This window comes from Coloeus monedula (genome assembly GCF_965178545.1).
Source record: "Coloeus monedula genome assembly, chromosome: 5".
Lineage (NCBI taxonomy): Eukaryota > Metazoa > Chordata > Aves > Passeriformes > Corvidae > Coloeus > Coloeus monedula.
In genome coordinates, this window is record NC_138785.1 from 74,687,196 (window position 1) to 74,826,377 (window position 139,182).

Genomic DNA, 139,182 nt, shown 5'->3' on the forward strand with positions numbered 1-139,182 from the left:
CACATGCACATTCCGGGCGATCCTGTAGCCAAAAGTGGCAGCTGGAAAAGCCCCCTGAGGGGACCCAATTCCTGCCTGTAACTGTGTCCAGGGGTGACGTGGTGTTGGGATCCGTGGATCCATGCTGAGCCAGGAGCAGTGACTCAGCTCGGCCCTGTTAGTCACTGTCAGAGATCAGAGGTCGGGATTGGCACATCGTGGGCACATCAGGGGAATGGAAACCGAACAGGGAAAAGGGCAATGGAGTGGAAGAGGGGCTGAGAAGGAGATGGGGGTGGAGAGGGCAACTTCTGACATAAAGAATTGTCTGGGAGAGGAGAGAATTCAGCCCAGGCAGGTGGGGATGGACAGGTGGGAGCCAAGTGAGAGAAGCCGAGCGAGTGAACAAGGTGGGCAGTCCTAGGGACACCAGGGAAGTCTGAGGTCCTACAGAGCTGCAGCTCTTAATTGGGTCCCCTGATACCCCCCAGGGCTCTAATTAAGAGACTCCACAAAAATCTTTCCATGCTTGGGACATTCACAACATTTGGGTTATAAAATCATAGAAAATCCTCCCCTGGAAGGGACCCACAGGGATCATCTGGTCCACCCCTGGCCCTGCCCAGACCCCCCAACAGCCCCACCCTGGGCATCCCTGGCAGCGCTGTCCAAACGCTCCTGGAGCTCTGGCAGCCTCGGGGCCGTGCCCATTCCCTGGGGAGCCTGGGCAGTGCCCAGCACCCTCTGGGGGAAGAACCTTCCCTGATATCCAAACTGACCCTGCCCTGACACAGCTCCAGCCCTTCCCTGGGTGCTGTCCCTGTCACAAAGATCGGAGCTGCCTCACTGAGCTCTGCCCTCAGTCTCCTCTGCTCCAGCTGAACATTCCAAGTGCCCTCAGCCATCCCTCATATGGGTTCCCCTCTGGACTCTTCCTCATCTTCATGGCCCCATGGCTGAAGCTGCCCAAGGCTCTCAGTTATTACTTTATTCCTTTAAAATTGGGAGTATGAACAGACAGAGGGATGGATGTGCAGTCACCTAAGCCTGGTTTCCAAGGAAGCTGAGCTCCAGCCCAGGGGATGAGGATGGATGTCTTGCGCCTCTCAGGTATTGATTCTGAGCCCCCACACTCAGAATGACCTCCCAGACACAAGTCCCCATCACATGTTCCTGGTGACAGCTCTGACAAGGGCTGTGTCAAGTCCCAGCCTGGCAGTTGGAACAGGCAGGAGAGTGAAAGAAATGCACTTTTAAAATCAATCCCCATTTCAGATTGGTTTCTGTATTGAAGGGAGTGGGGGAGAGCATGAAAAGGTTGAGGCAGCACAGCCAAAGTGACTCAGCCCGGAATAGGTCAGTGGGTGGGGATGGACAAAGCTGGGAATCTGGGCCTGGCTTTGGGGGATGCAAACCAGGAGCTGCCACTGTGGATGGGTGACCCCTCCCAGTGCTGCACTGGGGGTTGCATTTTGTCTTTGCAACTAAAACAATCAACTTAAAACCTGAAAGAACTCACTGTGGACATTTGGTTCAGCCAGCAGCATCTGCACAAGGTAATTACAAATCTGATTTGTTTTTAAATCAGGGAAGGAGTTCTGTACTGATGCAAAGGGGCTCCGTGTCTGTGTCCCACACACGCCTGATCTGCTCAGGTGGGGTAAAAAAGAGCCCAGCAAAGAGAAGCACCTGGTTTAGGGCTGCGGATACTCCCTAAGCTCCACTGCCTGAGCTCCACTGCCCCTCTGGCAGCTTGGAGCCATCCAGGTGGGACAGCCATGTGCTGGCCAGGACAATGGGTCACCTTGTGTGCCCGTTCTGCCTCAGCTCGAGCCAAGTGACTTGAATTGTGTTTCTGTACCCTGAAGCCCAAGGGGAGGCTTTGCTTTGTTGGACCACGGCCAGGACCCAAATAACAGCATCAAAGATAAAAATAATAATGATGATAACAATGATGGGGGCAGCAGGATGGGGGCAGTTCTGACCATCCCAGCAGTGACCAGAGCTGTGCCCAGGGTACCCTGGCTCCGCACGGCTGGGTCTCGCCCCAGGACGGCTGGATCTGACTCCTGAGGTCTGCAGGGAGCAGTGTTGGCAGGAGGTGTCCCAAACCCTCCTTGCTGCTCATCCCACCCTGCTGCACGCCCGGGTCCCTGCACGCCAGGGACAGGAACTGCTCTGTTCACAGCAATTTCAATTTCGCCTGCAGCGCTGCAGAGCCTGGAGCCAGCCCTGCCAACTTCCCTGCCTGTGGAATGCGGGAGTGATGACAGGGAGATTGGATGTGAATTCCCATCTGCCTCACATGGCTGTTTTGGGTTTTAATTAATACTTACAAACGACTTTAAAAGCCACATATAGGAGCTGTTATGTAAGCAGAAGTTATTATTATTAAAAAAACATTACGAGCGAGTTATTAGTCTGACAGATGGAATTATCAGCGGAATTATATTTTTATCAATCATCTTGCATTTCCTTTCCTCTCATCTTTCTTTTACCACCCTTCAGCTCGAGGTTGGCAGCCCAGCACAGGGTGTTTGGAGCGTTCATCACCGATGGCTCTCAGGGCACAGGTGAGTAACTGAGCTGTTCTCAGGCAGCGCAGAGCCTGGGATGGAAAATCCTCTGGGATCCATCTGAGGCATGAAATGGGCACAAGGGATTTAGAACAAGGATGGCTGAGGCCTGGAGATCATTGCCCCCACCCCTGCCGGCTCTGGGCTCAGGCAAAGCTCCACAGGGGAGCTGGGCATGTGAGGAGGAAACCTGCTGTGGAAAACATTCTCCTTTATCTTCTGGAGACATTGGGGAGTTAATGGCACTGTCACATAAATGTTACCCGAGGGACACTGATGGGTGCTGCCTTCAGGGCAGGAAAAGCACAGCTCAGGCTCCCAGGCCTTGCTCTGAGCTCTGTCCTCCAGGAGAACCTGATGCCTGCAAAGCCCAGGGGATCTCTGGGGGTGGAATTTGTGAGGGTGAACTGCCAGAGGGCAGGGATGGATGGGATCTTGGGAAGGAATTGTTCCCTGTGAGGGTGGGCAGGCCCTGGCACAGGGTGCCCAGAGCAGCTGGGGCTGCCCCTGGATCCCTGGCAGTGTCCAAGGCCAGGCTGGACATTGGGCTTGGAGCCTGGGACAGTGGAAGGTGTCCCTGCCCATGGCATGCCTACTGGATGGGATTTAAGGTCCCTCCCAACCCAGGCCATTCCCTGACGCTGTAATTAGGAAGAGCTCACAGTGGCTCCCACAGTGGCTCCCACAGTGGGAATTGCAGAGGAAGCTGCTCCCATAAGGTTGGTGGTGAAGCAAAACTTCCCAGGACTTTTGAACAGCCAAAGCCCTCGGAGAGGTGACCATCCCCATCCCAAACTGGAGCTGCTCCTTTTCCCAGTCTTTGGTGGGTAACTCTGAATAACAAACCTCTCCTTCTCCCCTCGGTCAGTGCTCAGCGCTTTGCTTCTGGCTGGGACTTTTACAGCTACAAGACATAAATATTGCCTTCTGTTACTGGATTTCTCTGGAGTTAATCTGTATCCAGAATGTGAAATGTTTCTGGGATATGTGTCCTATAAATACAGAATCAGGGAATGGTTTGGGTTGGAAGGGACCTCAGAGCCCCTCCAGTGCCACCCCTGCCATGGCAGGGACACCTCCCACTGTCCCAGGCTGCTCCCAGCCCCAATGTCCAGCCTGGCCTTGGGCACTGCCAGGGATCCAGGGGCAGCCCCAGCTGCTCTGGGCACCCTGTGCCAGGGCCTGCCCACCCTCACAAGAAGAATTTCTTCCCAATACCCATCTAAATCTTCCCTCTTTCAGCTTAAAGTCATTATCCCTTCAAGAGAGAATAAAATAAATAGTCCATGTAGAAAACATCTACAGATAGCATGATCCTAACTTCTGTGCAAGGAAATCCCATTTCCTTCTTGACTGCGCTGGGAATGACCAAATGGGACAACTCGAAAACAAATTCCTGGGACTCTGCTGCTTTCACACCATTCCCCCCCTGCCCAACCACCCTACCTGTGAAACCCTTCACAGATTTGTTATTTGCTCCACGTTTCCTTTTAATTGCTCTGTTAATTTATGATGCAGTTGCAGACTGAAATAGATAACCTGCTTGGCAGCCTGGGTTCCTAAAATAATCAAGTTCATTAATATGATTAAGAGCAAAATCTTTTACTGCTTCAGGTACTCGGTATTAAATTGAATGAACATTGAAATAGTTTCTCAGGTAGGTCTCATTTTTACAAAGTATAAAAACTCAGTTAATTTTAAAGGTTTCTGTTCCAAAATAGCCCTGTACTGTACTTCAATAGAAAAGCAATAAAAAACCTTTCCACAAAGTAAGAAAGAAACACAACGTCAAGTATTCCAAGTTCCCAGACACCCAGGGCATGACTAATGCTGGGCTGAGGATATTCTGACTGGTCAGCAACCAAGAAATAATTAGAGGATGCTCGTGCAATTAACACGGGACGATGGCTTGTGATTCGTGGGATTTTAGTTACCAGGCTAAATTTAAACCTTTAATTTACCTAAATTAAAATTGCTCAGTCTGGTTACAGCCTTTTCTCAGCCAAGTTTGGAAATGAGCTCCAGTTGCATGTTATGACTCTTACTTTGGAGGTTTATAATTGTAACTTCGGTAATTTCAGGATGATCAGAGGGTTAAAACTGAGGCAGTCACTCGTTACCCCTGGGGACGATTTGGGGAGGTCAAGTCTTGTACAAAGTCAAGGCTTCTCTCTCATGCAAGGCAAAGGCCAGGCCCCCATTGGCACGAGTTCAATGAAGGAACTCTTATTTATATATAAATTACATAAAATAACGGTTTCTTTATTGAACTCCCTGATTAAAGTGCCCGTTAGCCCCGCTCCCAGCCAGGCCCCGCTGCAGCTCTCGCTGCTCAGACCCAGAAATAAAAAGGACAGGCTGTGTCTCACAAAGGTCTGAGGCTCCGGCAGCACGAACAGATGGGGCCGGACAGATGGAGCAGGGAGGGAACAATGAGCCAATGTCGGCCAGCGTGAGGGGAGCAGCGTGAGGGGAGCAGCATGAGGGGAGCAGAGTGAGGGGAGCAGAGTGAGGGGAGCAGTGTGAGGGGAGCAGAGTGAGGGGAGCAGTGTGAGGGGAGCAGAGTGAGGGGAGCAGAGTGAGGGGAGCAGTGTGAGGGGAGCAGAGTGAGGGGAGGCAGAGTGAGGGGAGCAGAGTGAGGGGAGCAGAATGAGGGGAGGCAGCTCTGCTGCCCGGGCCCTGCGGGGCAGCTCCTGCAGGAGCGGAGGCGCTGAGGGAGAGGAGTGGGGTCCTGGTGCTGAGCGGGGATCGGAGAAGGTGCGGGGCTGGAAGGGACCCTAAAGCCCAGGGAGTTCCAGCCCGCCTGCCATGGGCAGGGACACCTCCCACTGTCCCAGGTGGATCCAAGCCCCAGTGTCCAGCCTGGCCTTGGGCACTGCCAGGGATCCAGGGGCAGCCCCAGCTGCTCTGGCAATTCCAGCCCAGCCCCTGCCCACCCTCCCAGCCAGCAATTCCTTCCCAACATCCCAGCCCAAGCTCCCCTTTCCCACTGGGAAGCCATTCCCTGCCTCCTGTCCCTCCAGCCCTTGGCCCCAGTCCCTCTGCAGCTCTCCTGGAGCCCCTTGAGGCCCTGCAAGGGGCTCGCAGCTCTCCCTGGCTCCTTCCCTTCTCCAGGGGAACATTCCCAGCTCTCCCAGCTGCCTCCAGAGCAGAGGGGCTCCAGCCCTGGAGCAGCTCCGGGGCCTCCTCTGGGCTCTCTCCAGCAGCTCCACGTCCTTCTGCTCTTGGCCCCAGGGCTGGGGCAGCTCTGCAGGTGGGCTCTCACCTGAGGGGGCCCAGGGACAGAATTCCCACCTTTTCTGCTGCCCACGCTGGTATCAGCCCAAGGCTGGGGGGTCTGGGTGCCAGCACACATGGCCAGGGCATGTCCAGTTCTCTTCCAGCTCATGAAGGGGAGAGAAAATCCTCTAAAGTCCACACTGAAGATGTCTGCCCTGAAGGAGCCACGGGAGAAATAGGAAGGTTCCAGAGAAGGACAAGACTTCAAGGTGAGGGTAACTTCTGGAACTGACTCACGGATCAGGGAAGGTGAGGATGAACCACTGGATTTAACTTTTTTACATTTTATTCATTTAACTTTCATGAGGGACTCTGGAATGAGCATTTCTGAGGTCTTGAAAGGGATGGGCACTGGAAGAATCCTAGACAGGCTTGGTATGTCATCCTTGGAAGTATTCAGAACTTCACTGGACAAAGTCCTGAGCAATCTGATCCAGTTGGATTTTCCAAGTCCTTGAACTCGTCAGTCTGCGGTAGCAACTGTTGAGTGTGTTCAGGGACCTTGGAGGGGGAGACAGAGCAGGGTGGGGCAGGAATGGAGGTGTCAGATGGGGGTCAGAGCAGAGGGGCTTGGCCGTGAGAGAACCTAAGGTGTGACTGTGGAGAGAAATTCCCAGTCATGGATGGGGTGTGGGGGCAGAGCAGGGAAGGGATGGAAGGGAGTGAGAAGGACACAGCGTGAGGTACTTGAGGCAGGAGTGTGGAACATCAAGGAACTCTTACATCAGGAGGAGAAGAGTGAAAGGCACAGGGAGGACTGGGAAGCTCCAGAGGTAGGGAAGGGCCACAGCATACGTTGTCTATAAATTCTTGGGAGTTGTAGGCAAGATCCTGTCCTTGGAAAGAAGCAGAGCAAGGAAAGGGACCCTCAAGGAGTGAGCAGTGCATCAGCCAGGTAGCAGAGCTTGAGGCTGAGTGCATCCCTCCAAAGAATGAATATATAATGGATGAAGTCACCCTTCCCCTTCATTGTTGCGATTCATTGGCCCAAAGATAGACTTTCATTGCACAGACACCTCCATCTGAGCAAGTCACGTTGGGTTCCCTTTGAAGTCAACAGAGAAGAACAGCAAATTTGAGGACATGCTTCATCTCCTCCCAAAATAGAGACTAAAACAGATTAGCTGACTCATGCCCTAAAAGACTCTGATTTTCCCCCACAGATTACAGAGAGAGCTCACACACCCAGGCTCGGATTAGTCTGTACTGAGGGAACTGAGCTTTCCATACCTGCCATGCTGCCAATCCAGCTCAAGTACTCTGCACATGGCCACGGATATGCAGGGATGTTCCAGGGATGGGCTGAGACTGGGACACTTGGCAGAAGGACAGGGGAGTCAAAGGCAGAGGAGACCAAAGAGAGGGCACCAGGCAGAGGGGAGATGGCTGAGCACAGAACCAATTCCTTAATGCTGGTCATGTGGCCATCATGGGAAAATGGCCTGTGGGCTGATGGTCAGTGAGGAAAGAGAGCAGGTGGCTCCAGAACTCAGGGAAAACAGCACAAAGGATGGTCTGGAGTTCTGATCCCCTGAGTGCCATGAGGGCACTGGTGTGATGGGCAGCCTTGTAGGTCTGCAAGTGAAGAAGACATTGGAAACTTAACACTTGTCAATGTTTCAGGCATTAAACAGATAAAACAGATATGAAACAGATGCCTTGGCTTCCCCAAGCCCCGCCGCAGAGCCCTGATGCTGCTGCAGATTGGATCAGGGGGGTCAGTCTGGAGGCGTGGGCAGTCCTGGCACATCTGGGTCTGAAGTGCCTAAAATCCACCAGTGCAGTTAGAGAGTCATGGAATGGCTTGGGTGGGAAGGGACTTCAAACACCATCCAGTGCCACGCCTGCCGTGGGCATGGACACCTCCCACTGTGCCAGGCTGCTCCAAGCCCCAGTGTCCAGACTGGCCTTGGGCACTGCCAGGGATCCAGGGGCAGCCACAGCTGCTCTGGGCACCCTGTGCCAGGGCCTGCCCACCCTCCCAGGGAATCAGGGGCTGTGGATGTGGGGCAGCACAGAGATCAGGGGCTGAATGGGTGATGGAGCACAAACAATTCCACTGCTGGAGCAGCAGCAGAAAATGTTCTGCAGGAGCTACTCTGCATCTGAGGGTGAGAGAAAATCTCCAGTTCCCAGCACTGCCATTTTTCATCTCCACGAAATTCAGTTATTTTCTTGTTTAAACTTAGCACAGAACTCAGGGAACGCAGCGTTTCAGCTTGACAAGTGGTTTATTCAGGAGTTGATTTACCAATTCAAAGGCTACTCCCTACAGACTCCTACCAGAAATGTTCACTCGTAAACCTCTGATTTAATTAAAGACTTAGACCTTCAAACATTATCGCAGCTGGAAAATCCATAATTAGCTGTACATTTTTTGAAGGAACTTTCCCCTGATTTGCCTGAAAACCTGGGGAAGGGCTTCATATATCCATCATAATTCCCCAGCACTTTCAGCTCAGGCATTAGAGACGCTGTGTGGGCAGATTTAATCGGTTCCTTCTCACTTCCTGGGGAGGAGAGGGATTGCATAAGACGTGAGTCAAGACACCCGTCCCGAAGCTGTGCCTGTGGCAGCGGCAGGAGCTGCGCTGGCGCTCAGGATGTCAGGCCATGGAATGTTTTGAAGCAGCTCCCAGCCCACTTTGGGTCACTGGAGAAACTCAAATGTTCCCCTTTTGTCTGAAATCGGCGCTCAGCATTACCCAGGAAGGTGCTGGAGCTCCTTCTCCCATCCCAGCTGACACTTTCACACTCCAAACTGCATCTGGAGCTCGCTGACCCTCAGAGTAAAGCTTCATTTGGGGACGAGTCCTCTCAATCCCTCTCTTAGGCTCCCTGTTTATCCCCAGTACCCTCTCTGAGGGTGTTTCCCCCCCAGGTCCAGACCTTTCCAATGCAGGGGTTTCATCACTGCATATGGAACAAATTTTAACTCATGCACCATTGACAGGAAGAACTCCCAAGCTTTCCCTAGATTCCAGTTCCCAAAACCTGTGTCTATTTAACCTAATTTTGGGCATCTTACCAGAGTAGCTAAAGCAGGTGTTTGATTTTCCTGGGCACCCTCTGGGCTCACTGGAAGGAGCTGTGTCCCCTCAGAGACTGCACCTTCCTGAGTCATTCTTCCCCACGGCACAGGGACACTGGCACAGGGTGCCCAGAGCAGCTGTGGCTGGCCCTGGATCCCTGGCAGTGTCCCAGGCCAGGTTGGATAAAGCTTGGAGCAGCCTGGGGTAGTGGAAGGTGTCCCTGCCCATGGCAGAGGGTGGCACTGTGTAGTTTTTAAGGTCTTTTCCACCCCAAACCACCCGTCGCCATGGACTGCGAGGCAGCGGCCATCCCCACTTAAATATCCCAGTCTGAGCTTTGGTGGGGGGATGCTGAGCCCAAGTTCCTCCAATCATTCTATCCCATTAAACTGTTTTCCTGGTTTAATCCTGATTTGCACTTTTCGGATCAGAAACCACAGCTAAGCCCAGATTCTGTTTATCCTTCAATCTGATTTAGCCAGAATCAGCCAATAAACCCTCCAGCCTTCCCGCTGGGATTTCAGCAATCAGGGCACTTTGCTGGTGCTGCTGCAGCCAGCCAGGAGAAGAATCCATCCCCAGCTTTGCTCGGTGGCGTGCCCTGCGCTGCCTCTGTCCCACCGTTCCAGCTCCGGCTGCTCCACGCACGCCATGGAGCACATCCTCCCCATTCATGCTTTCGTTCCCTTCATTCTCCTCGGAGCCTGCGCTCTGCTCGGGAGCTCTACCTCGCTATTATCATCCTTCTCCTAATTCCCGGTTTCATGTCCTGCAGCCTCAGACTGAACTCCTTCGCTGGCACTAATAATACACATTTCAGCTCCTCTTTTAGCTGAGAACTCCCACTGTCCCTCACTAATTGAATCACCTGCCTCATCACTCTGCTGGTGTGTCAGCACTTGCTTTCTCCTCGCTGCCCACCCTTCTGACACACTTCATCTTCACTCACTTGCCTCTTCCTCTCCATTTTTTTAACTGGAACTGGATGTAGAGATTATCTGGATCTCTCCCATGGAACCAAATCAATTTTTTCAATCACAAACCAGGGAGAAAAAGCTCAGTCTGGTGTAGGTGTTCTTAGGTTACCTGACACTGAAATAGACAGACACTAAACCAGCTGAGATTTATTTTCCAGAACAGCTGAGGAATCCTGTTGATCAGATCTCAATAATGATGAGTTTCCAACTACCTTGGAGCACAGAAATCCTCACGTTGAAAACTTGGCAATTAACATGTCATTGGCACCAGCCACGACCTGATGTTCAAATACTCCTTTTTCCCAGGGTATTTGCAGTCACGATTGTATTTTATATTCTCCTCTGCAATTAGCACATTAATCAATCCCTGTATTTTAATATGTTACATTCCACCTTTAACAGCACCTGGGGTTGACAGAGTTTTTGGGGAAGGCAGGTTCATCTCTCTCCAAGAATCTCCCCCAGCAATGGCCTTTCTAAAAATCCCTCTGCCATTTTCATTTCAGGTGACATTTTACTGGAGAAGATTTGAGCATATTCCCTCTCAGCCTGAGTAAGTCTCTGGATATTGTTAGTCAATTAATAAAGAATGTGAACAGCTTCCTGTGTGATGTGTGAGCGATAAACATTCAGCAAACCCTTCCTCCTCCCCTCCCCGCCTGTGAATTGCTCTGCTAAAAATAAAGGGAATGACAGAATTTCGGGCTTGTGTGACAAGAGGAGCCCTTCAGTCACTTGCAGTGGAGAACAGCACTTGGCAAGTTCCTCCCCGATGACATTTGGAGCTGTTCTCAGCACTACAACCGTGCTCGTTCTGCTCGCCCTTGCACCGCTGTAACGAGGGGAAACGGCACTGAAATCAAGCAGGCTGTTCCTTGTACTTCCAGGGAAAGCAAGCATGGAACTGCTGCTTCTTCCAGCGGGATTTACTTTTCCATTGCTGCCTCTCCTCTCTCTCACCCAGTCACCCCCGCCATGCACCCCCATGGGTGTTATTTTCTTTAGCCCCACTCATAAATTATGAGGTGATGATTTTTAGGGATGTGGATAAACAAGTGCCAGGACAGGCTGAGCCAAACATGTTTAATTGGATTTGTAACAGGAGATGGGTTTGAATATCAAGCTGCATTTTCTTGTCAGCATTTAAATTATTTTAAGGAATGTCTGCCTTGCTGTACTTGAGCGTTCCCATTTATCTAGTGCTGAAAAATAACATCCAAATCACTGCAGAGACAGTGCAGACACTGCCTTTTGGGAGATGTTCCACTGGATACACGGCAGATAACTGCCCTGAGCAGAATAAATAACTCAGAAGACAGGAAATGTTATGGAGGCACCTTTATTTTCCAGTTACTTCAGCTTCCCTACTCGTAGAGGATGAAAATCGGTGCAGTTATTTATTGTCTGGTGTGCAGAGAGCTGGGCAGTCTGGAGCTAATCCATATGGACAGCTGGACACATTGCCAACGCCACACCAGGAAAGTTTAATTGCTGCTGAGATGGAGCTCAATAACTATGAAAGATTAACTGAGGTTGTGCCAGCGGAACCTGGCTTGTGGAGCCGATGGCCCCAGGGCTCCTGTCCCTGCTCCTCGGGAAGGACTGGCAGTGTCAGGGCACAGAGCTGCACCTGTGCCTCAGCTGCCACCTGCTCTGCTTCAGGGCAATGGAATGCCACAGGAAAGTAAATAAAAATCCTGATTTTAAGGGGGAATTCCTCCTTTGCCCTTGCTGACACCAGCTGAAATGTGGAATGTTAATCGGTGCTTGTATGAATGCCTCAGGGAGAGCGTTATCACAGAATCACGGAATCATGGAATGGTTTGGGTTGGAAGGGACCTTAAAGACCATCCAGTTCCGACCCCCTTGTCACAGGCACGGATATCTCCCACCGGATCAGGCTGTTGTTGTGCCAGGGAAAAGCAGAGCTCCTCCTGCCCTCGTGGCACCTGAAGGGAAGTGATGTGGGATGGCAGGGACGGGGAAGCAATGGAGGACTGCAGGGATTGGGAAGCAATGGAAAATTGCAGGGCTCAGGAAGCCATGGAGGATGGCAGGGATCAGGAAGCGATGCAGGATTGACACCCAGATCTAAAGGTGTCCATGGAGAGGTTCCTCTCATCTTCTCTACCTGCCCAGATTGCGGAGCATCTCCCCAAACTTTGTGTCTGTCCTTTCAACCCAACTGGGAAAATGGTTCCTTACAGTCCACCAGAGACCTCCACTCCTGCTGGAGAGCTTGGGAGTGAGTTGAATGGAATTCCCATGTAGGAAAATCCCATCTCATTTCCCGGTAAGACCAGCACTGTCTCAAAATGCCCGATATAGGATTTCAATGTCCATCCATCACCAAGGGGCTCCAGGAGAGCTGGAGAGGGACTTGGGACAAGGGACAGGACAAGGGGGAATGGCTTCCCATTGCCAGAGAGTAGTTAGGACAAGAGGACAAACATCAGGAAGGTTTTATTCACAGAAGGGGTGAGTGGATATTGGAAGGAGCTGCCCAGGGAGGCCATCCCAGGAGGTGTCCAAGGAAGGCCTGGATGTGGCACTCAGTGCTCTGGGCTGGGGACAAGGGGGGCATTGGGCACAGCTTGGACTCGATGGTCTGGAAGGGCTTTTCCAACCCCAGCGATTCTGTGATTCTGTGATCCTGTTAGATCGGATATTAAGGGGAAACCTTTCCCTGGCACAGGTTTCTGAGAGCAGCTGTGGCTGCCCCTGGATCCCTGGCACTGTGTAAGGCCAGGCAGGACGGGGCTTGGAGCACCCCGGACAGCGGAAGGTGTCCGTGTCCGTCTCCGTGCCCGTGTCCGTGTCCGTGTCCGTGTCCGTGTCCGTGTCCGTGCCCGTGCCCATGCCCGTGCCCGTGTCCGGCCCCTCCCAGGTCTCTCCGGCCCGTGCCCCCTCCCGCGCCCCTCGGCCCCGCCCCTCGGCCCCGCCCCTCGGCCCCGCCCCGCTGCCCCGGCCCCGCCCCCCGGGTCCATCCGGGCATTTCCCCTGCCCGCCAAAACCCCCGCGCGCGCGCGCTCCCGCAGCCCCGCCCCGCCCCTTCCCACCCGCCAATCACCGCGCAGGAGGCGGAGCTCGCGCCCCGCCCCCGCCCCTCAGTGACCAATCACGGCGCGGGGAGGGGGCGGTCCCCGCGCGTGCGCGCGCGGGGCGAGCGCGAGTCCCTGGCGACGGGGCGGCCCCGGGAGGAGAGCGGGACAGGGACGGCGGCACGGGCACGGGCACGGGCACCGGCACGGGCACCGGCATCGGCATGGACACGGGCTCGGGCACCGGCATGGACACGGGCTCCCCGCCCCGCTCTGCCGCCGTGGAGCCCGGCGAGGAGGAGGAGGCAGAGGAGCGGGTTCGGGTGAGCACGGGTTCGAGCAGGCGGCCTCGGGGGCGGCGTGGCGGGCAGGCGGGAGCAGCCGCTCACCGTTCGCAGCGGTTGTGTGTGCGTGTGTCTGTCTGTCTGTCTGTGCGTGCGTGCGTGCGTGCGTGCCAGACTGGGGCACTCCATTGCTCCTTATCCTGCGCTGTGTTTGTGGGGGTGTGTGTGTGTGCGCGCACTCCATTGCTCCTTATCCGCGTATGTGCGCTCCAGGCTGGGGGTGTGTGTGTGTGTGACACGCTGGGGCACTGCACTGCTCCTTATCCTCTGTGTGTGTGTGTGTGTGTGACACGCTGGGGCACTGCACTGCTCCTTATCCTCTGTGTGTGTGTGTGTGTGTGTGTGACACTCTGGGGCACTGCACTGCTCCTTATCCTCTGTGTGTGTGTGTGTGTGTGTGACACTCTGGGGCACTGCACTGCTCCTTATCCTTTGTGTGTGTGTGTGACACGCTGGGGCACTGCACTGCTCCTTATCCTTTGTGTGTGTGTGTGTGTGACACGCTGGGGCACTGCACTGCTCCTTATCCTGTGTGTGTGTGTGTGTGTGTGACACGCTGGGGCACTGCACTGCTCCTTATCCTCTGTGTGTGTGTGTGTGTGTGACACTCTGGGGCACTGCACTGCTCCTTATCCTTTGTGTGTGTGTGTGACACGCTGGGGCACTGCACTGCTCCTTATCCTCTGTGTGTGTGTGTGTGTGTGTGACACTCTGGGGCACTGCACTGCTCCTTATCCTCTGTGTGTGTGTGTGTGACACGCTGGGGCACTTCACTGCTCCTTATCCTCTGTGTGTGTGTGTGTGTGACACGCTGGGGCACTGCACTGCTCCTTATCCTGTGTGTGTGTGTGTGTGTGACACGCTGGGGCACTGCACTGCTCCTTATCCAGGGAATGGGACAGCTGGCCCAGTGTCACCTCCTGCTCCATGAAGGGGCTTTTAATGGGTCACTCTTCCCCCCCGGGGAAAGGGGGGACGTGGCTGACCTGAGCCCCCTTCCCCTGCTGCTCCAGCAGGGGCCGTGGCCGCCCTGGTCCCTCCCGTGCCCTGCACTCTCCCCTGGGTGAAGGGCAGCAGTGACTCTGGATTCCTCCTTCCCTCCTGGGAAAAGGCTGTCTGTTCAGTTATTATCATAATTATAATCTAATAATTATAAATTATTCTGTTTCCTTCGGGCCTTATTCTGCCCTGCTGACAGGTGAGTGCAGCTGGCTGAGTCACTGACCCTCCAGGGAAGTCAGGGACAGAGAGGCTGAAGTCATGGAATCACAGCATGGTTTGCTTGGAAGGGACTGTAAAGATCATTTAGTCCTACCCCTGCCATGGGCAGGGACACCTCCCACTGTCCCAGGCTGCTCCAAGCCCTCTCCAGCCTGGCCTGGGACACTTCCAGGGGTGCAGGGGCAGCCACAGCTGCTCTGGGCACCCTGTGCCAGGGCCCGCCCACCTCACAGGGAAGAATTTATTCCCAATATCTAATCTGAATCTCTCAGCTTTTAATTTAAAGCAGTCCCCTCTTGTCCTATCAGTATCTGCCAGTGTAAAAAGTTGGTTTTCTTTCTTAAAAGCCACCTTTAAGTCCTGGGAGGTACTGGAGGTCTCCCTGGAGCCTTCTCTTCCCCAGGCTGAACTGGCTCCATGGAGGGGTTGTACACGGCTCTGTGCACTTGGCTGTGCTCATATTTGTGCTGGAGGAGATCCATGGAAATGGTGGCCCATCAGATCCATGCAGGAATCCGTGTCCTCCTGAGCTGACACCTTGTGAGAGCGCTGGGGAGATCCTTCCTGTGGTGTTGCACTGTTCTGGCACATGGTGATAACTGTGTCCCTGTGCTCACAGCCAAGGTCCCAGGGTGGTGATGGCTCCAGAGCAAGGAAGGAGCTCAGAGGTGCAGCAGCCACATGGAAAACAGAGGTAGATGCCTTATCAACTTTTAGAAACATTCCCTGGGAGGAAGGACAGACTGGTGCAGGTTCAGTCTCACCAGGACAAATAATAAAACCTGAAACAAAGGATGGAAGCAGCCATGGGAGTAAATAGGACATCTTAAAGGCAGGTCTGACTTCGATGAACATGGGCAGTCAGGGTAGTCTTAATGCAGTTTCCAGAACCCTTCTGCAGAAGGACCTGCCCTGTGTGGTTTTGGGAAGGGTAACTTGCCACAGGAGAGCAGGACTGGATCTTGCACTGCTGCTTATTCTTATATATATTTAAATAGAAATGAAGTTCCTTTGAGTGCTGATTTACAGGCAAGTTTCACAGTCGCTTTGATTGCAAGTTGTGTTGTTGTAAAGCAGTGGATTTCCCTCCTCTTCCTTGGGTTACCTTTGTTCTGCTCATCACAGGTCAGTTTATTTGGGTCGTTTTTGGGTGTCAGGTGTTGTTTCCTGCTGGGGTGTTGTTTCCTGGTGGCCGTTGCTTCCTTCTCTGTTTGTTGTGCTCTGGGATGTGAGTGCTGCTCTGACAACCAGAGCTGAGCTCTGGGAATCCCGGCTGGAGCTGAGCTGAGCCCGTTGCTGCTGCTCCCCCGGGGCTGGGGCTGCAGGTGCAGGCAGAGCAGCCGGGGACATCTTCTGCTGCCCCAGGACTTCTGCTCTCACACCTCTGCTGTGTATTTCTGTTCTGTTCTGAGATTATTTCAGCTGTAATTCCAACTGACGAGGAGAAAATCGCCTCTGCTGGTGACTTGTGGCAGGCGGGGCTGGCGGTTCCCGGGCGCATCCAGAGCATGGAGCCCAGCCCAGCAGTGAACAGGAGTCGCCTGTGCTGCTGTGCCCTGCTCACCTGTCCTGGCCTCTGGGGTGTTCTGTCACACGTTGTGACAGGAGCCAGCACAGATTTGCAGCGGACTGAGGTTCAAACTGGCTTAAAAACACTTCTGTTTAACACTTCCCTCAAGGTTTTACTCACTGAGGAGAGGCTGGGAATGCTCTCCCAGCCCAAGGGCCAGTTTGTGGTCATTTAAGAGGTATTATGGCCATCAGAGTGTAACAGTGGGGGGCAATTCTGTAACCACCCTAAGGAGACTTCTTACTGTTTATACCACTTCTGGCTTTATCCCCTCTGTCCATTTCCTCTTCAGTTTATTTTTGGTGCTGAGGATGATTTAAGCCCTGCCCTACAAAGTTTCTGATTCTACATTTAGCTAAACTTGAGTATGACAAATCAGACCCAGGAGGATCAGGTTCCTGGTTTTCATTCTTAAATGCTGCACATGGATGGTTATGTTCCAGAATGTCCATCATTCCTTCAAGTTCTGTGTTCTGCTTTTTGGTTTTTTTAAAGGTAAGTACAAATAACAAACTAAGGTACCTGCTAACGGAGGTACCTTTTATTTCAGTGGTGGAAAAGATAAAAGAATGAGCATTTTCCTAAAAACCAGAGGACAGCGCAGCTCTTGCAAGTATGATTTAAAAAGAGAATAAATGAAAAATCAGGGGATATTCAGTGCTTTTTAGTGGTCCAAAGCTGAGAGTGTAAAGAAGTGGTAGCTTCTCATTCCATGAAGTAACTCAGAAATGCTGTTAAATGTTCATATTGGAGGTGAGATTTGGGCAGCAGGGAGTTAAGGGGGCTTTGCACAGGAATGAAAATCTGATGGCAAAGCTACCCTGGGTGACTCTAAATTTTATTGGCAGTAAGCCAGGAGAAGGCTGATTTTGGGGGGAAGTTCCTGGGTTTGGTTATCAGCTGTGGGGGCTGCAGCACTGTTAACTCTGCTTGTGCTTTTATTTGGGAATTGGGCTTTTCCCTTTCCCACATGAGGTTGGAGCAGATGATCTTTCAAGGTCCCTTCTGGCTGAGCTGCTCCATGAAACCCAAAACAGTCAGTTCAGAATTAACAGAAAGAGGAATCCAGCTTCAGTTGGAAAGAAATGGGATAAACCCACAGTGCAGTGGAATGTTCCTCCCTGTCCTATGTGCCTGGAGAAGAGTTCGGGGGTGAGGTGGTGCCTGGGGCGGTGGTGAGGGCTCGGGGCTGCTGGGATGAACTGGGCAGACAGGAGTCCAGAGGGCTGGACAGGTGGCTCTGGGGGTGCTGGGATGGCCCCTCGATCCCCTTTGGAAGGTGGTGGTGGGCAGAGGTGTTTGTGAGAACTGCAGAAAGGTTGGGATCTTTTTCAGGAAAGGCAGGAATGAGGGCCTGGAGAGCCACTGCCCAGTCAGCCTGGCCAGCTGCTCAAAAGGCTCCTGTTCCTCTGGGGCCAGTCCCTGGGCTGGGGCTGCATTGTGCCATCACCGTGACCCGGGGGACGTGCTGGGGTTGTGGGTGACACTGAGCTGGGGCAGTGCCAGGCTGGAGGCAGGGGCTGCCATTCACTGGGACCTTGGCCAGCTGGGTTAACGGCCCCAGAGGATCCTGACCTTTAGCCATGGAAAATACAGAGGGTTTCTCACTGAGGGATAAAATCCTGGCACTTCAGTTCTGGCTGGTTGCCCTGCAGGGAAGAGCCCGAGGCCCTGGTGGGCAGTGAGGTCAGGGCAGGTGGCAGTGCCCTGTCTGCTTCAGGCTGCATTAATGAAACAACACTGAAGGGAAATTATTCCCTCCTTGCCCACAGCTGGATCCTCCTGTTTGGGGCTGCCAGGACAAGGGACAGGTCAGCAAAGTGGCCTGAGCCTGGTGGAAGCACCAAGGCAGCGAGGGCTGGGGCACAGAGTGCAGCGGTCAGTCTGGGCTGGGCAGGAGGAGGAGGAAGGTGAGGAGGTGGCAGTGGTGCTTCCCTGCCGGAGCAGGGGTTTGGAGAAGGCAGAGGAAGGCTCCTGGAGGTGCACAGTGGTGGGTCAGGCTGCAGTGTGAGGTGTTAGAGCAGGAGGAATCCCAACTGCAGCCAAGGAAATCAGCCTTTATGAAGAGGGTGGGGAAGTGCTTGGCCAGGTCCTTACCCACGGGGCAGAGCCTGAACCCTTGGAGATAATGACAGGTTGGCCCTGCAAAGCTCAGGTACCTTGTGATGAGCTGAATAAAACCTGTGCTTCAGGCACTGAGGGGGGTGACAGTGCCCACACTGTCCTACAGTGCCCACAGCGTGTGATAGTGCCCACACTGTCCTACAGTGCCCACACTGTCCTGCAGTGCCCACAGTGTGTGATAGTGCCCACACTGTCCTACAGTGCCCTGCCAGGGATGTGACAGTGCCCACCCTCTGTGACAGAGCCCACACTGCCCTACAGTGCCCAGCTGAGGTGGGGCTGTGAGCAGGGAGTGCTGTTCTCCTTGGAAGCTTTGCTTTCCTGGGAAAAACAGGAGACTTGGTCTCAGACCAGCAGTGCTGAATTTGCCCCTTGGTTTTGGCGGCTCCATAAATCCGTTGGTGTCAGGAACCTGGTGGGGGTAACTTCTGTTGCTAAGGGATCCCGAGTGATGCACTGGCAGTGCCTGCAAGGGCAGTGGATGTTGTGTGAGCATCCAGGCTCACCTTTTTGGAGTGCTGGCAGCACATTCCTGGCAGTTTGTCGTGTCAGGAATCATGATTGACATCTGCTGTGCTGGGTCTCACCTCTTGTGGACCTTGGAAGCCCAAAGATTGTTACACAAAATAATCCAGTTCAGAATTTACCAGATCTGCTGGTGGTGGTGCCTTCGTGGCAGGAGGGAATGGTTTGGGTCTGGAAAGCACTGCTGGCACACCAGTCCTGACTGGAAAAACGAGGTACAGCTTCAGTAATTTGTGTTTCTCATACCTGACAGCACCAAATCATTGTTACATTTCTGTGACGCTTTTGGAAATCTGTATTATTTATTGGCACATTCACAGATGAACTTCTAGTGCTGAACTGGTTGCAGACAGTGGGAATTTTTATCCATTTCAGTAGCTGGACTTAAATTTGAATGGTTTTTATCCAATTTGTGCCACTGGGCTTCTAGCCAAAAAAAAAGATGTAGAACCTTATTTGCAGTTAAATGAGACTTTGGTTTTTTATTAACAATTTTTTGCACACGTAACAGGGTTGATAAAGATCATAAAGCCACAATAAATGAAATTGTTGGGTTGTTGTGGATTGCAGTCACATTTATTGGCGTTAAGGGAACTGTGAAGTGCTGAAGCGCTTTTGCACAAGAGCTGCTTTGCTTTTCCTCGCCGTTCATTCCAGGCTGGAAGCTGCTCCGTGAAGGAGCAGTTTGGTGTCAGACAGCATGGCCTGCATCCCGTGTGTCTGCCAGAGAGATTCCTGTAGCCCCAGGGGCAGAGCAGCCCATTCCTGCCCTGTTTGCCAGGTGGGCTCCTGTCTGGCCGTGTCCCTGCCCCGAGCAGCGGCTGCTGGCTCCCGGCGGCTCCGGGCTCTCACCGTGCCGTGGGATGGTGAGCAGCGCTCCCTGCTCCTGCCCTGCTTCCAGAGGCTTCCCGGGCCGGGGACAGCGCCTGGACCGGCTGGAAAGCTGCATTTAGCTCTAATTTGTGACACCTGAGACAGTTTTGAATTACTCCCACGTTCAGTTTGAACATAAAGTAATGCACAAACAGAACCCAGAGCCTTTCAGAGTGTCCCGGCTAACAAACATCGGGACGAGAGGGAGCAGCCTCAGGTTGGGCCAGGGGAGGTCTGAGTTGGATATTGGGGGAAGTTTCTTCCCTGAAAGGGCTGTCAGGCACTGGAACAGGCTGCCTGGGGAGTGGTGGAATCACAATCCATGGAAGTGTTCAAAACACATGTGCGTGTGGTCTTTGGGGATGTGGTTTAGTGGTGGCCTGGCAGTGCTGGGCTGTGGTTGGACTCCGTGTGCTGGGAGAAATCAGGGTATTTCTGATGTCCTGGGAAGATTAGATAGTTGGGATTAGTTATCTAGGGAGATCTTTCCCTTGTCTCCCTAGGTTTTTCCTTTGTTCTCCTGTGTTCTATTGTGGGATACTTTCAGAGGTCTGTGGGGCAGAATGACGTAAGGAGAGCTAACCTGGATGTTGAAAGTAGTTCAGAACTGAGTAACATTCATATTTCTTTCCATGAACTGCAGCATGAGTTCAGAGCTGCTTTTCCAGCTCTTTAATTCATGGCACTGTGTGGTGTGGGGGTGGCTGTAGTTGTTCAGCTTTATTTTTGTCTTTACCCCTCTTTATGTATTTAGCAGCAAAACCGATGTATTGAATTTCAGGAAGAAAACGTTGTTACATTTTCTTCGTTTGACTTAAATGACATGGGAGCCCTCGGAGATGATTACACTCATTTACTAAATCCTTCCCTCTGCCTCGTTCTGTGTGCTGTGCCCTGGCACACCCTGTGCTAACACGGGGCAGTTTCTTACCCTGGGCTATTTCCTTCATGGTGCTCTCTGGAGTGAGGATTAAAACTGGAAGAATGCAGCGGCGTGTCTGATTGCTGCTCCCCTGCCAGGCCCTGGAAAAGGAGGGATTGCTCCTGTGTGGTTTGTCCCATGGGAGCTGCCCCTTGGAGCTTGGGCTTCTGGCGTGGGACAGCAGAGCTCAGGATCAGGAATGGCAGGAGAATCCTGCCTTGGTGGGAAGTGTTTGACTGCAGGAAGAAATGGTCTTTCCTTAAGGTTATGGTGGAGTCCCCATCCCTGGAGGTGTCCAAGGGATTCCTGGAGGTGGCACTGAGTGCTCTGGGCTGGGGACAGGGCAGGGATCGGGCACAGCTTGGACTCCATGGGCTGGGAGGGCTTTACCAGCCTCAGGGATTCCATGATTCTCTTACTTCAGTGTCTCAAGTGTGGTTGGCTTCTGATCCTCTTCAGAGCATCACATGGGGATAAACGCAGGGCTGGATAAATGCACTTGTGTAAAACTTGAAATTTTGCTTTCTTTGAAAGAAATTTTGAAAGAGCAAACTCCAGAGGAGTCTTAGCTTTTTCCAGGGATGATTTTATGGAATATATTGGTGTCGTAGAATTATGGAATGGTTTGGGTGGAAGGGACCTTAAAGCCCATCCCATCCCACCCCTGCCATGGGCAGAGACAGCTCCCACTGTCCCAGGCTGCTCCCAGCCCCAGTGTCCAGCCTGGCCTTGGGCACTGCCAGGGATCCAGGGGCAGCCACAGCTGCTCTGGGCACCCTGTGCCAGGGCCTGCCCACCCTCCCAGGGAACAATTCCTGCCCAATCTCCCATCCAGCCCTGCCCTCTGGCACTGGGAAGCCATTCCCTGTGTCCTGTCCCTCCAGCCCTTGTCCCCAGTCCCTGACAGTAACTGAGGGGGTTTGGGGGCACCATGGACGTGGTTCCTGGGATGATGTGCAGGAGCTGACCCCTTTAGATACTGACGCTGGCATGGGGGAGTTGTTGGAGTGGAGATCCATTTGTCATGGCTGTAGTTTATTTTTGTAGATGTTACATAAAAAAAAAAAATTGCATTAATAAGTGGTCAAGAGTGAACTCAGCTTGCTGAAGTTCCAGTATGGATGAGCAGTTTTGTAATAGAATTTAAAACATCTTCAGCTTTTATTCACATCCCTCTAGCTTTGCATAAGGATGGAGCAGAACCCAGGTGAGAGTTTAGCTCATCTGGGAGGGAATATTCACACTGCAAGAGAACAACCTGAAATGCTGAACTTTACATTTAATTTCCATTGGAACAGCTCTGTGTTCTGGACTTTTCTCTCTTTCATTCTGGGAAATCCTTTTCTGTCTGTGACTCTTTTCCCACGTCACTTCCCACTTCATCCTCCCTGATATTCTCCAGCGCTCGTCTCCAGGTTTTTTGGGCTGACAGCTCCATTCCTGCAACATTTCTGTGTCCCAGAAGTGCAGTTTCCCAGAAGATGATCCGTGTGTGTGAACCTGGCTGACTCTGTCTGGGGAAAGCTGTTCCAGTGGCTGTGTCCTCAGGGCTGGGATGAGAGAGGGGAGAAATTTCACTGGGCTCAGGAGCAGCTTCCTCTGGTACCTCGTGGGGAAGGAAGTGTTACAGCTGCTTTTCCAGGCAGGAATCCAATTCCACTTCCATTCCTGCCTCAGAGTATGGCAGATATTGCTACATTATAATAGAGAAATCAGCCCAGGCTTGCCTGAAGATATTTACATAAGATGCCTTTTAAATACAGTTTAAAACATTAATATAGATAAAATCCTGTTTTAATGAAATAATAAATAAACATTAAGAATAAACTTAAAAAAACACTGTTAGAAACCCCAGCAACCACTGGTAATAAATGAGACAGGACAAATGCCAGCAGCTGACCATGATCAAGGTGCTGAATTTTGAGTTTTGGTATTTTGTGATTTGCATGGATTTGGGAATGGGAAATTCCTGGCCCTGGGAAGGGATTGGCTGCTGAGCACAAAATGATGCTCACAGGGAGCTAAAGTGGGAAAGGAACCTGCCCCTTTTAGTAAAGTTTGGGACGTTTTAATGGAGTTTAAGTCCCTGCCCAAGTCCGTGGGGCTGGCACCCAACCTTTCCTGTTGGGGATGGCCTGAGTATTTTCTCTATTTCATTGTCCATGGAGCACATAAACGCACACAAATAAACAAAGCAATAACCTGTGTTTTTAACCAGCAAATGATCTCTCTCTTCCAGCCCATTGCCATCACTGCCCCGTGCCGTGCCTGGAGGGAGGAGTCCCTGAGCCGCAGCAGCAGCAGCAGTGGAACCCAGGAGTGCGGGAGCAGCGGGGCGTCCCTGGGAGCAGCCATCAGTGAGGTGTCCCTGGGAGCAGCCATCAGTGAGGTGTCCCTGGGAGCAGCCATCCCTCAGGAAACCACTGCTGCTGCCAGGGTGTGTACTGAGCCCATCTGGCTCGGGGGGGAGCCTTAATTACGTGATTGCAATTAACAGGAGGTGCTTTGTGTGTGCAATGCCGACCTTGGTCGAAGGAGATCTTCTGGATGTGCTGCCAAACACTGAATTGCTCTGAGAATTCCCTCAGCTCACAGGTGTCAAAAGGCTGAGCTGATTGGTGTGATCTGAGCTGAGTAAAAAAATCGGATTTCCAAGTGGTTGTGCAGAGATTCTGGCTCATACAGCAAAACTCTGCTGTGGGAAGGAGCTTTAACACCTTGGTAGTGTCTCCAAAGGCAGAAGAGCTTCGGCAGGGACAGTGCTGTCCTTTTCCCAGTTCACTGGGACACTTCCCTGCTTTTATTAATGAATAAAAAATTCATTCTCAGAATGAAAGATTCTTTCACATCCAAAGCTGAGTATTTGTCTAGGAAGTACAATTTACAGTCAATGATTGCATTGTTTCAGTCTCATACAGCTTTGATGGTGCTGGAGCAGCTTTTCCTCCCTCAGGGGATGGAGCCGTGGTTCCGGCTCCCAGCAGAAGCAGAGAGCAGCTGTTCCAGCGCTGCCTTGGACACCAGGCTGGGCCTGAGCTGTGGCAGGCAGGACCTGTCAGAATTCCCCATGCTGGAGGAAGGGCTGCTGCCCTCAGCAGAAGCTTCTCCTGGAGCTCCAGCCCCTGCCTCGCTGCTGGGTATGTTCCACGTGCCAGCTGCTGCACAATCAACGTTTTACTGTTCAGTCAATCCCTGACCTGGGTCTGACTTGACTTTAGTGAGAGATGAGGTTTGCAAGGTGTGTTTGGTGTAACTTTGTTGTCAAAGCCCACCTCAGGAGGAGGTGAAGGGTTCGTGTGCCCTCTGGGGATCCTCTAACAGTCAGCAGGTTCCTTTTGTCCCAGATAAAACTTTGCTCTTGTTTTCCTGTGGAATTAAGAATAAACCTGAGTGCAGCTTCCGCCCCTGGCAGTGCCCAAGGCCGGGCTGGACGGGGCTTGGAGCAGCCTGGGACAGTGGGAGGTGTCCTTGCCCGTGCAGGGGGTGGAATGGGATATCTTTGAAATCCCTCCCGACCAAACCATTCCATGATTTTTGTTCCTCATTGCTACCACTGGTGTTTGGGTGCAGTTTATATTGCTGCCACTGAGACTTTCCAGTTCTAACACGTTGGCTTCAGCCAGGTTCACTGTCTCGGTTGCTGCTTTTCACATCGAATCCCAACAGCTCAGTTAAAGGTGGCTTTGAGAAATTCCAAGATGTAAAATTTCACCTTTTTGCTCCATTGGCTCCTTTTGTTTTCACGTGGACTGGGAGCATCCTGGTAAATCTGTGGTAGCTCCAGCTCAGTGGGAACACAGAAATGCTGTTCCTCAGCCCAGAGGGGCTCTTTTGGCATTGATCCCTCTGCAAACCCAAGAGTTCCCTTCCATTTGTGACTCACCTTTCCAGGACGTGACTGAGGTTGGTGAACGAAGGTGCCTCTAAAGCTGCTGCCACCACACCGGTGGTGTTTCTTCACAAACAAACAAAATTACTGAGAGGCAAATAACACAACTGTGATATTTTAAAATAAACCTTCTGTGCTTACAGTTAACTGCAAGCTCAGCTGTGCAATTTGCCATTGCCTGTGTCACCTTGCCTGTGTGTAGGCTGCTTTTTGGGATTTTGTTTGGAAGTTAAAACACCCCTTAAGGGCATGGAGTTGAAACTGCCTCGGGAATTGCCTCGTAGCAGCTCCTGAGGGTTTTATGAATTTGATTTCTTTTTTTTTAATGCAAAGCTCTTGGTCATTTTCATCAGTTTTTGTGATGATTTTGCTCCATCCTTTGTGAAGGAGCCTCTGAGAGGAGAAGGAACATCTTGGGTGGATTCTGGTTCATCCCAAACCCTCTGAGGCCCGAGGCTCAGTCCTTCCCACTGTGGTCTCACCCCGATGGCTGCAGCTGTCCCTGGTGTCTCTGTTACATTTACTGCAGAGATTAAGCTGGGTTTGGGTAACTTGGATTATCTGGTTCAAAGAACTTCTGGTTGAGCCTCTGGACTGATTTGTTTTCCATAGGCAGGTGGTGAGGGCAGGGGAGCATGGAGTGAGTTCCTGTTCTGTGTCGCAGCACAGACAGGCTGGTAAGGGCTGAGTTCGTTCACAGCTGGTTAATTGCTGACTGCTGGGCCTTTGGAACTACTTGGGAGATGTTTTTGAAGAGTTTTTCTCCTTCATGAAATGAAAACCATTCTTGAGTGTCTCAGATTTGGGTCTGCAGGTGGCTTGGTGATGAAAAGCTGTGTGTGCACCCCAGGGAGTTGGTTGATAGTGAATAAATCCCTGTTTTTGTAGGAAATTGAGGGTCAGGACAGATCTCAGAAAGGGGGAGGACATGGAAGGCTGGCCATGCTTTGTCCTTGCCCACATCCTCTGGGCAGGATTCTTGTGATTCATGTATTTTACAGCCCTTTTCCCCCATTACTGCTATTTGCAGAACTGGAAACTGTTTAATAAAGAAAAACTTCTTGATATTTGTCCAGCTTTGTGTTTCCAGTGCGGCTGGAATTAAGGAGCAGGCAGAATGCTCTTTAATGTGATAAAAGATGCAGAGCCCTCTCCTCTGCTGCTGTTTTCTCTGTTGCTCTCCAGAGACGTGCCAGTGGCTGCAGTTTTGTGCGTGCACTGAGTTCCCAGGTAGGGGAGGAGAGGTGAGAGGGGAGGAAGCCATGGCTGCAACACTCATTTATTTCTCCTTCTCCTCTTCAAAAAGTGCCTTGGGTTCAGCGCCAGGCGGAGTGGCAGTGGCAGTTGTACCGAGATGCTCCTGCTGCTCTGTGGAACAGCTTGACAGAGCCAAGGCTTTGTTTTTGTTTCGCCTTCCTTTTTTATCCCCCCAAATGGCAGCTTGACTGTGGCATTCTGACTTGTCAGGAGGCTTCGAGAAAAGGAACAGGCCCAGCTTTGCCTGCTCCGTGAGCCTGACTGGGGAAGCTTTTGACCTTCAGAGTGACAGCAGGAAAAATCCCTGTTTTGACACGAGATGCTCTGGGAGAGCGGGGCTGACGTCACTGCTGCTCCCAGCCCGGGCACCTGCTGCCAGCCCGGCTCTGGCTGGGCACAGCGAGCCTGGATCCCCTGAGCACCCCAAATGTGCCAGCAGGATCCTCCTGAGCGCCCCAAATGTGCCAGCAGGATCCCCCTGAGCACCCCAAATGTGCCAGCAGGATCCTCCTGAGCACCCCAAATGTGCCAGCAGGATCCCCCTGAGCACCCCAAAGTGCTGATTTATTGCCAGATATTGTGATCTGTGGGCTCTGTGTGTGTCTGTATATGCACATTCACTTTATTAATCTGGGTATACAAAAGGTTGGCAACGTCTGGTTTTGACAGCTTTTTTTTTTTCCCCGATTATTTTCTGCTCCCTTCCTTAGCCCTCTTTGTTTCTTCATTTCCAAAGCACACCCAGTTTTTATTGTGTGGGTAAACCTTTTCTTTAATCACTCCTGATTTTCAATTTAGCTTGAAAATACACTTTCATTCAAAGTGGAGAAGTTAAGCTAAAAATCAGAAAAGCTTGTTTTCCTCTTCCCTTGCATGACTAAAAATAAGGTGCCAGTTCTGCTGCATGAAGTGTGCCATGATGGGAGCTGACAGGTCTGATTTGATAACTGCAATTAGTATTATTTGTTCACTAATACCATTTTAAATAGAAAACAAGATTTGGGAGGGGACAAAGTCCATCTGACAGAGCTGAGAGAGTTTAGATTCCAACTTGCTTAATGTTTCTTAAAAGACATGGGTTTTCATCCTTAATGCAATTCTGTGTCCAAATTAATCTGCTCGGTATTTCCAAGTGTAGCAGCAAAAGATCTCTTGGAGTAGATGTGCACTGAACGGAGCAAAGGCCTTGGGAATCCTGTGAGCTCCCAGTTAATGGCTGGGAACAGGGAATGTGAAGTCCAGGCTCTGTCAGCCCCAGCCCTGAACACAAACCTCTCTGTTCTCTGTGTGTCTGAGAGAAACGGGAAGCAGATCCCAGGGACTCAGCCCAGTCTCCTATTCCTGACTTTAAATCAGGATTCAGAGTGTGATTGAGTCCCACCATTGCCCCGACCCCACCATTGCCCCGATCCCACCATTGCCCCGATCCCACCATTGCCCCAGTCCCATCCCTGCCCCAGTCCCATCCCTGCCCCAGTCCCATCCCTGCCCCAGTCCCATCCCTGCCCCGATCCCACCATTGCCCCAGTCCCATCCTTGCCCCAGTCCCATCCCTGCCCCAGTCCCATCCCTGCCCCAGTCCCATCCCTGCCCCGATCCCGTCCCTGCCCCAGTCCCATCCCTGCCCCAGTCCCATCCCTGCCCCAGTCCCATCCCTGCCCCGATCCCATCCCTGCCCCAGTCCCATCCTGCCCCGCTCCCATCCTGCCCCGGTGCCATCGTTCCCATCAGGGGGTGCTCTGAGCCCCAGTTTTGGTTGTGCCCTTTGGTGAAACAGAGCCCTGAGGAGCTGCTGTGTTATCAGGGACTTGTCCTCACCTTGCTCTTTAATTCCTTGCCTCTGTCCCTCTGTGCTGGTGCTGCCATTTTCTCCTCTGCTGCTTTACACTTCCACGTGTGTCAGAATTAATTTTGTCATCCAGCTCTGCCTTCTGTCCAGATTGAACCCTCTGGAATTGCTATTTAGACCTGTTTTTTAAAGCTACATCTCATTTCCTTTCTCTAAACTTCCAAAAAAGCATTTTAATCATATTTGGTATTGCAAATTCAATTATTTCTATCTGTGTAATTATCCTCTCGCTACCTAGAGTTCTAAAATAATTAAAAATGTTAATTGGAAGTATTAAATTAAAAATTAATAAGCAAGGTTGCCTCGTGGTTGGCTGCCCCTTGTCAGGTGATGCAGTGTGGGCTGGGGAAGCCTCGGGGTGGAGCTGATGTAATGAAAACTGATTTTTTTTGTGTGTAATGATCATTTTGTGATGTGATTGTGCTCCTCTAAGAGATGCAGACTGTGGCTTGTCTGAGGTGGTTGGAATCTAATGAGCCTGGATTAAATAAATGGCATTTCTGGGTTAGGAAGTCACGCCCTTGGCCACAAATAGCTCTTTTCCTTTAAAAATAAAAGCTTGCTTGAAATACTAGGAGTGTTTCTTTGCACCCATCAGACATGTGTGTAGTTATTTACACTCCTCAGATACCTTAGAGTTTAAAAAAGGAGAGAAAAGATCCCCAAACATACAGTTATATCTAACCCTCCCCTGATAACTACCTGTGTGTTGTAGTTGTTTTTGTTCTTGTGCTGTGAACCATTTCCATTTGTTTTTGTAAGCAGTGAACTGGAGAAAAATCCCCAAGTACCCCAAAGAGCAAAGAAATACAGCATAGAAACTAAAATGTATTGCTGCAGTAATCATGGCTGTCTGCTAAGTTTGATTATTACTTTATCTTGAATCCGTAAAGAAAAAAATGTCAGGCAGCCTTCGCTGGAATCAGAATTTATGGGAAAACAGAGAGTAGGGAAGGCACCATTGGATCCTTGGTTTGTAAAGAAGCAAAAGGGGATGGGATAAAATCCCTGTGGACACCCCACCTGGAAATCAGGAGGGAGGTGCTGCCTGGGGTGGAACAGGATGGGGATGGCACAGAAGGAATTTTAGGGTGAGTTGGGGATGGCAGTGCCAGGAGTGGGCGGAGGCCTGGATTTGGTATGGGGTGAGAAAGCTGAATTTAATCCGGGAGGGAGGAGGCTTCGGGGGCTGTGGGGGTGGGACTCCTTCCCCTTCCCTGCAGCTGGGATCTCTGGGGCTGTGGGGCTGTGCTGCCAGCCCTCACTGCCCTGCTGGTGTTTTTCTCTCTCCCAGATGTCCAGGAGAGCAGATTCTCCCCCTGCCTGCCCCTGCTGCTGAGCCCAGCCCGGGACGAGACGTTCCTGCAGGGATCCCAGATGGATTTCATTGCCCTGAGGTGGGCTGGGGTTCCTGGGGCTGGTTCTTTCCCTCAGTGGCTGGGATCTGCATTGGATAGTTGGATAATGGCAGTTTCTGGGCGCAGAAATGTGGGGGTTACACTGGTTTTGGGGTGTGTGGAGAGAAGGCACCTCTGGATTCTGCCTTCAGAAGAGTTGGAACAAGGGAAAAGCAGGACCAGGCTCTTCTGAGCTTGTCATGCTGAGGCACCCAGGGAAAATGGGAAAACGAGGGACTCCACCCTCTTCAACATCTCTGTAGCTTTCTTAGACTCTGGAATAAACGTAATGAGATTTTGGGGACAAAAATCAGAGTTTTGTATTTACAGGAGTGAAACATCCATGGACAGTGTTGTGGTTTGGGTGTGCTGGAGCAGTATGTGTGATTTAAAATACAAATTTGGGTTAAAATGCTTAAAGAAAGAGCTGTTTCAGTAAAAGGCTTTGTCACCTTCATTTCAAGGCTCTCCACTTGCATGTAGTAATATTTATTGGGATTTGAGGGTATGTTTAATATAAAAGAACTATTAATTAAGTGATCCCCAGTAGGAGTATCAGAACTTTATAGGAATTTGTTGTTTATCTGAGACCTGGCTGCTTTTTATATTTATTTATAAATATATTTATTATTTGAAAAATAACTGAGATAATGAACTGAAGTAGGTGATTTGCATTAATAAACCACAGGCAGGCTGAGATATGTGTAAGTACATACTGCATGTTTTGCTCAGCTGATTTTATTTATTTATTTAACTAATAACAGCCTGTCAGTAAAAAATATTTCAGCCCTAAGCAGGGTGAAAAATATTGCCATACTAAGCAGAAATTGATATTATTATAATATTATTTTTGAGCCTTTATTTTATAGATTTTTGGTATTTCTTTACATTCCTTCAGGTTTTGCCCCTTTAAGGGATGTATTTGTGTATTTATGTGCATTTATGTGAGTGTTGCTAACCCCCAGTTGTTACCTGAAGTTCTTTTGCCTCTGATTTAAACCAGAGATGTTGAAACAAAAGATATGATCAGAAATTCACCTGTCTTGCCCCTTCCAGAGGAATCCCGGATGTTTCTGGAGCATCCCTGGAGCGTTCGGAGCCTTCCCACGTCCATGGAAGTGCATCCCTGAGGGACCCAGCCCCTCGCAGAGAGCTCTGCGCTTCATCCCAGCACTGCCATCCCGTCGGACCCGCAGATCCCGGAGCTGCTTCCCAGAGCTCCCTGTCTGGGGAGCGCCTGGGCAGCGAGGAGGGGGCCGGGGGTGGGGGCACCGAGCAGGAGGCAGCGGTGCCCCGGAGCAGGGGGCATCCAGCACACCCCGCTCCAGAGCAGGTGCTGGGAAAGGGGCTGGAGCAGCCCTGGAGCACAGCTGGGAAGGATGGACTCTCCCCCCCTGGCAGTGATGGCCCAGCTGCTGGGTCTGAGCTTTCGGAGAAGGACAAGGAGTCCCCAGGGCAGGAGGAATCCTCGTCCTCGGGAAACTCCTCCTACACAACAGCGCTGACGAAATTCTCAGAGAGGAGTGAAGGGGGGATGCGGAAGGAAAAGGTAAAAGTGCTTGGGAGTGAGGCAGGAGTCCTGGAGAAGCAGGAAAAGGGAAAGAAGGTGCCTGAGCTCGATTTGCCAAACAATTTCTCCAATGGCTTGAGGAGAGGCCATTCTAAAAACTCAGGTGCTCAAGACGTTCTTTGTGCAGCGACTCTCGAGCCGGGCAAAGGAGCACTGGAGGAGCACGGAGTGGAGCTGGAAGGCTCTGAGGGCTCGAGGCTCAGGGCTGCTCCTGGGGAACTGCAGGGAGCTCTCCTGGATCATCAGCAGGAGCAGCCATCAGGGAGACTGGGGAGAGAGGAGCTTGTCCCTGCTGTGGCAGGCACCGGGGCCTGGGCACCCAGCCAGCCACAGGGGCCGGCCATGGACACAGCTCCGGGCACCGAGGGGTCCCCGGGGGGAGCAGGGCCTGCGGGAGGCAGGGATGAGCTGACTGGCTCGGACTTCTCCATCGAGAGCGGACACAAAGGCACGGAGATTTCCCCTTCCTTCAGCCTGGGGGGTGAGGGCTCGTTCTCCGTACACCTGCCTCATCCCAACTTCCAGTCCACTCCGGGGATATTCCTCAAGAAAGCTGGGAAGGCAGAAGGATGTGGAGTCCTGGTGATCCCTTCGGACCTTCAGGCCTCTTCTTTGTGTTCAAATGAAGAAACCTCAGGGAAGCCCCCTGTCCATACCCCTGGATCCCTTGGGAAGCAACATCGTCCCCAGAGTGCTCCGAAAGAAACCTGCGAACATTTCGAGTCCATGAAGCCGGAATCCCCCCACCCTGGCAGGATCCAGTCCTTCCCATCGCTGAGTTTCATGGAGAAGGTGGGAGCTTGGAACATGAGCCAGCCAGAGGAGGTTCCTGACGCCGTGAGCTCCGGTGTCCCAGCTGGGTTTCCTCCTGGAAGGAAAACCTCCAGTGCACTTGCCATGGCTCCAAGCAGTATTTTATCGGTACAGAAAAGTCTTAGAGATGCCCAGGACTGTGCTGCTCCTTCCTGCAGGGAGGCAGGTTCTCTGGGAAGTTTGCACTTCCCTCACACAGAGCCGCTGCCTGCCCCCCGTCTGAGCAGATCCCGGTCTGACAATGCCGTGAATGTTCGCAGCAGGAGCAGAGCCTGGGCTGGAGTTACCCCAGCAGCAAACTCTGCAGAGGCCCTGCAGCCTCCAGGAGAGAAGAGTCCTGCCTTGGGAGGGTCGGACAGCACCTCAGGAGGCTGCACGACACCAGAGGTTGTTCCTGGATCTCATGGTGAGGAAGTGGAAAGCACTGCAAGGCGAAGCTCAGCCCCAGCTGTGTTTGTGTCCAGTGTTGCTCAGCTCCCTAAAAAGGATGGAAGCTCCCCAGCTGATGAGCACAAGGATTGTGATGCTCAGGAAAATCAACCCCTCAGCCTAAATATTCCCACTGGACACAACATCATGGACAGCTTTGGAGCCATTTCCCTGGAGAGTCTGGATGTTCCTGTCAGCTCTGGGGAGCCTCAGGGGGCCCTGGGCTCTGCTCGGGGCTCCCTGCTGGTGCCCAAGCCCTGCCCCAGTGCAGAAGGGGACACTTCCATCCCTGCTGGAGCAGGGCTGGAGACTCCAAAGAAAGAAGAGTTTAATATTGAAGAAAGGATCCCAGTAAGTTTGGTTCTAATTTAAACTCTGGTTCCAGAGTTACCATTTCTTTTCCCATAGTTATCAGGTTTTTTCCCCAGAGTTATCCATTTCTTTTCCCATAGTTATCAATTTTTTTCCCTAGAGTTAACCATTTCTTTTCCCATAGTTATCATTTTTTTCCCCCAAGTTAACCATTTCTTTCCCCAGAGTTAACCATTTCTTTTCCCAGAGTTATCCATTTTTTTCAGTTACACTTTTTTTTCAGAGTTTTCCATTTGTTTGTCACTTTTCCATTTTTCCCCACTGCTCTTTTAGGAGAGGTTTTAATCATTACAGCCAAAATAAATGGTTTTACACAGGGCTGTGCTACAGTGAATTTCATCCATGATACTGGTTCAGCTTATCTTAAATAGAGGTGGGAAATATTAGTAATATTTAGTAACATTTGCTTTGGCCAAAGAAAGGGTTGGATATGGGAAAGGTGCCTTGTCTTTCCCAGGGACAGCTGAGTGTCAGGGGAGCAGAAGGAACAAGAAATGGGAGCTGGTGGCTCTTTCAGAAGATCAGGTTCTCATGATCCAGACGTGAGGTTCAGACTCAGGTGTTGAGTGAGGAGAGCTGAGCTCCACCCCCCAGCTCTGCAGGAGCAGCAAAGCCAACACAGCTCCTTGGAAATGAAATTCCTTTTTTCCCTATGAATTCTCATTTTGCTTGTTCACCTTGTTCCAGTTTCTGAGGCCTCAATTCTGAATTCTTGATGTGTTCCTCATAAAGGACCTTCAGAGCTTCTTCATCCCTTCCCTGCTTTCCATCCTGCCTGGCTAATCCAGATTTCCCCCTGTTTGGGGGGCTGGAGGCAGTGGAGAGCACTGGGCAGCCATGTGAAGTGCAGTAATAGCTGTTGGGGGGTAGAGCAAATAAGATGCAGATTTATGGTAATGACAAACATGTAATTATGCTCTGAGTAAGAGGCTGCTCCTCTCACAAGATGACTCCATAATCATCAGGTCTTTGGGAATGTGCTCTGGAAGCTCTTTTCATTCTGTTGTCTTTGCAAACCCGTGGGGAAACAAATATAAATGTTGTAGGGAGGGTGTTTAGATGAAATTCATGAGGCAGAGAGATGACTTCTGTTCCTGGCTATAATTACACATTCTCCAGCCTGGTTCTGAGGAATTCTGCTCCTGTAAGTCACTGGCAGGTAAAGGAGATCAGGTCACCTACCTGGCTGTTAATGTGTAAGTTTGTAATAAACCCACAGGAAATGGAGTTGGCTGTGATGTGTGAGGTAATTGATTTAATTTTCCTGGCTAGTTTAGGACATAGTGTGGACAAGTTGAAATTAATTTGCCCTACAGGTGATGAAGTCAAGGGAAATTCTGGCTGGTTTTTTCCTGCATGTAATAATGTCTGTATGTAAACCAGCTCTGACAAAAGTGCTCCCAGCTATTTGCCTTGAAGGCTTGAACAAACTTGTCCTAAAAAACGAGGAGCTTCCCTGCTGCTGGCTTGAATTCCCAAGTCTGCCAGTGTTTTCTGTGCAGCAGTTTTTTGGGGAGGGAGAAGGTGTTTAACCCAAACCTTTGTGTTCTCCTCCCAGCTGCAGTTCAGCAGCCTCCCCTGAAGAATCCGAATTCTCACTCCTGCAGTGTCCAGTGCTGGGGTGCAGGAGCTCTGCCAGCCCAGGACCCACGGCATTCTCCGAGTGTTTGTTCCTTGTTTTCCCAGGTCTACCTGCAGAACCTGGGCATCGAGCAGTCCCCTGGCACCATCCTGGCACCGTTCGTGCCCCAGCGGCCCCTCCGGGAGCTGGAGTTCTCCCCCGTGGAGCTCAGGACCCTGAAGGATCCCCTGGACAGGCTGGCCCGGGCCCCTCCACGGGCACAGGGTACGGGGAGGGGTTTGGGAGGCCTGGGGAGCACTGACCTCCCCCACCTGTGGGGTCAGGGGTGTTCGTGGGGGTTGAGCTTCTCCCATCTCCAATAGATTCTGGCATTGGGAAGTATCCAAAGCTCTGAAAAGCTGCCTCCAAGGGATCCAGGACTGTGGGGCAGCTGCCAGGCAGTGCAGGGACGCTGTGTCTTTATTCCCTTTATTTCTCTGTGTACAAGAGTCCTTCAGAAGGATGTGGTTTGTATCTTGAGATTGAAGAAATGGGACCAGACTTTTTCTTCCTGGGAGAGGAATAAGTCTTGGTTTCTTTTTCATTCTGGGATTTCTTGGTGTGACAAAAAGTTGTCAGTATTTTTATAACTGACCAGATCTGCTCCTAAATCCATCCACCCTTCATCATCATCAACCAAATCAGAGTGGCCTTACCAGGGCTGAGTCATTTCTGAGTGCTCAGGCAGGGTTAGGGTGGCTTCAGGGCCTTGCCCCATGTCATTAAAATGTGAAAATGTGCATGAAAACTCTTTCCAATGTGTCATTTCCTGAGAGTGTCCTGGTTTGGGATTTGCACCTGTGGGAAGGGCGAGTCTGAAGGCTCCTCACGAGTCCCTGTGTGACCCTTTCCATTCTGACCTCAGCCCCCTGCACTGGCCGGGTTCTCTGACCAGAAGGGGTTAAATGTTCTCTTGTTTTCTTTTATGATTTTTCCCTTCTTTGAGGGTTATGGGAGACCTGGCAACTTAAACCACTTGGCTTTTGGGACAGGGGAAGATTTGTCCTCAGTAGAACCATGGAGTCATTGAGGCTGGAAAAGCCCTCTGAGCCCATCCAGTCCAACCATCCCCAGCACTGCCAGGGCCACCCCTGCCCCATGTCCCCAGGTGCCACATCCACAGGGCTCTGAAATCCCTCCAGGGATGCCCTGGGCAGCTGTGCCAGGCCTGGACAGCCTTTCCATGGAGGAATTTTACTTCTGTAAATCAGGTGTTCATTTGGACATCCAAGCACCACTGGGTCATTTATCCAAGAGCGTTTATTTCAAATCCAGTCTAAGCAGCTGTTTAAAAGCAAGGAACTTCAGTTATCAGGGAAGGTTCTTCCCCCAGAGGGTGCTGGGCACTGCCCAGGCTCCCCAGGGAATGGGCACGGCCCCGAGGCTGCCAGAGCTCCAGGAGTGTTTGGACAGTGCTGCCGGGGGTGCCCAGGGTGGGGCTGTTGGGGGGTCTGGGCAGGGACAGGGGTGGGACTGGGTGATCCCATCCAACTCAAGATTCTCTATAGTTCTCTGATAAGTTTTGCATTTTCTTTGATGTTTAGCTGAAATACTCTTGAGATCTTTCAGGAGATAGTTCTTGTGGAGATCTTAGTTCAAGTCTCATTCTAAGAACAGCATCCTAAATATTTTTCAGGATTTGAATTCTTCCCTCCCTTTATGTGCCCTCTAGTACAAGTATTTGCTGATGCCTCTGTGTTCTGGAGCCTCCAAATTAATGAATGTTGTGTTCCTTTGTAGGTGAATTGCTGCCAGCCTTTGAGATGTCACACGTGAGCTTTGACTCCGACATCTCCACTCCGAGCGTGTCCATCCCCGTGGAGTCCGAGGCTGGCTCGGGTGCGCTGTCACCCCGGGAGCTCTGTCCCAGCTTCCCAGGGCTCTTTGGAGAGGCCCCAGTGAGCCAGGGCAGCGTGTCAGGGCCCCAGCTGGAAGTGGCTGCCCCAGGTCCCACAGCCCGGGGTGCAGAGCGTTCCACGGGATCTGCTGGAGCAGAGCCGGGCCCGCCCCGCTGCTCCTCGGGCAGGGAGAGTCCCCGGCTGGGTGGGACAAGTGCTCGGGATCCGCCTGCTGACCGTGGGCCCCAGAGCTCGGACAGCAGCCTGCAGGAGTGGGCTGCTGGAATTTTGTCTGGAGTCGAGAATAAAATGGAATCAGACAGAGGGTCGCAGATCCCCAGCGTGGGAAGTGAGAGCAGCAAGGGGCAGGAAGGGGATTCCCTGATGGGCTCTGGGGCCCTGCGGGAGCTCCGTGAGCTGCTGGCACAGGCAGAGGAGCTCGCTGCCAGCTGTGCTCATCCTGCTTCCCCCACAGCCTCCTGCAGAGAAACTGGGGAGTCTTCCCCAGTGCTGCTTAGGAAGGAGGATGATCCCAAAGATTCCGGGTTAGGGAAGGACTGGATCCCTCAGCTGCAGAAAAGACTGCCATGGGATGAGGCCACGACCCCGAGGGGTGTGCGGGGAGAGGGGCTGGGGATAAATGCTCTGGGTTCTGACCCCTTTCGTTTGGGATGGGGAAATCCTTTGGGTGTCGGTTTGCAGCGCAGTGGAGGGCTGAAGGGAATGGCCCAGGAGCCGAGGACAGGAAAATCCGTGGGGAGGTCGGAGCCCGAAGGGTGCAGCAGCGTGACCACAGACAGGAACCAGCCTGCCCGTGTGGGGCTGGCACAGAGCAGTGCCAGCAGCGACCTCAGCGCCGGGACAGCTCCGGAGCTGGGCAGTCCCCCTCCCCTGGAGCCCCTGGGCAGCATCCCCGCTGTCCTGGGCGGCTCCCGGAGCTCCTCGTCCCTGGCTGGGGTGGCTGGAAGGGCAGGAGGGACGCGAGGGAGCGACGACAGCAGCAGTGGGGATTCCCTCAGTGCCCGTGTCAGGAGCCTCCTGGGGAACCCTCCATGCTCTCAGCAGCCGGGCAGTGCCATGGGGGCATTCCAGAGCATCCTGCCTGCAGCTGGAGCTGCCAGGATCCAGGCAGGGAGCGGCAGCAGCAGCGGGGATTCCCTGGCTGCCCGAGTCCGGAGCCTCCTGAGGGCTGGGTCTCCTGGGATTGATGCCAGCCGGATCCTGAGGAGTGCAGAGGAGCAGGAGAGGAAGATCCGAGGTAAGGACACGTCTCAGGTGGGTTTATCATGCGCTGTGTCAGAGGGCACATCTGGGGTTAGGGGTGGGTGTAAGGGATGGGATGTGGAGGCCGGCAGGGCTGAGTCTGCTCCCTGCTTCAGAGGGGATTATTTGGTATTAGAATGAGAAGCTTTAATGGGACAGGGCTTAAATGTGGGATGCTTCACTGTAATCTTCTGTGCTGTGGTAGAATGGGGATGGAATTGAGCTTTTCCAGTCTGAAAACCTTTTCCTGACATCAGCGCAAGGAAGTATTTTGTCCACACAGGTATTATCAGGAATGTGGGAAGGAATTTTGTGAGTGAGCTCTGACTTGTGTCTGAGACTACAAGGATGACAGAACCAGGAAAGGGTCTTGGGTCCATCTCTCCAAATAAATTATTCAAAGAGCCATTTTACATCATATTCCTGGTCATTCCAGGAGCTCTGGAATTTGGTGTGGTCTTTGTTCTTTGGTTTCTTTTTTAGTCTTTGTTCTCTCAGTTGGGGTAACCAGAAATGCATGACTTTGATTTTAAGTTAAAAACTGTTCTCATTCATGAAATGGGAAAGGAAACCTCTCCTGGTTTGTGTTTTTGGCAGCCTGGGTGAAGCTGAAACTGGCCAGCCAGTCCCAGGAGTCTGGGCCAGACTGGGATGAGGAGACCCAGCAGAAGATTGAGAGAATAAAGGCAGAGCTGCTTCCAAAGACCAGGAACGCTGCACAAACCAAGGTACAAACCAACTCAGGTTGGGGGAAATGCTGCTGCACCTGCTCTTGGGGGGTTTTAGGGGTTTTTTATGGTTTTCCCAGGCAGTTTGGGGTGGTTTGGGTGTGGGGGGTGACACTCAGCTGCAGATGTCCCAGAGGAAGGGATGTGGGGGGAGAATTGGTGTTGCTGTGAGAACGTACCCACAGCTCCTGGTTCTGGATTGGCTGGAGGAATTCTTTTCACAAAATATTTGTGGAGGTGCTGATTGTGACTCGGAAACTCCTCCTGCTGTGGCAGGAGTTCAGTGTCTGTGGAATATCCTCAGGGCAGGAGGCAGGATCACTGTGCAGGTGAGGCTGCCAGGGGCAGTCGGGAAGCTGCTCACAGGGGGCTCCCACCAAGAGCTCGGGCAGCGTCCGTGGGAGAGGTGGGGGTGTCCGTGCTGGGCAGGGGCAGGGCTGAGGAGGTTCAGGATCCTGCAGCTCTGATTTCCTGGGAAAACTTGCCCTGGCATTGCTGTGGTTTGTGCATCTCCTTTGGAATGTTTCGAGTTGGTGTATAAAATCCCTGGGCTGCGCTTGGTGTAAGCAGGAGTGTGTTACCTTTGCTTTCTCTGCCAGTGTCCATTTTTGGCACTGCTCTGGTGTCCGGGGTGATTATGGCAGGATTTCTAGGGATGGTGTCAGACGAGTGTCCTGAGCTTTAGGAACAGCTTCCTTTTTATCTTTTTTCCTTGATTTTTTCCTGCTTTCTCCTGCAGCCTGCCTGCCTCCCGGGAAGAGCAGCAGGGGTTGGTTTGTTTGTTTTAATTAAAAGCCTTGCATTAGCAGGAGTGACAAACTGTGCTTTAGGAGTACTCTGTGTTTAGGGCTTCTTTGGGTCAGCAGTGCTGGGAAGAGACGCAGCAGCTCCCAGAACCCACCAGGCCAAACTTCCCAGGTATTCCTGGACTGGTGGAATTTCTGGGCAGCTGGGGGAAAAGAAAGTGACTATTTAATTAATATTTATTATATAAATAAATTATATAAATATTAATTAATATTTTAGAAATTCACATTTCTTAAAATTCAGATTTCTTAAAAAAGAGAACCAAAACACAAATGCAAAAGCAGAGGCCTTGAAGCTTTTTCCCCCCCCCAACTTTTAGATTTTGTTTGGTCACAGCTTTTTCCCTAAGATGAACTCTGTGCAGTGTGGAACTGAGGATTTTACCTTTCTGTGATTCAGTGTCAGCTGGGGATTGTTTTATCCACATTTAGAGAAAGAAGAAATTCACCATAATTTTGCAAACCCAGTTCCCAAGAAATCTCTTTAGTTCAACCACAGCACCTCGTGCTTTGATCTCGAAAATGGTTTTGCACTGCAGTGTTTTTAATTTGAGATAAAAAATGGTTTGAATTTGCAGAGTGAAGGTGACTGGGGCTTTTTTATTGTACTTAAGATAAATGTACTTTTCCCTCCAAGCCAAACACTGTCACTGAAAAACAGAGATTGTTCAAAACTACTGCACTGAAGAAACCACAGCCAGGCAAAATAATCTCCTGTAAATGTAATGGGAACTGTTGTGTGCAGCAAGTGTGGAAGTCTTAGAGCCAAAGTGCCAGGCATGGACTTAAAAAGAGCAGAACAAAGATTAGGAAAAGGCATTTTCCTTCTACGAAACTTTCACGACCGAGGAAGACAAACTGTTCCTGTCGCTCAATCCAGCAGGATCCTTGCTCAGTGCCTGTGGGGCAGGTTTGGGGTGGATGTTCTTTGGGAATGTTCAGACTCTCGTTTTCAGAGGTGACAGCTCGGGAAATTCAGGTGCCACTGTGGCATTTTATTGTTTGCCACAGGAACTGTGTGAAGTTTGTGGACAGAGGAGGGAGCAGGACACTGTGGGGAAGTTCTCTGGGATCTTTTACTTGGAAAGATTTTCCATCTTCTGAGGCAGTCGAGGGTCTCTGAGAGCTGTGTGTCACAGGCAGGGAAGAATCCTGTGGATTCCCCAGGTCTGGCTGAGCAGAGGGTCCAGGAGGGGCCTGGGGTGGGCACAGACAGGGGCTGCAAACGTGGCCTGGAGGGCTCGGCTGAAGAGGGGCTCAAATCCTGGGAATATTCAACATGAACAGGCTGGGAGAGCTGGGGGTGTTCCCCCGGAGAGGAGAAGGGTCTGGGGAGAACTTCAGCACATTCCAGGGCCTCAAGGGGCTCCAGGAGAGCTGCAGAGGGACTGGGGCCAAGGCCTGGAGGGACAGGAGGCAGGGAATGGCTTCCCAGTGGGAAAGGGGAGCTTGGGCTGGGATGTTGGGAAGGAATTGCTGGCTGGGAGGGTGGGCAGGGGCTGGGCTGGAATTACCAGAGCAGCTGGGGCTGCCCCTGGATCCCTGGCAGTGCCCAAGGCCAGGCTGGACACTGGGGCTTGGAGCAGCCTGGGACAGTGGAAGTTGCCCCAGCCCATGGCAGGTTTGGAGTTGCTGTTGGATGTAAATACAATTCCAGCATCCTAAACCCGAGGATTTTCCTCCTAAATTGAGGCCCCGATCCCCCCACCTGTATTTTATGGGTGCCAGGTGCTCCCTGTTCCCTTTCCTGTGAGTTCCTTCCCCCTTGGTGCAGTGTTTTCCTCCACTCCCTGCTGTACTTTTCCACTCCTTGAGCTTTCTCACTTCTCCAGGAAGTTCAGGGAGTTGTAGCTCTAAATTTGCACTGCAGGCTCCTGTGGATCATATGGCACAGGGAGCTTTTTTGGAAGGATGACACATAACAAGCACAATAAAACATGTGAAAGGCTTGGGAAGATGAGTTTATCACAACTTCTGTGCCTGCTCTCGCTGGTGGGAGTTGCTCTGGATTACTTCAGGCCGTTGAACTGGCACGTGGTGTGGGGAGGAGAAGTCTTGGGATCATCCCTGTGCTGGCACAGCTCTGCTCCCTGTCCCTGTGTTCTTCCACAGGCCCTCGCTGTCCCTCTTGGCTGTAGGAAATGCAGGAAGCCAAATAAACTGATTTGTTGCCTTAAAATCCATAAAGGAACAGAAAAGTGGGATAATGATGCAGGCCCTGCTGGAGTAGTTGCTCCCGTCATGACATCTGGGATGGGGAAAGGCTGGAACAGCTGTTGTGAAATACTTGTTTATGTGTTTGGTTTACACCAAGAATGTTTCCCACTGCTTTTTGTTGCCAAATTCCCAGTAGCTGATGGGGATTTAATCACTCAGGAACCAGTGCTGTGCTCCATTAATGGAATGCACTCTGCTGCTTCCACACACAGTTGCTCCAACCAGTAGGGAAAAATAAATGTAAGCTAGATTTTTGTGTCTTTTTTTCTCTAATGAAGCTTATCTGGCCCATCTCCATAGCAGCAGATTTATCTTGGATTTGCTCTCTGCACCTCAGTGGAAGTGCTGGAATTTTTGATTACACTTGAATTAATAAAATTATGTTGACGGTTGGAATCATTAAGGTTGGAAAAGACCTCCAAGATCATCAAGTCCAACCATCAAGCAGCACCACCATGGTCACCACTAAGGTGTCCTCAAGTGCCACCTCCACACATCATTTGAACCGTTCCAGGGATGGTGACGCCACCACTTCCCTGTTCCAATGCCTGGTAACCCTTTCCATGGAGATACTTTTCCCAAGGTCCTACCTAAACATCCTCTGGTGCAACGTGAGGCCGCTTCAGAAGTTCCCTCCACAGGAGGCTGGTGGCCTGCACCCCACACACAGGGACATGGGCATGGGAGGGTTGGCTCCTCATGGAATTGTGTCTTTGTCCTGGCCCTTTCCCATGTTCCCCAACCCCGATTCTGCCCCTGAGGCCAAACTCACCCGTGGGACAGAGCTGCAGTGATGGAAGAGGTGCTGCTCCCTGGCAGGGGTGTGCAGGGTGTTGGGGAGTTCTGGCAGGGATGGGAATAACTCTGGGATAACTCTGTTTGATCAGTGCAGATCCAGGTGAGGGAATCCCAGCTCAGGTGAGTGCTGCTCTTGGTGTGCTCCAGGGCAGCCCCTCCTGTGGGTTGTGACCAACACTGGCAGGGATAAATTGCTGGGAATGGTACCTTGGCACTTTAAAAGGATACATTTTAATTAGTTCCGTAACAGCTGAGTTCCCTCCCTTCCTGATGACAAATCCTTGGTTATTGACAGCTCTCTTCTTACTTGGAATTTTCCCTTCCAGGTGGGAAGTTCTCCACGTGACCTCTGTGAACTGTGCTCTGTTTTTCAGGATCCGTGGCTCCGTGGTTTGGAAGCAGCTTCTGAGTATCTGAGGAAGCAGGAACAGGACCCGGAGCATTTCCAGGCTCCCACATTTCCCAGGGACAGGCACAGACAGCTCTCCAGGGCTCAGGAGCTCTTCCAGTCCAGCTCCCGACCAGCAGTGCCGTTCCCTAGGGCTGATCCCTTGGATTGCTCCCTGCTGCAGGACATGGAGCTGAAGGCCTGGCATGGTGCTGAGCTGCAGGACATGGAACTGAAGGCCTGGCATGGTGCTGAGCTGCAGGACAAGCAGCTGAAGGCCTGGAATGGTGCTGAGGTGCAGGACATGGAGCTGAAGCCCTGGTGTGGTGCTGAGGTGCAGGACAAGCAGCTGAAGCCCTGGCGTGGTGCTGAGCTGCAGGACAAGCAGCTGAAGGCCTGGAATGGTGCTGAGGTGCAGGACAAGCAGCTGAAGCCCTGGCGTGGTGCTGAGCTGCAGGACAAGCAGCTGCAGCCCTGGCGTGGTGCTGAGCTGCAGGACAGGCAGCTGCAGCCCTGGCGTGGTGCTGAGGTGCAGGACAAGCAGCTGCAGCCCTGGCGTGGTGCTGAGGTGCAGGACAAGCAGCTGAAGGCCTGGAATGGTGCTGAGGTGCAGGACAAGCAGCTGCAGCCCTGGCGTGGTGCTGAGGTGCAGGACAAGCAGCTGCGGCCCTGGAATGGTGCTGAGGTGCAGGACAAGCAGCTGCAGCCCTGGCGTGGTGCTGAGCTGCAGGACATGGAGCTGCAGCCCTGGCGTGGTGCTGAGCTGCAGGACATGGAGCTGCAGCCCTGGCGTGGTGCTGAGCTGCGTGTGTGCAGCCGGCGCCCGGCCGCGGGGCGTCCCGGTGCCGTGGCAGAGCTCCGTGCCGCTCTGGAGTGGGGTCCCGGTGCAGGGAGCTCCGCAGCTGCCCCCGCTGCCCACCGGGAGCTGCCCCTGCCGGCTGCGGGGCTGCGGCAGGGCTGGGAGGAGCCGAGCGCTTCCCTCACCCTCTGCCCCCCGAGGCGGCCGCCGGCCCCGCTGGGAGCCCTGGCTCGCAGCCCCAGCCTGCCCAGGGATGGGCTGGAGGGGATCGTGCCTGCGGGGCCTCTCTCTGCCGGCGCTGGGGAGGAGAGGTGCGGCTCAGAGCCCTGGGAGAGGTCCCAGAGCTGTCCCCCCAGCCCCGCGCTGGCCAGCACGGGGGGTGACGGGGCTGGTGGTGCTGCAGAGCTTCCTCCTGTCTCTGCTGACAGTGCCAGAGCTAGAGCTTGCCAGGAAACGGCCTGTGCAGCCCAGGATCCTGGGAAAAGACAGACCCTGAGTGCAAAACACCTCGATTTTGTGACTGCAGAGGTGACTGAGGGGGACAGGCAGGGTGCCAGACCTGGGGGGCTCAATAGCAGCACAGGAGCCGGTCAGGAAATAAATCCATTGATTGAACCCCACTCTCCAAGCTCTTCCCAGCAGGAGAAGATCCCACCTGGCCACACCCAGCTCTGTGAGAGCTCGGAAGGCTCAGATGCAGCTGCACAAATGGGTTTGCTGAAGGGCCACGGTGAGGTGTTGGCAGAGGAGAGGAAAAGCCCTGGTGAGCCCCGTCCCGTTCCAAAGGAGGCTGCGAGGGAGCAGATGGGTCCTTCTCAGCCTTTACCTGCAGATGAGGCTTTATCCACCACGTCTGAGACTCCCCCATCCTCGGTGAGGAAATTCCTGTCTTGTGTCCACATCACCCTTTCCTCCAGGGTCAGGAACTCAGAGCTGCACAGCGCCGGGAATGCTGGAAATGGGATGAAAGTGTGGGACAAACCTCAAGGGAGGGCTCAAGCAGTAACTTTAAAAGCAGCTCCAGAAGCTTCAGTGGAAAGTGTTCTTGAATTCCCACCTGCTGAGGGTGTTCCAGAGGATCCCAGCTCAGCTGTGCCAGCGGCCTCAGCAGATCCCAGCCGGGTGTTTTCCTCCAGGCAGGAGCTGCTGCTGCAGGGCAGGGCCAGAGCCTGGCTCCGGGGAGACTCAGGGGCACCTGGGGCCACGGGGATCCCCAGCTCGACCCTTCCTGCAAAGCCTGGGAGGAGGACTTCTGATGCTGCCACTCAGATCACCACAGAAAGCCCTACAAAAACCACCTTCTCAGCAGAAGTCTGCGTTGATCCCCAGGAGGGTGGAAATGCTGCCCAGCAGCCGTCGCTGCCCAAAGCCCCTGAACCTCCCAGCGTCACAACTTCATCCCACAAGGAGATTCCCCCCTTCCCAAGGCAGCCTGGTGAGCAAATTCCTGTCTTATGTGTGTCTGTGGACCTGAATCTGTACAAGTTCAAGATATTGACAAGTATTAAAACCCAAACCCAGCTTTTTTGTGGATATAACACCCTTGAGATAATTTGGATATTTAGAGTTGCTCATTTGGGGGGAAACCCCAACCCTTAAACTTGTTTTTTTCAGCTTGGTGGGGAGGGATTTGTGTGGATGCAGTTGGGACTCAGTTCAGGTTTCTCTAGAATGGGTTTTACTGTGTCCAAGTGTGGTTGGAGAGTATTTTCTGGTGTTTGTTTGTAGATGATTTAATTTGCTTGGAGTTCAGTGAGAGCTGGATCTGATCACTGATTTACTCTCTAGTCAAGATAACACCAAAAAGTCAGAGGGAAATCTGCACATGGCTGCTTTTAATAGAATCAAACAGAAAACTGTGCAGGGTTTGGGATATCTGTCAGCAGAGGGGAGTGGATGTTCACAGGGGTTTCCCACCCCAGTGGTGTTTTGTGCCGGGGCTCTGTTGTTGCTTTTATTGACTTGAGGGACACATGGCTGCTCCTTTGAAATGATTCCTGAAACAGGGATCAGCTGGGAGCTCTGTGGGTACAGGAGATGTTTCTGTCAGTCAGTGTTTGCCACCCTGATCACAATTTTGGTATTAAATAGGTGAAGCTGTTTTTCCAGGTAAGTGACAGTAAGTTTCTGCCTTTGGATGGGGATTACAAAATTCAATTAATTGAATGTAACTAATGAAATAATAGTTGCAATTCATTTTCCTGAAGAATGGGATTTCTCAGGCTTCAGCAGCAGGAGCATCCTGAGCAGTGTGCCCAGGTCCTGCCTTGCTGCACTGGGGGTTTCCAGCCTGGCTCCTGCTCATGTTTCCCTTCCACCCCCAGCCCAGCCCTTGCTGCTGCCATACAAGCCCTCGGGCAGCTCTGGCATGTACTACGTGCCTTATCAGAAGCCAGGAGCCACCGTGTCCCCAGGGGAGTCAGAGGCCAGCGGAGACAGCTCTCGCTCAGGTACGACATCCTCATCCCGTGGGGAATTGGATATTCTGGGTTGGCTTCTCTGGAATCCGTGGCTGTGAGCCCAGGTGGACGGTTCAGAGCAGGCTCTGCTCTCCAGCTCTGCACTGGGAGGGGGGTTCTTGCTCCCTTCTGGCAGTGGGAAGGAGCAAAGCTCGGTGTTCTACAGCCTGGTCATCCCCCACTTCCCTCTGGGCATTCCCGCTCCCTTGGGATCCTTTCAGACCTCTGCCACTTCTCCTGTAAAGGATGAGGCACTGGGCATTGCAGGTTTCATCTGCAGGTTGGTTTCACTCAGAGCTTTTTAACATCCAGAGCTACCAGTAGACAAAACTCATGTCAGAGATGCCCAATTCCGGAATTCCAGCAGGGGAGACCAAGGGATCAGGCTGCTCCAGCAGTGCCAGAAGTGCCCAGGTCAGTCATTGCACCACAAATAGTGCTGGGCATGGTTTAGGTGTTCCTGCTCTTGACCTTTTTCAAGTTTATCTGGGGAAACATTTCCAAAATGAGAGAAACAAATGTGACACAAATCTGTTGTTTTGCAGCTATGACGATGCCATATATAAAAATTCACTATGCAAATGGAGCAGCACAAGGTTCTAGGAAAATGTACAGCAGGATGAAAAAATACATTTTGTTTTTCCCAGTCGCTGCTGCAGTCAGGGCTCAGCTCAGGAGCAGCTGAGGGAATTGAGTGCAGGAAATCCACGGGATGTAACCAGGTGGGATTGGCAGGGATGAGAAATCAGTGGGAAGAGTTTTTTAGGTTTCTAACACTGAGACAGGGATAGGATCATGGAATCATGGAATGGTTTGGGTAGGAAGGGACCCTAAAGATCATCTCATTCCACCCCTGCCATGGCAGGGACACCTTCCCCTGTCCCAGGCTGCTCCAAGCCCCAATGTCCAGCCTGGCCTTGGGCATTGCCAGGGCTCCCGATTGTTGGTTCATTGTGGCATTTCCGTACCTGCTTCTCCTGTTGCCTGATTTACTCCTCCTTCTCTCTCTGGGCAGGGTCAGAGGATGCTCCTCCCCCAGGGCTCCTGGCCCGAGTGCTGACTTTGAGGGATGGTCCTCCTCCAGGCAGAGCAGCTGCCCAGCAGAGAGGGGTGAGCCACAGTCACAGGGCCAGGCCTAAGCTGGCCTGGGCTGAGGAGCAGAGGATGCCACTGGAATGCTCGTCAGGTAATTAGAATGTGGTTTTAATTTTGTTATTATTTGTGTGTTTTTGTACATGTGAAAGAAATCAGAGCAAAAGATTGACATTTCAGGATCCATGGTTCCTGTGACATCGCTGACAGTCTGCCTGAAGATGCTAAATTTGACTCTGTTTTCTCTTCCTCACCTTTCTGCTTCTCCCTGACTGATGAAATACAGGTTTCCCTGAGAGGCTGTGGACTCTGCATCCCTGGCAGTGTCCAAGGCCAGGCTGGATGGGGCCTGGAGCCCCCTGAGACACTGGAAGGTGTCCCTGCCCATGGCAGGGGTGGCACTGGATGGGCTTTAAGGTCCCTCCAACCCCAGCCATTCCCTGATTCCATGAAATACTTGGCCATCAGTGCCTGCTGGTGTTCCAGCGTCTCCAGGGCTGCCGGAGCCCATGTGGGATTGTCAGGAATTCCCTGTGGCTGCAGCCAGCTGGGATTCTCTGAGCTGGGCTGGGGCTGGCCCTGCCCACGGATACTCTGCTGTCCTATGATGTCACATCAAGGCCCTCTGTCCCCGGGGTGTCCCCTGACCTTCAGCCTGACCTGGCTGGCGGAGCCTGCCCAGGGAGGAGGGTCGGGATTTGCTCCTGCAGTGGCCACTCCAGGCTTTGTGTGCCGCAGGGGGATCAGGCTGAGCTCCCTGCTGCCTTTGGCTCTGGCTCTCGTGGCAGCAGCTGAGGTTCATCCTCATGGACACCGGTTTGTCCAACACAAATACTGACTGGGAGTGGCTGAGGAGCTCCCTGGGTGTTCATTCCTGGGCACAGGGAATGGTGAGCAGAGAATTCCTGCGTGGCTGCCATCTCTCCCTAAGGCAGCTGGTGGTTCCTCAGGAAGTTGTCCTGATGTGTTGATAGGGATTGCATCTGGTTATTTTCATTTCTCACTGCAGGTGGGTTTTTTTTCTTTGAAGTTTTTCCTCTCAGAATGGAGAGATTTTGGTGTTTCCAGAAGACAGTTTTTATTTGCAGAGGAAAATTGCGATGATTATGTAAGGCTGCAACATCAGTAACCTGGATAAAAAAGAGAGGGGAACAGAGGTGTTAATATAAAATTATCTCCTAATATTTTTTTATAGCTGTGACGGTCTAAAGGCCCAGGTGAGAAAAGAACTTAAGGAGAAAGAGTCTTTTGTGAAGGCAGCTAGTGCAGCTGGAACTTTAAAGAAGCTTTCGGAAGAAAGACTTGCATGTCTTAAATCTTCCCTGACTTCTTCAACTGTATTTTTAGATGATCTAATAAAAGATTACCTCTACCCACAGAGCTTGTCTAGAGCTTAAAATTATGCAAATTATGTATTTTTTAAAAAAAAGTTTCTCTATACAAACTTATTTTTATTTTTTGCCTGTTTACATTCCTTCCATTTCTTGGTAACTTTCTAAAAAGCCAGGAATAGCAAAGTTCTGCCTGGCATTCCCAAGCCTGATCTCATTTGTCAGGAGGATGTGGAGGAAGCCTCTTACACAAGTTTATAAACATTGCCCTTGTATGGGAAGAAAAATTCCTGCGCTTCCAGAGTTAGCGAGGCTGGGCCTGGCTACACCATCCCTGATCTCTGTGTTCCACCAAAGCCCCGTGCTGGGAAGGGAAGAGATCCAATCATCCCGGCCTTTATCCAAAGAGCACAAGACAAAGCACATTTCTAAATGTTGTATTTTTTAATATGGAGTTATTATTCATATTATTAAATATGAAGTTATATTTAAAATGCCTTTAAGGTGTCCAAGGCCAGGTTGGACAGGCCCTGCAGCACCCTGGGACAGTGGAAGGTGTCCCTGTCCATGGCACTGAGTGGGCTTTAAGGTCCCTTCCCACCCAACCCACAGCATGACTCTAAATAAAGGCTCAGTTCAGTGTTGGTCAGGGCAATTCCCTGAGGTGGAATTGGATTCCTCCCCAGATTCATTGGATATAATATTCTCTTGGATTCCATGTTGCAAATGATAGAAAATACACTTCATATGCCTTTAATTTAACACTCAAACTGCATTTCCGAGTTCACTGCGTTTTGGGAATGAGCTCAGCAACCCTGCTTTGAATCCTTTGCTGTGCTTTGGAAGTTTTAGGATGAGAATCCTCCACTTTAAGATAAGAAACAAAACATTCAAGTGTTTTCTTCTCTTGCAGAACTCACGGATCGTTCCAAGACTGTCAAACCCTCCCAGTCCGTGCCCGGATCCAGCCAGCTCTCCCTGCCCCGCCCGATGCCCACGAGCAGCAGCTGCTGCCTGGATTCCAGGGACTTCTGCAGGGATGCTCCTGGAGCTGGACACGCTCCCCCCTCCTCAGGGACTGCCCTGGCCAGAGCACAGCAGCACCAGTGGGGTTCCTGTGTCCCCCTCGGGAGAGGAGGGGAGCGGGAATTCTTTGCTCTCACTGCAGAGGCCGATGAGAGTAGGAACGAGGATCTGGGTGCCAGGGCATCATCCCTTGGGAAGGAGGCAGCTGGGATGGAGCTGCACCAGGAAGCAGCTGGAAGTGATCCTTTGCCATGTGCCCAAACAACTGTCCTCGAGGAGAACGTGGGGAAAGCACCACAGCAGAGAAGCCACTCCAGGGGCAGCTTGGATGAGCTCTGGGTGAAGTTCTTGGAGCGCCAGAGCAGACACCAGCAGCAGGATTTCGGGAATAACGGCGAGCTGTCCCTTGTGGAGCGCCTGGATCGGCTGGCCAGGGTCCTGCAGAATCCCATCAGGCACACCCTGGCACTGGCACCAGCTGGGGAGAAGGTTCCTGAGGAAAAAGTGCAGGGAAGGGAACAGACAGAAACTCGGCTGGCAGGAAAAGCCGGGTCTGGGAGCAGCGTGGAGCCGAAGGGAGCACGAGCAGGAGAGCGGCCACGTGAGATCCACGGCAGAAACAGCCTGGAGGGGCCCGCGGAGAGGAGGATCCACCACCTGAACAGGATTCTGGAAGAGCAGCAGTACCTGGAAGCTCCCAGTGACACCTCCTCAGAGACGAGGCTGAGCGGAGACCCCAGCAGCTGCAGCACCTCGGGCTGGGACACGGGGACCCAGGCGGGGCTGGACAGCCCCGAGGGCAGCAGCTCCATGTCCACGTCCACCATCGACACGGCCAGGCTGCTCCGGGCCTTCGGGCAGCACAGGCTCAGGCTGGCCCCGAGGCTGGCCCCAAAGCTGGCCCCGAGGCTGGCCCAGCTCTACTGTGCCATCAGCCACCAGAAGAGCCGCTCCGAGGATGGGAGCAGCGGAGCAGGGGCTGCGGGATGTCCCCAGGGCGCTGCTGAGGGGCTCGGGAAGAGGCAGCAGAGCCAGGTAAGTGCTCGCTGAGCCCAAAGGGCAGCTCTGAATAATCCCCAGGAGCTTCCCCAGTGCTGGACAGGCTCTGTGAGCTGGGAATCATTGAAAACCTCCAGGGATGTTTATAGGGGAGGCTTCTGCCTTCCCCCTGAGCAGCCCCAGCCAACGTCTGCCCCTCCAGGAGCCAGGGCAGCACCCAGAGAGGATAAAACACCCGCTGTGCTTTCTGTCCCTTTGCTCCTTGTCTTTGTTTCCCTTGGGAAGCAAATCCTGCTGTTCCTGGATACCTGCAGGCTCTGGCTTTGGCAGTGCCCAACATGAGGTTGTAAATTTGATGCAAATTCGTGCCTGAAAATCCCTGGGCAAGGATCAGTACAATTCCTGTTGGAATTTTCCTGCTGTTTGTCTTGTAAATGGGGGATTGTTTTGTCTGGCTGGCTGTGAGCGTCTTCAGCTTCTGTGTTGAGCAGTTCAGGCTTCTTCGAAGAGCTGAGAATTCCAGGTGAGAGCTCTGCAGGTGAGTGCAGCTGCTTGAAAGTGGAGGGAATAATTCCTTCAGGTGAATTCGCCCTTTGGAGGAGAAATGGAAATGTCCTTAAAGAGGGACTTAGCGTGGATTTGGTGATTTTAGTCAGGAATTGCAGAGTTTGGGGGTCTGTAATACGCAGGAATGCTGAAAAGTACAGAACAAGTGAGGAATATTGAACTTTTTCTTTCATTTTTTTGTATTTCCAGAAGAAAGTGGAACTGGCATCAGTGCTACCAGGTTTAATAGAAATTAGCTATTTTATTTCATAGGAACAACTCGCAAGTCTGTGTGTCAAATAAGCCAGTGAATTATGAAATAATGAAAATAACTAAATAAATCTGCGGGAGAAATGATCTTTTTGAAGGTGAAGAATGGTTTAAAAATATTTAATATTTTTATTTATAACATTTATTTAAAGGTAAAATAAAGCTGCCCTGAACTTTGCAGTATGAGGATTATTGATCAGAACACTGGCATTAGGATCCAGCATTTCTGGCATGGTTGTAGAATTTAGATGATTTTATTCCACATTCCATCCACAAGATTAATTTTTCAGGGTCTATTGAACCTTAAACCCAAATCTGGTTTTTTTACCTGTTGAAATCACCTGTGAGATGACAAATGGAATTAATGCTTAGGGGAATAAACCCATTAAAGGCTCATTGGACCCCCATGGCTTTAGAAACATATCTTTTTTATCTGGTGATGAAATATTCTTTTAAAAAATCCATCTGAAGGCACACATGAGCCCCCTCAAATAAGGAGTGAGAGAAAATAGATGACAAAATAGCAAATTTTACTTAAAATTCCAGTTTTGATCATTTCTGGGTGGTTTAGCTGAGGAAAAGTCAAGACTTAATTGTATTTTTAGTGCAAATGTCTGTGGTTCAGAGGCAGATCCTCATTCCGAGCAGGAGCCCAGCTCCCAGAGAGATTCCTGCCCCAGTCCTTCTGGGAGTGCTGCATTTTGGAGCTCAGGTTTCTGACAGCCCATTGTCAGCTCTGCTTCCAGAAACTTGGTTGCAGCTTTTTGTATTTATAGCTCCCAGAGCCATCCCAGGAGGTTTTTCTCCCTCCCAGTTTGTGCTCTCTCCCAGTCCCTCCCGGAGCTGCCATCTGGCAGCAGGTGCAGAGCTAAGGTTGGAGAACAGGGAATGTTCTCATCCAAGCAGGAATGTTCCTGGCACTGCTCAGGACTGAATGGCTGCTGGTGCTGCACGTGCATGGGAAGGGGATATTTTGGGGTTGTTCTCCCTGATTTTACACATTTCTGCCGAGCACGTAATTCAAATTCACACATTCACAATTCAAATGTTCCCATGTTCTATTATCTGAAAGAAAATCCGTATCCCTGCATCTGTGCAGTGCCTCTCCTGGAGCTGGGATAGTTACAGGAAATTAAAAAAACCAGCTTTGTAAGAGTCAAAATTGCCTCCTTTCAGTATTGAACTGAAATTCTGCTTAGGGGTGACAGAACTCCAGTCAAAGGGAATGAAGAGGCCTCTGCGTTTCCATCGTGGCTGGTGTTGGGGTTACTCACAGGACACCAATTAGTTTACTACAGGTTGCTAATTGCTGTGGGCAGGGGGGAGATGCAGTTCCAGAATTAGAGCTGGAGCTCAGGGGAGCTGCAGGGGCTGTCAGGGCCTGGCTGCTGGGCTGGGAGCCTGGAAGTGCTGCTGGGTCGTGGGTGCTGACAAAGCCCCAGCCCCTGTGTTCCACAGAGCCCAGCCTTGGGACAGGATTCTGCTGTTTAATGGCTTGGTTAATTGAAATTAGCGTTCGATCTCCAGGCTGGGCTGTGTCCAGCCCTGCAGCTTTCACACCTGGCTTGGTGTAAATGAAGGTGTGAGGCTCCTCTTGTGCCTCAGCCCTGCTCCTTCTGTGCCCTCCTGTTTCATGGATTCATTGGGTTTCATTTTTCCCACCTGGAGGACTCTGGTGAGGATCACAGGGTGAAAGGATTGTGCCTCCCCACCCTCCCAGGGAACAATTCCTTCCCAGTATCCCATCCAGCCCTGCCCTCTGGCACTGGGAAGCCATTCCCTGCCTCCTGTCCCTCCAGGCCTTGGCCCCAGTCCCTCTGCAGCTCTCCTGGAGCCCCTTTAGGCCCTGCAAGGGGCTCACAGCTCTCCCTGGCTCCTTCCCTTCTCCAGGGGAGCATTCCCAAATGAGTTGGAGGATGCCCAGTGCTGTCCAGAATCTGATCCCAGCAAGCTCTTCCCCACAGTAAAAAAGTGCTTTTCCTACAAAACCGGGCTGCTGGAAGTGCCCTGGAGCACAGGGATGGAGCCAGGGCTGGTTTTTGTGAGGGCAGGGAGACAGATCAGCCTGGGATCAGCATTAATAACAACAGAACCAAGGTGCAACAAGACAAAAGCAGTGACTTCTTTCTGTTTAAGACCTGTTTTTGCTCATTTTGGTTGGAATTTCAGGAATTTCTGTTCTCTTGCCTGTTTTTGTAGAGCACCATCCCCTTTTCCTCGGATTCCACCTGTGCCAGCAGCAATTCCTGGGGGCCGAGCTCTGCTCTCAGCAACAAGCGACGGACACGGATGCTGAACAAAGGGATCCAGGCAGGTGGGTCCCGGAATTGCAGACTCTCCTGGATTCCTCCTGCCTTTCCTCCTGTCTTTGGAGCCCATTCTCCCGAGTCTGGGTGTTTCTGCTGAGGGGTCTGTACAGGCAGCACCCTCCAAATTCACTTCAGATGCTGTCAGAGAAGGATGATGTGATCAGTGAACATGAGCTGTTTATTTGGCATTTTGGGGCTGCTCTAATAACCAGTTTTGTCACTTGTAGATGTGTTAACCTCAGCTTCTGATCCATTCCAATAGCAAAGGTGAACTGCCTTTTTTTATCTATTGTTTTCTCCTGAGACATCTGTTCCTCCCAGAATGGATTTTGTGGGCATATGCTATTTCAGAAGGCAACTGCAGTGTTCCGTGTTCTTCCTGGGAATATTTTGGGTGTTAAATTCTATTTCAATCCCGAGCTGCTCCTGGCCTGGTGCAGTTCTGCAGTTGGGTTTTTTCTGGTGGTAATTAACAGTTTCTTCACTGCATTCATTTCCACGCCAACTCCCCATCATCACATTGAGTAACAGCCTTGGTTTATTCATCAGATACAGCAATTATTTATTTATTACTGCTTGTGTGCAAGTGGACTGAAGCAGGGAAGGATTTTCGTAGGGCAGAGTTAGTTCCAGTTTGATTCCCACCCCCATGTAAATGTATATTTTGCTTGGGATGTTTGGTTTTCACCACTCTCATTTCACTCAGGTTATCACACAGTAACAGTCCCGAGCCACTGGAAGCTCTCCTTGGTTTGGGGATGTGGGAATATAAAAGGTTTTGACTTTTGAAGGCTGAAATGAGTTGAGATGAGGGTCATTCCCTGCCCTGGCACACGTGGATGAGATGTCCCTGCTCCCTTTCCATTCCAGGAGACCTGGAGATCGTGAGCAGTGCCACCAGGAAGAACACCCGGGATGTTGGGGTGACCTTCCCCACTCCCAGGTCCAGCCAGCAGCTGCAGGAGCCCCCGGGGCTGTGGCAGGGTGGCCGTGGAGGGGCAGCAGGAGCCTGGCACCAGCTCCGGGTGGTGCTCCCCGTGGACAGAAGGACAAAGAGGAACAGGCTGCACTTCCAGCAAGGTCAGCACCCGGCGGGCTGTGGGCAGGGCTGGGGACAGCCGGGCCTGTCCTGCCACAGTCACTCCTGCTGGGATTCACCGAGATGTCAGCCAGAACCACTGCCAGGGGATTATTGTGGTGCTGAGTGTGATGGCACTGTCAGTCCTGGAGTGGCTGGACAGGCAGGAACGGCAGTCCCTAGGGAGGAGTAAACAGGTGAGGAAGGAGAACACGGGAATCACTTAATGTTCGTTTCTGACACACAAAACGTTCTATTAAACTCTCAGTGCTGGTCACCAACTTGTCCTTAATGTCTCACACCCTGAGGCTTCCCAGAAGATTTTTCCAGAGTACTTGAGTGAAAACTGGGAAGAACTCGACTCTGAGAGTTGCATTTTTAGGCTGCTGGTGGAGCCTCCTGACATTTTAATTTCTTTTTTTTTGTCTCTCTTAAATTCCTGCTGCTCTTCACAACATCACAATTAAGTGTTTAAAAATATTTCCCTTACTCATCACTGTTGTTGTTGTGGGGATTGATGGTGCTCTCTCATAAGGGTTTAATATAGAAAATTCAGAGTGTCTGCTCAGAACCCCAGCTGCTGTATTCGCATCACCATGTGTGTAAACTGTGAGTAACTGAGTTCCTGGGGACTCACCAAACACTGGGGAGATGGAAAGCATTCGATCTTCCAAAATATGGATAAAGAGCCACAGGGCTTAGGACAGCAGAGAGGCTCCTTAAAACTGTGTGATTGCTGGTAAATAATTGTTCTTTCCATGGAGAAACCTGGAAAATGAACAGTTCTCTGCTTTTCAAAAGTGGTGTTTGATAAAGGCTGGCTGGTTTTGGGACACTTGGCAAAGGAATTCTCTTGACCCTGCCCAAGGTGTTTCCTACAGGAATTCCCACTGGAATTTCTGCAGTGAGGGGTTGCTGCAGTGTTGCCACAAAAGCTGGGCTTTGCTGTGGTTTAACCCCAGCTGGCACCTGAGCCCCACTGGTCCTTCCCTTCCCGAGGGATGTGGGACAGGATGGGAAGGGTCGGGTGAGGAAACCCCTGGATTGGGATACAGACAGGTGAATAGGGAAAGGAAAATCCACACAAGCACTGCAAGGCAAGGAATTCATTCTCTGCTTGGAGAATCCTGGAATGGGTTGGGTTGTAAGGGACCTCAGAGCCCATCCAGTGCCACCCCTGCCATGGCAGGGACACCTCCCACTGTCCCAGGCTGCTCCCAGCCCCAATGTCCAGCCTGGCCTTGGGCACTGCCAGGGATCCAGGGGCAGCCCCAGCTGCTCTGGGCACCCTGTGCCAGGGCCTGCCCAGCCTCCCAGCCAGGAATTCCTTCCTGATACCCGGTGTAAACCTGTCCTCCTTCAGCTTCAGACCATTCCCCTTGTCCCAAAGCCCTCTTCAGCCTCCTCAGAACTGCCCATAGGCCCTGGAGGGGCCTTTCAGCCCCTGCCCACTTTCCCATCCCTAGGAAAGCTCCGATGTGCCTGGTGCTGACTTGGGAGGTCAAAGCACCATCACTCCAAGTGTTCCCCTTCCTCTTCCCTCAGCTCTCCCTGCTGACCGTGGTGTTCCATGGTCTGGGATATTCCTTGGGGCAGGTGGGATCAGCTCTCCTGGCTGTGTCCCCTCCCAGCTCTTTGTTCCCCCCCAGCCTCTGGGATTCCTCCAGGAATAAAGGACCATGGATTGGGATGGACAAACAGGCCCATGAACCGTCTCCAAATCTTCTTTCTCTTCTGTGCTGTTTTACCAGGGACTCCATGGCTTGGCCCAGCAGAGGACTTGAAATGTGAATCAAGGAAAGAAAACCAGTGCAGTGCCATTCCTGGCCCTGGGCCAGCCTGGTTTGAGCCCTGGAGCAGCAGCAGCAAGCCTTGGAGGGAGCCTCTGCGGGAGAAGAACTGGGAGGAGCAGCAGCAGCAGAGCGCGGGGCAGGCAGCAGCTGCACACCCAGGGGCTGCCAAGGGGCTGGGGCAGCCCCTGGGGAAGCTGACACTGCAGGTGAGGGCACCCTGCACCCAGGGACTGCCAGGACCTCCACAAGGTGGGAATCATGGAGTGCTTGTGGCAGTTTGGCTTTCCCCACAGCACTCCCTCAGTGTATTGCCCCGGGATTTGACCTGGGCAGGTATTTTAGGGATTAAATCCCTTGGCATCAGGAACCAGAGGGAATGTAGCTGACAGAACGTCCCACCACACTTGTTTCTGTGCAGAAATAATACTGAGATGTACATAGTATGAGATGAAAATGAGCTTTAATTACTATTTTGTTATTATTATTATTCGAGGTTTTTTCCTTTCTGGCCAGTTCAGCCCCTGGCTGTTAAACCAGGCCTCTGAGCGCCTGCCCAGCGTTAAGGGCAGGAGTTTTGTGTTGCACCCAGTGTTATGATGGGATGTTTTCTATGCTTTGGGGTTTGTGGCGGATGTTCTGGGTCTCCCCTGCTGCTGCCAGCCCCAGTCAGGCCAGGCAGGGTGTGTTCTCTGTCCCCTCAGGAGGCCCTGGCCCTGCACCGCCCCGATTTCATCTCGCGCTCGGGGCAGCGCCTGCGGCACCTGCGGCTGCTCCAGGAGGAGAGGAGGCTCCAGGGGCTGCTGCAATCCCAGCAGGAGCAGCTGCTGCAGCCCCCAGGGAAGAGGAAGGACTGCAGGAGTGCAAATCACCTGGTGTCCCACCGAGGTACTTCAGGGGTCTGCTTTGAATTCTTCGATTTAAAGAATTCCACGTCATACTTAAGGGTGTATTTATTTATTATTTCTTTCTAATTAAGGCATTACAGTTTTTAACCCTATTGCCTGTAAGGTCTTACAAAGAGTTTTTTTAAAAACTTCTGTAAAACTTACAAAGAACTCACAGTGTTGCAGTAACAAACTTGTTCATCATCCCCTTATCTCAAAATTTTCCGTTCAGGTTTCCTGAGGAAAGAAAAAAGAAGAGCAATTCCCAAGAGTGAAATGGTTCAAAGATCTAAAAGGTAAAGCTCAGGGAATTTTACTTCAGGTGGATCAGTGCCCTGGGTAGGGCAGAGCTTTGAATCATGTCTGCAGTCAAAGAATTGGGTGTGCAAAGAATTCAGCTTTTTCAGTGAAAAATGCAGGTACCTTACCAGAGGGAGAAATGTCTTACTTAGAAATCCCAAGAAACAAAATCATTTTGGAAAAGTAATTTCTGTAGCTAAGCCTGAGGGTTCTGCTGCAGTGTCAGCCATCCACAGCAAACTGGATCCCAGATGGAGAGGGAATGGGGCTGGGGGACACTGGAACATCTAAATAAGTTTACAAACTACCAAAGTGGGTAATTGGGGCAGGAGTGAGGCAGCATTTCCCCCAGAGGAAGAAGCACTCTATAGAAACAATCACCCCAAGGGAATACAGAGGCTTCTACTCTTGGAAAAAACACTTGAGGACAGGTTTTGTCTTATTTTTCACTCCAGTGATTCATCCCTAGAATGCCCAGCACACTCACGGTGGATTCACCCTTCGGAGAGGCTGTGCTGCAGAGAGCATGGGAAGGCATAAAAAAAATGGGAGCTTATGGCAGCTGAATTTTGCTGGGAATGGGATGTGAAGTGCTGGGCCAGGACCCCACAGAGGTGGCAGAGCCCGAATCCTTGGAAATAATCACAAGTTAAAGGGATGAGGCCTGACCAGCCTGATCCAGCCTTGGAGTTAACCCTGCTCTGAGCAGGAGCTTGGTGACCTCCAGAGGTGTCTGCCAACCTCAGTTTCCCTGTGATTCCACAAAATACCAACTGGAATACACAGTATATAAAATAAACCCCTTGATGTGTTCTATTTTAGTAACTTCTAGCATTTAAAAGTATTCTTAGGGTGTAAGCCTTCCACATTCCAGGTGTGGGAATTCCCGGGCTCAGCCCTGCTGTGTATCCCGCGTTTTCCCATGGGACACCACTAAACTCCAGACACGTTTGTCAGGGCTGTGCTTGGCCAGCAGCCCTTAAGGAATGTGGGCATAGAGCAGAGGGTGTGGTTTTTAATAGCAGCCGGTTCCAAATCACAGTTCTTGCCTTTTCTCTCCCGTTCAGGATCTACGAGCAGCTCCCCGAGGTGAGGAAGAAGCGGGAGGAGGAGCAGAGGAGGCTGGAGTACGGCTCCTACCGCCTGAGGGCTCAGCTCTACAAAACAGTGAGTGCCCTCTGTCCTCTGGGACACCCTGCTCCCTCAGAGACCTCCTCTGGGACAGCCTGCTCCCTCAGGGACATCCTCTGGGACACCCCTGCTCCCTCAGGGACCTGCTCTGGGACACCCTGCTCCCTCAGAGACATCCTCTGGGACACCCCTGCTCCCTCAGGGACCTGCTCTGGGACACCCTGCTCCCTCAGGGACCTGCTCTGGGACACCCTGCTCCCTCAGGGACCTGCTCTGGGACACCCTGCTCCCTCAGAGACCTGCTCTGGGACACCTGTGTCCCTCGGGGAGTCACAGACACAAAGGAATTTGCCGGATGGGAATTCCCCGGTGCTGGGCTGCAGGGGGTGCTCAGGCTGTGTTCCATCTAATCAGGGCAAGGCAGCCAGGCTTTGGAGTTCCCCCTTGCTCACCTGCAATCCTGCCATGGCTGTGGAAACAAGGCAGGGAGCGTGGTCCTGGCGAAATGGTGCTGGAAGGGCCTCGTGCAGGGCCTTGGGTGGGACAGAGGATCATGGAGCACGTTCCAGGAAGGACAAGTGTCCTCGAGGCTGCTGGGTTTGCTCTCCTGTGCCCTGGCTGTGGATGGGTTTGGCTCAGGGAATTGCCAGCCAGCTTCCCAGCCGTACTTAACAAAGCCTGGAGTCATCCTTAATTTACCCAGTCAAGAGCTGGCAATCCTGGTGGAAATTTAACTTTGAGGATTTCAGGAGTTTCTGTTTGCCCAGCCAATGGTGGGGCCTCCCAGCATGGGCACTGCCCGGCCAGGATCCCTGTCTGGGAGCTGTGGGGTGAACCAGGATCCCTGGGCATGGACAGGCACTGGAATTAAAACTGGTCTTTTTTCCCCCTCTGGATCTTAAACTCGCACTTCAGTTTTAGCATTACAGCTCCTTTCCTGGAGTACTCCAGAGCTGGAGTGGTAGGCTTGCATATTTGTTGGGAACAGCAGGAATTGGATTTTGAAAGTCAGGACTTGTAATGTATTATCCAAAACATCTTCCTACTCTGATTTGGGGAATTTACCACTGGAGAGACTGAATTTGTTGCTATACTTGTGCAGGGTATTTTCAGGGCATTTTTCTTTCCCTGGTCTGAGAATTCCAGCTGCTGGTACAGTAAAGTTTGAGGAATTAATGAGTTCTGGCAGTCGCCAACTTGGAGTGGCAGAGTCAGCTGGAAGCAGGGAGGGAAGAGGATCAGAACTTTTGTACATAAATGTGGGTTTGATTGGGGGAGAGGTGGTGATTCATGGCAGTAAACAATCCCAGTGTTTGAGTTTTCCCTGCTGATGCAGAGAAGCTGCCGAGAGGAGCTGTAAATCAGGGAATGGGGTGAGAGCACCAGTTTCTGAGGGAGGCTCGTTGTGCCTGAAAAATGAACTGCAGATTTTGTGGAATGACTCCAAAAATGAGACAGAGCTTTGGGGGAAGGAAGGAGCTGCTCCAAGGGCTCCATGAAGTGTGGGATGGATCTTAGCATGGATTTAAGGATCCCCTGTGCCCCAGGCTGCTCCAAGCATCTGTCCCAGGGCTGGTGTGGGGCAGCACTCAGGGCCTGGGACAGAGCTGCTCCTGCTCTGCTGCTGTCCCTGCAGGAGCCCAGGGAACCCAGCAGGGAGCAGCTCCTTTGGCATTTATCCAGGGAAAACATGGAAAAGGGAGCCAGAGTCAGGTCTCTGGGGCAGTGGTGGGGCTGGGCACGACCCCTGTGTCCCTGACCCCCAGGGCAGGGCCTGGGACGTGCCCTGTCCCTAAAATCAGAGAACCATGGAATCGCTGAGGTTGGAAAATCCCTCTGAGCCCAACCATTCCCAGCACTGCCCAGGCCACCCCTGCCCCCTGTCCCCAAGTGCCACATCCACAGGGCTTTAAACCCCTCCAGGGATGGGGACTCCACCCCTGCCAGGCCTGGACAGCCCTTTCCAGGAAGGAATATTCCCAATATCCACCCTGAGCCTGCCGTGGCCCAGCCTGAGGCCGTTCCCTCTCCTCCTGTCCCTGTTCCCTGCCAGCAGAGCCCGACCCCCCCGGCTGCCCCCTCCTGTCAGGGACTTGTGCAGAGCCACAAGGTCCCCCCTGAGCCTCCTTTGCTCCAGCCTGAGCCCCTTTCCAGCTCCCTCAGGAATTCTTCAGCCCTTTCCCAGCTCCCTCAGCTGCTCCTGGGGCTCCAGAGCCTTCCCCAGGGCCTTGAGGGCTCACAGTGGGTGATGAAAATTTGGGAAAGGAAGCAATGAATGAATGGATTCCATCCCACCCCTGTCAGGGCCGGGACACCTCCCACTGTCCCAGGCTGCTCCAAGCCCCAATGTCCAGCCCTGCCTTGGATGCTTCAGGGGTGGACAATCTCCGTGTCCAGGCTGAGGGATGAGATGGAACTGAGTTTATTTGACTCAAAATAAGGCCCCCAGTTAGTGAATCTGTATGAACAAAAGTTGCTTCCCTTTTGTAAAGCGAAGTGCAACTATCCCTGCAGGACTCTGGGAGGGGAAGGGCTCTCGGGGCTGGTTTCTGGTGACAGTTTGGGGCAGCTCACTGAGGCGAAAAGAGAATAATAATAAGGTTTGTTGGCACTGAGTGAGGGCGATCCTGAGGAGGAAACCACATGGGCTCACCTAGAACTGGAACCATAAAGACCCCATGGCTGGAGTGCGCAGACATTCTTAATTCTGAAATGGTTCAATGCTTCTCTTTATTGAGATAGCAAAATTATTTTTATCACAGGTGCACGTGGGTCGGGGCTGATGTTCTGTCCCAGCAGCCCTTTTTCTTTTGTACTTCTAATTTCAAATAGAGCATAAAATCATCCCCGTCAGATCCGGGGATGGGAGTGCCCTGGAATTCTGAAGGCTTTGTAGCGGGAACAGATTCTGATCTGATGGCAGCAGCAATCAGAACGCTTTCAACCCCAGGGAGGTGGAAGTGGATTTTCTAAGTTTATCAGATCCAAACTGGTTCCATTACTGAGGCTCTTGCATTGGGTGGAGTGAGTTTGTAATTTCAGTAAATTGGGAGGACGCTCCTGACAGGGAGCAGCAGTTAATGGATCGCTTCCCTCTGCCCCTTAGCGAGGGAACCCAGCCCTAGCGCTGAGGAGCCTTTCTCTTCTGTGGGATGGGAACGGCCCGGCGCCGGAGGCAGGCAGGGACCACAAGGTGTCACTGCCCCAGAGGGAAAGCGCGGGCTCCGCCGCCGGGAGCTGCGCTGAGGGGAGCTCTGGGGAATGTTCTGGAATCACTCCCTGCTCTGGCCTGGAGGGGACCTTAAAGCCCTTCCAGACCCAGCCCCTGCCGGGGGTCACAGACTGAGTGTTCTGTGTGGGGTGTGATTTGGTTTGGTTCTTTAACATCTACCAAAATTCTTCTCGGCCCATTTGGGAAGAGTTTGCAAAGGACTTTTCCTGTGTTTCGGCCTCAGGATTGTGCAGACTCCCCCTGCTCCCGCTCAGCCGTGGCTCATCCCTCCCACTGTCCTGATTTATTCCACTCTTTATGGTGGAAAGCACTTTCTGTACCTTCCACTGTCCTTGTGGCTCTTCCCTGGAACTCTGCTGCTTTTCCTGAGTCCTCCCCTAGCACACCCGGGCTGGGGAGCACGTGGCTCGCAGAGATTGTGCTCAGGAGGGGAGGATGGCAGGATCCTGCTGAAGGGAACAGTCTCAGCCAGTTCCAGGGGTAATCTCTGGCCCGTTCCCGACCGTTCCCCTGCAGCCAGCACAGCGATATCGTGGTGTTCTCAGAGAGCAACTCCTGTCCTATGAGGTGTAAATTCCCATTTTGTGGTGTTTTATTGCCCCTTGATGGCCAGGCTGGACAGGGCTTGGAGCACCCTGGGCTGTGGAAGGTGTCTCTGCCCCGGCAGGGGTGGCACTGGGTGGGCTTTAGGGTCCCTTCCCACCCAAACCGCTCTGGGATTCCATAACAACCTGTTCGGAGAACTTAGGCTCAGCATTTTTAATTTTCAAAGCACTAAACCTCACCTGTCTGCCTTTGCTTTTCTCTCAGAAAATCACCAACCGTGTCCTGGGGAAGAAGGTGTCCTGGAGCTGAAGGGATGGTCTCCAGCCAGGCTGGGGTGCTGCAGCCCAGAGCAGGACCTGGTGAGAGGATGCAGTAAATGCTTCTGCAGCTTGAGTTTGTGCTACTGGGTCACTTTTGTACTAATTAATCCTGCCCTGTGTAAGAATCAATGATCAGGGGGGGAATGTCGGGGTTTTAAATAAATAACTGGGTTTTTATAGTGGTGGTGTGCACTTCCAGAGGAAACAGAGTCTGGAAAAACTTGCTTCTTAATGTATTTATAACTCCCTGCCTGGAATAGCAGTTTTTTATATTTATTTTCAATGGGTTTTAATGAGGATTTAAATTTTTTTAAAAATTCCTGTCTCGATGTAGGAAATGGACTTGTTACGGTTTGTACTGAGAAACCCTCCAATAAAACACCTGTGTTGCAGTAACTGTTGCAGCTGTTTGTGCAGGGAGCCGGAGGTGCTGAGCAGAGACAGTTGTGCTGATGGGAGGAGTTTCTAGGCCTTTCTGGGAGAATCCCCTTTATCAGGTGGTTCTATGCTGCCAGGGCCCCTGGTTGTGCCCTGGACCAGCATCACTGGAAAGAGGCAGTGGAGAGATGTGGTTTGTAAAAGGCTGAAGTCTCAGTTTCATCTGATCACCACTGAGGAGTTCATAGGATGGATAAACAGGAAAAGACATCTGAGGAAAACAGAGTGGGTGTGAACTGTGGTTTCCTATTTTCTCTGCTTCAGATGTTTGTAGCGATTCAGGGACAGCTGTGAGGGAACACCCAGTGCTGGGAGGGCTGGCACCACTCACACATGGAAGGTTCTGGAGAGACCCTCCAGGGCCTGAAGGGGCTCCAGGAGAGCTGCAGAGGGACTGGGGACAGGGGCTGGAGGGACAGGACACAGGGAATGGCTTCTCACTGCCAGAGGGCAGGGATGGATGGGATATTGGGAAGGAATTGTTCCCTATGAGGGTGGGCAGGGGCTGGGCTGGAATTGCCAGAGCAGCTGGGGCTGCCCCTGGATCCCTGGCAGTGCCCAAGGCCAGGCTGGACACTGGGGCTTGGAGCAGCCTGGGGTGGTGGGAGCTCTCCCTGCCCATGGATGGGGTGGCCCTGGATGGGATTTAAGGTCTCTTGCCTCCCAAACCATTCCAGGATTCCACGATCTGGTCTCGTCTCAGAAATGGAAGTTAAAGTGCAGATTACAGCATCCCATGGCGGGGATAAATCAGCTCAGGCTGTGGCTCATCTCCTCAGACCTTCCAGCTTCCCAAAATCCAGCTGTGCCTGTTTATCACGGAATCAGCCTGGCTTGGGTTGGACGGGACCTTGGAGCCCATCCAGTGCCCCCTGCCCTGTCCAGCCTGGCCTTGAGCTGGGATTTGCTCTCTCCACTGCCTTGTCCTGGGGATCAGTTGGGACGGAAGTTGCTGCTTTGCCTTTGGAATTTTGTTCTGGGGCTGGAAATGAGCTTTGTGTGTTCCCGAAGCAAAAGGTGCTGGAACTGCTGGGGCTGAGCTCTGATGGATTCCCCGAGACCCACAGGGATAGATTTGTTCCCTGGGACAAGGGACTGGGGGTGTTGGAGCCCTAACGAGATCCTGCCTCACTTGGAGCTCATTCAAGGCCACTCAGCTGCTTATTTGTGCTCTTAAGCTTTCAGTGATGAGGAGTGAAGGGAGCTTGAGGGCCTTGCTGTTCCCAAATCCCTTGGAGATCTACTCCAATGTTCCCCAGCACAGCCAAGGCCACCCCTGCGCCGTGTCCCCAAGTGCCACATCCACAGGGCTTTCAAATCCCTCTGGGGATGGGGACTCCGGGGCTGGACAAACCTTTGGGTGATGAAATTTCCCCCTGAAATTGGTGGGGGGGTTGTTCCCATCCATCCTTCCCTGATTTCTCCGGGGGGGATGCTCCTGAACTGATGCCCCCCCTGTTCCGAGGCTGTTCCAGCCCCCAGGTGGGTGAAGCTCCTGTGGATGCAGAGCAGCATCCAGTGTTTGTAATTCTGGGAAGGCGACTGTTGACATTTGCAGTCACTGCTTCCAGCACGCCAGGCTGCTTTCCAAAAACTCAGGAAATTGTGCTTGTCTTGTGCTGATTCCAGAGTGGAGTCACCCCCTCTCAATCTGCTGTACACAGAGACTTCTGGGGAGATTCTGCAGGGCTCTGAAAGTGGAATTAGGGCAGGACTGGGTTTTTTGAATGCTGTAGGAGCAGATTTGTGTTTTCAGTTATTCAGAACTGTCCTTTGATCAGCATCACCCCCCAGGGACTGCTGTGTAGGACAGATGTGTGTCCACAGCCTGGGCTGGGGCTGGGAAACCTCATGGATGAGATGCACAAGGCAGGGAAAGGGAAAAGAGGTGTAAAAATCCACCTTTTGAAATGTGCTTCATTTTAAAATCAGAGGCTTTTCCCCCTTCAGAAGCACCTTCCGTTTCCTCCTTTCTGACCGTTTCCCCTCGTTCTTTGTGCTGTTATTTCCATCCTGAGGGAATCAATCCTGATCCTTCTCTGTCACTGCAGCCTTCTGGGTGTTTTTGGAGTCCTTCCTAGGAGAGCCCCTCTCACATCAGGGGCGATGGGCTCGGGTGGATGTCTGGGACACGTTCTCATTGCCGGTATCTGGGAAGACTTCCATGGAAACACGTCACAGTGATGATGTGAAAACACGGCTCAAGTGCCCAACTTCCTTGGAAAAGGGAGATCCCCACAGTCTTTAGTCACTCACTGTTCTGTCCCTCTGCCTGGACGTGGCCTGTCCAGCGTGGGTGGCTGCTGGGGACTCTTCCCAGATTTCTGTTGCTCCATTTGTTTGGCCATTGAGAGCTCTGGAGAGGAAGAGGTGAAGGATTCGCCCTGTGCCAAAGCAGGTAAGGAAACCACTGCGAGAATTCCAGAATGGCTTGGATTGTGGGGGACCTGAAAGACCATGCAGTCCAACCCCTGCACTGGCACCTAAAATTAGGTGAGATTTTATATCAGACCTCCCCAAAGTCCATCTCATTTTTTCCATGAGTGCATCCTGGATCATAATTCACTTTTCCTGAAACAATTCCCTGAGGAAGACATGACTTCCTGACTGGCTGTTCATTAGTGCAGATCCCACTTTAATCCAGTAAAGCAGATTTTAATATATTGTTTCCTTTGTGCTGCTTTTATGAGCCGGGCGGCTGCACTTCGGCCCAGCTGAAGTCAGCGCTCGGCTGGGCCGGGGCAGGAATTCAGCCTGGGGCAGGAATTCGGCTGGAAATGGGAAAGGCCCAGCTCTTTCACACGAGCAAGGTTTGAAAGTCAAGCTTTTATTAATATTTTTCTCCCTACATCAGCAGATAAAGTGAATTCTCCCGGCCAAATGGGACCCTGCGGGAGGGTGAGCGACCTCGGCGTGACAAATGGAAGCCACGTTGATTAATGCTCCTGGAAGGAGCTCAAATTCCAGGGGGATGAGGACACTCGTGAGAGTCTTCCTAGGGAAAAAGGGGATTTTTAATCCAATCCAATTTTATTCATGTACCCATGTGCTGCAGCCCTGCTGCTTCAGCAGAAGCTCCTTCCAACTCGGCGATGCCAAAGAGATTCCACGTTGTTCTCCCCAGGCTGTGCTGCTCCCCCACCTGAGATGGATTCGGAATGTCCCATGAACTGTCCTGGCTGGCTCCTGGCTCCAGCCAGGGCCCCGTGACTCATGTGCTGAGTAGCCAGCCCTGACCTTCCTCCGGACAGGGAAGAGCCCTGGGCCTGACCAGGCTGGACCGGGAGGAGAGGACACAGCTGAGGAGTCAAGTTCCTGTGGCTGAGCTGTCACTGGGATGGCAGCGATGGGACATCGGCTCTGAGGAGCCTTCGTTTGGGTCTGTCAGGGCACACGTTTGTATGAGCAGCACAGAGATGTTTGACTGGAGAAGGGCAACGTGTCCAGGGAAGGGAACAGAGCTGGGAAGGGGCTGGAGAATTCCTGAGGGAGCTGGAAAGGGGCTGGAGAATTCCTGAGGGAGCTGGGAAAGGGGCACAGCCTGGAGCAAAGGAGGCTCAGGGGGGACCTTGTGGCTCTGCACAAGTCCCTGACAGGAGGGGGCAGCCGGGGGGGTCGGGCTCTGCTGGCAGGGAACAGGGACAGGAGGAGAGGGAACAGCCTCAGGCTGGGCCGGGGGGGTCTAGTTGGATATTGGGAAAATTTCCTTCCTGGAAAGGGTGCTCAGGCCTTGGCAGGGGATGCCCAGGGAGGTTTGGAAGCCCCACCCCTGGAGGTGGCCAAGGAAGGCCTGGATGTGGCACTCAGTGCTCTGGGCTGGGGACAAGGTGGGGACTGGGCACAGCTTGGACTTGATGATCCTGGAGCTCTTTCCCAACCCCAATGATCCTGTGATTCTGTGCTTGTGTCACTCCTGGTGGTGTCCTTGGCAGGAGGGCCTGTGCCAGGGTAAGGGTGATGGAGTTTGAGCTGATGAAGCCCCAAGCTGTGGCTGCCCAGGGTCACCTTCCTGTGCTCCTGTTCCCGTGTGCCTGGGACAGGGAGCGCCTGGGGGGTGAGAACCCCCCGCAAACACACGCCCAGGGCCTCTCCTTGCCTGGGACTCCAGGGCTCTGAGTGATCCCCGGCCCTGCTCCCCACGTGCTGCCCCAGGCTCGCTCTGGAATCCCGGGCTGGGGCTCAGCTGCCAGCCCGTGGAGGGTGACAGGGGACAGCGCCTGTTCCTGCCCACAAAAGGGCCTTTTGTAGGCTCTGCACAGCCTCCAGCTGCTGCTCCCAGCCCGGGCAGGGCCAGGGGCTTCCCGTTCCACAGCCCTGCTCACGTTCCCAGTGGGAAGCACTTCTGCCTGGCTGAGGAAGAGGGGGAATGAGGAGAAATGTCCCATTCCATGGAGTGACAGAGAGGCCACGCTCTGTGGCGGCTGCGGGGGGACACCGGGGCCTGTCCCCTGCCCACGGCTCCCCGTGGCTCCCGCTCCACGCCAGCCCTGGCCCCCGGCTGCCCTTCCTCGGAAAGCCCTTGCCAGGCTCTGCTGTCCCTCTGGCCCGTGATGGTTTCCTGATGGCTGCGAGCCCGTCCTGCCCTGGAATCTCTCCTGGTTGTGTGCCAGGCTGCTCATTCCCAGCTGCTCCACTGAACCCCGCCGTGGGTTTCCACCGTGCTTCCACAGGGATCCTCTTTGGAGGAACTGGGTTTTGGAGCATTTGTCCTCTTGTGGAGACGGCAGAACCTGCAGGGTGAGTTTCAGCTTCAGGGAGACCTGTGCTGTGCTGAGAGAGTAATGCTGAAAGGGCAGGAGTTCATGGAATCCCATCCAGTGCCACCCCATCCACGGGCAGGGACACTTCCCACTGTCCTAGTGGCTCCAAGCCCCAATGTCCAGCCTGGCCTTGGGCACTGCCAGGGATCCAGGGGCAGCCCCAGCTGCTCTGGGCACCCTGTGCCAGGGCCTGCCCACCCTCCCAGGGAAGAATTTCTCCCTAAATGCTTCCTAAAGGTGCCTGGGGAGAGCTGGAGGTGACAGGAGGAGCTGCTGAGTGCCTCTGACCCACCTGGGGGATGCTGGAGACTGGTGGGGGCTTGGAGGTGCTGGGGAAGGCTTCACCTCCATCCAGATGTTTGCATCTGTGGGCTGCACCTGAGGGCCCCAGTAACAGGATCCCAACGTGTTTGGGGCCAGGAGGGCTCTGACTGCTGCTGCCACGGCTGCGCTCTTTCAATTCGCCTTTTGTGCCGGGAAACCCCAGAAAAGTCCCCTGTGCCTTCCTGTTCCCAAATGTCACCTCGGGCCACAGGTCCCCAGAGCACTCTGGGTAGGGGGCCTGGAAGCTGTCCCCATTTCCAGCATAAAATCATTTACAAAGCTTTAATTACTACTGTTAATCGATACTATTATTGGGATTTTAATAACTATTGATGAATCTTTGCCCTGACTGTGGGAGGGAGAGTTGGGTGACCCCAGGGAAGCACCCCAAGGGGCTGGGAGTGTGTGCAGGAGGAGTGAACACTCTCTCATCCCACACTCGCTGTTCCTGCACTGATGGATTTGGGTTGATGATGTCCATAAAAGCCATCCCTGGAAGTGTCCCAGGCCGGATTGGACACTGGGGCTTGGAGCAGCCTGGGATAGTGGGAGGTGTCCCTGCCCATGGATGGGGTGGGATGAGTTGAGCTTTAAGGTCCCTCCAACTGAAACCATTCTGGGATTCTGTGATTGATTGCATTAATATTATTAATTAATATTATATATAACATTATAAATATGAATGTTAATAATCAATGTCATTAGTATTAATAATAACAACTGTGGAGTGGATTGAGGGTCACACAGGTGTCTCCACTGGGATATGCAGAGTTATTTAATTGCTTTAATCACTTTCCCCCCCCCTCCTTGTACAGGCAGCCTGTGGGGAACCCCCCGGCTTTCCTCTGGCAGGAGGGGTGAGGGAACTGGCGGTGGGGATGGATGGATGGAGGGAGGGATGGATGGATGGAGGGAGGGAGGGATGGATGGATGGATGGATGGATGGATGGATGGATGGATGGATGGATGGACGGATGATGGATGGATGGATGGACGGATGGATGGATGATGGATGGATGGACGGATGGATGGGTGATGGATGGATGGATGAGGGACGGACAGATGGATGAATGGATGAGGGATGGATGGATGGATGAGGGACGGGTAGATGGATGGACGGGTGGATGGATGAGGGATGGACGGACGGACGGACGGAGCCGCGGCGGGCGGGGGGAGCCTGGGAGCCGGCGAGCCGCGGGTCTGGTTCTCATTAAGCGGCCGTGCCGGGCCAAGAAACACAGCAGTAAATAAGGGCGAACAAAGCCGTCCCCTCCCCGCCGCCCCCCGGCCGGGCCGGCCGCGCTCGGGCTCCGCGGCGGGGGAGGGACCCGGCGGCATAAAGAGGAGGAGGTCGGGCCGGAGGCGCCGAGTCGGGGCGGTGACAGCCCGGGAGCGGCGGCATGGCCGGGCCGGGCCCCCCCGGGCCCCGCCGGGGCTCGGCCAAGGGCTGGGGGCTCCGCCTCGCCCTCCTGGGGGTCCTGCTGGGGCTCCCCCCGCGGGGCCGGGCGGGGCCGGCAGGTAAGGGGGGCTGGGGGCGCCGGGGTGGGGATGGGATCGGGAGGGGATGGGATGGGATTGGGGATGGGGATGGGATTGGGGGTGGGATTGGGATTGGGGATGGGATTGGGGATGGGGCTCCGGGCAGCGCTCGCTCCCCCCGGTGCCCCCAGACCCCGCGCTCGGCGCTGCGGCTCCGCAGGGTCCCGTTGGGATGGGAGGGCATGGGGTGGGATCGGGCACCCCCGGCACAGGGACGGGGCCGGCTCTCACCCCCCAGAACTCCGCGGCCGGCTCAGAGCCCCCATCCCGTATCCATCCCGTGCCCATCCCGTGCCAGCTCCCGGCCGTGGCTCTCGGGAAGGAGGGAGCTCGGGGTTGTGCTGCCGTGCGGGTTTGAGCGTGAAACGCGGCTCGTTCGGTTGGTGAGGAAATCCACGATTTTCTCCAGAGGTTCCTGTCACTTTTTAAATGGGAGCCGGAGGAGGAGAGGGGTTGCCAGTTTCACTTCGGCCGCCTGTCCCATCTTCCTCATCCCTGTTTCCTTCCCCAGCCCCTCCGAGAAATCAGGGCTGATGTTCCTCCACCCAAAACACATTTTTTGTAATTATTTTTTCGCTTGCGAGCTTTGCCGGGTTCTCGGCTGCTGCTAAGAGAAGTGTTCCAGCAGCTCCAAGAGAGCTGTGCAGCTGGGAGGGGAACAGGGAGGGCGGTGGGAGCCAAAGCTCTGTTTGGATAAAGAGAGGAGAAGGCAAAGCTGCCTGCTCCGGCGGGACTCCGGGCTCTGCAGGGCTCCTTCGGGCTTCCCCCCCAGCCCCACAACTCGGGCTGCCAACATCCCAAACGCCAAAGCAGCGCTGTTCCCCGCAACATTCCCAAAAAGGGCTGGGGATGAGTGTTTTCCAGGAAATCAAGGGAAGGGGGGTGTGGGAAACCCTTTCTGTGCTACATTTGGGTTTATTTGAGTTAGATTGAGGCCCCGTCTCGTGCTCCGTCTCTCAGATTCCCAGCAAAAACTATAGACAAAGCAGTGGGAAATTTAAAGTATCTTAACTCAAATCTCATCACTTAAATCTCCTAACTGGGGGATTTTTGGGACGTGGCCCAAAGCCCAGCCCAGCAATCCCAGCAGTGGCCACCCCTCGTGTCCCATCCTCTCCCCAGCCGGCGTGGGAGAGAGCTGGGACCGGGACAGGCAGCAGCTCCCTGCCCTCCTCCCTTTGGGAATTAAAAATAGTGGGATTTATTCCTGTGCTCCGTAATGGGAGGGCACCAAACCCCACCGGAGCTGCTCCCCCAGCGAGGCTGAACCAACCCGTGCCTCAGTTTCCCCATGGAAAACGGGGCTGGTGTGTGGCTGGGCTTGGAGGGCCTGGCTGCTGCTTTCGGAGGAGGTGAGGAGAAGGAAGCTGGGGTGGTGCCACCCCTTATCTGCAGTTATTCCTGGAATCTGATTCCGGGCTATATTTAATGGCACTGATTAAATACCTCGGGGCGATAGCGCCGGGCGCTCCCGGGGGACAGAGGTGGCCGGGCAGGGTGACCTGATCCCATCAAACTCCAGCAGCAATTCCCAGCCCAGAACTCCACCTTTTCTCTTCTTTTGTCTTTTCAATAACTTCATCTTCCCTCAAGCCCAGCCCCTGGGTCGCAGCACGAGGAACCCAAACAAGCCTATAAAATCATAAAGCCCTGAGCCCTGTTATTCTACTCCCTGAGTAAATAACTTTGTTGAGGAAGATAACTCCATCCAAGCTTTCCCCCTGACAACATTTGGCTTGGCGAGGTGGCCCAACCCTTGACATTTTTGTTCAGCCTCATCCCCTGTCTGCAGCAGCTTCAGATTTTAATTTTTTGTTCTGTTGTCATCCAGGCTTAAGTCATCAGTGGCTGCTCCCTGTGCTGCAGTCAAACCCAGCCACATTGTTTAGGAAAAAAATAATCTTAGAAAGTCTGTCTGCCTTGGATCGAGCCAAGGAATGGCTTGTGCTGCGCTGCCCGGGGGGCTGGGATGGCTCAGACAAACCCTGACGTGCCACAGCCCTTCCAGCTCCTCTGCTCCTGCTGCTGCTGCAGCCCAGCTCTGGCTGCAGAACATGGCTGCATTTGGGGTGATGGAACCGCACCTCCCTGTCCCACAAATCACAGAGTCATGGAGAGGTTTGGGTTAGCAGGGAGCTCAAAGCCCATCCAGAGCCACCCCGGCCATGGCAGGGACAGCTCCCACTGTCCCAGGCTGCTCTGAGCCCCAGTGTCCAGCCTGGCCTTGGGCACTGCCAGGGATCCAGGGGCAGCCACAACTCCCACGTGCCAACTGTTTCTCCAGGGTGGGTTCCAGGGGATTTAGGCCACAGTTTTGTGACCTGGGTGGGAGCAACGCTCCTGGGAGCCTTCCAGGATTAAGGCTGAGCCAGCGATGAGGGACTGGGCTGGGGAGGGGGTGATGCTTTGGCTTCATGCTGGTGTCCATCCCCAGAAACACCTGAGAGGAGGCTCTGGATGTTGGTCCTCAGCTCTGTCGCTTCCCAAGTTCCCTCTGGTGTGGCTGTGGAGGAGCTCCAGCTCTCGAGGTCTCGCAGGGTCTGTTCACCAGGTCTTCTCTTCCCCAGGGCCACCGCCCCAAGGAGAACGAGTGACCCCACACTGGCTCCTGGGGGGCCGTGTCCGCAGAGCCGTCAGCCTGGAGGAACAGGTAAGGGCAGAGCTGCTCCCTCCTCCCTCCCTCCCTCCTCTGCCTGGAGGTCTTCCTAGTGGGATGAGGATGGCGGCGCTGAGTTTACAGGATCCGTGAGCAAGTTGTGGAGTTTGCAGGATCCATGAGCAGAGTGTGGAGGGTCAGGATCCATGAGCAGGGTGTGGAGTTTGCAGGATCCATGAGGAGCATGTGGAGGGTCAGGATCCATGAGCAGGGTGTGGAGGGTCAGGATCCATGAGCAGAGTGTGGAGGGTCAGGATCCATGAGCAGGGTGTGGAGTTTGCAGGATCCATGAGCAGGGTGTGGAAGTTCAGGATCCATGAGCAGGGTGTGGAGGGTCAGGATCCACCACCGTATGTAGGTGATGAACAGGGAAAGCAGAGGATGCAGTAGTGAGTTAATTAACACGGTGTTAATGACTGCTGGGCAGGAATGACTGCTGGCCAGGACTGCCAGGAGCTGCAGGGTGAGTGAAGGGAGCTGGGGAGCTTGGAGAGAGGAGCTGGAGGTGATCTGTCAGCTCCTGGTTTGGCCAGGAGAGCAGGACCGGCTAAGGGAAAGCGTTGCTGGATTTGGGAGCAGTGGCCTTGGGCAGAGGCCTGCAAGGAGCAGAGGGCATCCCTTCCCAGATGTCACCCCCTCCCTGCCACCCCCACTGTCTCACATCCCTGGGTGAGACATCCCTGTGGCCACCCTGGCCGGGCTTTCGCCCCTTGCCCAGCTCTGGGCTCAGCCAGAGCCGCAGCTGCCCCTCGGCCGGGAGGGGCTGGGGGCTCCTTTGGGCACATCCAGTCCCTTCCCAGCACGGTTGTAGGCGGCTCTGAGGAGCTGCTCTGCTTTGAGCTGAGCTGAGAAGACCCTGCTGGGCGGGGACTCTGGTGGCATCTCACCCGAGATGGTCCAGGTGAGCCCTCCTCGCTCCAGGCAGGAGACGCCCGAGGCGGGGCCGGCTGTGCCTGGGAGAGGGGTTTGTGCTGCCCTGGCCCCTCCGGTGCCTTTTCCAGGGGAATCTGGGCTGGCTGCTCCTGCAGAAGCTGGAAGAGCCCATGTGGGTGCTGCGGTCGGCCTGGAGAAATGTCCCCTCCCTGTCGGGCAGCCCCGGACCCGTCTGTATTTAACCTGGAAGCCGCTTGAGATGGGGAACACGTGGCAGGGGAGATTTATTTCTGCTCCTGCCACACCCCGGTGCCCCAGACGGTGCTGGGGGTGCAAATCGCAGCTGGGGGATTTCGGGGGATTTCGGGAGCCACGGGGGGACTCCGGGGCTGGGGTGGCTGGGCAGGTCCCGCCGTATTTCCTGGCATCTGCTCTGCCTCCAGCTCCAGCCAGCCTGGAACAAGGAGCCTCCTGTTCCTGGGGCAAGGGAAGGAGGGGAGAGGGGCGTGGTCGGTGCGGGGAGCGGGGAGGTTTGTGGGGGAAGGATGGGGGCAACCGGGCAAGGGATGGGACGGAGCCCCACACTGGCCCTTTTTGCCCTGGTACTGCTGGCGTTCATATTTATGGATCGATTTAATCCGTTCCACCCCCACCCTGTCTGCTCCTGCCCTCCAGCAAAGATCCTGGAAATAAACTTGTCTGTGGGAATGCCAGCAGCCCGCCCTGCCAGGAGACAACATTCCAGCCCATGGAATGATGGGTTCAAGTGTGGTGACCCCCCAGGCTCCTCCACCCCTGCCCTGGGGCTGCTCCTCGCGCAGCACTGGGATGCTGCGGGATGCTGGGGGCGTCCCATGGTCCCTGGGGACATCCCCGTGTCTCCTTGTCCCCCAGCAGCGAGGCCGGACCAGCAGGAGGAGGGTGGCGGTGGCCCTGCGGTGCCATCGTGTGGGGGCTGGCAGCGCTGGGTGGGCCGGCCCTGCCTCCCTGCACCCTCCTCCGTCCCATTGTTCGGGCTGAGCTCCCCGGGCTCCCGGCACACATGGAAGTGATTCGGGAGAGGCCGGGAGGAGGTCGTGGGGACCCTGACCGCAAACAGCTCCCTTGCCACCACAGCCTGCGGTGGGACCCTGCCCCGCATCCTGCCCCACATCCTGCTCCTCCTGCCCCACATCCTGCCCCTCCTGCCCCGGGATGTGGAGCGAAGGCTGCCGGAGCTGACCCGGGGCTTTTCCAGCCCTTCAGAGATGGAAATGGGGGTTGCACCCGGCATTCTGACCTGGGCATCCAGCCCTGAGGGACGGGAGCGCCCTGTCCCCACCCCGGGAGCCTGCTCAGCCCGTGGTGTTCCCTGCGTTTCCTTTCCCTTTGGAATTGCTTTCTTCCAGGTGTGGTGTCTTGCTACAATGGCTTCCCACTGCCAGGGGGCAGGGATGGATGGGATATTGGGAAGGAATTGTTCCCCATGAGGGTGGGGAGGCCCTGGCACAGGGGGCCCAGAGCAGCTGGGGCTGCCCCTGGATCCCTGGGAGGGTCCCAGGCCAGGCTGGACACTGGGGCTTGGAGCAGCCTGGGACAGTGGGAGCTGTCCCTGCCCATGGCAGGGGTGGCACTGGATGCTCTTGAAGGTCCCTTCCATTCCAAACCTTTCTGGGATCTTGAGGGCTGAGGAGTCCCAGGCACAGGAGCTCCTCAACTTCCCTGTGGGTCTCCCTGGCATCCCGTCTGTGTGCAGGGACACCCCTTAGCATCGATGGAGCTTCTGTCCATCCACTGCTCCCCTCACACCTCGGGCTCGTCCGTGAGGTCCCTGGAGCAGCCCCTGGCTCCCTGTCCTGGGGGTGGCCATTCCCTTCCTCCTTCCCGCTGAACGGGGATGCAGAGCTGGAGCATCCCGTGCTGCCGGGTCAGGGTGGGACACCCCGATCCCGGGGATCTCTGCACACCGCGGGGAGGTCCCGGCCCTGCCCCGGAGCAGGAAGGGAGGGGAGGGCAGGAACAGGCTGCCCGCGGTTCGGGATGTGCCGCAGGTGCCGAAGCACCTCCCTGCCCTGCTCCCTGCAGGGAGCCCCTCTCCCTTTGCGAGGTGTCCCGGACTGAGCAAACCCTGCCAGCCTTGTTTTGAACCAACCCAAATCCTGCCTCTGCCTCCAGGGCCTGGGCTGCCCTGCTTCCCTGACTCCCCGGGATGCTTTTCCAGCGAGCAGCCGGCGCGAGAGGCTCGTCCATGAGGTCTTGGCCAAGTGATGCAATCCCGAGCTGTGTTCCTCAAAGCCTCAGTACTGCCGGGATCCAGCTGCCTGGGGAGGCCATGGCGCAGCCGAGCTGCTCCAGCTGCAAATGCCATCACCAAATCCTCCACGGAGCATCTCCTGCTAACTGCCATGCCTGTCCTCCCCGTCACATCCGGGCTCTGGGAGCTCCCTTAGGAACTCGTGGGAGCTGCCTGAGAGTTGGCCGGGCCGTGAGCTGAGCGGGGCTTTGGGACTCGGCTTCACCGGTGATTTCCCAAGGAACTCGGTGCTCCCTGAGCCTGCTCCTGGGTGAGCTGCTCTCCTGGAGCGGGAGCTTCCCAGCAGGGATGGAGGGAGCCTGGATGAGGAGCATGGCCGGGAGCTGTGGGGAAACAGGGAAGAGCAGCTCAACGCCCTTGGCCCTCTGCAAACAGTGCTGAGGTTTTTCTGATGGATGGAGTGAAAAATAAAACCAGACTTGAGCTGGACCTGGAGGGCTCCTGGGCCAGTCACAGGCTGGGGCCCGGCCAGGGCAGAGTCATGGCAGCTGCAATTCCACAATTCCAGCCTCTCCCAGCCCAGCCCCTGTGGGACTGGCTGTGCTGGGGCATTCTGTTTGTGGGTGCTGGGGAAAGGGGGTCAGGGAGCAACAGGAGCCTGGGAAGGTGCCAGAGCCTGGGAAGGTGCTGGAGCCCAGGATTTTATCGGAGTCTGTGAGGATTGCTGGGACCCAGGAGGACGCTGGAGCCTGGGGCGATGGTGGAGCCCAGGAGGATGCTGGATCTTGGAACTTTGCTGGAGCCTGGAAAGATGCTGAAACATGGGATTATATTGGAGCCTGGGATGATGTTGGAGCAGGACGATATTGAACTCAGGGATTATACTGGGTTTTGGGATTATGCTGGAGCCCAGGATGATATTGGACCCTGGGATGATACTGGAGTTTGGGAAGATGCTGGAGCACAGGATTATGCTGGAGTCTGGGATGATGCTGGAGCCTGAGACAATGGTAGAGCCCAGGATGGTGCTGAAGCTTGGGATGATATTGGAGTTTGGGATGATGCTGGAGGTGGGAATGTCCTGGAATCCAGGATGATGCTGGAGCCTGGGAAGACGCTGAACCCAGGAGGACGCTGGAGTACAGGAAGAAGCTGATCCCGGCTCATTTCTGGTGTGCGGCACCTTGGCAGGAGCTCTTGGGGCCCCAGCTCCCTGCCAGGCTCGAGGCAGAACAAGCAGTGTTTAATGAATGCAGGCAAAACGAGCAGTGTTTAATTAATGCCATCACCTTGCCTGGCCTCAGAGTCCTGCCCAGCACAAGTGCTCTTCGAGTTCCCCTTTCCCTGCTTTTACTGCTGCTGGTCCCTCCAGGAGCTGGGCCCATCCGAGCCAGAACCAGGATCCATCCCCTTCTTGCCACTGCCCCTCCAGGAGCTCTCAGGGGAAACTGAGGCACGGGGAAGAGGAGAGCTTGTGGCACATCCCCTCACAGGGAGGGGACACACATCCCAGCGGCAGCCGTTTGTTTTCCAGCCCTTGGCAGCCCGGGAGATGGGATGGGAGCTGAGAGCGCCGGGATAACCCTGGACACGCATGTGTCCCTTTAAGACGGCAGCTGGGAAAGAGAATTTTGCCAGCACCGGCCCTCAAGGCGAGGCAGGGAGTAATTGCTGGGGAATTCTAAACCGGGAAGGAGCCGGCCGGGACTCGGGGAGGAGGAGGAGAGGGCTGCGGGGAGCGGGTGTTGGGGAGATCAGAGACGGGGAGAGAAAAAGGGAGGGCAAGAGGGGGAAAGGAGGGAAACAGCAAGAAAAATGTACAGACCATGTTTGGCCAGGGAGCGATGTTTGTACAAGATCGTGTTCCAAAAATACCGCCCGTTCCCAGCGCCGCCGGAGGAGGGGATGGAGCCCCTGCCCGGCTCCTCCCGGCTCCGCAGGGCCCCCCCAGCCGGGCCGGGGCACCGGGGCCCCGCTGCGGCCGCGCCGAGCCGGGGGGACTCGGGGAGCTGTCGGAGCCGGGGCCTCGCCCCTCTCTGCTCCGGGGCTTGCGTCTGCTCGCCTTTTCTGGAGCTGGGCAGAAGGAGCCCGAGGCGGAGAGGGCTCAGCCAGCCCGGCTCCAGCCCCGGCTCCATCCCCGCATCACGGCTCCATCCCCGCATCCCGACTCCAGCCCCGCATCCCGGCTCTATCCCCGCATCCCGACTCCAGCCCCGCATCCCGGCTCCAGCTCCGCATCCCGGCTCCAGCCCCGCATCCCGCGCTGGAGGGAGCGGCACCTCCCTGTCCTCTGGAATTGGGGCCGTAGGACCCAGCCCCGGGGGCTCCTTGGAGCCGCAACCATCCCATGATGTCTGAGCAGCTTTGTGGGGTGGCACTGGAGCTCACTGTGGGGTGGAGGTGCAGGAACAGCCATCCCGGGAACACAAACCCCACAGCCCGGCCGCAGCAGCGCTGGTGTCCAGCTGCTCCACGCTCCCGTGAAGCTGCCCTTAACTGAGGGTGAGGGTCCCCTGAGGCTGCCAGGCCGGGGGTCCCCTGATCTCCCCAATACCCAGGGCTGGGGGCCTGGGTTGCAGAAGCAGCAACAGCGCGGCCAGCTCCACAGGAATTAGCGGGAAGCAGATTTTACCTCTGCTTCATCCCGAGCGTGAATCACCCAGCTCTGCCCCCTCCCTGCTGCATTCCTCGTGTTCCAGCTGCAGAGCCCTGTGATGCCAACAGCAGCCAAAGCCGGGCCCTTGCGGGGCCGGCTCCTTCCTGTCCCTCCAGGGCCATGGCCAGGTGATGGGGTCCCGCGGCGATCCCCAGGGCTGGCAGCCTGCTGGGCTCCATGCGTCCTTCATGGACGGGGAGGGACTGAGGGACACATCAGGGAGAGTCCAGGCCATGGACATCAGGCAGGGCGATGCTTTCAGTGTCCCCAGCGCTGGGGACGGGATGTGGGGACACAGGGAAGGGCAGCACTTTGGGCTCCAGCCCATCCTGTCACGGGCAGCTGGGCCGTGCTGCTGTGGATCTAAAGTCAGCTTCCCATTTAACACCCTCCAAAGAGAGGGAATGAGTAAAACCACTGGCATCCTGGGGAAGCTGAGTCACTGTTTCCTTTCTCTGCCCGGTATTTTGGGGTATTTTTAGCAGCCCCTATCCGGTGCCCGGGGGTTGGTGGTTATTTCCATCCCCCCCAGAGGTGCACATGGGCACCGACCCTCCCAGGGCTGAGGCTCCATGGGATGGAGCACACAGAGACCCTGCTCAGGATGCTCCTGGAGCTGCTCCCCATCCCGGGTCCCTCCTGGCTGTCCCTTGCTGCCTTTCCCTGGGGAAGCTGCCAGCAGAGCTGGGATTTGCTGCCTCATCCCTGAACCTCAGGGTAAATCCTCCATTATCCCTGCTGGGCTGGGAATTCAGGGAAATCACCTTCCACGGCTCGTGGCAGGGGTGCAGTAGGTGGAGCAGACCTGGGGAGGAGAGGCTGGGATGCCCCCGGAGCTGGGAGCAGGCAAGGTGCTGGGGACAGGGATCTTTCCTAACCCCATTCCCTCCTTTCCTTGCAGGTGCCGGCACCTGCCCGGGCTGAGGTGGCTGTGACGGCGGAGGGCAAAGAGCTCGTGCTGGTGCTGGAGAGGAACCAGTGAGTGTCGGGGCTGGGGCTGGGGAGGGGACACTGGGGATCCCTGCCAGCGTCCCACTTGGACTGGCAGTGTCCTGGCCACCCTGTCCAGCAGGGGAAGGGACAGCCCAATATGGCTCCATTTGGGCTGAACTGCTCCTTTTGCCGCCTTGGTCGCCTCTTTCTGGGCTCTGGTTCAGTTTGGGTGCAGGTGGCAGCAGCCTCTGTCCCCTGTGCCACTCGCCCAGCCTGGCCTGCCCTGGGGCAAGGACCACACTTGTGCCCTGCCCTGCCCTCCTTGTCCCTCTGCCTGAGACCTCGTGGCTTTCACAGAATTCCAGAATCCCAGGGTGATTTGGGTTGGAAGGGACCTTGAAGATTCAGCGCCACCCCTGCCATGGCAGGGACACCTTCCACTGTCCCAGGCTGCTCCAAGCCCCATCAGCCTGGCCTGGGACACTGCCAGGGGTGGGGCAGCCCCAGTTCTCTGTCCCTTGGTGGGTTTGTGTCCCCGTGGTGAGCAGGGCAGAGCTGATCCCTGCAGGATGAGGCTCTGCTTCCACTTCTGCCTCTCACCAGCAGCTGTGGGAGGCTGGGCCTGGCAGAATCCCCTTCCTGCTGCTGTTGGGGTACAGACCCAGCCACCATGGTGTCCCCCAGGGCCCCCAGTGACTGCAGGGGAGCTTCTGGTGTGCAGGAAGGGGAACTGGGGGGTTCCTGTGCACATTTTAGGGCTGTGGGCAGTGGGGGTTGGTAGTGGGGGTAGAAAGCTGAGGAGCAAAGCTCAGCCCTGTGTCCGGCTGGTGCTCTGGGCCTGGAAGTGTTGGAGTGTCCTCTCCTGACCCTCGTTCTGGCTCGGTGCCCCTTTGCCTGCTGGAGGGGGGCAGGAGCGTGAGGAGCAGCCCTGGGGGCTCTGTGCCTGGGTGGGCCCTGCTCTGGGTGGGCAGGGCAGGGCAGGGCAGGAGGGTGAGCTCTGGGTGAGCTGAGGGGACAGTGGCACAAAAGGGACCTGAGCACCCAGAGCAGTCCGTGGCACCCAGGGCACCCAAGACTGGCTGCAGGGACAGTGTGAGGACACAGTGTGGGGACATCCAAGCTGCTGTCTCAGCCCTCAATGGCCTCATGGGCCAGTGAGGCCGGGCTAGACCTCGAATGTTCTTTTTCCTGGCCCTGGGAGATCTGCTCGCTCTCCAGAAGCGTCCTGGGAGTGTTTTCCTCCCCCCGTGCTGGAGGAGAAGGCTCATCCTGCCCTCCCTTCCCCAGGGCCTCTGCCCTGCCTGGAGGGGACATCCCCCTGGTCTGAGTCCTGGGTCAGCCCAGGATGTGCCCGGCTCAGCCACCCCAGCTCCCGTTCCCTGGGCATGGCAGGAGGATTTGGCTTTCCTGTGTCCTCAGCCCACCTGTCTATCCCTGTCCCCACGCTGTCCCTGTGTCCCCACGCTGGCCAGGCCCTTGCCTTGCCAGCCACCCACGTGTCCCCTGCCAGGAACCAGACTGAGCGGCTCTCTCCGGTCTGAGCTGTGACTGGAATTGCTGGTGCCAGGCACCCACTCACAGGCGGGCTGGGAAGCCACAGACGTACCCACAGTGACATTTCTGGGGCCAAACTGCTGCGAAATAGAAAGTGAGAGGCGGGGGGGCTGTTCTGGGAGTGCTGCTGCTTTACGTTCTTCCTCTGCAGAATTAAACCTTTGGGACGGGGCCAAACCCCCAAAACTGAGAGCTAAACTGAGAGCAGGGCAAAACCTGGCCCTCCTTGTTCTTCTCGGGATGACTGAGTGCCCTGCAGGGTGCTGCCCTTCCACGGGGACCTGCCATCCCCACGGGGACCTGCCATCCCCACCGGGACCTGCCATCCCCATCCAGACCAGCCATCCCCACGGGGCTGCAGGCTGCCAGTGGGATGCCCATCACCCTGGAATCTGGGCAAGGTCACACAGACCTGGCCAGTGCAGGGTCACAGCAGTGCCAGCTCGGGCCTGGAGCTCTGCAAGGGGGACAGGACGGGGACACGGGGATGGCTCAGCCGGTTTGGGGGTGCTGGGGGGACACGGGGATGGCTCCGCCGGGTGCCGGGGGAGCTCAGGGGGACACGGGGATGGCTCAGCCGGGTTCAGGCTCAGAGGTTCGGTGTGTCCCAGTGCCGGGAGCCCTGGAGCAGCTCCCGGCTGCTCACCCCGCTCTCTCCCCGCAGGCTGTTGGCTCCGGGCTACACGGAGACGCACTACAGCGAGGAGGGACAGCCCGTGACGGTGACCCCGAACCACACGGTGGGTGCGGGGACGCTCACCTCTGTGTCTCGGGGGGTTTTGGCACTCGGGACGGAGCCAAAGCGTTTCCCTGGCAGCATCCCCGGCGCCCGTGGCAGCAGGAATGCGGCAGCACGCGGCTCCTGCGGCTCTTGGCCCCGGGACAGCACCTCGGGACACAAACAGAGGCAGCACCCGGCCCTCCCGATGTCCCCCACCGGCCTCCTGTCAGCCTTCCAGCGCCGCGCCGGGCGCTGGGCTGCGTCCCGGGCCGAACTCCGGCTTCTGGCTCCTCCCGCTCCCGGTGCAGGGGACAGCGCCTGCCTGGCTGGGAAAAGGAAAGGGGGAAATGGAAATGGGGAAATGGAAAGGGGGAAATGGAAAAGGGGTGCTTTTCTGGGATCAGCGCACGGGGATTGTTGCCCCCAGCCCTCGAAGGAAGGCCTCCACTGTCTCTCTCCAGGAGCACTGTCACTACCACGGCCACGTCCGCGGCCACGGCGGCTCCTGGGTCGTGCTCAGCACCTGCTCGGGAATACGGTATGGGGGAAGGGGCAGGGTATGGGGGAATCAGGATTGGAGGAATGCCGGGTCGGGGGGTTGTGGAGCTGGCAAAGGGGGGGATGGATCCACTGCTCCTTCTCCCTGCAGGGATCCCCTTCTGGACCACCTGGAGCAGCACCGATGCTCCTGCAAGCGCCGCTCCAAATGCTTGACCTGGCTGATTTTCCCATCACTCCCATCTTGTCCTTCTTCCTTCTCCCATCCTCCACCCAGCCCCAGCACTGGGCAGGCTGGGGCAGAGTCCATACTTCTGGCAGCATGAGCTTACTCCCAGGAATTGTATCCCTGGAGGGGGCAAGTCCCTGCACCCAGAGCGGGTGTCCCAGGCTGGGCTTTGTTCCTGTGCTCTGACCTGGGGAAGTTTTGGTGCTGAGGGTTTGTTTGCCCCTGGGGCTGTGTGGGCAGAAATCCCCAACTCTTGTCCCTGCTCCCACTCGGGTATGGACCAGGCTGACATGCCATGAGCTTGTGGGGCCTCAGGGGCTGGGGGAGCCGGAGCGGGAGCACCACAGGAGCCATCGGGGCTGTTCCTGTTTCCAGGGGCCTCATCGTGCTCAGCAGCAACACCAGCTACTACCTGAGACCCCTGGGGAGCCCTGAGCCAAGTCTGCACCTCATCCACCGAGCAGAGCACCTGCCCGTGCCCAGGGGCACCTGTGGGCATGGCCATGACCTCGGGAGCACCATCGGTGGCATCGCCCAGCTCTTCCAGCCACAGCACCCACGGGTAAATCCTCACGGGTAAATCCTCATGGATAAATCCACCCAGGATAAATCCACCTGGGTAAATCCTCACGGGTAAATCCTCATGGGTAAATCCACCCAAGTAAATCCTCATGGGTAAATCCTCATGGATAGATCCACCTGGGGAAATCCACCCAGGATAAATCCACCTGGGTAAATCCTCATGGGATCTGTCTGGGGACAGGCAGAGGGCCGTGAGGGGCTCTCGGCACCGCTGACAGCTCCCATGTTCCCGGCAGCTGGGCAGGGCTGTGCAGGCAGGTGTGGTGGGAGGGTCTGTGTGGGTGGCTTGCCTGGCTGGAGTTTGGGCAGGAGACCCCAAAGAGAGGATGCGTGGGTTGGGTCCCAGTGCTGTGTCCTACAGTGTGGGACATGACGTGAGGTCATTTGGAGCCACCCAAATGTTCCTTGTCACCTCATGCCTCAGTTTCCCCTCTCAGCTGTCCCTCCTGAGCAGCTCTGTGGTGTCTGGAGGGTCCCAGAGCTGAGGGCTGCCCCTCTTTGCTGAGCCCTGTGTCTGCCTGCAGGCCAGGAGAGATGCCTGGAGGACCATGAAGTACATGGAGCTCTTCATCGTTGCTGATCACACCCTGGTGAGTGCTGGGGGGCAGAAAACCAGAGTCCCTCTCTGCCTCCATCCTGGATTTTCCCTGTGACCCTTCCCCATCCTCACCTCTCTCCAGTACAGGAACCAGAACCTCAACCTGGGCCACACCAAGCAGCGCATCGTGGAGATTGCAAACTACGTGGACAAGGTGAGGGACCTGCCAGGCCCTTGTGTGACCCTCAGGGACTGTCCCCGTGTCACCGGGCAAGGAATCACAGAGTTACGGAATTGTTAATGTTGGAAAAGATCTCTAAGTCCTTCGAGTCCAACCATTCCCCAGCACTGCCAAGGCCACCACTGACCCTGTCCCCAAGTGCCACATCCACGCAACTTTAAATCCCTTCAGGGCTGGGAACGCCACCCCTCTGCTGGGCGGCTGTGCCAGGGCTTGGCCACCCATCAAGGAGTTGAGGGGTTCTCTGAGCGATGGTGGGAAGGGCTCTGTCACCCGTGGGCTGAGCTCAGCAGGGAAACATTCACTGGCTCCTGCCGGGGACAGTGCCAGCCTCTTTGGCAGAGAAGGGACACACTGAGGTGTTGTCACTGAACGTCACCGTGCCACCCTGACTGGCTCCTGTGCCCACACCTGTGCCTGTGGAGCCCGTGCTTGCAGGTGGGTTTGGGACAGGTGTGTCCTGGAGTCACACGGCTGGAGGGAAACACGGAGACCCACCAGCTGCAACGCCACACCAGGGATGGAGGGTGTCCAGGGAATTCCAATCCCCACGCCCTCCACCTGTCCCCTGCTGCAGTTTTACAGGCTGCTGAACATCAAGGTGGCCCTGATCGGGCTGGAGGTGTGGACGGAGCGGGACCAGTGCGCCGTGAGCAGCGACGCCAATGCCACGCTCTGGGCCTTCCTGCAGTGGAAGAAGTCGCTGAGGGCGCGCAAGAAGCACGACAATGCCCAGCTGCTGACGTGAGCCCTGGGCTGGGGACACCGGGCGGGGCTCCCACCGGGGCTGGGCACTCCAACCCCCCCGGTGCTGAACTGCTCCTGTTCTCCTGCCTGGGCAGAGGGAAGACCTTCGGGGGCACCACCATCGGCATGGCTCCGCTGGAGGGGATGTGCAGCGCCGATAACTCCGGAGGGGTCAGCGTGGTAAGGGGGGCTGGGGGTCCCCACCGGCCTGGGGGAGTTCTCCATGGCGTTGGAGGAGCAGCCCCCTGGGGCTGGGGTGCAGCCTGAGGGTGAGGGGTGGTGCTGGTGGCTCCTGACCCCCTCAGGTGTTGGCCAGGTACAAAGGGGGGTGAGAAGGGGCTGTTCAAGGTCTCCCAGCCCAGGTCCAGCCCCAGCTCCCAGCTGGCAGCAGCGTTGGGATCTCCTGTGCACTCCATGAAGTGCGGCACTCCATGCTGCTGTCCCTCATGAAGAGACCCTGCCTGAGCCCTGCTTGTGCTCTCGGGATTTCTCTGGATCCCTGCCCAGACAACTTCTCCTCCTCCGTGGTGGCCCTGGTCACCTGTGATCCCTGGGTGGGGTGGTGGGGGGCACCCAGGTTTCTGGTTTTTGGGATGTGCCCTGAGTTTTAAGCAGTTGGCTCCAGCCAAAGAGCTTCCCCAGAGCCAATTTCAGCCGACCAAGCCCCACTGCTGCCATGAACCTTCCTCCAGCCCCTCCTCCCTCGGGATCCAGCTGCATCCCGGGTGTGTGGTCCCTCCGTGGGCCCAGCCCCATTCCCGGCTGTGGGATCACCCCATCCCTTGCTCACGGTGGCTGTGCTGACCCCTCCCCTCGCGGTGCAGGACCACGCGGAGCAGCCCATCGGAGCCGCCGCCACCATGGCCCACGAGATCGGCCACAACTTCGGGATGGTCCACGACACCAAGGGCTGCTGCGTGGAGGCCACCCCGGAGCAGGGCGGCTGTGTCATGGCAGCAGCCACGGGGTGAGTGGTGCTGGCCCTGGGATGTGTCCCCAGCGCCCTGGATGTGTCCCCACAGCCCCCAGCAGGCTGTGGGTGCTGGGTGGGCTGGGAGTGGGCAGGGAATGTTGTCACCTCTGCTCTGGATCAGGCTGGGAGAGCTGGGAATGTTCCCCTGGAGAAGGGAAGGAGGCAGGGAGAGCTGCGAGCCCCTTGCAGGGCCTCAAGGGGCTCCAGGAGAGCTGCAGAGGGACTGGGGCCAAGGGCTGGAGGGACAGGAGGCAGGGAATGGCTTCCCACTGGGAATTCCTGGCTGGGAGGGTGGTGAGGCCCTGGCACAGGGTGCCCAAAGCTGCCCCTGGATCCCTGGCAGTGTCCAAGGCCAGGCTGGACACTGGGGCTTGGAGTAGCCTGGGATGGTGGGAGGTGTCCCTGCCCATGGATGGGGGGGCACTGGATGAGCTTCATAATCCATCTGGTTGGCACCAGTTTCCTTTCCAAACTCCTTTCCAAACTGTTGGGTTTTCCCTCTCCTGACGATACGCTCATCCCGGATATCCCTGCACTGCTGAGGAGCAGCTGTTTATTCCCTTTTTTTGAAGCCACCTGCTCTTCCAATTACAAAAGAGCAGTGGGACCCCAGTTGTGGTTTCCGGGTGTTCCCGGGCTGTTCCCTCTTGGCTCTCAGGGCTGCCAGACCCTGGTGTTGATCCCACAGGATTTAACCTCTGCCTGGGTGGATTGTGGTGGGGAAAAGCACATTTTTGGCTGTGTTCAGCCCATCCCTATTTGCACATTATATGAGTATATACAAATATATATAGGGTACACTGGCTTGCTCAGCCTCAGTGACCTGCAGGCACTTACAGGTTTCCCTCCAGCTCAAGAGACTTCAAAACCTCTGTTATAAAATGTCCTCTGTGTCATCTCGAGAATGAGATGTCCTGATATTAAAATAAACTTATTTTTCAGCGTTAAGAGGAAATGAAACCTTTTCTAAGAAGGAGGAAATGCTTCCTTCTTCTTAAACCACCAAAACCCCACAAACTGTGAAATTAGAGAAGAATCTTGCTCAGAGCTTCTGTAGAAAATGAGTGCTTCTCCTGTTCCTAGGCTCCTTACACATTGTAGGCTCCGACTATTTTATTTTTTGTAGCTCCCTGGGTCCCTTTTGGTGTTTTTTTATCCATATTTCTTTAATTTTAAATTATTTCACCCATCTCAGCCGGGGAGTGTTTCAGCAGCCCAGGTGGGTGTTTCCTGTCCCGGTTGAGTGAGAACAGGAAGGCTTGAGGTTTGAGCTATGGAGAGCAGAGGGTCCCTGCCGGAGGGGGCACCTGCCTGTGGGGGCTCGGGGGGGCTGCAGTGTCCCGGGGCAGAGGTGACACCTGCACCAGCGCTGAGCTCAGGCTCTGCAGGGTGGGGCTCACACCAGGGGGTTCCAGGCTCAGGAGGTTCCGTGCAGGGGGGTTGACGTTCCAGGGGCGATGGACAGGGGCTCTGCCTGCCCCCATCCCATTCCTGAGGATTTTGGATTCAGTGGTGTCCCCTGGTTGTTGGTCTGGCTGTGCCAGCTGGGGTGGGAGATGTTCCTGGGCTCACTGAGCCATGGGGAATCTGCTCTTGGCAGGGTTTGTGCCGGTTTGTCCACGTCCCAAATTCCCAGGTCTGACCGATTTTCCACCTTCTCCTGGCCCTGCTGCCCCCTTTCCCCACCTGTCCCGCTCTGTCCCCACACAGCCACCCCTTCCCTCGCGTGTTCAGCTCCTGCAGCAAGAGGCAGCTGGAGAGCTACTTCCAGAAGGGAGGGGGAATGTGCCTCTTCAACCTGCCCGACACCAAGGACCTGGTGGTGGGACGGAAATGCGGCAACGGCTTCCGGGAGGAGGGCGAGGACTGTGACTGTGGGGAGGTGGAGGTACGGAGTGAGCCCCCCCTGGGAGGTGGGGGTGCAGAGTGAGCTCCCCCTGCAAGGTCGGGGTGCAGGTGGGCCCCTCCTGCACAGCTCTGCAGCCCAGCTCAGCTGAGGAACTCCTGCACAGGGGGTTTCCAAGGGAAGGGTTTGCAGTCACAGGGACTCCATCCCAAGGGCTCTTCCCAGTCCCACCTTCCTGAATCCATTTATCCCAGTCCTGACTTTCTCCTTGACCTTTCCCTTAAGCGCCCAGTTCTTCCTCATCCCCTCCGTGCCGCAGTTTCCCCGCTGGCGGGATGAGAAGGGCAATGCTGTGATGGGTGGAGAAGGGGCTGGGGGCAGTGTTGGGGAAGGGATGGAAGCACTGCCCATGGAGCTGTCCTCTCTCCACGCAGGAATGCACCAACCCCTGCTGCAACGCTCACAACTGCACGCTCAAGGAGGGGGCCCAGTGTGCCCACGGCGACTGCTGCCACAACTGCAAGGTGAGACCCCGCCCTGCCCTGCCCTCCCCATGCCCATGGGATGAGGTGGAGACCTGGCCCCGCCATTCCCTTGGGACTCCAGTGCTGCTGGTCCATAAGGTCACTCCCTGTGCCCGAAGAGGAGGAGGGTTAATGTGTGACCTTGTGTCTGCAGGAGAATCATGGAATGGGCTGTGTGGGAAGGGACCTCAAAGCCCATCCAGTGCCACCCCATCCATGGCAAGGACACCTCCCACTGTCCCAGGGTGCTCCAAGCCCCAGTGTCCAGCCTGGCCTTGGACACTGCCAGGGATCCAGGGGCAGCCACAGCTGCTCTGGGCATCCTGTGCCAGGGCCTGCCCACCCTCACAGAGAACAATTCCTTCCCAATATGCCATCCAGCCCTGCCCTCTGGCACTGGGAAGCCATTCCCTTGTTCTGCCCCTCCAGGCCCTTTTCCCTCTCCAGGAGAATTCCTGACCCCTTCGTGGCTGGGGTCCAGCTGAGGAATGTGTCCCTATACCTTGACAGCCCCCAACACGCTCACAGGGGACCTTACAGATGTTTATGGCCCCCAGCTGTGCACCATCAATCCCCCCTCATCGCCTTGGCTCAGTGCCGGTGTTCTCCTCTCCCCCTGCAGCTGAAGGTGGCGGGGACGATGTGCCGGGAAGCCGCGGGATCCTGCGACCTCCCGGAATTCTGCACGGGAGCCTCGCCGTACTGCCCAGCCAACGTGTACCTGCTGGACGGCTCCTCGTGCGCCTACGGAGAGGCCTACTGCAACAACGGCATGTGCATGACCCACCACCAGCAGTGCGTGCAGCTCTGGGGGCCAGGTCAGTCCCGCCAGCCCCCTGCCTGCTTCCCACCCCTCCGGAGCAGGACCCCTTTGGGGTCTCAGTGCTGGGTCCCTGTAGGGTCCCCATGGCCCCTGCCCGTGGGGCTGGGGGTGGTGGATGGAGGGGCCCTGGCACAGGGTGCCCAGAGCAGCTGGGGCTGCCCCTGGATCCCTGGCAGTGTCCCAGGCCAGGCTGGACATTGGGGCTTGGAGCAGCCTGGGATGGTGGAAGGTGTCCCTGCCCAGGGCAGGGGGTGGAACTTGATGATCTTTATGGTCCCTTCCAACTCAAACCCTTCCATGACCAAAATCCTCCACAAGACTCCAGAGAAAAGGGAATTTCATCCCTCCTGTCCTTGGCCCGGCACCCACAGCAGCAGCTCTTGGGAGACTTTTCCTCAGTGTTTTCTCCTTGAGCATCCAGCTGCTGCTCCTGCTTTTGGGATTTCTGTCCACTGCCTGCTGTCCCCAGGACCTTTCCCCTGTGTGCAGGAGCATGGCCAGCGCCGGACGCCTGTTTCCAGGACGTGAACATGGCCGGGAACACCTACGGCAACTGCGGCAAGGACAGCCAGGGCCGCTACGTCAAGTGTGACAAGAGGTGGGTCCCATGGGGGTGCCCCGTGTCCCCCTCCCGCTGCCCCTGCCACCCCTGCCAAGGGACTGGGAGGGTCCCACCTCAGCCTCCAGGCACCAGCCCTTGGGGCAGCCCTGTCTGGTACCCGAGGAAGCCACCAGGTCCTTCCTGGGCTCCGTCCCCATCGCTGCTGGGAGGTTGGACTTGGTGATCTCCAGGTCTTTTCCAGCCGAAACGACCCTGTGATTCTGTTGTCCCACCACGAGCACCTCCCAGCCCAGCCTGATGGAAAATCAAAGACAGTGTCAGGGAGATTCGGGAGCGCGTGCTCTCCAGTATTCCCAGTTATTTTGGGATGTCAGAGCCTCCCGCTCCCCCGGCTGTTCCCTCCACCCTTTCTCTGTGCTGTCCGTGATTTAACCTGCAGAGCCTCTCTAACGTGGCCATAAATTCAGTGGGATGATGGGGCTGGGAGGGTGAGGGGCTGCTGCCCCCACTTCCCAGCTCCTCTCGGCTGTGCCCCCCCAGGGATGCCATGTGTGGGAAGATCCAGTGCCAGAGCTCCGCCAAGAAGCCGCAGGGGACCAACACGGTGTCCATCGACACCACGATCCGGTTCAAGGGCCGGGAGGTGAAGTGCCGGGGCACCTTCGTCTACAGCGCCAAGGACGACCAGGAGGACCTGTCCGACCCCGGGCTGGTCCTGACGGGCACCAAATGTGGAGATGGGATGGTGAGTGCCCCTTCCTGGGGTGGGCTCTCCTGCAGGTCACTGTCTCTGGGCTCTGACCCAGCTCCAGGGTGCACGTGGCTCTTCCCACGTCACAGCCGGGCCCTTCCTTCCACACTTGCGGACATTGCATCGGTGGCACCTCAACTGCTGTCACCAGATGTTTGTAGGCCACCAGAGTCTTCTCACCTGGGGCATTTGTAGGCATCACCAGATACTCACTCACGTTTAGGCCACCAAATTGTTCTCTCAGCCCTCCAAGCTTCTTCACCAGATCAGTTCAGAGTGAAGCAATCCCAGCAGGAACTGCCCCAGGACTTGGTGGAGGAGGATTCCTCCTGTGGAGAGGTTGTTTCCCAGAGGAAACAGGAAAGCTCTGTCAGGAATCAACGTGACAAATCCAGTGCTAGCTGGGCACTGGTGTCCTCTGCAGCCCCTGCATCTCCAAGGACCTTAGAGAGGGTCAGCAGAGCTGAGAGAGGGCAGAGGCTGGTGGAGGACACGGAAGCAGGGATGTGTTCCAGAGAGAGCTGGCTGTGGAGACACAGCCTTCCCTGTTTGGCATTTTAGCAGTGACATTTTCACTGGGAAGGCCAAAATGGTGACATTTTCATGAGGAAACACGGCCGGTTCTGAAATCCAGCATTGTTTACTTTGGCCAGTGCCTGGGTTTTGGGGCCAAATGGGAAATGGTTTCTGCAGGAGCTGCCAGGTGGGTTGTGTGGAAGGCTCTGTGTGGAGGGCTGGGAGTGGTGGTGGCTGGGCTCTGCTGAGCCATCCTGGATAGGGAATGGCAGAGGCTTTGTGGCTGTGCTGCAAATGGGAGTGAAATCCATTAACTGGAACAATGCAATTTAACCACCCTGCATTTTCCAAGGAAAAATCCTTCAGAGACCCCCACCAGTGCCAGCAGCCCCCCCTCCTGGGTCCTCCTCTGACCTCAGCCCCTCGTCTCCCTGCCAGGTGTGCAAGGACCGCCGGTGCCAGAACGCGTCCCTGTTTGAGCTGGAGAAGTGCGTGTCCCGCTGCCACGGCCACGGGGTGAGTGGCTGCCCGGGACCTGCTCAGCATTCCTGGGATGAGGTGCAGGTTTTTGAGCCAAACCAAATGTCTCCCACAGGGATGAGCCCTGTGACCCAGTGGATTTCTGCCTTTCAGAGCTGTCCCATGCGTCAGCTCCAGGTGGGGCTGAGCTGGGATCTTTGCTCACCCATGTCCAAAGTGAGAGGAAGATTGTTTGTGGTGTAAGGACCATCTGCAAAACTTGGATCAGGGTCTGATTTGAGCGGGAGAGTGTTTGGAGCTCAGAGCAGGTGCCTGGTCCCCCTGAGAGCAAAACAAGAGTTGGAAAGACAACTGGGACTGCAGAAAAGCAGGGAAATGGTTCAGGGAATGGGAGGAGACACTGTTCTCCAAAGCAGAAATGTTACAGAGGAGTGCAGGGCTTTGTCAGATGAGGCAACAGAAATGGCTGTGGGAATTCCTGCTGGATTATGGAAAGGATGTGACAGGTAAAACCATCTGATTTACCCTTTCGTGACAGGCAAAACCATCTGATTTACCCTTTCGTGACAGGCAAAACCATCTGATTTACCCTTTTGTGGCAGGTAAAACACTCACATTCACCCTTTTGTTCTGCCCAGCATTGTTAAGGCTCTCGGAGCGGGAGTTGATCAGCCTGGAGAAGAGAAGGTTCTGGGGAGAACTTCTGGCACTAAAAAGAGCTTGTAAAAAAGAGGGAGAGTGACTTTTGACATGGGCAGATAGTGACAGGACAAGGGGGAATGGCTTCAAACTGAAAGAAGAGATGTAGATGGGATATTGGGAAGGAATTCCTGGCTGGGAGGGTGGGCAGGCCCTGGCACAGGGTGCCCAGAGCAGCTGGGGCTGCCCCTGGATCCCTGGCAGTGTCCAAGGCCAGGCTGGACATTGGGACTTGGAGCAGCCTGGGACAGTGGGAGCTGTCCCTGCCATGGCAGGGGTGGAAATGAGATGAGCTTTAAGGTCTCTTCCAACCCAAACCATTCCATGATTCTGTGATATCCAAGGGGAACACTGTCAGCGGCGAAGCTTCTTCTGTCACCATCTGTTCTCATCCCTGCCCCACAGACCATCCTTTCCACGCACCCCTGGTGGTGGCCAACCCTCTCCTCTGTCCCCAGGTCTGCAACAGCAACAAGAACTGTCACTGTGACCCTGGCTGGGCCCCCCCGTACTGCGAGAAGCCGGGCCTGGGTGGCAGCGTGGACAGTGGCCCCGTGCAGAGCCACAGTGAGTCACAGCTCGGCCCCAGTGCCCTGAGGTGCTCCTGGCCTCCAGTGGTGCCAGGGGAGGGTTGGGTGCTTACAGAGGGGCTGGGTGGGGTCTGTTCAGGCAGCCCCACGTTCTGTGCCCAGCTCTGGCTGGTTGGTGGCCACCCACTGTCATCAGAAGCCACTGAGGGCCTGTTCCCTTCCCGGAGGTGTGACCAGCAGGGGTGTCTCCAGCTCAGGTGACCAGGAATGGGCGCATGGGGTCACTGCTGCCACTGAGTGAGGCCAGAGGCTGGGTGGTTGTCCCAGCCCCTCACTCGTGCCTGTGCTTCCCCTGCCAGACCACGAATCCATCTTGATCGCCCTCGTCGTCATCTTCCTGTTCCTGCTGCCCGCCCTGATGCTGAGCATCTACTACTGGTACCGGCGGGAGAACTCCCTGCTCAACAGATGGGTCAAGGAGATGAGGCAGAGGAGCCAGGAGGCCTGCAGGTGTGTGGGCCACCCAAATCTCTTCTCTCCCGAGCACCCAGTGGGACTCTGGGACTTGTTCCAGGGGGGGCTGTGGGGAGCTGGTGGTGCACGGACCCTGTCCTGGTGGGAGACCTGGTCTGGAGTCTGGACAGCTTTGTCCTGGGAAATCTGAGGCTCTCAGCAATTCCCTGAGCCCAGGACAGGAATGCTCCTCTGGACAGGACAATCCCAGGGGATGGTGAAGGTGACCTGGTATCAAGGAGAATTCTCACTCCTTGCAGGCTGCCCATCACAGACTGACCCTTCCTGCTCCCCATCACAGACTGACCCTCCCCACTGCCCATCACAGACTGACCATCCCCACTGCCCATCACAGAGTGACCATCCCTGCTCCCCATCACAGAGTGACCCTCCCTACTGCCCATCACAGACTGACCATCCCCACTGCCCATCACAGACTGACTCTCCCTACTGCCCATCACAGACTGACCCTCCCTACTGCCCATCACAGAGTGACCCTCCCTGCTCCCCAGCAGTGAGGGCTGGCTGTTAGTGAGGTGTTAATTGAGACAGGAGCTGATGGGCAGCGTTTTGGAGGCAGCTGGTGCTCACCTGTTGCTTTATTTTGCCGTGTCCCTCATCCCCAGCAGGAACAAATCCATCGGTCGGAAGTCGAGCAGCGCCCATGCCAAAGCTGCTTTCACCCTGAGGAACATTTCAGCCTCCAGCCACCCCACCAAGGTCAGTGATAGCTCACTAGACTCAGTGATAACTCTCTAAGGTCAGTGATAACTCACTAAAGTCAGTGATGACTCAGCTGCTGGCTTGTTTTCCCTCCCGGGACGAGAAGCCTGTGGATATCACACCCACGCCCTGGAGCCAGACAAGCCCTGGTGCCTGTGCTGGTCCTGCCTCGTGTCTGCACTGAGTCCGTGGCCAGGTGTGCCCACCCCTCCTAAAACTGAGTCTGTGGAGCTCAGTCTCCCCTGGTGATCACCAGGAACCTCCACTGGGAAATTTCCCATATGGAGAAGGGATTGATGGGAGTGAGAGATGATCACAGCCTTTTTTTTTGGGGCAGGGTATTTTCTGATGTTAATGAGCCCAAAATTCAAACAAAGTTGGTCTTTGGCTTTGTGGTTTGATTTATGGTGTCCTCCTGTTCTTCCCTCTCGGGTCATTGCTCTTGGCACCTGCAGGTTTGGTTATTCATTCATTTGGTTACTCCCCCATTTTCCAGAAGTTCTTTTACTTGTCCTGTACCACACATCAGTGAATTTTTAACTTTTTAAACTTCACCTGTGCTTTTTGAGCACCAGGGCTGAATTTAGGAAGAATTCAGGTTGTTTGAGCACAGCCACAGTGTCTGGGAGCAGGGCAGAGCTGGTGATGTCTCCCATCTGCTGGAAATCTGGTGTGGATTCACAGAGCTGACCCTGCTCTGTATCTCCAGCACCTGTCTCATCCCTGTGTGTTCTCATGGGGTTAGTGAGGAGCAAACACAGACTCACAGGGTCAGGAAGGTTGGAAATGCCCTCTAATGTCCTTATCTAAGATCATCAAATCCAACCATCAACCCTGCCGGGTTCACCACTGAGCATACTCAGCTTTTGGGTGGGATGGTGGTCCCAGAAAGTGGTTCCAGTGCTCCTCCTGCAGCTCCCCAGGCCTCAAGGGGACACCTGCTCTTCAGCACCCAGGAAAACTGAACCCAAGGATGTTCCCCACAGTTCTGCTTTTCTCCTTGCAGCCCGGCCCACGGACCGCGTTCCTCCCCAAATCCGGCGCTGCCCAGCCCGGCTCTCAGCCCATCAACGTCGTCCACCCTCTTCGCCCCGCTCCCCATTCCATCCCTCCCCGCCCCAGAGACCCCAAACCTGCCAGGCCCCCTCCCCCAGTCAGCAAATCACCCCTGGTCCCCACCAAAGCCGGTGTCTCCCAGGCCAAGCTCCCACCTCCGAAGAAACCTCTTCCCTGCAGCCCCGTGAGGACCCCGCAGGTGAGCGTCTGCCTGGCTCTGCTCCCCTTCCAGACTCATGGGGCTGCCCTGGGCTTTGGCTGGGTTTGGGCTGGGCTCTGTTGAGGAGCTGTCACAGCACCCTGAGGGCTGAACCTGTTCTAGCATTGAAGGAAGCCCGTTAGATCTGAGGATGTTTTAAGGTTTTTTGGGTGTTCTGTGCTTTGAAGCAGCTCTGCAGGGGGAGGAGGTTTGTAGGAGGTCCCTGGATGCTCCTCTAAGGATTTTGTCTCTCCCCGTGCCCTTTGTGATCCCAGGTGGTCCCCAAGCACCAAGCCCCGCGCCGGCCGCTGCCGGGGAGTCCCCTCCTGGCCAAGGAGCTGCCTCCTGCACATGGACAGACCCTGCTGGTCATGGTCCCTCCTACCAACTTCAAGGTGTCGAGGACGAGTGGCTCGAGCCACCCCACGAGGCCGCTAAAGTGAGTGGGGGAGGAGCTGGGTGTCCCCCACTGCTGGGGTCCAGCTGGTGGAGGCACTGGGGGTCTCATGGGTGGGACATCCCAAAGGGCTGCAGCCGTGGCTCCACCTGGAAGGACCCCACAGGTCTGGCCAAGGCTGGGTGGTGAAAGGTGCTGGTATAAGGGAGGTGCCACCCTTGGGAGTGCCCGTGGCCTCCCAGCCCAGAGCTGGGAAGGAGCTGCTGGGGCTCTGCTGGGGGATGAAGGGGTGAAGGGATGGATGCTGATGCTCTCTCATCTTTCCTCCCTGCAGACCAATGCCACCTCAAAGGTGAGTAGAGGACATTTAGAGACCCTCGTGGTGGGGTGGCCTCTGGGTAAGCACTGGGCTGGGAAATGGGGGACTGGGGATCAATCCACCTTCCCAGGGGCTCCTGGATGAGCAGGACATGGTTCCTCTGGGCACCCAGCAAGGGCTGGGGCACCTGTGTCCCTGGGAATGGAGGATGTGGGTTTTCCAGTTTGGAGTTGGGAGATAAAGTCCAAGTCCTTTACAAGGTCACTCCTGCTCCCAGCTCTTCTGCACTGCTGAATCCTCTGGATGTGGGGCAGTGGAGCCTCAAGGGATCCGCTCCTGACAGCCAGACTTGGGGGCCTTGTCCATGAGGAACTCCTGAGCTGGGGACAGTGGTGGTGGAGCTGATGGATGTCTGGTGTCTGCACTCAAACCAGTTATCTCCTTTCTCTTTCCTCTTGCTCCAGGCCAGTCCCAGCCATCAAAGTCCAATCCACCTCCTTCTCCTCAAAGAAGTGACAATCCCAGGACACCTGACCCACCCTTCCTGAGCTGGCTCTCCTGATTTGCACTGCTGTGGCCACAGGGCTCTCCTGTTCCTCTCGTTTTAGTAACCCTTTTCATACCAGAGGACTATTTTTGTAAGACAGAATTTGTATTCAGCACACAAACTGTAGTGGTGGGGGTGCAGAGGGGACATCGGAACCATGGCTGAACCAGGGGGTGGTTACGGTGGGGTTTCCATGACCAAAATCCCACCACAGCTCCTGGCACTGCTTTCTGGCCAATTTCCCTCCCAGCTTTAGTTCCTCTTGACATTGCACATGGGCTGGGAAGGGGTCACCCGGGGGAAGTGACCATCCCCACCGATGGAAGATGCTGGTGACAGTGTGATGTCCTTGTAGCTACCTCCTCCTTCTCCTCCAGGCCTGGTGAGCCCCCAGCCACTGCCACCGCAGCTCCATCCATGCTGGGCATCGTCTCAGGGAGACGTTTGCCATGACAGAAACGTGGTGCCCAGTTTGGACTGGGCTGTGCAGTGCTGGGACATTTCCATGAAGGATCCAAGTTCTCAGGCTCCTCCTGACCTCCTGTCCGACTGCACAAGGAAAAGCGGTGACGATCCTGGGGTCACCTGGAAGGAGAAACTGTCTGGGAATGTTTGAATGCCCCAAGTGCCGGTGGCAGCTGCTTCCCAGGGTGCTTTTGAGGGGCTCGGGAGCCCTCACAACGTTGCCTGTTCCCTGCTCCTGGGCCAAGCCCAGCAGTGGCTCCGGGAGCTGCTCCCACTCTGCTGTCCAAGGGGAAGGAGCCACAAGCCGAGAACAAGAGCAGGAAAACTCCTGCCCGTGTCATTGGCTTGTCCGAGGCCTTGGCCAAGCCGCTGCATTTCTCTGTGCCTCAGTCCCCGTGTCGGGGGCGTTTCCTACCTCACAGGGCTGTTGTGAGGTTTGACAAAGGGACTCTTGGAAGGGCTTCCCAACCCTCCGTCCAAGGTGCTGTTGACCTGCACAGTTTGTGCCACTTTCCTGTGACTTGACCTGCGGCTCGATCAGGGTCTGAAATGACAACAAAGACTTTGTAAAGTCCCCTGGCTCCTCTGGCTCTTTTCTTGCTCCCTGTCCCCTGAACCTTTAGAACCTTTAGGGGATCTCCAGGTCTCTGACCACACCAGTGCAAACAGGTCCCAGGGGTCTCTTAAACCTGGGATCCAGCTGTGTGAGATCTGTCAGCTACACTGGCATAGATCCCATCTGACCTGGGACAAATCCTTTTGGGATGTGTCCAGCCATGATGGAAGTTCAAGGACAACCCTCAGGAAGCTGCTCTGGTGTTCCACTGTCCCCAGTGTCACAGAACAGGTGATTGCAGGTTGTGGGTGAGACCACTTTAACCCAAGCTGTCCTTACACTCGGGCTTTGTTTTGAAGTCGTTGGTTTCGCACCTGGGTCTTCCCTGAAGCATCTTCAGCAGGAATTTCTCCATGGAAAGGGTGGCCAGGCCTTGGCAGGGGCTGCCCAGGGAGGTTTGGACTCCCCACCCCTGGAGGTGGCCAAGGAAGGCCTGGAGGCGGCACTCAGTGCTCTGGGCTGGTGACAAGGTGGGAATTGGGCACAGCTTGGACTCTGTTACCTTGAAGGGCTTTTCCAAGCTAAACAATTCTGGGATTCCTGGTACCTCTGTATCTTTCTTGGTTCATGGATATCCAGCTGGGATCAAGGATCCAGCATCCCCTCTTACTCTGATAACAAGTCAGAAAACCCCAGTGTCACTGAGGTTGGAAGGGACTTCTTGAGATCATCCTCAGGGGAGCTCCAGGACAGGATGAATGAACTGATCCCTAAACATTCCCAGAGCTGAGCTCCAGGACAGGATGAATGAACTGATCCCTAAACATTCCCAAAGCTGAGCTCCAGGACAGGATGAATGAACTGATCCCTAAACATTCCCAAAGCCGCATTTTTTTTAGGGATCTCCCAAGGACTTCTGGCATGGTCAGACTTGAGGAAGAGCCTATGGAGCTGCTGGAGAGGGAACCCTGCCCCTGTGGATGTCCTCCCTTCTCCTGCCCAGTGCAGGGGTTAGCAGGGGGTTAAACAGCTGGAGAGGGTTTGGAGAAGTCCCTGCAGTGATGAAGTGGTTGGAAAAAACTTCTCTCAAGGATCAAACCATTCAGCTTAATGACACAGTGAGGGGTGACAGTCCTGTGGCCACAAGCTCTGAGGGACAAGGGACTGACTGATCCCACTGAGCTGGGGCAGTGTCCCTGGGCTCTTGCCCATCAGTGGCACCGTCCTGGCCTCACAGTCCCTTCACTGGCTCCTGGTGTGGAGGGAGGACTGGGAAGTTCCCCCTCCACAGTGCCGGACCGGGTCACACATCTGGGGGCTCAGGCTGAGCTCCTCAGGCTGGGGAGGAGCTGGCAGAACCCCATTTGTGTCTCAGGGCTGCGGCACAGCGGGGCTGAGCCGGGCTCTGCTCAGCAGCACCATCAGTGCTCGAGATCCCTGCACCCTTCCCAAGGCCCTCTCCCTTCCTGGGATGTCCCTGCACACCCAGGGCTGTCCTGGGGGCAGACTGGCCCTTCTGGGTGCGGGATGAGCCCTCCCATCCCTTTTCCCGGGCAGAGGGAACGGCGGGGACGGGAGCGGCAGGGCCGGGAGCGGCGGGGATGGGAGCGGCAGGGCCGGGAGCGGCGGGGACGGGAGCGGGGGGGACGGGAACGGGGGGGCCGGGAGCGGGAGGGCCGGGAGCGGCGGGGATGGGAGCGGGAGAGACGGGAGCGGCAGGGATGGGAGCGGGAGAGACGGGAGCGGGAGGGACGGGAACGGGGGGGCCGGGAGCGGCGGGGCCGGGAGCGGCGGGGACGGGAGCGGGAGAGACGGGAGTGGCAGGGACGGGAGCGGCCCGTTCAGCCCAGCTCAGCTCCCCGTCCCTGAGCTCCAGGCTGGATGGATCCCTGCTCGGACAGGGGACAGACCCTGGTGATTCGGGGTGAGGCCCGACGGTCTCTGCCGGCTTTGCGGAACCCGGGGTGGTCCCGGGCTGTGCGGGTGGGTGTGTCCCTCCTGGGGCAGCCACAGATGTGACCCGCGGTCCATGGGACTGGCACGGCTCGAGTTCATGGCTCAGGGAGGCGGTTTGGGCGTCCAGGTGGCACTAGATGGCAGCAGATGGCCACGAATCCTCTGCTCAGCCTCTGAATTGTTGGGATTTCCAGGGACCGGGTCCTCAAGTGCAGCCTTTCTCCTGGATCTTTCTCCCCTGCCCCATCATTTACAAATCCATTAAAATCATCAGCTGGGCGTGAAAGCTGCTGAGTGTTTCTGATGACTCGTTGAGCTTCCAGTTTGTCCCAGCGGACCTGTCCTTCTATCAAGTGGAATATGTGAAAGGCTGGGAGAGCTGGGAATGTTCCCCTGGAGAAGGGAAGGAGCCAGGGAGAGCTGTGAGCCCCTTGCAGGGCCTAAAGGGGCTCCAGGAGAGCTGCAGAGGGACTGGGGCCCAGGCCTGGAGGGACAGGAGGCAGGGAATGGCTTCCCAGTGGGAAAGGGGAGCTTGGGCTGGGATGTTGGGAAGGAATTGCTGGCTGGGAGGGTGGGGAGGGGCTGGGCTGGAATTGCCAGAGCAGCTGGGGCTGCCCCTGGATCCCTGGCAGTGCCCAAGGCCAGGCTGGACACTGGGGCTTGGAGCAGCCTGGGATGGTGGGAGGTGTCCCTGCCCATGGCAGGGGTGGGGCTGGTCCCTTGCACCCAACCCATTCTGTTGTTCTGTGACTGCACCTCCTTGGCCATTCAGGGGGGTCTGTCACCCACCACACCCTGGTGAAGCTGGTTAAGATCTCCTCGACCTCGGGCAAGGTGTTGCCTCTGTCTCCATGCCTTGGTTCCCTCAGATGTCAAATGGAGTCTCCAGAGCCCTCCTGTCCCACCTGTGCCCTGTCCTGCCCACACCAGGAACTTGTGACAGGCTTGGGCTCTCCAGGGTTTTCCATGGGATGGGACACGGGAGCAGGGCCAGGTGATGGGAGGGGGCGGGGGGGGGGTCCCAGTGGCTCCCAGGGAGCCTCAGCATTTGGGGGCTTTCCTGGGGCACTTTGGCAAAGCCCCCTTGGGACAAGAAGTTTCCTCCTTGGCTCCCTGGAGCCTGAACTGGGAGCTGCACCAGGTTTGTCCAGTTTGCTGTGGTGTCCTGGCCCAGGCAGGCTCTGTCCCCCGGGGGGCAGGACAAGGTGACATTGCTGATGTAAACTGTAAGACCATCTCATGGAATATCCTGGGTTGGAAAGGATCCACCAGGATCATCCAGCCCAACTCCCGCCCTGCACAGGACACCCCAACAATCCCACCCTGTGCCTGAGCATGCTCCTGAATTATTTTTGAACAATTCCTTTTATTTTCTCATCCTTTTCTTTTTCTTTTTTTTTTCAATTTTCTCTTCCCTTTTATTTTTCTCACTTCATGCTTCATCCTGGGGTGGGAGAGATGAGGGGACGGACACCTGGAACAGGAGCACCCAGCCTCAGGCAGGCAGCACATCCTGGGCACACGGAGCTGCAGGCAGCCAGACACGTGCACAGAGCCAAAGGAAAAAAAACAAAGCAAAAAGGGAAAAAAAAGCAGTGGAGCGGTTAATGAAGAGGCTCCTGCACCGGGGAAGTTGGACCATTTATCATCTCCCAGCCCTGTTCTTTCTTTCTTTCTGCTGTGTTTGTCTTCTGCAGAAGGGGATTGCTCTCTCCAGCCATCCCTACCATCTAGGGCTGGTCACTCCCTCCTTGGAGCCAGGAACGGGCCCATTAAAAGTGAAATTATAAAGCACAGCTGGATTTTAGTTCTCTGCATCGACTCCTCTCTGTAGACGGAGAGAAGGAGAAAAATCCCTTTATGATATTATACAACACATGTCAAACACTGAGGTCCTGTTGAGAGCTGTCGCTGAAGTGTTGCCTAAAGCTGATGTCTTATCTCCCTAATTCTTGAGTATTCCTAAAGACGTGAGCGCCTTTCAAGTCCCAGCGCTGTGAAGTCCAAGGTGAGCTCGGGGACGCAGCATTCCCGCACCAGCAGCAGCAGAGCCGGGGCAGCTCCCCCTCCCCAGCCTTCCCTTGGGGCTCAGAGCCTTGGCAGGGAAACAAATGAAGAAATCAGGGTGACTTTGGACAACATTTGGAGCTGGGGCTCCGTGAGGATGAGGATGAGAGTGAAGATGAGGATGAGGATGAGGCATCTTGATGGAAAGGAGCTGCTTCTGCGGGCCACTGTGGTTTGGAGAACACAGGTGAGTGAAGGCAGGGGTGTCCCCGGCGAGCACAGGGTCCCTGCAGAGCCAGGAGCACGTGTGATGCGCCTGGTGGGGATCCAGATGCTCAGCTGAGATCACAGAACCACGGAATCTTGGAATGGTTTGGGCTGGAAGGCACCTTAGGGCTCATGTCAATTCCCCTGCCATGGGCAGGGACACCTTCTGTTGGACCGGGTTTCTCAGGCCCCATCCAGGGAGAATCAAACCAGGCCATTCCAAAGAAGAAATGTGGGAAGTTTGGGAATGTAGAAGTGGGGGTGGAAATGCCACACTGTGGCTCCGGACTGCAGGACACCAGGTGTGCAGCTCCTGTCAGCAGATGAGGTTTGTAATTGAAGGAGGAGCTGTTCTGGCCTAATTAGCAGAGACAAACTAAATTACTGCCCCCAGAAACATCTCAGAGTTCTTTCCGGGCCCCTCTCCCCCGTGGCTGCTGCTGCCAAACTCCGAGGGGCTTGCAGGGGACAGTCATGAGTAGCCAGGGTCTGGGGGGTTGTTGGGGTGTCTGTGCAGGGCCAGGAGCTAGACTGGACGATCCTTGTGGGTCCCTCCCAGCTCAGGGGATTCTGTGACTCTGGATGGGGCTGGCAGTGTCCAGAAGAGCTGAGGTTGTCCCCCCCAGTCCACGCCTCCACTGGGCTTTTGTCATCAGGAAACCATTTTGTCTTTACTGGGTTTGCATTAAATTTGCTAAAGCAGCTGTTTGGGTCCAGAGCAGCCTCCTGGGACTGGTGGGATCCCTGTCTGAGCCAAGGGTTTGGGCCCTGTGTGTGCTTGGAGATTAAAACGTGCCTGGGAATGTTCTGGGGGTCCCAGGGAGGCACAGAGCCCTCTCCAGCCGGGTTATTGCCTCCTCCCACCTCCCAAAGAGCAGAGGCTGCTGGGCTGATCCGTGGGCCATGGCTGAGCCAGGCAGGACCCGCCCAGGGCTTTGTGCTGATCCCAGACGGGTCAGGAGGGTTTCAGAGTCTGCAGGGTGAGCTCAGGCCCCTGCTCAGTTCCCAAGCACGGACACAGCTCTGGGACTGTGCAGATTTCACCTCCAGGCTCTCCTCAACCCAGGGCTTTTCTTTACCAGGATTATTTTTTACTGAGAGGGAGGTGAGGTCCTGGCACAGGGTGCCCAGAGCAGCTGGGGCTGCCCCTGGATCCCTGGCAGTGCCCAAGGCCAGGTTGGACACTGGGGCTGGGAGCAGCCTGCGATGGTGGGAGGTGTCCCTGCCATGGCAGGGCTGGCACTGGATGGCTTTGAGGTCCCTTCCAACCCAAACCATTCCCTGATCCCATCATTCTAAGGAGGGTCCATTTTTAGCCCTCCTGAGTCTGGTGTGGCTGGTAGAGAATGGGGCAGGACCAGAGAAAAGAGTCCCCAAGGCAGCTTGGACAGTCTGGTGCCAAACACTGCTCCAAGAGGGGCCTCGGTGGCCAGATGGGGAGTTCCTGGTGCCACACGCACGTCCATCGTGGCCAGACAGTTATCCCCATGGTCAGGGTGCACATGAGGAACAAGAAAAATGTGAGAGCCCTTAGCACAGAATCACAGGAGGGTTTGGGTTGGAAGGGACCTTTAAAGGCCACCCAGTCCATTTTCCATATCCCAGGCTGCTCCAAGCCCCAGTGCCCAGCCTGCCCTTGGACACTGCCAGGGATCCAGGGGCAGCCACAGCCTCTCTGGGAACATGTGCCAGTGTTTTACCACACTCATCACAAAAAACTTCTTCCCTTGATCTAATCTAAATTGACTGCATGTTGGTACAAACCCATCACCCTTTGTCCTGCACCAACGGGCCCTGCTGAAGGTTTGTCCCCATTTATGAACTTGATCCATGTCCAGGCTGATTGTCCAGCAGGGTGTGAATTTACCTGTCTGGGCTGTGCTGAAAGGAAGAGGGGCAGAGAGCAGCAGGGAGGGGCAGGCCAGGGGTGACAGTGCAGGAGCTGTGACAGTGGCAGTGAGGGTCCCAGGGCCTGGGCCCTGCTCTCGTGGGGGTCCGTCACGGCCGGCGCTGTGGGAGGGTGCCCGGGGATGTGTCAGGGCTGGGTAAATCCAGAGCTGAGTGAATCCATCAGCTCACACACGCAGGACAGGGGTACAGGCATCACCCAGGGATATGTGACAGGAGGGACCTGGTCTCCACTGCACCTGAGGAGACCAAAGGCCCCTCTGCTGCCTTGGCTTAGCGAGTCCAGAACAAGCAGCTTCATTTCCTCCTCATCACACAAATACAGGTGGTTTTTTTCCACTGTTTTTCCTTCTGCTCCATTCTGTCGGGTTTTGTGCCCCTGGCTGCCCTTTGCAGGAAGAAAAGCCGTGGCTGTAAGACAAAGCTTAGTCGTTCTTTGAGCTCCAAATCATTCCTGGCAGGGCTTTTCACGGCACAGGCTCCTCAGCAGAGCCTTTCCCGGGAGGGTTTAGCACGTGTGAGGCTTTTGTGTTGCAAACATCTCAGGCCTGAGTCAAGCCCTCTGCAGGGCTCTGTTCCCGGGCACTTTATTATCATCACTCGTGCAGTTTGGTCTTTGTGTGGTTTCCGTTTTTACGGCAGCGGTGAAAACCGCTCCGTTCCTTTGATGTTCCCTTGGCTGGAGCTCTTTTTGGGTTTTATTTTGTTGTGTGCTCTTTTTCCCTTCCCCTTTTTGAGCAGAAGCAAAAGAAAATCAATTTAAACAAGATGCAGGAAGGTTTCAAAACACAGCATTAATCAAGTCAGCTCTGCCCGCGATTGTCCCGCGGCGCATCTCGGAACCAGCCCCCAGCCCTGGCGGCTGGCGATAAAAGCGAGTCGGCGATGACACCCTTCGAGATGCCTGGCACCGAGCAGCGGGCACCGGGCTGAGTGAAAAACAGACAATTGGCTGGAGAACTTCCCACCCTGAACTTCAGAGCCCACGTTGTTGTCTGGGTCAGGAACAGGCCCTGGAGCGTGGATGAATGGAGCTCTGGTGCGCTTCCAGCAGGAGGCCGGGATCTGCTGCAGGACCTGCAGAGCTGGGCCTGGGAAATCCCGAACATCCAGGCATTCCTGCCCCTTTCATGGAATCAGGGAATGGGATGGGTGGGAAGGGACCTCAGAGCCCATCCAGGACCACCCCTGCCATGGGCAGGGACACCTCCCACCATCCCAGGCTGCTCCAAGCCCCAGTGTCCAGCCTGGCCTTGGACATTCCCAGGGATCCAGGGGCAGCCCCAGCTGCTCTGGCAATTCCAGCCCAGCCCCTGCCCACCCTCCCAGCCAGCAATTCCTTCCCAACATCCCAGCCCAAGCTCCCCTTTCCCACTGGGAAGCCATTCCCTGCCTCCTGTCCCTCCAGCCCTTGGCCCCAGTCCCTCTGCAGCTCTCCTGGAGCCCCTTTAGGCCCTGGGCTGCTGGAGGAGGCCTGAGCAGATTTAGTGCCAGAGCTGCTGTGAGGTGGGCTCTGCTCTGTCTCCTCGACCCCCGGTGCCCGGGCAGAGCCAGGCGGGGCTGGGAGCAGGGCTGGATCCCTGGAGCAGAGCACAGCTGCGATGACTGCACACCATGGGATGGGTTTGGGGGTGGCTCTGCCTTGTTTTGCCTCCTGTCACTCCGTGATCTGTGAGCTTGCGCAGCCTCAAGGACACCAACTCCCTGCTCCTCCTCTCTTCCCTCCTTCCCTCCCCGGGCACGGACGGGAGCTTTTGTTTTAATGGAATCTAAATGACAGGTCTGTGCTTTGGACAGAGTTCAGGAGCCGTGGCAGGGACAGCAGAGCCACAAGTGTCCTGTGGATGATTTCAGCTCTCCCTTGATGAGGGGTGACCTCTTCCAGGGATGAGCTGTGCTGTGCACATTCCCTCTGAATTGGCTCCGAGTGCTGGCTGGAAATTGCACCTTTGCTCCTGACAGGAATGAAGAGCTGCTGAGCTGCCTGCTCTGCCTGCTGTCCAGTGGGATTGGGAATGGAGGAGTCAGGGGTCTCTTCTTCAGCCTGGAGAAGAGGAGGCTTTGGGAACACCTTACAGCACCTTCCAGGACCTAGAGGGGGTTACAAGAGAGCTGGAGAGGGACCTTTGACAAGAGCAGGGAGTGAAAATCAAGGGGGAATGGCCTCAGGCAAAAAAGGAAGATTTGGGCTGGAAATTGGGAAGAAATTCTTCCCTGTGAGGGAGGTAAGGCCCTGGCACAGGGCAGCTTTGGCTTCCCCATCCCTGTCCAAGGCCAGGCTGGGCAGGGCTTGGAGCACCCCGGTCTGGGGGAGGAGTCCTGCACCCGTCTGGGCCTCTGGGATGACACGAAACACCTGGTTCAGGTCACTGAACTGAGCCCTGGGTCTGCGCTGGCTGTGACAGGAGCGGTGACGCTGAGACACGGGAATTTCTGTGTTCCCATCAGCCAGGGGATCCTGCCTCAGGGAGCCAGCGTGGCTGGGAACGGCAAGTGGCTGCCAGGGCAGGAGGGAAGTGTCGCAGTTACTGGGCTTATTCAGCCTTGAGAAAATAATTTCTGCACCGTTGGGCACCTCTGGGGCCGGAGCCACTCGTGGGATGTCCCAGGGATGTCTCAGGGATGTCCCAGGGATGTCCCACGGATGTCCCACGGATGTCTCAGGGATGTCTCAGGGATGTCCCAGGGATGTCCCAGGGATGTCCCACGGATGTCCCACGGATGTTCCAGGGGTGTTCCAGGGATGTCCCACGGATGTCCCAGGGAGGTTCCAGGGATGTCCCAGGGAGGTTCCAGGGATGTCTCACGGATGTTCCAGGGATGTCCCACGGATGTCCCACGGATGTCCCACGGATGTTCCAGGGATGTCTCACGGATGTCCCACGGATGTCTCAGGGATGTTCCAGGGATGACCCAGGGATGTCTCAGGGGTGTCTCAGGGATGTCCCAGGACATGCCGGCTCCGCCAGGGGAGCTCCGGGGCTGGACAGGGGCACACCTGGCAGCTGCCTGGAGGGGAGCAGAGGGAGAGCCCAGAGCTGGGCTTTGGCTCGTGCAGGGGGGGACCCGCCCGGGAAATTCCACACGGGAGTGGCCCCGGGGCAGAGCTGCCCCAGTGCCCGGGGGAAGGCAAAGCCCAGCCCCTGATCCCTCTGTCCCTGCAAGCTGTAATCCCGCTGCCTCTGCTGCAGGAGTCACTTTACTTCCATTTTTCTCCCCCCTTTGCCCCATCTGTGCAGGAGGAGTTGCTCCATGGGGTGGTTCCAGCTGCTTTCCCCAGCTGCAGCTGCTCCGCACTCACAGCGCCCGTGCTGCAGGCGGGGTCTTTTGCTTTTGCTTTGTCTTCACCTTCCAGATTCCTCCTAAGCCTCCAAACGAAAAGATTCCCCCTTCTCTGTCCTTATCTGCAAGGTGAAAGGAGGGAGGAATTGTCTCCTGCCTCGGGGAAGATAAGTCACGTTGGCCTCTCCTTCTTTAGAAAACTCTCTAATGCCATTTATCAATTAATTACTGGGTTGCATTTATGTCCATTAATTCCCCCTGCTGTCTCTCACTTTTGGAAAGGCCTGTGATGCTCAGGCTCTAATTGTCCTGTTCTCACCCCGCTTTCTTTCTCATTTTCAAGTTAAGTGGATACCAGAGCCTTCTGTATCTGCTCCTTTATTTCCCCTGCAGATTTCTCTGCCCCCCCCTTCTCCTCCTCCGCCGTCGTGTTCCAAAAGGATTTCACTGGGTGTGGGGGGAGTGGATTAAACTCTGTGGCCCAGGTTTTAAATCCCAATTCTGCTCAGGAATCAATTGTTGTGGAGCCAGGAAAACATTTTCACTTGGAACTTTTTACTCTGGCAGATCCACTTTGAGGTCACCTGCAACATGCTGTGGTTTTATATCAATCTCAGTCCCTTGTTTGGGTTGAAATAACCAAACCAGATAATTTTGAAAAAGAAAAGCTTCAATTTACCTTTACCCCCCTCAAAAAACCCCATTTGATGTCTCTGTTTGAAACAATATTTCCCTTGTTTCACTTCAGCTTCAAACACAAAAGTATTTATTTTAAATGGGAAGAAGTTCCCACATAAACAAAATGGGTTTATTTTGTTCCAACAATTTCCCAGTGAAAAATGGAAAAGTACAGCTCTGGGATAGGCCCCAAAGGAGATCTTCCTTCAGTTCAAACACTTAATCACAGAGCTTTCCTTCAGTTCAAACACTTAATCACAGAGCTTTCCTCACCACCTCCCCTGCCCCAGGATCCCCCTCCCTGCTGCCACGCAGAGGTGCAGAAACGCAGCCCTGTGAGCCCTGCTGTAGCAGGGAAGGATTTCCTGACCCTGCCCACGATACCTGGGCCAGGTTTCCACACCTGAGCGGGGCCAGGGCCCTGGAGGAGGTGCTCAGAGCAGAACTCAGCCAGAGCTCAGCGTTCCAGGATCCTTTTCCCAGGCAGCTGTGGATTCTGGAGGACATCACATTGAAAGCCAGTGAGAAGAGAATCCTTCACAGAGCCCTCAGCTTTGGTCAGGATAAAAGGGGATTTTCCCGCTGCATCCAGATCCCTCTGGTCCTACTGAGCTGTCACTGGGGCACAGGGGTGTCCTGGACTGATGATCCCTGTGGGCCCCCTCCAGCTCAGGATATTCCATGCCTTTATGATCCTGAGAGGTGCAGATGTGTCTGTGGGCACAGACGTGGCTGTTGCCCAGGCGGGTGGGGTTAAAGCCCTGGGAGTTGTCCAGGTCCCATCAACCCTGAGATGTTCATCCTGAGCCCAGGCTAGCACCCTGCCACATCTCTGTTTGCTCCCTCCCCAAAAGCCGTTGGATTTCTCATCCATTGGGTTCCTCATCCCCATCCCCTCTCCGAGCCCTTCCCTCCTCCAGGCTGTTATTGTCCCCTCTTCCATGGGAGGATCCCTTTGCTCCCATCCCAGCCTGGCTGGAGCCAGCAGTTCCCTCTGCACTTCCAGGCCCCTCTGCAGCTCCTTGGCTGGTGCTGGCTCCTCCCCATATTTTCCTCCATGAATGGAGACCCTCGGAACACTCAAAGCATCCCACAAATGTCACCCTGCTGTTATTTTTTATGATGAAGAAGCTGATTTGATGTGGAACTGAAGCTGGTCCTTCCTCTGGGCCTCCCTGCTAAGTGAGGGACCTTCTGGTTGCACTTCCAGTCTTTCTGCTGCCTTTGTGGAAAACAGATCCATTTGCTCAGCTGTGGACGTGGCTGAGCTGGGAGAGTTTCTGTGTTTGCACGGGAAAAGCAAACGCAGGGTGTCTGTTCCTGCTTTTCCTGCAGTCAGGGGAAGTGTGAGAGAAGGGTGTTAATTGGTGACAGCTCAGTTCCTCCGGGTGGGGAGTGAAAAGAGAAGTAACCCTGGCAGGATGTGGCTGGAGAGGAGCTACAAAGAGCCCTGAAAGCTCCTTGGCCTCTCCTGTCAGGTGGAGCAAAGAGTGGACACAGCAGAGAAATCCAGGTCTCACCCCCAGAAAATTGATTTCCTTCTGGTTTTGCAGGATGTTTGAAAAATGGTGGGATGCAACTCAGGGTCAAATTGAGGGTGAATAATGGGGAATATGCTTGGATTTCCTTTTATTTCCTACCTCCCTGGTGTGCCATGGTGGCACACCAAGGCCAAGCTGGTCTGGGAAGAGGGACCCGAGGGACCCGAGGGAAGAGGGAAAGGTGAACCTGTGACAAGTGGGTGCAGCTGGACCATGGGATGGATTTAGGAAAACCTGGCCTTTAAAAATCAGATCCACAGAAAACCATAGAAAGTCCCTGGGAATATGTAGGTTGGGAACCTCTGGAGGACACCGAGAGAGGCGTGGAGAGAAGCTCGTGGGGCACATTGTGGAAGGAGAAGAGTAAAGAGAAACAGAATTGGTTGGGTTGGAAAACCCCTCTGAGCCCATCGAGTCGAATGTTCCCCCAGCACTGCCCGGTGTCCCCAGTGCCACATCCAGATGGCTTTGAAATACCTCCGGGGTTGGGGCACTCCACCCCTGCCCTGGGCAGTGAAGGAATATTCCCAATATCCGCCCTGCCCCTCCCCTGGCCCAGCCTGAGGCCGTTCCCTCTCCTCCTGTCCCTGTTCCCTGCCAGCAGAGCCCGACCCCCCCGGCTGCCCCCTCCTGTCAGGGACTTGTGCAGAGCCACAAGGTCCCCCCTGAGCCTCCTTTGCTCCAGCCTGAGCCCCTTTCCAGCTCCCTCAGGAATTCTCCAGCCCCTTCCCAGCTCTGTTCCCTTCCCTGGACACGCTCCAGCCCCTCAGTGCCTTTCCCAAACGCGGCTGGCTGGGCCTGATCCCTGGTTGTCCTTGTACACCCCAAGGGATGTGATCCCAAGGGATGTGATCCCAAGAGATGATCTCTGTGAGCAGATGAGGTGCAGATAAAGCAGCAGCTGTTCCATGCATTAAAGGTTTAGCAAAGCCCCTTTTCCAAGTGGGGGGACAGGAGCTTAAAGAAAGCACCTGGAAGGCTGGAAAGGAGTGGGATCTGCTCTGCCTTCCTCAGAGCAAGAGGTTCCTGGTGTGTGCGCGGGGAAATGCTGTTTATACTGCAGGAAATCTCCTTCCACCGGGGCTGGGGGCTTCAGGGGAACAGGGAAAGGCTCTCTGGGGCAGGAATCAGCAGAAGGATGGAGGAGCAGGTTGGTGAGGGGGGTCCTCTGCCCCAGGAGAGCTCAGCCCCTGCACAGGTGGGATGAGGAGCCATCATCATCCAGGGAATCATGGAATCAAAGAGTGGATTGGAAGGGACCTGAAAGACCCCCCAGTGCCACCCCCTGCCACAGGCAGGGACACCTTCCACTGTCCTGGGGTGCTCCAAGCCCCGTCCAATCCAGCCTGGAGCATTTCCAGGGATGGGGAGTCCACCCCTAGTGTTTCCTGTGTGCAGGAGAGGATGGGGTCACCTGAGGAATCACCACCTGTTGGGCACAAATGCCCAGCCTGGAGGGGTGAGAAAGGTGATGGACACAACACAAATTTCCACACAGGGCGATAAAGATCCCTGAGCCCCAGATCCCGAGTGCATCCGTCCCCCTCTGCCACATCCCAGCTCCAGGCTGTGTGTGGATCCCAACGTCTCCACCCAGCACCCCCAACACAGGATCTGAGGAGGGCAAAGGATGTTTGTTTTCCTCAGGAAGCTGAGGAGGCCCAGGTGCCACCTTTGCCAGGTTGATGCAGGCTGCCCTCACCCAGCCTCACCACCTGGACTTTAATTTTCTTTTCCAGACCCTCAACCAATGGTTCCTTCTTTCTTCCAGGTGGAAAGGCCAGGGAGCAAATTCCATCCCTCGTGCTGGCTCCTTTCCATCCGTATTTTGCAGCAGCTGTTGCCCACTTTAGTGCACAAAGCTTCGCTCGCTCCTCTCTTCTCCTCCCTCCCTTCCTGACCCTTCCTCCTCCTCCCCCTCCTCCTCTGGCCCTTTGCCGATGCCAGCCCAGACTCCAGACAGTCCAAGGGGCACTGTAATTGTGTCCCTGGCACGGGAACCGCAGAGTCCGGGTTGTGTGAGGACAGGCACGGCAAAGGAGGAGGGAAGGAAGAACGGGATGTGAGCTGTAAAGCTCATGGCTGGTTTGGAGGGAGTGCTTTGTTCCTCCAGGACTGGAAAGCCGGGATTTGGTGCTGGATGCTCCCCTTGGGGTGTCTGGCCCCACCCTGGTTTGCCGTGGCCTCCCTGGGGAGGTGCAGGTGCGGCTGTGCGGCCGCTCCATGGGGTCTCTATGGGGACGTGTTCCAGGGAATAGGGATGGGTGAGCTTCCATCAGCTCCAGCCATCCACACAAAACCCTTCTAATCCTCCGCGGTGCTGGCATCCCCCCTGCTCCACGCCGGTGGCGCTGGCTCTCCCTTAATGCCCACGTTCAATAACTCCAAGGGTGGCTCCGGAATTCCAGCGAAGGTGGGATGGGAGGCGTGAGCGGGGAGAGGAGCGAATGTGTAATTGGGCTTAATCTCCCTGCGCTCACGGAAGCAACAAAACATCTCCGTGTATCTGTTTAGTCAAAACACAGCCACATCATTGCTCTGCTGCTCGAGAACAATAAAGATGCAAATAATGTCAACATCTCCCGGCTTCGGCCGCTCGGATGCTGGGGGGAGTTTTATTGTGTTCTGATTGCTTTGGAAGGAATCCCTGCCAGGGCCCGCACGTGCCTCCGCTTCTCCGGGGTGCGGAACTGACCGGGAATGGGAATGAGGAGCGGGGTCTGGCCGCCCCCGGCCCCGGGGGATGTTCCCCCACAGGCAGAGCCGGGAGCGGAGGGCTTTGTGCCGGCTGGGGGGGTCTGGTGCTGGACGGAGGGATGATCCTGAAGGATGATTCTGAAGGGAACGTGGTCACTTCGTTCCCAGGCTCCGCGGCCGCACTGACCGGCGGCAACAGCGGGGCTGACCCAGGGCTGTCGGCAGCTGCGAGCTGCAGCCAGCTTTGCCTTTCACTGCACTGGGAATTGCTGGAGTTCAATTTTCCTTTTGGCAACCCCCGGGACAGGTTTTGAGGACTGGTAGGAAAACAGCGGGGTGAGCTGTGATGAGGAGGCCGGGCTCAGGGTGGGCAATCAAACCAACCTTTATCTGTCAGAGAGAGAGAGGGAGATTTCTGTCTGTGCGTTGGACCACATCCATCCCTGGGTCTGGACCTGTCCCACACAGAGCCACGGGGATGGGACAGCCTGGACACGGCAGATGGGCTGTGCTGGGTGGGGATGCAGGAGGTGGCCGGGGTGGGAGGCCAGTGGGATGGAGCTGGAAGGTCAGAGGACCTTTAAAGACACAGCCTAGAGCTTTTCTGGCCTCGGGGCTGAGTGAAGGACGCTGGGGCCAGGGAAGGAGCGCCCCGAGGGTGAATCCCCAATGGCTCTGAGCATCCCAGGAACAGCGGGCTGGGGGATCCCAGGGCCTCTCCCCGGGAGGATCCAGGAGCTGGCAGTGGCTCCTGGCAGTGGAATATCACTCAGCTCCCTCCCAGAAGAACTTGTCACCTGTGACGAGAAGCACGAACTGCTCGTCACCTGTGATACTGAGAGCTTTAATTGCTGCTGAGAGGAGACAGTGACAGCCATTTATCCCAAAAAAGAATCCATTGCTCCTGAATGAAATGTTCAGCTGAGAAGTGAATGGCACCTCCGAGAGAGGAGCAGGAAAGAAGTCAGCTAAGGAGGTAAAACAAAGGATGGCAACCAATAAATAGCTGGCACAGGCGTGAGGTTCATATTCTGATACCCAGCGTGGGAGGGTTCTCGCTGTCACGGGATGCTCTGGCTCTGCAGGAGGAATCAGTTCCCAGTTCCAGGGGCTAACAGGCAGAAGTGGGGTTTTCACTGTTCCCCCAGAATAATACTGATAAAAAAATAAGATTAAACTTTAAATGGAAAGCTTTGTAATTTTGCCAAGGTTTACAGACAAATAAGATGTGCCTTCAGTCAGGCTTGAGTTGAATTCCCCTCCTTTTTAATTGGTGAAAAGGTTTCTCTGAGGGAGACAGGGAAAGGCATAAGACTCATATTTCATTTGCAAGAGTTGTCCTGGATACTTCAGTAATTCCAACAACACAAATAAGAAAAGGTGAAATAGGAGAGCTCTCCCAAGTAAACAAAATCACACCAAGAGGTTTCCTTTCAAACACCAGCATGTTTGGATCTGAAATTCTATTTGGCTCCACCAGACTGACAGATCCTGCCTCTGCTCCTCACCCCTTGCTTCAGCTCCTCTTTCCCTCTTGCCCTTTTGTTGGAGGAGCTCTATCATAAATATTTCACTCAGTTGTGTCCCAGCCCAATGGGTTTCAGGGGTACTCTTTGATTTGTTTGGTTTATTTTCCTTCAGCTCTGCAGGAGCTAAAGGTTGTTGCAAGGCCTGTGCCTGCAGTGCTGACAGCCAGGAAAAAAGGGCTTGAAAATATGAAGGAAAAACCAGTGCAGGTGTCCAGATCTGCTCTGAGAATGGATTTAGGCTCCTTAGGTCATTTCTGTGCCCAGGCCTGCTAAAAACCCTCTGTCATTTGCTGCCTTCCCCCTGTAAATCCCAGCTGCCCCTTGGGCTGTGTCCAAGCTCTGTGTCCAAGCTCAGAGGGCTCCACCTCTGGCATTCCCTTCCTGCCTGTTCCCTGATCCGTTCATGCTCCAGCCTCTGTTTTTCCTCCCTCCCTCTCACCCCCAGCCCTTCCCTTCACACATTTATCTCCAGGATGAGGCCTTTGGAGCTGCTCTTGGAGAAGAACCACCAGCACAGAGTCGTTTCCTCCTGACACGGCTGCACTGACACCTTCAGAGAAGCTGGATGGATCCCTGGCTGAGGCCTCTGCCCCTGCACCGCTCTCTGCAGCCAGGACGGGATTTCACCCGGCTCTGCCGAGCCCTGCTGCTGGGGTTTGGCTGGCTGAACACAGCCAGGAGGTGTGAGCTGGAGAGAGCTGAGTTGTTCATTTTGCTCAAAGACTGGGAGGAGCACAGAAAGGATTTGAACTTTCCCACTGGCTCCAGGATTGCCAAACACACCGGGATCAGGGACCTGGCTACCCTCTCCGTGAGGAAATGACCTCAAGTTGCACCAGGGAAGGTTTACATTGGATACTGGGAAAAATTTCTTTGCCAGAAGGGCTGTCCAGGCCTGGCACAGCTGCCCAGGGAGGTCTGGAGTCCCCATCCCTGCAGGGATTTCGGGGCCCTGTGGATGTGGCACCTGGGAACATGGGGCAGTGGTGGCCTGGGCAGTGCTGGGGATGGTTGGACTCTGTGATCTCAGAGGGCTTTTCCAGCATAACCACTTCTATGATTCCAAAATCTGCAGTGGGTATGGGACCCTTGGATGACCCCTGGGGATGTCCAAGGGTGGGCACTGAGGTCAGTGGATTAAACCCCCCCTGAGGAGCTGTGCTCAGCCCCTCTCAGCCCCCCAGGGGCACCCTGGCAATGCCAGTGCTGGGCAGGCAGGGAAGGACCGGCCGCCTCCATCTCCACCCTGCAGTGCAGGCCAGGATCCGTCCCAGGGCTGGGATCCTTCCGGGAAGCTCGGACAGAAGCAGGATCCTGCAACATCCTCAAACCCACCGGAGCTGCTGCTGAAGAGGCACCACCCAGCTGCACTTGGAATTCCAGAATCCCAGAATCCCAGAATCCCAGGCTGGGTTGGGTTGGGAGGAACCTGGAAGCCCTCCAGTGCCAGCCCTGCCATGGCAGGGACACCTCCCACTGTCCCAGGCTGCTCCCAGCCCCAATGTCCAGCCTGGCCTTGGGCACTGCCAGGGATCCAGGGGCAGCCCCAGCTGCTCTGGGCACCCTGTGCCAGGGCCTGCCCACCCTCACAGGGAACTTTTCCTTCCCAATAAATTAAATGCACACTTACCTTAGAGCATTATCAAACAGGAATTCTCCCCTGCAATCCTTTGCCACCCACACTTTTCCAGCCTCTTTGGGTTCCCCAGCTGTTCCCTCTCGTGACAAACCTGTCCTGCCTGTGCCAGCTGTGCCAGCAGTGCCCAGCCTGCCCCGGGCTCGTGTCCTGCACAGCACCTGAGCTGGGCACCCTTCAGGGGAGGCTCTCCTGGAGCCTGCCGAGTGCAGGATCAGTGCATTCCGTGCTGTTAATTGCCAAAGCTCCCTGCGGTTTGTTGCACATTATTTCTGTTTGCTGCCCTAATTAACGATGGTTTGTGTTCTTCCTGCTGGTGTCGTGGCTCCCACTCTCTTCCCCCAGCTCAGCCTCTTTGCTGCTTTTCCTCTCTGATGCTGCTTCCCCCACCTCCTCCTCCCTCACCATTATCTGTTTGCTCTCCTGGGGGGTTCCTTTCCAGCTAAACGCTGCCATTTCCAGCACACCAATTCTTTTTCCACATCTACATCTCTGTTTTTTGGTTGTTGTTGTTGTTGTCCTTTGATTGCTTTCTCCCCAACTGTTTCCTAAAAACTCCTTGCATTTCTGCTTCCTGAGCGTGCAGAAATTGCCCAATCTGCTCCAATTTACACTTGGGTTTGCATTTATAGAAATTACCCGGAGGTTTTGAGTTGTTTTATTTTCACAGAGGCTTCCAGCTGGTGGTGTTTCAGATCAGGGATGAGGAACCTTGGACACAGAACAAGAGAGTGTTCAGAGGGCCAAATGTGTCATCTTTCTCCAAACTGGGGATGTGACAGCTGAATGGGGAGCCCAGGATTCAAAAAGCACATTGACCACTTGGAAAGCATCCCGAAAAGTGCCACTGGGAGGATCCGTGCTGTGGCACCCTTGCTGTCCAGGGAAAGGCCCGAAGTGTCAGAGTGGATGTCACTCTGTCACTCTGCTCCTCGCTGGAGCCAGCTCCAAACAGCTCCGGGGCAGATGTGAGGCAGATTTGGCAAACTTGGAGGCTTTCCCAGGTTCTGAAGCTCAGCAGTGCTCAAATGAAGCCTGGTTTGGGTCAGGCCTGGCCTGGGCAGCTGAGCTGGGTGTGGTAAGCTCAGCTGTGCCCTGGGAAGGAGCCCTGCACGTGCCAGGGGTGGCAGAGAGCCCTGGGCAGGGACTTCCACCTCTGGCCTGGTGTCCTTCCCTCAGCTGTGGCTCTGCTGGGACCTGCAGGTCCCTCCCAGCTCCTGGGATGGGGTGACAGAGATTTCTCACCCTACCCTTCCCTTCCCTTCCCTTCCCTTCCCTTCCCTTCCCTTCCCTTCCCTTCCCTTCCCTTCCCTTCCCTTCCCTTCCCTTCCCTTCCCTTCCCTTCCCTTCCCTTCCCTTCCCTTCCCTTCCCTTCCCTTCCCTTCCCTTCCCTTCCCTTCCCTTCCCTTCCCTTCCCTTCCCTTCCCTTCCCTTCCCTTCCCTTCCCTTCCCTTCCCTTCCCTTCCCTTCCCTTCCCTTCCCTTCCCTTCCCTTCCCTTCCCTTCCCTTCCCCTCTCTGCTGCTGCCTGCCTGGGAAATGGGGGCAGATGGGCTTCAACCCACGGGGATGAGGCTCTGAGGCACAGCCTGTTGTGTCCCTGTTTCCTCAGGGATTTCCCCATGGAAAGGGTGCTCAGACCTTGGCAGGAGCTGCCCAGGGAGGTTTGGAGTCCCCATCCCTCATCCCTGGAGGTGTCCAGGGAAGGCCTGGACATGGCACTCAGTGCTCTGGGCTGGTGATGAGGGGGGGATCAGGCATAGCTGGGACTTGATGATCCTGGGGGGCTTTTCCAACCTCCATGATCCCGGGATTCTGCAAACCTGCCCTTGTACCCCAGCACCCCCAGGCCTGCTGTGCTTGGGAAGGAACAAAGCTGTTCCTTGGGAAGGAGCAAAGCTGCTCCTTGGGAAGGAACAAAGCTGCTCCTTGGGAAGGAACACGGCCACCCAGGGATGGCCTTTGCCTCTGGCTCCTGCCCTGGCCTGGCTGAAGGGCCCAGCAGGAGCCCCGTGGTGGCACCATGGACTGTGGCAATCCGAGCTTTTCCCTGGGCAAATGTTTAGCATTCCCTTCTGCTCCTTTAAAATAATGCAATTTAGCCTAATTTTTGGTGTCAAGGCACTTGGTTAGGGAAATTATATTCTGTCACCAAGGTGTCAGGCTTGTTGGGGGTTTAATAAAATTATGACACCCTGTGTGAGCTGGAAACGAGCCTGTCCCTGCTCCAGCCCGGCCTCAGAGCAGGGATATTTCCTGCAGAGCCAGAGCAAACACTTGGTGACAGCCCTGCAGCAGCACAGCAAATTCGCTGTGACTCAGAATCCCCTGGCACATGGCTGGGAACTGTGGGACACAAATGTGTTCCGGCACTGGCAGCAGGTCCCTTGGAACAGGTTTGGGGAGTGAGAGCCTGGAACTCACAGGTGATTTATTGTTAACCCTTGCAAGGGAAGAGGGAAAGTGTCTGAGCTGGGAGCGTATCCTGAATGGCCAGAGCGAGGCAGGAAGGAACTGGGGAGACCGGGAATCCTAAAATCTTGGTTCTGTCCTAAGGACAGAAAGAAATGGGAACCTGAGGGGAGAATTTCAGTCAGAACTGTTCTTTGGGCATCAAAATTCAGGTTAAAAATAGGAAATCAGTCCCTCCCTGTTGTAAGGACATCCCAAAGCTGTGGATGTGGAGCGTGTGGACATTCCCCCTTGGATGCAGAGCTCCTGCAAACCCCTGCTCAAGCTGGGGGACAGAAGCACTGGTCTGGGAGGAGAGAAGGAATTTGCTGCACTCTCTGTCAGTGCCAGTCACACCTGCCTCACGTTTGGACTGGAAACTGAATCCCGGGCTGGAGGAGGAGTCAGCCCTGCGCAGGCTGAGGAGCTCGGGCAGAGCCGCTCCCGTCCTGCTGTTCGTGCCCATCTGCTGCTCCCCAGGGTGCTCCTGATGCAAATCCTTCCTCGCATAAAACAAACTGTGTCAGGAAGGAACATATGGTGAATAAACCCTGATTGCCCAAATGGAGATTTAGGGCCTGTTTGGAGCCAGGGCCAGCTCCCTGCTGGTTGCAGCTTGGCACTGTCCCACTGGATTTGTGCTGCTGGGAGCTGTGGAGCGGCAGGGAAGGACCCGGCCCTCAGCTACACTTCATCCTGGAGCTGCTGGAGTTTGTGCTGCAGAGGGTAAGGACTGGGTTTGCCACTGGAAACCACATCCACCAGTGCTGAAGGGCTCCTCGGAATGGGGCTGCTCCCCTGGGAAGTGGCCAAGCAGGTTGATTTTTGGAGAGGGTTTTTCTGGGTTACCCCAGGTCTGAGCTCCAGGTTTGCCATGATCCCTCCTAAATCCAGGATTTCCAGCACCCCTCCTGAACTCCTAAACCTGACGCAGGGCTCCCGGTTTCATGGGAAAGGCTGAAATTTCCATCCTGGAATGGCCATTTCCTGGTGTTTGCTGCTGAGCAAGGGCCCCATTTCCAACTAACTCTGCTCCTTCCAGTTCTGTTTGAACCCTTTTTCCTTCAAACCTGACAGGTTCGAAGTGATAGGGATATCACTGCCTGGGGGGACCCTGGGATAAGCCCCAGGATGCAAAAGAAAATAACCTGGGAAGGATTTCAGAGTCCCCTTAGGAGTGGCCCTGTAATTTACAGTATCTTCCATTCTTTTTGTCTATTCTAATGCAGATCCCTCAAGGAAAAATGGAATAAAACTCGAACACGTTACAGGGCCTGTTGCATCACCAGTGCTTAGCTTGCTCAATTGACTGGAAAATTCAAAATTCACATCCAATTTCACCACTGAAGGGGAAAAACCCATCCCTGTCAAGAGCCTAATACCAGTTAATATTAGTTTTAAAATTAGGCTGGTAAACAAATCAACAGTGGATCTGCAAGGGGCAGGGGGCACTTCCTGGAGAGGGAACCGCAGGATTCGTGTCCCTGGTTAAATCCTGTGTGGAATGCTTGGCTTTTATCCCATCCCCAGCTCCAGGAGTGGACACTGGGAGCTCCCCCATGTCCGTGGTCACTGACCTCCCCCAGGCCACTGTGAGCCAGCAGAAGAACCTTTCAGTTGCACTGGATTGGCCTTTTTGGGATGAGGACAGGGAGTCCTGTGGGGTCCCAGAGCTGGTTGGAAACCTCTGGACACCGCAGTGGGTAAATGGGATATCGTGGCCACAGACATCCAGGGAGGGATGTGCTGACTGGGGGCTCTGATCTGCCCTTCCTGGGGCTGTCTCTGTGCACAATGTCACCCGTGCCACCCATGTCACCAGTGTCACAGTGTCACAGTGTCACCCCAGCGTGCCGCAGCAAAGGCTGGTGGTGCTGCTGTGTCCTGGCAGTGAATGGCTGGACTTGATCTTTGAGGACTTTTCCAACCTAAACAATTCCGTGATCATACAAAATGTTTTTAAACTGATAATTTTGTCTCTTTTGTGTCAAAAGCACTCCAGGAGAGATTCAGCTCCAGATTCCCACCCCTGGCACCTCTGTCCTTGCAGGCATCTCTCGGAGCAAGGCACGGAGCTCATGCTGGAACTTGCTGGAAGTGGTCGGTGTAGTCCAAGGAATTCGGGGAGTTTTGCTCTCTCGGGAGCACACACAGGCTCAGCTGGACTCCTCCCCACCTCCAGTGTGTATTTATTAAGGGCGTGACTCCTTTCCTGGAAGGCAGATGTGTGGTGGCATTTGGGATGTGCAGGGGTGTCTGAGGCAAAGGGTCCCTGCATGGGCCCAGGGGGGATTGCACCAGGACTGGCACAAGAAATCTGGAGAGGGACTTTGGACAGGGGCCTGGAGAGTCAGGAATGGCTTCCACAGCAGGGAAAGATGGGATATTGGGAAGGAATTCCTGGCTGGGAGGGTGGGCAGGCCCTGGCACAGGGTGCCCAGAGCAGCTGGGGCTGCCCCTGGATCCCTGGCAGTGTCCAAGGCCAGGCTGGACATTGGGGCTGGGAGCAGCCTGGGACAGTGAGAGGTGTTCCTGCCCATGGCAGGGGTGGAATTAAATTGTCTTTAGGGTTCCAAGCCATTCTGTGCCTGCAGACCATGGAAGCTGTGCCCCTTTGTAGCCCGGTGCCCTGTGGATGATGGACAGCACCTTCCCTGTCCTGGGTCACATCCAGCCCCTGCCTGGAGCACCCCTCACACAGAAATGCTCCTGGGCAGGGGCTGGGCTGGGGGCAGAGGCTCCCCCTCCCACCCATCTGTCAGAGCTGAGTCTGGAGTGAGGAAAGGGCTTGGAGTGAGGAAAGGGAAATTCCACAGGGGAATTTTGTTCTGTCTGGCACCTCCATCCCACACTTTTATTCGGATGAAGCGGGGAAGACACCCAAGGACTGCAGGGCCCCGACGTGTGACCACCAGAAGGGACCTTTTTCCATCAAGGAGCAGCTGTGAGCAGCAGCTGTGGTGACAAAAGGCTGTTGGAGTTTGTAACTGTTCCCATCTAAATGTAAATGCTGCCACAGCCATGGGCTAGCAGGGAATGCTGCATCCCTGGCTCGGAGCTGGGACATCCTGGATCGCTGGGCCTTCCCCACAGGCAGCCCAGGGAGATCCAGAATGGGAAAATGGAGCATGGAGCATTCCCACAGCTCTTTCCCACACCGTGTGCTCCATCCTTTGTCTTCTCATTTGACCTCCTGTTTTCAGGAGCCTGCTCTGACTCCAGTCCAGCAGAACTGGGCTGGGGGAAATGCCAAGGGGAACTCTGGCACTCAGGCACACCTGATCTGAGCCAGGGAGCCCGGTCTCATCACCAGCCCGTGGAACCCTTGGCTGAGGACAGGTCCAGGTGCTCACATCTGGCACAGCCCCTGCAAGCACTGCAACCCCAGTGAGAACAGTGAGATTTAGGGGGATACAGCCTGGAAAGCTTTAAACATCCTCTGGAAGGACAAGAGGAGTCTGCATGGATTCAGCATCGATTTAGGACCGTACAAAGGCAGGGAATTTGTTAATTGGAAAAAAATCCTGTCTGTAAAGTATTTCAGTAACTCACCCACAACATCCACTGAACAGCCCAGCGTGGTGAGCTCAGAGCCAGACAGGGCTCAGGAAAGGGGCTTTCCAATGGGAAGGGCTTGAATTTCCCTTGCCTTGCTCATCCTGGGAGCTGCAGTGGGAAGTGTTCAGTCCTGGGGCAGGAAATTCATTTCAGGCCTGTGTGGGAGCAGGACCTGGGCTCTGCCTGCTGCCTTCCATGACTGCAAGGATGTGGTACAATACCAAATTCATCTGCAGCTCCTTCCCTGCCCAGCCTGGTCCTCCTGCCCTGCAGGTCCTGCCCCTGCTGGGCCTGTCCCCTCGTGGCTGGCTGTCGTGTTCCCCCGGTCCCACTGCCCTGGAAAGATCAGAGCAATGCAGGGCTCAGCCCTTTGCTTTCACAAATGGTTCTTGCTCTGCTCCCAAAGCTTTGTGCCATGTGAATCCTGGTCTGTGGCTCCCTTGCTGGGTTATGGGGCTACCTGCACCCCCGGCTGTTGTTATTTCCCTGCCTGAGTATCCAAAGCCCAGGTGACATCTCTGACCTGCAGGTCCAAGGTCTCCCTGGACAAGAGAAGGGATGGGGATGGCCCCGAGCCGTGTGGGAGCTGCTCTGCCTGTCACAGTTGGGGTTTATTTAATACCTGTCTTGTGTTTGAGGGTGCATTTGAGCTGAGGTGCAAATCTTCACCCAGCCTCTCTCTGCAGCCACTCAAACCAGCTCAGCCTTTCAGCCATTCCCTGTCCATGGCCAGGGCTTGGTGAGGAAGCTGGGAATTGGTTTCTTGCAAACAAAGAGACAAAGATAAAACTGTTGGATATTTGGCTTGGCAAGCACTTGTTACCTCAGCAGGAAAATTGCCTCGGCAGACAGGACCCAGGGCTCCTCTGACAATCCATTGCTAATTCATCAGCATGGATTCACCTCCATGGGGATAATCAGCAGACTCCAGAAAGGAGTTTATTAAACACTCGGTCCCAGGGAACGTGTTTATCTTCTGAGCACATGCACACACAGGCACAAAGTTGGTGTTTAACAGGACTCTTTCAGCCCTGCTGATCCTGGATGAAAATGGGAAAAGATTCCGCTGGCCCAGAGATGTGACCAGGTTTGGTGGGCTGGGCTCAGGCCCGTGGAGGGAAATGCCAGGTGTTACCCACAGGGCAGTGTTTGTCCCTGGGGGTGTGGGAGAGAGGGATGGGGGGGCACTTGTGCCACCATTCTCCTGACACCCTTCCCTTCCTGAGCCTCACCACCCCTCGAGCTGGGCTGTCACGGGCCACAGGATGGGGAATGGGTGTCACCCAGAGAGTCCTCACCCGGGGGAGGTGGGGTGAGGGGGGTTCCTGCAGCTGAGCTCCTCTCGGCAGCAATCCCAGAACCATGGTTTGGGTTGGAAGGGACCCCAAAGATCATACACTCCCAACCCCTTGCCTGTGACAGGGACAAAATCCTCCTTGGTCATTTGTGAGCCGAGTTTAACTCGGCCGGAGGGTTTAATGGGACTGCAGGGCTTTCCCCAACCACCTCCCACAGGGATTCATCAAATCCCAGCTGTGCCCATCGGTTCAGCAGTGCCCAGCTCCGGCCTTGCGGGGAGGGTGTGTGGCACCACAAAATGGGGGCAGGGAGAGAGGAGCCTGCAAGAAACCAGAAAAAAAACTGGAGATGAGGAGAATCTCAGAGGAACAAAATGCTGAAACTCTCAGCTGCCAGAATGAGTGTAACATCCACGGGCAGAGCTGGCCCATGACCTGCACTGGTCAGGAGCTGTGCTGTTATTTCGGATTGAATTGCCTCTGACATTCCAGGGTGGCTGGTGGGGACCTAGAGAGCAGGAGGAGGTGATGCCTGTGCTGGTGGGAAATGTCCATGTAAAAGTTACTGTGAGAAACCATGGGATGCCCTGGAGATCCGGAACTGGTGAGTCTTGGAGAGATCACGGCTTGGGAAACATCAGTCCTTGGTCTCTATTTTTGTCACTGTTCCCAGCAGTTTTTTTACAAGTCACGATGGAGCCCAGGGACTTTGCAGCCAGGTCAGGTGCAGGTATTGCTCATTTTGGGTGAGATTTTTGCCTCCCCTAAGCATTCTTGACCTAAAAGGCCCTGGCACAGATTGCCCAGAGCACTTGTGGCTGCCCCTGGATTCCCAGAAGTGTCCAAGGCCAGGCTGGACACCAGGTCTAGTGGAAGGTGTCCCTGCCCATGGTGATCTTTAAGGTCCCTCCAAACCCAAACCATCCCATGGCTCTTTGAAAAGACTCCATGGATTTCCTGTGCCCTGACACCAGGCTGAGAGAAGGGAGACACAATTCTTGGAACACCAAAGTCCAAGTCTGTCCTTGCCCAAGCACAAACTGGGCAGCCCTGCTCTAAATTTAACTCATTGATATTTTTTAATGCAAAAAGCCTCATGGATCCTCTTTACAAGCAGCACCAGCACACAAAAAATATAATAAAAAAAGCAACATTAAAAATAAAGAACAAAACAAAGCAAAACATAACTGTGCAAATAAATACCCTTTTCAATTTGGATGCTTTATGGTGAGGGAAACACTCTGAATATCTAATCCAAGCAGTTCTATTGCCAAGGAAATGTCACATAAAACCAGAAGAATCATAGCATAGATCAGGGAGATAAAAAAGGACAACACAATCTAATCAGATGTGACAGATGCAGCACAATTCCACATAACAACCAGAGCCAGCGGGGATTTGTTCGGGATGCACCCCTTGCTCCTTCCCAACCTTCTTCTCTCCTTCCAATATTCAGTCCTGGGTTCATCTAAAGGGAAAATAAATTGCATTTAAAAGCTCTCTGGAGGTGTCCAAACTGTTCATGAGACAAGCACTGAGAGCTGGGATTGGTCTTCTGAAAATCACGGAATCCCAGAGTAGTTTGGGTTGGAAGAGACCTTAAAGATCATCCCATTCTCCCCTGCCAAGGCCAGGGACACCTGGATTTTGCTTTTTCTTGGCCTAAAAGCCAAGAATGTGTGGATCAGTTTGCTGGGGTTGCTCTGGGCTCACGGCAAGGAGCAGGACACGACCAGTCCCAGCTCTGCCAGAATTCCCTGTGACCGCCAGTGGCGGCCACTCCAAGGCCCCCAGCCCCGGCAGGTGACTGGGGACAGGCTGGAGTCGAGCGCAGCTCTCACTCTGGGGGAGGGTGTAAAACCATTCCCAGGCCTTGGGGTTCCATTTATTTTGCGTGATCCCTACAATGCACACAGGGAATGATGTAGGATGGCCTGTGAGATGCCAGGGCTGGGCAGTGGAGTGGCTGTCACCTGTGGGGGGTGATTCCTGTGTCCTCGGACATCCAGCACAGCCACCGGTAACTGCTCCACTGCTGTCTGCCCTTCCCAGCAAAGGAGCAGCTGGGTGTCATTTCTGGTTTGATTTTTGTCCTGCTCGGACCTCTGCCCTCAGGATCCTGTTCTCTCTCTGTCTGACAGGGTGACAAGTGATGCCACATCTCTGCACTTAATGAGGGGTCTCACTGTGTGCCCCAGCCACCCCCTGGCCTTCCTCTCTCGTAAAAACCCAGCCTGAGCTCCCGGGCCCTCTCGGTTCATTCCCACTTTCCAATCACTCCTCTCTCTCTCTGGTCCTGCTCTCAGTGACACCAGCACAGGAGGCACGGCCCAGGCACTGCCGCCCTACTGCTGCATTCCCATGGGATACTTGTGCCTCTCCTTGCAAAACCCCCGGCTTGGCATCCACACCTCACACCATCTTCATCATCACATCATCGTCACTCTGTGAGCCTTGGACAGTGTTACAGTGGGATGGTTTGGGTGGGAAGGGACCTCAGAACCCCTCCAGTGCCACCCCTGCCATAGCAGGGACACCTCCCACCATCCCAGGCTGCTCCAAACCCCAGTGTCCAGCCTGGCCTTGGGCACTGCCAGGGATCCAGGGGCAGCCCCAGCTGCTCTGGGCACCCTGTGTGTCATAGGTTAGCAAGCATAGTCCTGGAAGGGATGTATTTGCTAAGGGGTGCTTACAGTTTCCTCTGGGAACTGATAGAACCTATCAGCTGGCCAGTTTGATTATGGACAATTCTCTAAGCCACTTAAAGTTGTGAACACCTCTGTGATCCACATTTAAGAATAGGCAAACTCCCCTCCAGGCTCTCTCTCGTTTCCGGCGCTGGCACAGGTGGCTGCGGGCCCCGTGTGGGGGCCAGCGGGCCCGGCCAGGCCCTGCTTGGGCCAGGCCGGGCCGGGCCACGGCCGTCCTGAAGCCATGGACCTGTTCCAGCCGTGGAACCCCCCCCCACTGCCTTGCCGTGGGCAGCCGGAGCGGCTCGGCTCTCCCCCCTCTCCACTTCGATAAGAAAAATTCAACATTCCAGCTGCAAAGCTGCAAGGCCAAGGTGAGATTAACCCTTTTACTGCTGTGAAGAGCTGAAAACCTGAGGGAAGAGAGAGAGAGGAGATGCTTAAAGCTGAAATTCTGTTGTGAAGCTATGATATATCAGAGTATCCCGTTGTAATTTCATGAAGATATGGGGGGTGGAGTGTTCAACTCGTAAGCAAAAGCACCTGCGCTGAGATAGGCAGATGCTGACGCAGCTGTAATTTCATGAGAAGTTTGGACAGGGAGAGATGAACCAGATGAGGACTTTTGCTCCAAACGGGAAAGGAGAAAACCTCAGTCCCTAGAGATGCTCCCAGAGATAGTCCTAACGATGAAGATGAGGAAGACCCTTTGCTCCCAGGGAAGGAGAAGGGCCTCTGTTTTTGTTTCTGAATGGCTCAACCTTAAAATTGTACCCCAAGAAACTTCAAGAGTGGACCCTCGAAAGCAGTTGCGGGAAAAGCTGCAAGTCGGGGGAAAGGACTCACACGCAGGCAGAGAGACTCCTCTTCCTAAATGGACTGAACGATATTTGGAAGTGGGCGGCTGGCTCGTTGTGATAATGTTTTCATAGCACGAGCAAGAAGAGACTTCTCTTTCTAAATGGACTGAACAAGGTTATTATGGAAGTGGTAACAGACTGAACATCTTAAGGGTTGTCTTTTTACATTGTCAGTGGGAGAAGGGAGGAAGGTGGGGGGAGGAGGAGAGTTCTGAAGGTGGTATAATTTTTTTTTCTTCCCTCTTTTAGGTCTGTTAATAAACTTTATATTCTTTCAAGTTTGGTGCCTGCTTTGCATTTCTCCTAATTCTTATCTCACAGCAGATAAACAGTAATGAGTATTTTGGACCAAACCACTACACTAAATTGGTGTTTCCGCCCGGGAACAAACCAAACCCGCGACACTGTGCCAGGGCCTGCCCACCCTCTGGATAAAGAATTTAGTCCTCACATCTCATTTAAATATCTCTGCCCATCTACATGATCCTGCTCAGGGATTGCTCCTGTCCTTCTCCCCGTATCCCCTGGGCTGTCCTGCATCTGCAGGATGTCCTGACAGGGTCTGGTTCTCCTTCACCAGGGAGGCCTTGGTGCTTCCCTGAGGGTCACTGACTGTCACAGTGAGAGCTCGTGGATCCCTTGGGCACCACCCCTTCCTTGGGAGTGTTTCCCACCTGTTGGCACAAGCTGAGGTCAGCCAAGGGCTTTGAATCCCTTTAATGTGGGCCATGTTCACCCAGATCATCCCAGCTGTCCCTCAGAGGGCTGGGGGTGGGAAAGGTGCTGTGTTAGAAAAGCAGCTCTGCTGTGAGTAACCCCCGTGCTGCTCGGGGCTGCTCTGGCATTCTCACACAGACACTCCCCAGAAAAAGGTGTGACTCCATCACTTGGGTTTAGTTTGGTTGCTGAGGCCTCAAACCCAGATTTTTGCATGCAGTTACCCAACCAGAGCATGACCTGGAGCAGAGCATTTCCCGGGAGCAGGAGTGACTCTGCAACCCCCCCTCCATCCGCCTCCTCCTCCCTGGGTGTCAGCCCAGCCTCCTCCAGCCCTCCATGAAGTGTTTGATCTGAATCCCTGAGACTGCACAGCCTTCCCTGCCCTGGGCTCTTCCCTCTGGCTTTCCAAAGCTTGGAAAACATCCTCAGTTAGAGAGAGAGACGTGCAGGGGCTGGGGGGGTGTGTGTGTCCATGTCCGTGTGTCCGTGTGTGTCTGTTCCCAGGTGGGGATGGGATGGGGTGGGATGGGATGGAATGGGATGGGAAGATGTGGGAACTGTCTGATCTGATCCAAGGGGATGAACAGCACTCCCTGGCCACGCCAGGGCTGCATCTCCTGGTGTTTGCCAGGAGCATCCTGGTAAATCCCCAGCACTGTGAAGCTTGGAGTGCTGCAAAGAGCAGCAGTGCCCAAAGCACTGCCAGGGCCCTCCTGCTTTTCCACTGCCCCAGGCCCATCCCCAGGATTCTTAATTTTATTCAGAACTCTCTTTACAACTGATACAAACCTACAAATATGTGAGGAAAATGTGACCTCTGGGAGGAAGCCCCAAGTGGGTGTGTGCCCCCCTGGGCCAGGCAGCACCAAAGGGATGGATCCCTCAGGCACATGAAAACAGGGAAAGTGCCAGGACAGGAACCAGCTTTCCAAATTCAAGGGCTTTTGTTTGCACGTGGGACATTCTCTGCCACGAGACAGAAATCACCTGTAGAAAAAGGGTGATCCAAAAGTCGTGCTGGACATAAATTTATGTTTGGACATAGGTTCCATATGTCCAAACCCTTACAGGAGCCCTCAGCTGGCAGCACAGTTTATCAGGAATATTTCAGCACCCACTTCCAGCACTGACATGATTATGCTTTTTTTTTTTCTTCCCTCTCTGTAATTAATTTGTGAAAACTCTTGTAATTATGGAGGAAAGCTGAAAAGTGAGGCCTCAAGCAACTTAAATATGAGCAGACTGAGGAGTAGCACACATTCTGGGTCTTTGTGAAAAGACTTTAACCTAAAGCTGGTGATTTGGGAGAGGATGGTGGGTCTCACTTGTGGTTTTGTTATTGCTGGTGGCACTGATTTCCTTAGCACAGGATCTGCTTGGGCCTTGCTTTGTGAAAAGACCTTTTTAGACTCAAGTGCACTCGTTTTACTTCCTAAACATCAGTTGAGAGACAAGGGAGCTGAAGCAGCACCAGTCTCATTTGTGCAGTTTGGAGAGGACACGTGACAATAACTCGTTCCTGCAATTAGAGCAGCACCTCAGTGACAGCAGAAGCAGAGCTCAGGGCAGAGGCAGAAAGCAGCTGCCATAAAACCCTGGTGGGAAGTAACCCCTCTGTCCTGCACAGCATCCACCTGCAGTGATTCGAGGGGCAATTCAGAGAAAATCCAAAATGAACCTGGAAACGTCTCCTGAGCACGAAGTGATGCAAACCCAGATGTTGCCCCTCGTTACCATAATTGAGGAGTGAGCACTGAGTTTTTAAGTGCCCTTTGCTAAACCCTCTGTGCCTCCCACAGTGCCTTTAGAAGCACATTGTCAAGAGAATTCAGGCCTTTATGTAAGGCCAGCCCACCAGCACAATTAAATCTGTGCTGGTCACTTTTCAGTTTCCATAGGCAGGAAAATGCCTGAAAATGTCACAGCAAACATCAGCCACTGGTGTTTTTCGGCCTGAGGAGGAGGAGGGCCGAGGCAGAGGGTGGCAGAGCTGTGGAATGGAGCTGTTGATCTTGCAGCAGAGGACAAAGCAAGATGGGGATATTCACCAGCACAGGGGGATTTAAGAGGGTGATGGGGAAAGCCTCTTCTTTTCCTGCCAGTGCTGCCCAGAGGTGAGGCACGGGTGTGAGGGGGGCTTTGCAATGTGTCCCCCATCACCCTGGGGAGATTTGTGGTGCAAAGATCAGCCCTGCCTTGAGCGGACGGGGAAAGCCCTCCCCTCCCGTGGTTAATGCCCCGGGTCAGTCACGGTTGGCCCTGACGCCTCTCCTGCCTCTGTCCCCTCAGGAGGGCAAGGGAGCCCGTGCCCTGGGCTGGGACACCCTGGGACACTCCTGGCAAAGGCTGCTTTGCAGCCCAGGGGTTGCCCCGGCCCTAGAGAGACTCAGGGTGGCCACTGTCACCTCCGCAGTGCAGCTGGGGCTGGTGGCACAGGCTCCCTGTTTGGTGGGGCTGGCTGAGCCTCCCAAACTCCTGCCCTCCCCCTGCTGATGTGAGGCTGATCTTTGAAGGTCACAGAACCGTAAAATCCCACACAGGTTTGGGTCAGAAGGGACCTTAGAGCCCAAACAGTTCCAGCCCCTGCCACGGGGTATCTCCCAGCAGCCCAGGCTGCCCTTCCAACCCAAACTATTCCAGTTTTATAATTCTCAGCTGCCCCTGGCACATCTGGGCTCTGCCCAGCCCAGAGGAAAAAGGTGGAGCAAGGACCATGTGGAGCAGTGGCTACCACCTGGCCTGTGGGGCTGAGAGGGCCCTCTGAGAGCCACCCTCAGGCCTTTCACCCAGCTGTCATTTGGGCTGAAAATCCTCCACAAGTGGGGGGCTTCTGAGACTCAACTGCTGCAGCCTGTGGACATCACACAGGGCACTCCCCTGGTGCAGCTGCCTGTCTGCAACATCTCCAGTGACAGCCAGAAAAAAGCAAATAAAAATTAAGCAATTCCTCCAGAATGCTGGTGTCTGCAGGCTGCACACACTTCTCTGTTGGAGGCAAAGCGGGAGAAGGGTGAATTGCACATGACAGAAGTTGTCACTTGGAGCAGGATTCATTTGTCCACACTTAGATTAATCTGACCCACTTTCAGCTGTCTACCTGCAGAGGGATGGATGGCAGCTGAAAGGGAGCTCAGCCAAAGGGACGGGGAGTGTAAATACCTGCAGTTATCAGAGCTGGGAGACAGACAGAGGTGGGAGGAGAACACAAACAGAGCCGTGTTTCACATCACAGGAGCCTGCAGAGGTTCCTTGGCAGAGCAGGAGCCGTTCTGGATCCCTGTGTTTCCTTTGTGTCCCCATGGCCCCATGGATGTGCATCCACCTGGCTTTCTCTCGGGCTTTCCACAGAATCACAGGAAGGTTTGGGATGGAAAGGAGCCTAAAGACAACTTAATTCCACCCCCTGCCATGGGCAGGGACACCTTCCACTGTCCCAGGCTGCTCCAAGCCCCAATGTCCAGCTTGGTCTTGGACACTGCCAGGGATCCAGGGGCAGCCCCAGCTGCTCTGGGCACCCTGTGCCAGGGCCTCACCTCCCTCACAGGGAACAGTGCCTTCCCAATATCCAATTCTCCTGCCAGGGACTCTGAAAAAGCAAGACTCTAGGGAAACAGAGTTTCTGTGTTTTGCAGAAGCTTCCAACCCAGTAAAAGCCCTCCAGGAGCTGCAGCTTAGTCCTTCCAGCAGGACTTGGGCTGCAGCTCAGAGCTGCTAACTCGGGATGACACCAACTGTCAGCTCCTATCAAGATTAGGATAAAGGCTTTATCAGGCAAATTGGTGCTGTTGTCGCTGCCCTAATGTTATTTTAAGTGACTCCTTCTCCATTACTGTGAAGGACAAGGAGTGGTCCAGAGTGGAATCGCTGGGCTTCTGGCTCCAGCTGCTCACAAAAACCCTCTTCTCACAAAGAAAGCTCCCCTCTGTAGGAATCCTGTCCTGCTTCTCCACAGTCTCATGGTTATTCCATTTCCTTTCAGGGGACAGCGTGTTTCAGCACTTATTAAATTGCCATTTGTCTCAGCAGGCTCTGGGCCTCTGCTCTCTGGCATCCGAGGAAGAACAGATCCCCCTGTGCTGGGCAGAGCTGGGTCTGATCAAGAGCAGGGTAATCTTCTCTGCCGAGTTCTGAAGGCCTTTGCTCGGGCTAAAACCCAGTGAGAGTCATTTGATTCCCTTGGAGGGATGGCTGCTTACTCCACCTGAGCATCTGCTCACAGGTCAGATAACCTCTGGATTCCTCTGGACCAAACATCTCCTGATTCCAGGCATTCCCAGCTGGCATCCATCTCCTGCATCCCAAGCACCTCCCTTCCCTCATGCACTGTGCAGCAGGGTCACGGTGCCTCATCCTGCCTCCACCCCAGCTGCTCCAGAGCCACCATGGATTAACTGGCAGCTCCTGGCCATGTCCTGCTGTCCTTCCCTGGGAGCTCCCCACAGCTGAGCGAGGCAGGGAATCACTCCTGGCAAGGCAGCACCGGCCGCTTCATTCCGGGCTCACCTGAGCGTCGCTGCTGAAGCCCTCGGTGCGCTAGAGATGGGAAGGGCAGCGGGATTGCTTCTGACAGGAGCAGTTTTTCCTCTCTGTTCCCATTACAGATACCCTCTTCCTTGGCATTTGGCCATCTGGGAGAGTTACTCTGGCTCTCAGCCTCAGCGTGGGAGGTGCTGAGTGTTGGGCTGCCCGTGGTAGGGAGAGCTGGGCTGCCGAATAATACAGAGCTGGAAATGCTCATGCAGATGGATTAGAGGATGTTTCCATTAAAATCCTGCCTGCCTTTCCACTCTGCAGCATAAATAATGGTGGTGTGAGTGTCAGGATGCTGAAGGCTTAGGAGAAATATTCACCAGGCTTTGGCAAAACTCTTATCCCTGTTTAGTAGAGCAGGCAGCTGCTCTGATGTGCAGAACTGGAAGCTGAATCCCAGAATCCCAGAATGGTTTGGGTTGGAACGGCTAAAGCCCATCCAGCACCACCCCTGCCATGGGCAGGGACACCTTTCACTACCCCAGGGTGCTCCAAGCCCCATCCAGCCTGGCCTTGGACACTGTCAGGGATGGGGCAGCCACAGCTGCTCTGGGTAACAGAGCAGGGAAACGCTGCAGAAAGTTGGAATGAGTCAAAAAACAGGGGTGGGGGCAGAAAAGCAGCAGCAGCTTTGAGATCCACACTTCTGGATGCAAGAGCCTGGAAGGCCCCAAACCAGGCTGGGTTTAGGACCTGGCAGACAGGGATGGCAAAACATGCTCAGAACAGCCCTGTGCCAGGGTGACACAAGGACAGAAGGTGATGGCACTGGGAGAAAATCCAGCTCCCAGCAGCAGCTGCTGGCAGGGTTTGGGCAGAGCAGGACACCCACACCCTCCTCTGCTCAGGTTCCTAATGCACCTCCCACCTCGCCACAAACCCATCCCAGGCTGCCCAGCATGTGGCCAGACCTGCGTCCCCAGCTCCTGACCCCAGCGAGCCAAGAGGAGCTGAAACCATTTTAGATTTGCCTAAACCAAGTCCTGGGGTTTGGCATTGAAAGGTGACCCCGCTCAGAGGCCAGGAGAGGAGCAGTCCTGTCCCAGCAGCAGGGTTACAAACACCACAGGACTCCCTGCTTTTGCCTTCCACGTCTGTCCCAGCTAAAACAAAGCTGCCACAAGCAGCAGATGAAGCAGAGTTCAGGCTGCAAAGCACAAATCTGGGAAAGGCTGGCTGGGCAATCTGCATCCCCCTCACTGCACACTCGTGCAAACCCCGGCAGCTGATCCCAGATGGCTTTTTCCATTTACTCCCTCTTGCAGAGCACCAGAGAGAGAATTTCCAGAACAAAAGCCTTACCACAAATTGATGGATCCAGGCAAACCGGGAGATACTCCTTTAACCTTGCCCTGGAAACAGCTGAGCAGGTTCTGCGGATGAGGTGAACCCGAGGTAAAGCACCCTGAGTGGAAATTTTTTTGGATGATCTGATTGGAGCTTTGCAGAGTTAGAAGTTGCTGCAGATCAGCTCTTGTAGTGGGCAGTGCTGGGAGGTCTGAACTACAGCTCTCCGTAGCTGCTCTGGGTGGAAAATCCACGTTCACACAGCACAGATCGACTCCTTGGGCTTCTCAGCAATTCTTTAAAAATTAATTAAAGCAGTTTTTCACTTGTGAAATCACAGCTCATCAGCAGATCTCTAAAACAGGGTTTTGGCCACCCTTCCAAGCTTCCATCAACCCCAGCTTAGGAGGGGCCTTGCAAGGCAATGTTTTGCTTTGTGAGACAGGTCCTTTCCTCCTGCTATCCCCCCCTGTGAGAGGAGCAGCCTTGGCACGCTGTGGGATGATCTCCTGGTGCCCAGAGCTGCTCTGTTGTGCCCTGGAGGTGACTCGACCGTGTCAGGACCACAACAAGAGGACAAAGTCCCCCTGTGGAGGTCCCAGCACCAGAAACCTCCCTGACCTGGGTGTCAGCAGGGCGAAGGCAAAAGGAAGCGAAGGGGACTGGGAATGTTCCTTGGGAAGAGGTTCTCTGAGGGCTGGGAAATGCATGGACTGCTCTGGGAGATCACAAAAGGCTGGATGCTGGGATTGTGCTCAGGAGAGGCTTTGTCTTGGTGCTGCCAAGTTCTCCCAGAACCTAAAGGAAAATGCTGGGGGGAGTATTTCTTTCAATATTTCCTGCTCAGAGCAAAATCCTTTTGCCATTGCTCAAGGATTGTTACAGAGAAGTGGAAAATCGCTCCATCTGTCCAGCCAAACCTCTTATCTGCCTTTCCTTCCTCCACTGACAGGGATTGCAGGGGATATTTGTGAATCTGGCCTCAAAACACCTCGGTGATCTGAGGCAGTTTTCTCCTTTTGGATGAAAGGAGAGAAGCCCTGGGGTGAAGAAGGGATGGGTCTCCACCAGCCCCTTTGAAGGTCTGTCTCTTCATGTCACAGCAGGACTTGCCAGAGGCCTCGTGGTCAGGAACAAATCTGGCTCCTTTTTTTGGTGTTTCTAACAGGAACGAAGCTCTTTGAAATCTCTGGCCTGATAAAACTTGCTAAAAAATCACACAGGCAGCCTGAGACAGAGCCATGTTTTTTAACTCTTTCCCAAATCCAGTCACTGAGGAGAGGAAAAATCTCTGCCTGGGAAGATTTGCCTGACTCCTCATCAGCCACAGGCAGGGAAATGGGCCCTGTCCGAGCAGGGAAGGGGAATATGGAAAAGGTTCCATCTGCTGCTGAGCCCACCTTACACCCCCCAGCTGGTGAGGAACATTTCACAGAATCATGGGATGGGATGGGATGGGATGGGATGGGATGGGATGGGATGGGATGGGATGGGATGGGATGGTTGGAAGGGACCTCAAAGACCACCCAGTCCCAATCCCCCTGCCATGGGCAGGGACATGTCCTCCCTTAGGAAAGATTTAAAGGAGCCAGGCTGAATGATCCCAGTCTGAGCTCGTCTCCAGCCTTGCCCATCTCTCCTGGAGGTGCTGATGTCCCTCCAGTGACTGAGAGGAACTTGCAGCAGTTTGAAGGGTATTCCTGAGTATCAGGTGCCAAAATTTGCCCTGTGAGCCCTCACTTTGGAACTGATTTTCCTTTAAATCTTGGAGCTTCTTGAAGTCAAGCAGAAAACAAAGCACCAGTGGTTTAGGTGGTAAAAAGATGGATTCTGGTCATTGTATTCTGCTGGATTGCCATGGATTCTGGACTGGGAAATCAAGAACATTTCCCAGCCCTGGCAGTGTCCAAGGCCAGGTTGGACAGGGCTTGGAGCAGCCTGGGACAGTGGGAGGTGTCCCTGCCATGGCTGGGGTGGGACTGGATGGACTTTAAGGTCCCTTCCAACCCAACCCATTCCGTGATTCCATGATCCATGAAGGATCACTGGCTGGAAGCCTGGAGACCATCCCTGTGTGTAACTGTGTTCAAACACAGGCTGAGAGCTCTTTTCCCTCTCACTCTATGAACATTCCCGGGTGCCGAGATTTCCAGTTCAGCTGGGCCATCCAACAGAGGATATTTCTGCATCAAAAATTCCCCACTCTCCTCTCTGTCCGTGGAGAGACTCTGACACACATTCCTTTGAAGACAGGAAGGTGCCAAATATGTGCCAAGGATTGAGAGCACTGGAACCCTTAGGAAAGCAAGGACTTTGGCAGTGCTGCAGGAGAGGGTCTCATCTGGTGTGTGACAGCTCAGTGGCAGCACTGTCACCCGCTGCCGGAGCCAGGCTTGGCAGGGAAATGTGCTTCTGCGAGAGGTTTAACTCCCTGGAGGCTGTGCCAGTGTGGGGTGACAGGGACAAGGGTCAAATGGGGAGGAGGATCTTGTGCAGCTGCTTTAACTCACTGGAAAAGGGGAATTCAGCAGAGGCCGCTCTGCACCTGACTGTGATATGGAGCTTTATGGGAGATGGTTCTGTGGGACCCGGTCTGGCCAAGTGGGGAGATCTGCACAGCACCGGGAGCTGCGTTGGGACCGTGGGATTCACTGCTGGGCTTATGTTCATGGGAGAGTAAAGCCCAAACTGGGAATCCAGTTTAGAGGCACTTACACATCTTAAAACATTTCTGGGGCTGGAGAGGCAGTTAAACAGCTCAGCAGATGGAGAATCACAGAATCATGGAATGGTTTTGGCTGGCAGTGACCTTAAAAACCATCCAGTGCCACCCCTGCCGTGGCAGGGACACCTCCCACTGTCCCAGGCTGCTCCCAGTCCCAATGTCCATCCTGGCCTGGGACCCTGCCAGGGATCCAGGGGCAGCCCCAGCTGCTCTGGGCACCCTGTGCCAGGGCCTGCCCACCCTCACAATAAAGATTTTTTTCCCACCTACTCCTTTCCTGTTTAAAACCACTCCCCTTGTCCTGTCACTGTGTGAATCATAAAGGTTGGAAAACACCTTTGAGATCCCCAAGTCCAGCCCTGAACCCACCGTGTTCAGCACTGACCACATCCCCAAGTGCCACATCCACAGGCTTTGGGACACCTCCAGGACGGTGATTCCAGCACTGCCCTGGACAGCCTGTTCCAATCCCTGCCCACCCTTCCCATGAAGGAATTTCTCTAATACCCAACCAAAACCACCTCTGGTGCACCTCAGGCCATTTCCTCTGGCCATACCCACCCAGAGTGTGCAGAGGGACCAGAGGCAGTGGAGCCCCTGAGCAGGAGCTGTCACAGGGGGTGTCAGACCCCCCCAAGCATCTGGGCAGGGTCTGGGCTCAGCTCCTGGCCTCTGTCCATGCTTACAGGCTGTCAGAGCACTTTCCAAGCAGCAGAAGTTGCAGAATTCCCAACGAGGGGCTCCTGGGGCTAAACAGGCTTGGGGCATCCTTGGCCTTACAAACAACGGATGCTTTAGTGGAAAAAGGAGGTTGGATCAGCTCTGCTCCTGGAAAGGATGCAGGAAGGCTGTGTCCAGGCTGGGATCAACAGGTGACTGGGGAGGGTTGAGGGAAGAGCCAAGAAAATGCTTAAAGGATTGGAAACCTGCTTATTGTGAGAAGCTCCAGGATCTTGGTGTGTTTAGCTTAACAAAGAGAGGATTAAGGAGGGACTTTATGGAGAGCAGAAATCGATGACAGAGGATTTCTGACCCTGCAGAAAGAGGCGTAACAAGAGAGAGTGACTGGGAGCTCGAGCCAGACGGATCAGAGCAGGGAGAGGTGCCTGCTTTTAGCAGGAAGGGGATGGCAGCCGGGCCGGGCTCCCCAGCACTGCAGGGGCTTGCACTGAGCCGGGCTGAGTTTCAGAAGCAGGGATTCTCCTTTGATCCCCGTTACTGGATCTGAGGTGGGAATTAGTGCACAAAGCTCAGGGGCCAGGCTGACAAGCAGGTCGGAGAAAATGATCCTGATGGATTTTTTTCATGCTCTTCTGAAAAATCTGTGAAGTCCCAAATGCAGCTGGTTTTTGGGGGAGGGAGCTGAGAGGGGACTGAACCCACTCTGAGCTGTTACAGACAGAGCAGCAGAGCAGAATCAATCACCCTAATCAAAGCAGAGCTGCTGATGGCACTGAGGGCTGAACAATGAGCATTCACATAAATCCACTGCACTGATTAGGCAGAAAAGCCCAGATAGTCAATATTCCCATTAAACATCCATCGGAAAGTGCTTCCCAAATTGCACTCCCATCTGGGAATTTCTCCATTTCATAGGTAATTGAAGCTGGTTAGCTGATGATTGCTGTTGGATAGCACCACCTCCCTGGGATGTAAAATCACCTGGGGAGGGAGTGTTTGGATAACTGGGGCAGCTCTGCTGGCACTCAGCAGTCGGGGGCTCATTTCCCAGCCAAGGTGTGGCTCCTCTGTGGGATTTCCCTTGCCTTTGGTGGGGTAGAAGGTTGGTGCAAACAGGCACACATGGAGAGGTTCACTCCTGTGTTCTGGGCGCTTTTTGGGACATGGCATTGCCATCTCTCAGGCTGCTTTTCCTGAGGTGGGGACAGCTCTCCAGGAAGTCTGCAGGGAGGGAGATTTTGGCTTCCAGCACCCAACCTGCTGAGGAGATGCAGCAGGGCCAGCTGTGGGGAGACTGGAGATGGGAAAGTGAGTTCAGAGGAGTGGTCAGAGCCATCCCAGAGGGATGACCTGTGCTGACCCTTCTGCTCACTGTGCACAGAGCCAGAGCTGCCAACTTCTCTTCCCTTCTCTCTGCCACGTCCTGGAACGGTTTAAATGCCAAGGATTTTAAACAACCAACGGAGGTGTCTGATCCAGGACTGAGGGATATCAGTGTGAAGAGAGAGAAGCACCTCAGCACCAGTGAGAGCTCAGCAGGTCACCCACAGGTCACAGCTGTGGCCACTGGTGGACCTGGGTCAACCAGGACCTGCCACATCCCATGTTCCAGCTCAAGTCTAAGGGCCACAAATGCCAGGAGGACGTGGGATACTGGGGAGGGTTTTCTAAGAGACCTAATGCAGGCAAAGAGGTGAATGGAGAAAGGGTCAGAAAGAAAAATGGAAAAGGGGAGAAATGGGAAATAGAATAATTGGTGCCACAGAGCGGGGAAGGAGGCACCACTTCTGATGTGCTTTGCTTAGCACTCCCATCATATGCAGCACAGAGCAATCAGCATTCCTGGAAACTTTGGGCTTTAATCTCTCTGAACCTCAAATCTCCATTTGTAAGTAGGGATAATGTACTCAAAGGACAGGAAGATTAGTTAATTAATGGGTTGTGACATACTCTGATGCTGTGATAATGAGCACTGCTAGGAAATGTGTGATTGAGGCTCTGCTTCAGTGTATTTTATTTAGATCCAAACCTCGGGATGGGATCAGCCCCTGAAGCAGCTGAGGTTTCCACCTCTCTGTGTCCCTCTCTTCTGGGATTGCCATCCTGTGCTTCAGGAATGGATTGGAGCCTCCCACGAAACCACAGCCTGAAATGCTGGCATGTCTGTGTGGGAGACAGATTCCCAATTTACAGTGGGTCTCCTAAAGCTGCTGGCTCTGGGGCTCAGTGTTCCCAGCAGGGTTTGGACAACCTCTCAGGGACAGCCTGGGACTGTTGGGGTGTCTGTGCAGGGCAGGAGTTGGACTCAGTGTTCCCTGTGGGTCCCTCCAGCTCAGGAGAGTCCATGATTTGGGTAGAGAAATCCTGGTGCCACATCCTGCACAAGGGGAGGTGAAGGCACTGGGTTTGTTGGGAAACACCTGGGAAGGCTGATCCCACCCAGTGCTGCACAGCTCTTGGGAAGGGGTGGAACACCTGGGAAGGCTGATCCCATCCAGTGCTGCACAGGTCCTTGGGAAGGGGTGGAACACCTGGGAAGGCTGATCCCATCCAGTGCTGCACAGGTCCTTGGGAAGGGGTGGAACACCTGGGAAGGCTGATCCCATCCAGTGCTGTACAGCTCCTTGGGAAGGGGTGGCAGTGTCCCACCTCAGAGCTGTGTCAGGACATCCACATTACACACACAGGCAAAAATCCCAAGGAAAGCCGTGCTGGATGCCCTGAACCCAGGAGGCTGCAGGGCTGGGAATGTCAAGGACAGACAATGGGAGCCTTGGCTCAACCTCCAGGGTTCCAGCAGAGTGTCGGGTGATTTGGAGCGAGGACTGATCACATCCAGCACTTGCTTTGGGCAGCTGTTGAGGGAAATGAGAGGAGACTCGTGAGGAATTGCCAACAGGATGGTCCAAAGCAGCTGAGAGTACTGAGCCTGCCGGGCAAGGGCCAGGGAGCCCAGATCTCTGTGCAGTGCCGGGCTGGAGCAGCGTGAGGGGTGCGGGCTGAAGGCAGCATCCTTCCCTTGCCCTTCCCAAGGGGAAAAGCAGGGCAGGGATCCAGAGTGCCCCATGGCCCCGTGAGTCACCAGGGCCCTCAGAGAGGTCTCACGGGGAAAAGGCTTCCCCGGAGCCTCCTGTGAGTCAGGCCCTGCCACCGAGCCCGTGGCTGGGAGGCTTCGGAGCAACGGAGGGTGAAGGCAAAGGGAGCGAGCGTCCTTCCGTGCCCCCTGCCAGCGGCCCTTCCACAGCTCCCTGCCCCGGGAACGGCTGCACAGCTCCTCCTGCCACGGGACATGACCTCAGCGCTCCCCAGTCACCTCTCCTGCTTTACTCCTGCCACCAGCATCCCTGACACCCACGGACAGGCTCTTCCACCTGGCAGGGGATGCTCCAGCTGGGCAGCTGCGTCCCCCCGGGAGCATTTTCCAGCTGCAGCCAGTGCAGGAAACACCCAGGTCCTGTTCCTGGGGACTGAGCCAGGTCTGGCTGCAGTTCCCGCCCTGTCCCTTCAGGCTGCCAAAATACAGGATCACGATGTGTCCAGGGGGTGCCTCAGCCTGGGATGGAGCAGGAGCCTGGGACAGAGCCAGGCTTTAAACTCCCCCTGCACACAGAACTCCTCCATCCTCGTCTGCTCCCATTAGCAGATCTCCCTTGGATAACTCATTGCTGGAGCTTCCAGTTTACGCTTTGTGGAGCCTTTTCTCCCACTGACTCTTGTTTTCCCTTGGCTGAGGCTTTTCTTTCAGTGACTTTTCTAAGTCCCAGAGGTTTGAAAGAAGGTGACTCATCCCCTCAGAAGTCCTGGCAGCTCTTATCTCCTCTTTGGCGCCAGCTGGGAGGTGGGAAAGTGGGAAAAGGAATTAAGAAAAAAGAAATCAATACATCCTTTGTATGATTTTCCACAGCTCACCTGTTGTCTGTGCTCTCAGCTGGGGAAGATAAGGTGATTTGCTTGGTGGCAACACTTCTGCCCTTTCAGTTTATAAAATCCTTAGTTCATTAGCAGAGGTACAACACAAGCAGACCAGGAGGATGGGAGTAGCTCTTTTGGGAGCATTTTAGGCTCTAAGGAAGGAATCTTTCCTCTCATTTTTATATTAAAATATGCATATTTATATATATATATATATGCATATATTGTATATATTTTTGTGTAATTTTAATTTATGTGTGAATGCACACACTGACAGTGCTGACCAGTACAAGGGTGATCTACAAGATCATGATGCTTGTGGACAAGATGGGTAAGATTGACCATTCAGAGACTTTTCCATGAGGGACAAGTGGGATGCAACAGGTGCTGCCCCAATGCACAGAGCAGGTGTGCCCTGGGAGGGGAGTTCAGCCCACGGCCCTCTCCTGCAGGATGTGGGGGTGAATCGCGCTGCAACCGGGCCAGGAGACCTTTCAGAGACAGAGGCAGAGAAGTGGGTGTTTGCTTTATTCGGCGCGCCGGGTGTGTGGGGATCGCTCCTCCAAACACACACACCGGGGCTCTCTACAACACACTATTAAGGGTTAAATTATGAATATTCATCACATTCCTTGGGACAGGCGCGGTTATACAGATTATTTCTCGGAAGTCATTAATATCATTAGCATACGGGTCACACATGCGCTGTGTGTCCTGGTGGTCCCGCTGACGAAGGCTCCTCTTCTTCCTCGGGGGTCTTCTCTGATGAAGGCCAGTAGTCTTCCTCACAGTGCACTTTACACCTTTCTCCCTGGGCATGCGTAGTCCTTTGAGGAATGATTCAGCAGTCTCGGAGATGATCCTTGTCCCCTCTATCTTGACAAGATTAGGGTGAATTCGGCTTCTCAGGCTTTGTAATTAACATCTGCTGTCTGAACTAACATTTGCTGTCTCCTAATAGTTAACTTGTGCTTCCATGAGTTAGTTATTGACTGCCCCTTCTTCAGTGCCATGAGCAATGTCTCCCTCAGGAATGAGGTGGTTTCTGCCGCTGGGATGTGGCCAGGGGCAGGGCAGGGGTGGAGGTGGCTTTTCAAGGCCCACAGAAGCACAAGGAGCACAGGATGGAGATGTGGCTCTGCTGCAGCTCACAGCAC

The 139,182-nt window shown here is 54.8% G+C and overlaps 2 protein-coding genes across 2 annotated transcripts; both read left to right on the plus strand.

Moving 5' to 3' along the window:
* Positions 1-13,069: 13,069 nt before the first annotated feature.
* ALMS1 (ALMS1 centrosome and basal body associated protein) lies at positions 13,070-62,145 on the plus strand. Its single transcript, XM_082282023.1, has 20 exons — positions 13,070-13,207; positions 22,703-22,900; positions 23,417-23,600; positions 28,753-28,855; positions 29,912-32,018; positions 33,726-33,885; positions 35,401-36,756; positions 37,359-37,489; positions 41,685-43,932; positions 44,822-44,947; positions 45,269-45,370; positions 45,972-46,142; positions 48,293-49,440; positions 52,420-52,534; positions 53,400-53,609; positions 55,359-55,606; positions 56,102-56,285; positions 56,517-56,580; positions 57,652-57,751; positions 61,758-62,145. The coding sequence occupies exons 1-20, from the start codon at positions 13,109-13,111 to the stop codon at positions 61,800-61,802; spliced, it is 9,099 nt and encodes a 3,032-aa protein (XP_082138149.1). The 5' UTR covers positions 13,070-13,108; the 3' UTR covers positions 61,803-62,145.
* Positions 62,146-68,721: 6,576 nt separating this feature from the next.
* Positions 68,722-95,693, plus strand: ADAM33 (ADAM metallopeptidase domain 33). Its single transcript, XM_082282629.1, has 24 exons — positions 68,722-68,853; positions 71,442-71,524; positions 78,194-78,270; positions 80,444-80,519; positions 80,962-81,038; positions 81,603-81,789; positions 82,334-82,399; positions 82,490-82,561; positions 83,166-83,332; positions 83,431-83,515; positions 84,160-84,302; positions 86,019-86,196; positions 86,589-86,678; positions 87,301-87,496; positions 87,991-88,099; positions 88,604-88,808; positions 89,769-89,846; positions 90,968-91,076; positions 91,399-91,549; positions 92,179-92,272; positions 93,282-93,530; positions 93,806-93,969; positions 94,262-94,279; positions 94,711-95,693. Exons 1-24 carry the CDS (start codon positions 68,736-68,738, stop codon positions 94,760-94,762), a joined length of 2,844 nt encoding a protein of 947 aa, XP_082138755.1. The 5' UTR covers positions 68,722-68,735; the 3' UTR covers positions 94,763-95,693.
* Positions 95,694-139,182: the final 43,489 nt, after the last annotated feature.

Bases quoted from the DNA above. Each gene is read 5' to 3' on its own strand.
- ALMS1 (XM_082282023.1), top strand. From the start codon at position 13,109: ATGGACACGGGCTCGGGCACCGGCATGGACACGGGCTCCCCGCCCCGC. The intron at 37,490-41,684 runs GTACAAACCAAC...TCTGTTTTTCAG, and splicing joins GGAACGCTGCACAAACCAAG to GATCCGTGGCTCCGTGGTTT. The intron at 43,933-44,821 runs GTGAGCAAATTC...TTCCACCCCCAG, and splicing joins CCCCTTCCCAAGGCAGCCTG to CCCAGCCCTTGCTGCTGCCA.
- ADAM33 (XM_082282629.1), top strand. From the start codon at position 68,736: ATGGCCGGGCCGGGCCCCCCCGGGCCCCGCCGGGGCTCGGCCAAGGGC. The intron at 82,562-83,165 runs GTGAGGGACCTG...CCCCTGCTGCAG, and splicing joins TTGCAAACTACGTGGACAAG to TTTTACAGGCTGCTGAACAT. The intron at 83,333-83,430 runs GTGAGCCCTGGG...CTGCCTGGGCAG, and splicing joins GACAATGCCCAGCTGCTGAC to AGGGAAGACCTTCGGGGGCA.